The 144,179-nt window shown below is 43.0% G+C and overlaps 1 protein-coding gene across 2 annotated transcripts; it reads right to left on the bottom strand.

The window, feature by feature from the left end:
* Positions 1-54,927: 54,927 nt before the first annotated feature.
* CDC42SE2 (CDC42 small effector 2) lies at positions 54,928-138,270 on the bottom strand. 2 transcript variants are annotated; one of them, XM_074932570.1, is made up of 6 exons: positions 137,851-138,270; positions 123,048-123,120; positions 88,021-88,337; positions 62,464-62,565; positions 57,303-57,420; positions 54,928-56,880 (listed from the first exon to the last, which is right to left on the bottom strand). In XM_074932570.1, the coding sequence occupies exons 3-5, from the start codon at positions 88,072-88,074 to the stop codon at positions 57,322-57,324; spliced, it is 255 nt and encodes an 84-aa protein (XP_074788671.1). In that variant the 5' UTR covers positions 88,075-88,337; positions 123,048-123,120; positions 137,851-138,270; the 3' UTR covers positions 54,928-56,880; positions 57,303-57,321. The 2 variants fall into 2 exon arrangements, with proteins under 2 accessions (XP_074788671.1, XP_074788670.1); XM_074932569.1 differs by lacking the exon at positions 123,048-123,120.
* Between the last annotated feature and the right edge of the window lie 5,909 nt (positions 138,271-144,179).

The raw sequence follows: 144,179 nt of genomic DNA, 5'->3' as shown, positions 1-144,179 counted from the left end.
TCCCCGCAGAGTATGCACCTAAATTCAAGGCAACAATGAACACAGAATTAGTGCCTCCTGCTCGAGGAGGTGTTGTACATGTAACGCTTGGAACCCTGAGCCCAAACCAACGGCAGCACGGATGAGCCAGCGGGCGGGCACTAGGACCCTGTCGCTCCTCGGCGGCCGCTTCCCTGGCCGGAGCACTCGGCACTGCAGTGGGCCGCGGCTCACACACACACACACTCACACAGGCACACAGAGGCGTCCCCCACACTCATTACCGACACGAGATAAAGTGGCAGCTATTACAGATACGAAGACTCCGTTCAGAACCTCTAAAGCCTGTGCTGCACAACCCTGCCGCTTTTGGCGGGGGGGGGGGGGGGGGGGGGGCGCGGAGCCGAGAGCGCAGTGCCGGGCTCAGCCGCAGGCGGCCGCTCCGCGCCGGGGGGGCTCCGAATGCTGAGCACAGAACAGAGAGCTACACGCTCGGTTTTCCAGGTAGAGTACTGTGAATGCCGTTTTTTTTCTGAAAAGTGCTAGCCACTTTTTATGGGGCCAATCGATATCCCTGAGCCATCGCCTCCAGTACAGCTGTTGTCATCTGAGATTTTGCAGCCCGTTCTTATTAATGCTTTTCTCTAAATCTTTAATAACAGGAAAATGCCGTTTTTCCCAACGTGGCTGATGTCCCGGCTCATAGCTTACAGGAGCAACAGTCTTTCTCGCCATGGCCATGTCCCCTTGCGCCAAGGTTTTTCGCCTCACTTTTACCCACGGATCATCCCCAGCTAAGGGAGGACACAGGTCAGATTCTTTTTCAGGATTTACAGCGTCAGGGTCTAAAAGATTATCACAGTCAAAAGACCTAGCACGTAAATCTTGCTCCCGAGGTTCAGAATATGCATCCTCTCCCTCTGTGTTCTCATTCTCTGTGTTAACAGCCTGGCCGCGATCATGATTTTGTCTTTTTCTTATCTCAAAAAAAAAGTTCTCCATGCGCTCACTCGGTGAGCTGTTTAAGATTTCTAAGAGCTGTTTCTTCGCCTCTCATAGAGAGGATACTTAACATCAGTTTTAGGGCTGCGTCTTTTTCCATACCTGCAGGATCTCCACGCTCCGGCGTTTCGTCCTGTGCCCTTCTGCTTCCCCGCCTGCAAGCTCCCGGTATCACCTTCGGTGATGCTTCAGAGTCTTCCGCATTTAAGCAAGTCTCCTTGCCGCCTTATCGTCGTCATCTGTTGCCGTATTCCATAAGGAGTCCCCAAAATCCCGCCGTTCGCCCTCATCAAACGTTGCTTCGGGATCTCGAAAACGTCCCTTCGCCTTTCCCAAGGCAGTAAGTCCAGCAAGGTCCTTAATGGGACCTACTCCCCGCTTTTCTAAGAAGCGTTCTGATAATTTTAAGGCTACCTCCCGCTCCATATCTATACTCACAGCTGTGTATCTGCAACAGAAGAAACTGACGGCGTTTTACAAGTCGTCAGGTAGCCACTCTCGGACGGCAATCAGGATCCAGCTCGAGCTGCAAAAACGCAACTTTCAGCCTCCTGACGGCTCGGACCCTTGCTCCCAGTGAAGCGTAGGATCTTGCAGCCGCTGGTCGCCGCTGCCAGTGCTTCTCCGAGTCCACTCGTCCGGTGAGAACAGGTCGGGGCAAGTTCCACTCTTTGGGCGCCACTTGCGACGAGCGGAGGAAGCAAGCAGTCGATTCAATGTGAATGATAGAGCAAGCTTCAACTTTGTTGAAAGAAATCACACCTTATATAAGCACTAACTATAATTATGCACACTAATCATGAATCTATTGGATACATCTAAAAGGTTACATTATCATATCCCAACCCCTTGTGGCATTTCAGGTGTGTCACAACAGCCTCCTTCTTCTGGCTTGCTTTTTTTTTCCGCCCAGGTTGTTTAGCATCATAATCAAGGCCGCTCTGTACCTCAGTCTCTCCCCCCGTTAGCGTAACAGTCCTTTCTTAGCATAACTGTACCCTGGGTTTTTTCCTTTGTTTACCTCAGATGGCTGTAATCAGCTCCTGCACAGACCCATGGCCTTGTTCTGCAAGCCATTCTCCAACAGTTTACGGACAACACTTTTTTGTTTTGTTTACTGAAATCTTTTATTGGTATTTAATTCCCGTCGAATTGGAAAAATACCTTTACAGAATAAAATTTAAGATTATACAGAATGTGTCGCATTTTAAGACCTGTCAAATTCTGTGCATTTTGGTGCATATTCTGTAAAACAAAACGATCTGCTGTTGGTGTATGTATTTCTGAAGCGTATGTTATAGCTTTGTGTGTATGCAAAGCTCTACACTTAAAAAAAAAAAAGAAAAGAATTAAAAAGGAAGGTTTTTGGCAAGTAATGCTGTGAGCCACATGCTGTTACGCTCTGTCCTTAGGTAGCCTGTTGTGGGTGAGAGCAGAATCCACATCAAAGAATATTTAGGGTAGACTTGGTCAAAAAGACCACTTGCAAAGGAGCCAGCCTAAGGGGCATGGTTTGGATCCCTTCCAGTAAGTGCTACACGTTTCTTAATACGACCTGCAAGGAGGAAGTACTACCTGCACTTAGCTACATTTCTTCATGAAGTGGGCACTTAAGAAGGTCTTGTATGTCATGTCAGAACAATTACTTGAAAAGCCATGAAAAAGATGTTTTGAGGCCAAACACTGTCAGGGCTTAAAAAAAAATGCTAACCACTTCAGTTCTGCTTTTGTATCTCGGCATCAGCTGCTGGGCTTATAGTCTACACTGGAATATTGAGGCATTAAGCTGTGGAACGCACATGTAGAATCCGTCTGGCTGTCTGAAACATTCCACAAAATACGACAGCTCTTCTGGACTACTCCAGAAAGTGCCAGTGTTTGCCCAGGCCATTCCTGAAATACACCCCATGCAGTTTAACTGGATGTCTTATTCTTAAAGGACATGCCAGCTTCCTGCGTTTTCATTCTTGAACTTCAGAACTTTGGAAGTTCTGACCAATGTTGGGTATTTCAAGAAACTCAGAGGCCAGAATTCACCCTCACCAGAGTTTCATAGGGGCCCAGGTAAGCTGCTGGCAGATACGGTGCCTCGTGACGGCTCCCCTGAAACCAGAGAGGAAGAGCATTAAAAACCGCTGCTTGGTCTCTTGTCATTCCATCCGACAGCACGTTGAGAACAGAATCGCACTGGCTCAGGGCAGGGTCAGCAATGACTCACAGACCTGGATGCTCTGGGCTGTGGCCACGCAGGTCTTGAAGGCTGACCTGCAGGCTCAGGGACGCCACAGCCTCTCTGGGCATCCCACTCCAGGGCTTCCTGATCCTCACAAGGATTTTGGTTTTGACGCCTTTTCTCCAGCCTGAACGTCTCTAGTTTCAGGAGATGCCACTGTCTCTCACCCTCCCACCAGGCAGTGCTGGGAAGAGCTTGCCCTCATCCCCTTGATGCCTTCCCCGTAGGCACCAGGCTGTGCTGCGAGGTGCCCCAACGCCTTCTCTGCTGCGTGCGGAACCAGCCCCAGCCCCACAGACCCTCCTTGCCTCCCCCGAGCCCTTCTGGTTTGTCCCGGCCTCCCTCCTGTCCGGGACCCCAAAGAGGAAAAGTGCCCAGAAGAGGCCTGACGGGTGCTGAGCAGAGGGGATCACCCCTGTGCCTTCTGCCTAGGGGAGAGAGACGGGAGAAAAGCTGCCAGAGGGAGGCAAGTGCTGCCTGTGCCCGCCCGTGGGGGGAAGCGGGGGAGCCCCGAGGGCTGGCCAGCAGTGCTGGGCTGTGGGGAGCGCCCGAGGGACTTTGTCCTGCGGCCTCCCAGGGAGGCGCAAGGTGCTTTACCAAGTGAGCCCTCCCGCCATATGTGTCTGGGGACGTCTGCCAGGGCCGGAGCGAGCTGGTGGGGTCCTGGGAAGACGCAGCCGAGGCCTCGGTGACTGGCGTGAAACACCCAGGACAAGGACGAGAGACGGGGGACGGAGCGGGCAGGGGTGCTGCGGCGACCCCAGACGCAGGCGCCGGAGCGTCAGCCTGGCTGGGGTGAGTGCCGTGGGTGAGGATGGCCCGTTGTGATGTCGTCAAGCAGGTGGGTTCTGATATTACCCCGAGAGACGGGCTCTGGTATCACAGAGTCCCCGGGCGATGGGTCCTGTTCTACCGGGCTCTGATGTCACCGAGCGACGGATTGTGACGCGGCGTTCCTCGCTGCTAGTACCCGGGCGCCGAGGCCCCCCTGGCTGGTTCGTGCCCGCGCTCCAGCTGAGCAGGTCGCAAGGCTGGAGTGTTGAGCGAGGCGCTGGTGCTGGTGGTCTGGCTGGGGAGTGTTCCTGCTTGCCTGACCCCAGAGCCATCAGAGGATTTTCCCCGGCCCTGCCAGGTGCAGGCAGCCGGGGCACACAGGAGGCTTGCTCGCAGCAGCAGCAGAGGTGAGCTGTGCGGGGACACCTCACCCTGGGGAGCCGGGAGGGTTTCCTTCTTGAGGGACCTGGGCATTTCTTCCACCCGTCCTTGGGCCAGCCACTGACCGCGGCCTCCCTTCCTTTTGTAGCGTGACACCGGCTGCTGCATCACCACAGAGAGGGAGCAGTTCACCATCCGCAGCTCCCTCCCGGCTCACCGCAGCAGGTGGAGAGCATGGCCACGGAGCCAGGCAGTCGCTGTCCCATCTGCCTGGACAGCTGGGACGACGCTGCCTATGTCCTGCCATGCCTCCACCAGTTCTGCTACCGCTGCATCCTGCGGTGGGCTGAAAGCAAGCCCGAGTGCCCCCTCTGCAAGAGGCGAGTGCAGTCCATCGTGCACTCGGTGCGGGCAGATGACGACTTTGAAGAGGTCGTCATCGCACCATCCGGGCTGGCAGCAGCGCCAGCTGGCACTCGCCGGGCAGGAGGAGTGCCCAGGCAGGCAGGCACCCGCAGCCTCCCTCGCCCTGTAACACCCCAGCCGCTGGCGGAGGAGCCGGTGCCCAGGGCTCCTCTGGGTGGTCTCCAGCCTGACACCTGGGCGTCCCTTTTTGACGACCACCCAGCGCTCCTCCAGCGCTTTCTGCCCTGGCTGCGAGAGCAGCTGGGGCTGATCTTTGCGGAGGAGCCTTCCACAGCGGCTGTGCTGGAGGAGCTCACCCTGGCGCTCCTGGGCTTGTTTGGGCTGGACGAAGACGTCCTCGTCCGGATGATGGAGGCCTGCCTCCAGGATCGCGCGGCGGCATTCGTACGGCAGCTCATCGATGTCGTCGTGCAGCGCTGCAGCGGGGAGGCCCACCGCCTGCTGGGCCTCGAGGACGGCCACGCTGCCCAGGAGCGGGAGGGCAGCCCCGCTCGTCCTGCTGCCTCCCGAAGGGACTCTCCTGCCCCTGGCCCAGCCCCCTCTGGCAGCCCGGCTGAGGCCCGTGAAGAGGAGCGCCCCGGAACATCAAGCGCTGCTCTTCGCGGGGGTCCCGGCAGCCCTCCCGACGCCCCCGTCCCAACACACGGGGAGCGGGAAGAGGCGCAGGAGGATTCGGGGGAGGCTGTGGCAGGCCCCTCCGCTCCCAGACGCGGCAGGGACCGCTCACGGGGGGGGAGACGGAGAGCCCCGAAGAGGAGGGCCGGCAGCTCCCGCGGCTCTTCGCAGCCGCCCAAGAGACCACCCCGGGGGCCAAACTAAGACCAGGCCCCGGGAGCTGCCGAAGCCAGGGCTGGGCCAGCAGCGGGGGCACGTGCCAGCCCACAAGTCAGCCAGAAGGCTCTCAGAAGCCTCAGCCTGCACCTCAGCAGCCGGTCCCGGGGCAGATGTTTCCAGCCAGGGGCTCTGCAGGGCCAGCCCGTACGCCATCGCTCATCCCCCCCGGCCTGTCCTGCTGTCACCGCACCCTCTGCCCCCACGTCCCGGGGCTCTGCTCTCCTACCAGCCTGCGCTGCCCGGTGCAGCCTCTCTACGGCGGCGCCCAAATCTCTCCTCCTGCGTGGACTCACGACTCGGTGCTCTTCTCTGCCCCGGAAAGAAAAGCACGTTGGAGGGCGACCAGATGTAAAGGCACAGTCTGCAAGTCTCTGAGCCGCAAACTGCTGGGTGAGTGTGCTGCAAAACTCTCACTGTTAGCTTGCCTTTGTCTGATGCCCCTGCCTAGGTATTTGCTCCTGGCCGCTATCACTGACCCCCTTCTAGTCTCTTCAGTACTCATTGTAGTGAAGTGTTCCTCCTCCCACTGCAAAAAATGACTTGCCTGCTAGCCACAGGCATTTTGCAGACCTGCTAGCAGAAAAGGGTTCAGAAATAAGATGCGGTCGTACAGGAATGGGTACACGCTGAGCCACGTGTCTGCGTAGTTTGACTGTCTTTATGCTAACTTCCTTACAGAGAAGGTCACACCAGACGCGGAAATTTCCTGCATGATTTTCCTTTGTCTGTGAGAATCAGAACGACAGCGTACCCTGCCCTTCTACAGACCGGCACCGTGACGAACTGATTTCTGCAGTCACCTTGCTTTTCTGCATCAGTGTTCACGTAAGTCATGAATACAGACCCATTGTGAGCATGCACGTTTCCAGTTTACAGCTGAAACAAAACTAACCATACTTAGAAGGTTAGCAGACATCTCCTTCCAAGGACATAAGGTTCTTGTAGTGACAAGTAAATTCCAGGTATGGAGTCTGATAGAAATATAACCAACGACAATGGCAAAAGCAACAGGAACAGAATCCCGCTACTTCAGCCCAACAGCCAAAGTGACGCTTTCAGAAACCGTGTCTTTTGCCCTGCCAGCAGCCATACACAGGTGACTGGTCGGCCCTTTGAACCCGTCTAGCTCCAAACGGGCACAGGACTGTACACAGATTTTCAGAGATGCGTACACACAAACTACCCGCCCTATTTTGGGGTCTACACGATCGCTGGCTCACTTCTAGTCTCTCCAGTGCTCTCACCGTGGCAAAGTACTCCCCCTTTAACTGTCTTTATGCTAACGTCCTCACAGAGAAGTTCACAGCAGAATTAAATGCAGTGTAGTTCCAGCTGTAAATTGCCACGGACTCTGAAAACCTGGTTGCTTTTCAGACCTGTCACAAAAAAGATAAAAGCAAAACTATACAAATTGTGTCACACATTAATACCTGTCATTCTTTAATACCTAGGGTCGTGCCCTGCCAAAGCAGGATCCCCAGGAAGTCCACCCAGGGGAAGCGCAGCGTCCTGCACCTGTGGAGGGACAAGCCCAGGCACCAGCACATGCGGCGGGCGGCCCGGCCTGGAAAGCAGCTTTGCAGAAGCAGCCCTGGAGGTCCTGGTGGGCACCGACTTGATCACGGGCCAACCGTGTGCCCTGGCCACAGGGAACACTAACGGTGTCCTGGGCTGCATTAGGAGCTTTGCCAGCAGGTCAAGGAAGGGTGATCCTTCCTCTCTCCTTGGCACTGGTGATGCCAGCCCTGGAGCACTGTGTCCGGTTCTGGGCTCCCAGAACAAGAGAGAGGCGCACATACTGGAGAGAGTCCAGCAAAGGGCCATGAAGGTGATTAAGGCACGGGAGCATCTCTCCTCTGAGGAAAGGCTGAGTCCCCCAGGTGGGACTGTTTAGCCTGGTGAAGAGAAGGCTCGGAGGGGATCTGACCAATCTATGAAAAGGCCCGAAGGAGGCTGCAGAGAAGCGGGAGCCAGACTCCTCCTGGGGGTGCCCGGTGACAGGAGAAGGGACACTGAAGAGCAGTCTGGACGTGATCCTGGCTAAGCAGCTCTAGCTTAGCCTCTGCTGCCTCTGCTGGAGCAGGCGGCCTTGACGAGACGACATCCATCGCTCCCTTCCAGCCTTCCAAACTTTCTGTGGTCCTGTGAAAGTGTCTGAGTTGTGTAAGGAATCTGTTCGAATAACTTCATGTTGGTTATACCAAGCAAACAGAGGAAAGGAAGTAAGTAGTGCCCTGGCGTTGTCCACCCGAGGGCGTTAGGAGAGCTGGCTGACGTCATTGTGAGGCCTCTCTCCATAATCTTTGAGAAGTCGTGGAGATCGGGAGACGTCCCTCACCGCTGAAATTTGGGCACCCAGCTGGCTCATGCCTGGGCTCCACCTGAGCGAGGTTGTGAAGCTGGAGTATTGAGCATGGACTTTGGTGCTAGTGTCATGCCCGGGGAGTTCATTGCAGCTCTCCATGCCCGACCCCAGAGCTGTCAAAGGATTTTCCCTGGCCGTGCTGGGGCACCCAGAGTCATCCTCGCAGGAGCAGAGGTGAGCTGGGCGGGGACACCTCACCCTGGGGAGCCGGGAGGGTTTCCCTCTTGAGAGACCTGGGCGTTTCTTCCATACCTCCCTGGACCAGCCACTGACTGTGGCCCCTCTTCCTTTTCTAGCGTGACACCAGCTGCTGCAGCACCAGTGAGAGGGAGCAGTTCATCATCCCCAGCTCCCCCCAGCCCACCGCAGCACATGCAGAGCATGGGCATGGAGCTGGACAGCCGCTGCCCCATCTGCCTGGAACGCTGGGAGGAGGCCAGCTACGTGATGCCATGTCTGCACCAGTCCTGTTACAACCGCATCCTGCAGTGGGCTGACACCAAGCCTGTATGCCCCCTCTGCAAGAGGAGCATCACCTCCGTCTTGCACTCGGTGTGGGCGGACGATGACTTTGAGGAGTATGTGATCACACCGTCTGCAGCACCATCGGTCGTCGACCGCCAGGCAGTAGGAGCTCCTGCTGGCCGTCCAGGTGCCCGCAGCCCTGAAGCAAGAGAAGAGCCGCCCGTGGGGATGGTGCCCGGGGCTCCTCCCGGCGGCGTGCAGCCCAGCACCTGGGCATCCCTTTTCCGGGACCACCCAGCTCTCCTCCAGTCTCTCCTGCCCTGGGTGCGTCAGGAGCTGGGACGGATTTTTGGGAACCAGCGTTCACTGGCAGACATAGTGGAGGACCTCGTTGTGCCCCTCCTGGTCCTCTTTGGGCTGGATGAAGACCTACTGGTCCAGCTGCTGGGGGCCTCCCTCCAAAACCACGCGGCGACCTTTGTGCACCAGCTTATTGGCGTCGGTCGCCGTGCAGCGGTGCAGCGGGGACGCCCGCCGTCTGCTGGGCCTGGAGGACGGCCACGCTGCCGGGGGGTGGGGGGGCAGCCCTGTGGCTGCTCCCGGTCCTGCTGCCTCCCGAGAAGGGTCTCCCACACCTGGCCCGGCCCCCTCTGGCAGCCCTGAAGGAACCAGCGCAGACCTCCCCAGCACCTCAGCAGCTGCCCCTTGGGGGCATCCCGGCAGCCCTCCCTCGGCCCCGGTTCCTATCCCCGAGGAACAAGAAGAGCCCCAGGAGGAGCCCGAGGAGACCACAGCACGTCCGTCTACTTCCAGCCAGGGCAGGAGTCGCTCCCCTGAGGGACCACGGCAACCCCGAGAAAGGAAGGCTGGCAGCCCCAAGGCCTCTTCTCCAGCCAAAAAGAGGCCACACCACCGGCAGCACTAGAGGAATGCCCCAGGTGCTGCCAAAACCAGGGCTGGGCCAGCAGCTGGGGCAGGCACTGGCCCTCAAGGGCTTCTGGCCCTCTAAGTCTAAGGATTATGAGTAAAAGAAAATAAAGTCCTGAAAACTGCAGAAAAATCTGTGTTACTAACAGCGCGGGTGGCACTGCTACCCCCCACCCCCCTCCCCGTGCTGCTTTCTCCCTCTTCTCCCGGGGCTGTGCCCACCCTTTCCTCTCCTTGTCCTTAGGGGAGCAACATGGGGCTTCTCCCTGTGGTCTTGCACTGCCTCGTTGCCCTGTTTTGACTGTCGTGGGCCTTCACCTGTGCTCTCTGAGCGCACCCCTCCCCAGAGCACAGCGCCGCGGGTCTTTGCCCCCTGCTCTTGCGGGGCCCCTTTCCCTTCAGCAAGGTGCCACGGTGCCTGGCCCTATGGACCTGAAAGGTCTCTTTGCACCGAGCGAGTGCCACTGAGCCGCACTCTCTGGTCTTGCTGGACCCTCTTTCCCCTCCCTCACTCAAGCGGACGCGAGCCGCGAAGGACGGAGATGTCGCTGCCCTTGAGCACAGGCTTTCTTCCTGCTCTTCCAGATCCAACCCTGGCACTCGCATTTCTCCTCCTCTGCTTGGGAAGGACCCCTCTTCAGCAGATGGCCACTTCATTGTGAGGCCTCTCTCCGTAATCTCTGAGAAGTCCTGGAGATCTGCGGGAGAGCTGAGCACGCACACGCCCAAGGTGACCAAGCAATGCCCGTTTATTACAACTAAGAAAGCCCTTTTACAGTGTTCTCCCGCACACGTGAGGAACAGGCAGTACAAGTCCTCGAGACTGGACAGTTAACTTAGCCCGCGCTTTAAACCTTCTTACGATTGGATAAAAAGTGCCCCATCCGCCTCGCCAGGCTTCCTGCCTTGTGGAACTTCCTCTTCCGTCCCAGCCCCTTCCGGGGGTTGTTTGTCTCGTCGAGTTTCTCCCCCCTCATTCAGGGCCACATGCTTATCGCACTCTTGCGCGGCTGAGGCTCTTATCAGTCGTGTTCTCACGCAGGATTGCTCACACGGCCGTTCTCTCGCAGAAAGCCCTCTAGAATCCCAACATATCCCTCTTTTTGTTTTTGAGCAGCCCAGATTTCTTGCAGGCCCTTTTGTACCAAATGTCTAACACAGGAAACTAAGCAGGGCAAAATGACAGCAAGCATGATAACTACAAGAATCACAACAACTCCCCCTTGTAACAACTCCTTCAGCCGTCCTGTGATTCCTAATGAAGCAAACCATTCTGATAAGGGTGATGTTACGACAGTTAACTTCTTCATGTTATCTTTCAGTTTTCTCAGATTCTTATAGATAGATACCGAACGGTCAGATAAATTCATACAGCACATTCCTTCAAACTCTTCACACCCATGCCCTTGTGCTAAAAGCAGAAAATCAATGGCAGCCCTATCTTGAAGTACAGCATGTCTAAGACTCTCGACATCCATAGCCAAATCACCTATTACATTTGATGTCAAGTTCATTTGTTTAGCAGTCCAACATGCCAGACGAGGGACTAGTTGCAATGCCTTTTTGGTCCCAACTGGAGACGCTAGCCAAAAGGCTGCCGTGTCCACGCGCCATTCTCCCGCTAAGCAAACATCTTGTTCTCAACGGTTCAGCTTCCTTATCTCTTTGCTACGCAGGCAGTTTCTCAGCCCCTTGGCTTTGCAGGTGTTCTTCACACCAGCTACAGCCTGTTGTTACAGTGAGGCCACTCGGCCTGGATCGCTCATAACATGTCCGTTGTTTTCTAACCATTCCACGAGTCCCTCTTTTTGTTTTTGAGCGATCTAGACCCCTTTTATTGTTTGCTCCATCGTTTCCACAAAACACTTCCACACAGAGCTTAACATCATTAAAAGATTACAATGACAATCAAAACTGTCATTCAATATAAAATCAAATCCTTTAACCTGTGAGACGGGGGAATGTTTAAAAGGTTCGTGACATATAATGCCTTATCTAGTCTTTCGTGAGGTGTAGATTGATACCGTGCATCTCCCCTTTTCTGTTGCTGTAACAGACGCTTTAGCTTTAGTGAGAGTACATTTTACTAGGAGTCAGTCTTGTGTCACTGTCTGAGCCCAAAATATTTAAGGGGTACCTGCTGATCGAAATCCTGAGTAATTGCGGCTTCTTGGCATACTGTTAGGGGGAGCCGCAGTAAAATAAGCAAGCCGAACAATTTTTGACCCTTTTGTTACAGAACACGGGGGTTCAGGCCATAATTCTGAATTTCTTCTCCATAACCAGCACCTACGCCCCATGTAAGACTGTAGACGATCTTTTGCCAATATTTCCATTAGGCAGATGGTTCAGAGGTGCACTCTCCCCGCAGAGTATGCACCTAAATTCAAGGCAACAATGAACACAGAATTAGTGCCTCCTGCTCGAGGAGGTGTTGTACATGTAACGCTTGGAACCCTGAGCCCAAACCAACGGCAGCACGGATGAGCCAGCGGGCGGGCACTAGGACCCTGTCGCTCCTCGGCGGCCGCTTCCCTGGCCGGAGCACTCGGCACTGCAGTGGGCCGCGGCTCACACACACACACACTCACACAGGCACACAGAGGCGTCCCCCACACTCATTACCGACACGAGATAAAGTGGCAGCTATTACAGATACGAAGACTCCGTTCAGAACCTCTAAAGCCTGTGCTGCACAACCCTGCCGCTTTTGGCGGGGGGGGGGGGGGGGGGGGGGGGCGCGGAGCCGAGAGCGCAGTGCCGGGCTCAGCCGCAGGCGGCCGCTCCGCGCCGGGGGGGCTCCGAATGCTGAGCACAGAACAGAGAGCTACACGCTCGGTTTTCCAGGTAGAGTACTGTGAATGCCGTTTTTTTTCTGAAAAGTGCTAGCCACTTTTTATGGGGCCAATCGATATCCCTGAGCCATCGCCTCCAGTACAGCTGTTGTCATCTGAGATTTTGCAGCCCGTTCTTATTAATGCTTTTCTCTAAATCTTTAATAACAGGAAAATGCCGTTTTTCCCAACGTGGCTGATGTCCCGGCTCATAGCTTACAGGAGCAACAGTCTTTCTCGCCATGGCCATGTCCCCTTGCGCCAAGGTTTTTCGCCTCACTTTTACCCACGGATCATCCCCAGCTAAGGGAGGACACAGGTCAGATTCTTTTTCAGGATTTACAGCGTCAGGGTCTAAAAGATTATCACAGTCAAAAGACCTAGCACGTAAATCTTGCTCCCGAGGTTCAGAATATGCATCCTCTCCCTCTGTGTTCTCATTCTCTGTGTTAACAGCCTGGCCGCGATCATGATTTTGTCTTTTTCTTATCTCAAAAAAAAAGTTCTCCATGCGCTCACTCGGTGAGCTGTTTAAGATTTCTAAGAGCTGTTTCTTCGCCTCTCATAGAGAGGATACTTAACATCAGTTTTAGGGCTGCGTCTTTTTCCATACCTGCAGGATCTCCACGCTCCGGCGTTTCGTCCTGTGCCCTTCTGCTTCCCCGCCTGCAAGCTCCCGGTATCACCTTCGGTGATGCTTCAGAGTCTTCCGCATTTAAGCAAGTCTCCTTGCCGCCTTATCGTCGTCATCTGTTGCCGTATTCCATAAGGAGTCCCCAAAATCCCGCCGTTCGCCCTCATCAAACGTTGCTTCGGGATCTCGAAAACGTCCCTTCGCCTTTCCCAAGGCAGTAAGTCCAGCAAGGTCCTTAATGGGACCTACTCCCCACTTTTCTAAGAAGCGTTCTGATAATTTTAAGGCTACCTCCCGCTCCATATCTATACTCACAGCTGTGTATCTGCAACAGAAGAAACTGACGGCGTTTTACAAGTCGTCAGGTAGCCACTCTCGGACGGCAATCAGGATCCAGCTCGAGCTGCAAAAACGCAACTTTCAGCCTCCTGACGGCTCGGACCCTTGCTCCCAGTGAAGCGTAGGATCTTGCAGCCGCTGGTCGCCGCTGCCAGTGCTTCTCCGAGTCCACTCGTCCGGTGAGAACAGGTCGGGGCAAGTTCCACTCTTTGGGCGCCACTTGCGACGAGCGGAGGAAGCAAGCAGTCGATTCAATGTGAATGATAGAGCAAGCTTCAACTTTGTTGAAAGAAATCACACCTTATATAAGCACTAACTATAATTATGCACACTAATCATGAATCTATTGGATACATCTAAAAGGTTACATTATCATATCCCAACCCCTTGTGGCATTTCAGGTGTGTCACAACAGCCTCCTTCTTCTGGCTTGCTTTTTTTTTCCGCCCAGGTTGTTTAGCATCATAATCAAGGCCGCTCTGTACCTCAGTCTCTCCCCCCGTTAGCGTAACAGTCCTTTCTTAGCATAACTGTACCCTGGGTTTTTTCCTTTGTTTACCTCAGATGGCTGTAATCAGCTCCTGCACAGACCCATGGCCTTGTTCTGCAAGCCATTCTCCAACAGTTTACGGACAACACTTTTTTGTTTTGTTTACTGAAATCTTTTATTGGTATTTAATTCCCGTCGAATTGGAAAAATACCTTTACAGAATAAAATTTAAGATTATACAGAATGTGTCGCATTTTAAGACCTGTCAAATTCTGTGCATTTTGGTGCATATTCTGTAAAACAAAACGATCTGCTGTTGGTGTATGTATTTCTGAAGCGTATGTTATAGCTTTGTGTGTATGCAAAGCTCTACACTTAAAAAAAAAAAAGAAAAGAATTAAAAAGGAAGGTTTTTGGCAAGTAATGCTGTGAGCCACATGCTGTTACGCTCTGTCCTTAGGTAGCCTGTTGTGGGTGAGAGCAGAATCCACATCAAAGAATATTTAGGGTAGACTTGGTCAAAAAGACCACTTGCAAAGGAGCCAGCCTAAGGGGCATGGTTTGGATCCCTTCCAGTAAGTGCTACACGTTTCTTAATACGACCTGCAAGGAGGAAGTACTACCTGCACTTAGCTACATTTCTTCATGAAGTGGGCACTTAAGAAGGTCTTGTATGTCATGTCAGAACAATTACTTGAAAAGCCATGAAAAAGATGTTTTGAGGCCAAACACTGTCAGGGCTTAAAAAAAAATGCTAACCACTTCAGTTCTGCTTTTGTATCTCGGCATCAGCTGCTGGGCTTATAGTCTACACTGGAATATTGAGGCATTAAGCTGTGGAACGCACATGTAGAATCCGTCTGGCTGTCTGAAACATTCCACAAAATACGACAGCTCTTCTGGACTACTCCAGAAAGTGCCAGTGTTTGCCCAGGCCATTCCTGAAATACACCCCATGCAGTTTAACTGGATGTCTTATTCTTAAAGGACATGCCAGCTTCCTGCGTTTTCATTCTTGAACTTCAGAACTTTGGAAGTTCTGACCAATGTTGGGTATTTCAAGAAACTCAGAGGCCAGAATTCACCCTCACCAGAGTTTCATAGGGGCCCAGGTAAGCTGCTGGCAGATACGGTGCCTCGTGACGGCTCCCCTGAAACCAGAGAGGAAGAGCATTAAAAACCGCTGCTTGGTCTCTTGTCATTCCATCCGACAGCACGTTGAGAACAGAATCGCACTGGCTCAGGGCAGGGTCAGCAATGACTCACAGACCTGGATGCTCTGGGCTGTGGCCACGCAGGTCTTGAAGGCTGACCTGCAGGCTCAGGGACGCCACAGCCTCTCTGGGCATCCCACTCCAGGGCTTCCTGATCCTCACAAGGATTTTGGTTTTGACGCCTTTTCTCCAGCCTGAACGTCTCTAGTTTCAGGAGATGCCACTGTCTCTCACCCTCCCACCAGGCAGTGCTGGGAAGAGCTTGCCCCCATCCCCTTGATGCCTTCCCCGTAGGCACCAGGCTGTGCTGCGAGGTGCCCCAACGCCTTCTCTGCTGCGTGCGGAACCAGCCCCAGCCCCACAGACCCTCCTTGCCTCCCCCGAGCCCTTCTGGTTTGTCCCGGCCTCCCTCCTGTCCGGGACCCCAAAGAGGAAAAGTGCCCAGAAGAGGCCTGACGGGTGCTGAGCAGAGGGGATCACCCCTGTGCCTTCTGCCTAGGGGAGAGAGACGGGAGAAAAGCTGCCAGAGGGAGGCAAGTGCTGCCTGTGCCCGCCCGTGGGGGGAAGCGGGGGAGCCCCGAGGGCTGGCCAGCAGTGCTGGGCTGTGGGGAGCGCCCGAGGGACTTTGTCCTGCGGCCTCCCAGGGAGGCGCAAGGTGCTTTACCAAGTGAGCCCTCCCGCCATATGTGTCTGGGGACGTCTGCCAGGGCCGGAGCGAGCTGGTGGGGTCCTGGGAAGACGCAGCCGAGGCCTCGGTGACTGGCGTGAAACACCCAGGACAAGGACGAGAGACGGGGGACGGAGCGGGCAGGGGTGCTGCGGCGACCCCAGACGCAGGCGCCGGAGCGTCAGCCTGGCTGGGGTGAGTGCCGTGGGTGAGGATGGCCCGTTGTGATGTCGTCAAGCAGGTGGGTTCTGATATTACCCCGAGAGACGGGCTCTGGTATCACAGAGTCCCCGGGCGATGGGTCCTGTTCTACCGGGCTCTGATGTCACCGAGCGACGGATTGTGACGCGGCGTTCCTCGCTGCTAGTACCCGGGCGCCGAGGCCCCCCTGGCTGGTTCGTGCCCGCGCTCCAGCTGAGCAGGTCGCAAGGCTGGAGTGTTGAGCGAGGCGCTGGTGCTGGTGGTCTGGCTGGGGAGTGTTCCTGCTTGCCTGACCCCAGAGCCATCAGAGGATTTTCCCCGGCCCTGCCAGGTGCAGGCAGCCGGGGCACACAGGAGGCTTGCTCGCAGCAGCAGCAGAGGTGAGCTGTGCGGGGACACCTCACCCTGGGGAGCCGGGAGGGTTTCCTTCTTGAGGGACCTGGGCATTTCTTCCACCCGTCCTTGGGCCAGCCACTGACCGCGGCCTCCCTTCCTTTTGTAGCGTGACACCGGCTGCTGCATCACCACAGAGAGGGAGCAGTTCACCATCCGCAGCTCCCTCCCGGCTCACCGCAGCAGGTGGAGAGCATGGCCACGGAGCCAGGCAGTCGCTGTCCCATCTGCCTGGACAGCTGGGACGACGCTGCCTATGTCCTGCCATGCCTCCACCAGTTCTGCTACCGCTGCATCCTGCGGTGGGCTGAAAGCAAGCCCGAGTGCCCCCTCTGCAAGAGGCGAGTGCAGTCCATCGTGCACTCGGTGCGGGCAGATGACGACTTTGAAGAGGTCGTCATCGCACCATCCGGGCTGGCAGCAGCGCCAGCTGGCACTCGCCGGGCAGGAGGAGTGCCCAGGCAGGCAGGCACCCGCAGCCTCCCTCGCCCTGTAACACCCCAGCCGCTGGCGGAGGAGCCGGTGCCCAGGGCTCCTCTGGGTGGTCTCCAGCCTGACACCTGGGCGTCCCTTTTTGACGACCACCCAGCGCTCCTCCAGCGCTTTCTGCCCTGGCTGCGAGAGCAGCTGGGGCTGATCTTTGCGGAGGAGCCTTCCACAGCGGCTGTGCTGGAGGAGCTCACCCTGGCGCTCCTGGGCTTGTTTGGGCTGGACGAAGACGTCCTCGTCCGGATGATGGAGGCCTGCCTCCAGGATCGCGCGGCGGCATTCGTACGGCAGCTCATCGATGTCGTCGTGCAGCGCTGCAGCGGGGAGGCCCACCGCCTGCTGGGCCTCGAGGACGGCCACGCTGCCCAGGAGCGGGAGGGCAGCCCCGCTCGTCCTGCTGCCTCCCGAAGGGACTCTCCTGCCCCTGGCCCAGCCCCCTCTGGCAGCCCGGCTGAGGCCCGTGAAGAGGAGCGCCCCGGAACATCAAGCGCTGCTCTTCGCGGGGGTCCCGGCAGCCCTCCCGACGCCCCCGTCCCAACACACGGGGAGCGGGAAGAGGCGCAGGAGGATTCGGGGGAGGCTGTGGCAGGCCCCTCCGCTCCCAGACGCGGCAGGGACCGCTCACGGGGGGGGAGACGGAGAGCCCCGAAGAGGAGGGCCGGCAGCTCCCGCGGCTCTTCGCAGCCGCCCAAGAGACCACCCCGGGGGCCAAACTAAGACCAGGCCCCGGGAGCTGCCGAAGCCAGGGCTGGGCCAGCAGCGGGGGCACGTGCCAGCCCACAAGTCAGCCAGAAGGCTCTCAGAAGCCTCAGCCTGCACCTCAGCAGCCGGTCCCGGGGCAGATGTTTCCAGCCAGGGGCTCTGCAGGGCCAGCCCGTACGCCATCGCTCATCCCCCCCGGCCTGTCCTGCTGTCACCGCACCCTCTGCCCCCATGTCCCGGGGCTCTGCTCTCCTACCAGCCTGCGCTGCCCGGTGCAGCCTCTCTACGGCGGCGCCCAAATCTCTCCTCCTGCGTGGACTCACGACTCGGTGCTCTTCTCTGCCCCGGAAAGAAAAGCACGTTGGAGGGCGACCAGATGTAAAGGCACAGTCTGCAAGTCTCTGAGCCGCAAACTGCTGGGTGAGTGTGCTGCAAAACTCTCACTGTTAGCTTGCCTTTGTCTGATGCCCCTGCCTAGGTATTTGCTCCTGGCCGCTATCACTGACCCCCTTCTAGTCTCTTCAGTACTCATTGTAGTGAAGTGTTCCTCCTCCCACTGCAAAAAATGACTTGCCTGCTAGCCACAGGCATTTTGCAGACCTGCTAGCAGAAAAGGGTTCAGAAATAAGATGCGGTCGTACAGGAATGGGTACACGCTGAGCCACGTGTCTGCGTAGTTTGACTGTCTTTATGCTAACTTCCTTACAGAGAAGGTCACACCAGACGCGGAAATTTCCTGCATGATTTTCCTTTGTCTGTGAGAATCAGAACGACAGCGTACCCTGCCCTTCTACAGACCGGCACCGTGACGAACTGATTTCTGCAGTCACCTTGCTTTTCTGCATCAGTGTTCACGTAAGTCATGAATACAGACCCATTGTGAGCATGCACGTTTCCAGTTTACAGCTGAAACAAAACTAACCATACTTAGAAGGTTAGCAGACATCTCCTTCCAAGGACATAAGGTTCTTGTAGTGACAAGTAAATTCCAGGTATGGAGTCTGATAGAAATATAACCAACGACAATGGCAAAAGCAACAGGAACAGAATCCCGCTACTTCAGCCCAACAGCCAAAGTGACGCTTTCAGAAACCGTGTCTTTTGCCCTGCCAGCAGCCATACACAGGTGACTGGTCGGCCCTTTGAACCCGTCTAGCTCCAAACGGGCACAGGACTGTACACAGATTTTCAGAGATGCGTACACACAAACTACCCGCCCTATTTTGGGGTCTACACGATCGCTGGCTCACTTCTAGTCTCTCCAGTGCTCTCACCGTGGCAAAGTACTCCCCCTTTAACTGTCTTTATGCTAACGTCCTCACAGAGAAGTTCACAGCAGAATTAAATGCAGTGTAGTTCCAGCTGTAAATTGCCACGGACTCTGAAAACCTGGTTGCTTTTCAGACCTGTCACAAAAAAGATAAAAGCAAAACTATACAAATTGTGTCACACATTAATACCTGTCATTCTTTAATACCTAGGGTCGTGCCCTGCCAAAGCAGGATCCCCAGGAAGTCCACCCAGGGGAAGCGCAGCGTCCTGCACCTGTGGAGGGACAAGCCCAGGCACCAGCACATGCGGCGGGCGGCCCGGCCTGGAAAGCAGCTTTGCAGAAGCAGCCCTGGAGGTCCTGGTGGGCACCGACTTGATCACGGGCCAACCGTGTGCCCTGGCCACAGGGAACACTAACGGTGTCCTGGGCTGCATTAGGAGCTTTGCCAGCAGGTCAAGGAAGGGTGATCCTTCCTCTCTCCTTGGCACTGGTGATGCCAGCCCTGGAGCACTGTGTCCGGTTCTGGGCTCCCAGAACAAGAGAGAGGCGCACATACTGGAGAGAGTCCAGCAAAGGGCCATGAAGGTGATTAAGGCACGGGAGCATCTCTCCTCTGAGGAAAGGCTGAGTCCCCCAGGTGGGACTGTTTAGCCTGGTGAAGAGAAGGCTCGGAGGGGATCTGACCAATCTATGAAAAGGCCCGAAGGAGGCTGCAGAGAAGCGGGAGCCAGACTCCTCCTGGGGGTGCCCGGTGACAGGAGAAGGGACACTGAAGAGCAGTCTGGACGTGATCCTGGCTAAGCAGCTCTAGCTTAGCCTCTGCTGCCTCTGCTGGAGCAGGCGGCCTTGACGAGACGACATCCATCGCTCCCTTCCAGCCTTCCAAACTTTCTGTGGTCCTGTGAAAGTGTCTGAGTTGTGTAAGGAATCTGTTCGAATAACTTCATGTTGGTTATACCAAGCAAACAGAGGAAAGGAAGTAAGTAGTGCCCTGGCGTTGTCCACCCGAGGGCGTTAGGAGAGCTGGCTGACGTCATTGTGAGGCCTCTCTCCATAATCTTTGAGAAGTCGTGGAGATCGGGAGACGTCCCTCACCGCTGAAATTTGGGCACCCAGCTGGCTCATGCCTGGGCTCCACCTGAGCGAGGTTGTGAAGCTGGAGTATTGAGCATGGACTTTGGTGCTAGTGTCATGCCCGGGGAGTTCATTGCAGCTCTCCATGCCCGACCCCAGAGCTGTCAAAGGATTTTCCCTGGCCGTGCTGGGGCACCCAGAGTCATCCTCGCAGGAGCAGAGGTGAGCTGGGCGGGGACACCTCACCCTGGGGAGCCGGGAGGGTTTCCCTCTTGAGAGACCTGGGCGTTTCTTCCATACCTCCCTGGACCAGCCACTGACTGTGGCCCCTCTTCCTTTTCTAGCGTGACACCAGCTGCTGCAGCACCAGTGAGAGGGAGCAGTTCATCATCCCCAGCTCCCCCCAGCCCACCGCAGCACATGCAGAGCATGGGCATGGAGCTGGACAGCCGCTGCCCCATCTGCCTGGAACGCTGGGAGGAGGCCAGCTACGTGATGCCATGTCTGCACCAGTCCTGTTACAACCGCATCCTGCAGTGGGCTGACACCAAGCCTGTATGCCCCCTCTGCAAGAGGAGCATCACCTCCGTCTTGCACTCGGTGTGGGCGGACGATGACTTTGAGGAGTATGTGATCACACCGTCTGCAGCACCATCGGTCGTCGACCGCCAGGCAGTAGGAGCTCCTGCTGGCCGTCCAGGTGCCCGCAGCCCTGAAGCAAGAGAAGAGCCGCCCGTGGGGATGGTGCCCGGGGCTCCTCCCGGCGGCGTGCAGCCCAGCACCTGGGCATCCCTTTTCCGGGACCACCCAGCTCTCCTCCAGTCTCTCCTGCCCTGGGTGCGTCAGGAGCTGGGACGGATTTTTGGGAACCAGCGTTCACTGGCAGACATAGTGGAGGACCTCGTTGTGCCCCTCCTGGTCCTCTTTGGGCTGGATGAAGACCTACTGGTCCAGCTGCTGGGGGCCTCCCTCCAAAACCACGCGGCGACCTTTGTGCACCAGCTTATTGGCGTCGGTCGCCGTGCAGCGGTGCAGCGGGGACGCCCGCCGTCTGCTGGGCCTGGAGGACGGCCACGCTGCCGGGGGGTGGGGGGGCAGCCCTGTGGCTGCTCCCGGTCCTGCTGCCTCCCGAGAAGGGTCTCCCACACCTGGCCCGGCCCCCTCTGGCAGCCCTGAAGGAACCAGCGCAGACCTCCCCAGCACCTCAGCAGCTGCCCCTTGGGGGCATCCCGGCAGCCCTCCCTCGGCCCCGGTTCCTATCCCCGAGGAACAAGAAGAGCCCCAGGAGGAGCCCGAGGAGACCACAGCACGTCCGTCTACTTCCAGCCAGGGCAGGAGTCGCTCCCCTGAGGGACCACGGCAACCCCGAGAAAGGAAGGCTGGCAGCCCCAAGGCCTCTTCTCCAGCCAAAAAGAGGCCACACCACCGGCAGCACTAGAGGAATGCCCCAGGTGCTGCCAAAACCAGGGCTGGGCCAGCAGCTGGGGCAGGCACTGGCCCTCAAGGGCTTCTGGCCCTCTAAGTCTAAGGATTATGAGTAAAAGAAAATAAAGTCCTGAAAACTGCAGAAAAATCTGTGTTACTAACAGCGCGGGTGGCACTGCTACCCCCCACCCCCCTCCCCGTGCTGCTTTCTCCCTCTTCTCCCGGGGCTGTGCCCACCCTTTCCTCTCCTTGTCCTTAGGGGAGCAACATGGGGCTTCTCCCTGTGGTCTTGCACTGCCTCGTTGCCCTGTTTTGACTGTCGTGGGCCTTCACCTGTGCTCTCTGAGCGCACCCCTCCCCAGAGCACAGCGCCGCGGGTCTTTGCCCCCTGCTCTTGCAGGGCCCCTTTCCCTTCAGCAAGGTGCCACGGTGCCTGGCCCTATGGACCTGAAAGGTCTCTTTGCACCGAGCGAGTGCCACCGAGCCGCACTCTCTGGTCTTGCTGGACCCTCTTTCCCCTCCCTCACTCAAGCGGACGCGAGCCGCGAAGGACGGAGATGTCGCTGCCCTTGAGCACAGGCTTTCTTCCTGCTCTTCCAGATCCAACCCTGGCACTCGCATTTCTCCTCCTCTGCTTGGGAAGGACCCCTCTTCAGCAGATGGCCACTTCATTGTGAGGCCTCTCTCCGTAATCTCTGAGAAGTCCTGGAGATCTGCGGGAGAGCTGAGCACGCACACGCCCAAGGTGACCAAGCAATGCCCGTTTATTACAACTAAGAAAGCCCTTTTACAATGTTCTCCCGCACACGTGAGGAACAGGCAGTACAAGTCCTCGAGACTGGACAGTTAACTTAGCCCGCGCTTTAAACCTTCTTACGATTGGATAAAAAGTGCCCCATCCGCCTCGCCAGGCTTCCTGCCTTGTGGAACTTCCTCTTCCGTCCCAGCCCCTTCCGGGGGTTGTTTGTCTCGTCGAGTTTCTCCCCCCTCATTCAGGGCCACATGCTTATCGCACTCTTGCGCGGCTGAGGCTCTTATCAGTCGTGTTCTCACGCAGGATTGCTCACACGGCCCTTCTCTCGCAGAAAGCCCTCTAGAATCCCAACATATCCCTCTTTTTGTTTTTGAGCAGCCCAGATTTCTTGCAGGCCCTTTTGTACCAAATGTCTAACACAGGAAACTAAGCAGGGCAAAATGACAGCAAGCATGATAACTACAAGAATCACAACAACTCCCCCTTGTAACAACTCCTTCAGCCGTCCTGTGATTCCTAATGAAGCAAACCATTCTGATAAGGGTGATGTTACGACAGTTAACTTCTTCATGTTATCTTTCAGTTTTCTCAGATTCTTATAGATAGATACCGAACGGTCAGATAAATTCATACAGCACATTCCTTCAAACTCTTCACACCCATGCCCTTGTGCTAAAAGCAGAAAATCAATGGCAGCCCTATCTTGAAGTACAGCATGTCTAAGACTCTCGACATCCATAGCCAAATCACCTATTACATTTGATGTCAGGTTCATTTGTTTAGCAGTCCAACATGCCAGACGAGGGACTAGTTGCAATGCCTTTTTGGTCCCAACTGGAGACGCTAGCCAAAAGGCTGCCGTGTCCACGCGCCATTCTCCCGCTAAGCAAACATCTTGTTCTCAACGGTTCAGCTTCCTTATCTCTTTGCTACGCACGCAGTTTCTCAGCCCCTTGGCTTTGCAGGTGTTCTTCACACCAGCTACAGCCTGTTGTTACAGTGAGGCCACTCGGCCTGGATCGCTCATAACATGTCCGTTGTTTTCTAACCATTCCACGAGTCCCTCTTTTTGTTTTTGAGCGATCTAGACCCCTTTTATTGTTTGCTCCATCGTTTCCACAAAACACTTCCACACAGAGCTTAACATCATTAAAAGATTACAATGACAATCAAAACTGTCATTCAATATAAAATCAAATCCTTTAACCTGTGAGACGGGGGAATGTTTAAAAGGTTCGTGACATATAATGCCTTATCTAGTCTTTCGTGAGGTGTAGATTGATACCGTGCATCTCCCCTTTTCTGTTGCTGTAACAGACGCTTTAGCTTTAGTGAGAGTACATTTTACTAGGAGTCAGTCTTGTGTCACTGTCTGAGCCCAAAATATTTAAGGGGTACCTGCTGATCGAAATCCTGAGTAATTGCGGCTTCTTGGCATACTGTTAGGGGGAGCCGCAGTAAAATAAGCAAGCCGAACAATTTTTGACCCTTTTGTTACAGAACACGGGGGTTCAGGCCATAATTCTGAATTTCTTCTCCATAACCAGCACCTACGCCCCATGTAAGACTGTAGACGATCTTTTGCCAATATTTCCATTAGGCAGATGGTTCAGAGGTGCACTCTCCCCGCAGAGTATGCACCTAAATTCAAGGCAACAATGAACACAGAATTAGTGCCTCCTGCTCGAGGAGGTGTTGTACATGTAACGCTTGGAACCCTGAGCCCAAACCAACGGCAGCACGGATGAGCCAGCGGGCGGGCACTAGGACCCTGTCGCTCCTCGGCGGCCGCTTCCCTGGCCGGAGCACTCGGCACTGCAGTGGGCCGCGGCTCACACACACACACACTCACACAGGCACACAGAGGCGTCCCCCACACTCATTACCGACACGAGATAAAGTGGCAGCTATTACAGATACGAAGACTCCGTTCAGAACCTCTAAAGCCTGTGCTGCACAACCCTGCCGCTTTTGGCGGGGGGGGGGGGGGGGGGGGGGGCGCGGAGCCGAGAGCGCAGTGCCGGGCTCAGCCGCAGGCGGCCGCTCCGCGCCGGGGGGGCTCCGAATGCTGAGCACAGAACAGAGAGCTACACGCTCGGTTTTCCAGGTAGAGTACTGTGAATGCCGTTTTTTTTCTGAAAAGTGCTAGCCACTTTTTATGGGGCCAATCGATATCCCTGAGCCATCGCCTCCAGTACAGCTGTTGTCATCTGAGATTTTGCAGCCCGTTCTTATTAATGCTTTTCTCTAAATCTTTAATAACAGGAAAATGCCGTTTTTCCCAACGTGGCTGATGTCCCGGCTCATAGCTTACAGGAGCAACAGTCTTTCTCGCCATGGCCATGTCCCCTTGCGCCAAGGTTTTTCGCCTCACTTTTACCCACGGATCATCCCCAGCTAAGGGAGGACACAGGTCAGATTCTTTTTCAGGATTTACAGCGTCAGGGTCTAAAAGATTATCACAGTCAAAAGACCTAGCACGTAAATCTTGCTCCCGAGGTTCAGAATATGCATCCTCTCCCTCTGTGTTCTCATTCTCTGTGTTAACAGCCTGGCCGCGATCATGATTTTGTCTTTTTCTTATCTCAAAAAAAAAGTTCTCCATGCGCTCACTCGGTGAGCTGTTTAAGATTTCTAAGAGCTGTTTCTTCGCCTCTCATAGAGAGGATACTTAACATCAGTTTTAGGGCTGCGTCTTTTTCCATACCTGCAGGATCTCCACGCTCCGGCGTTTCGTCCTGTGCCCTTCTGCTTCCCCGCCTGCAAGCTCCCGGTATCACCTTCGGTGATGCTTCAGAGTCTTCCGCATTTAAGCAAGTCTCCTTGCCGCCTTATCGTCGTCATCTGTTGCCGTATTCCATAAGGAGTCCCCAAAATCCCGCCGTTCGCCCTCATCAAACGTTGCTTCGGGATCTCGAAAACGTCCCTTCGCCTTTCCCAAGGCAGTAAGTCCAGCAAGGTCCTTAATGGGACCTACTCCCCGCTTTTCTAAGAAGCGTTCTGATAATTTTAAGGCTACCTCCCGCTCCATATCTATACTCACAGCTGTGTATCTGCAACAGAAGAAACTGACGGCGTTTTACAAGTCGTCAGGTAGCCACTCTCGGACGGCAATCAGGATCCAGCTCGAGCTGCAAAAACGCAACTTTCAGCCTCCTGACGGCTCGGACCCTTGCTCCCAGTGAAGCGTAGGATCTTGCAGCCGCTGGTCGCCGCTGCCAGTGCTTCTCCGAGTCCACTCGTCCGGTGAGAACAGGTCGGGGCAAGTTCCACTCTTTGGGCGCCACTTGCGACGAGCGGAGGAAGCAAGCAGTCGATTCAATGTGAATGATAGAGCAAGCTTCAACTTTGTTGAAAGAAATCACACCTTATATAAGCACTAACTATAATTATGCACACTAATCATGAATCTATTGGATACATCTAAAAGGTTACATTATCATATCCCAACCCCTTGTGGCATTTCAGGTGTGTCACAACAGCCTCCTTCTTCTGGCTTGCTTTTTTTTTCCGCCCAGGTTGTTTAGCATCATAATCAAGGCCGCTCTGTACCTCAGTCTCTCCCCCCGTTAGCGTAACAGTCCTTTCTTAGCATAACTGTACCCTGGGTTTTTTCCTTTGTTTACCTCAGATGGCTGTAATCAGCTCCTGCACAGACCCATGGCCTTGTTGTGCAAGCCATTCTCCAACAGTTTACGGACAACACTTTTTTGTTTTGTTTACTGAAATCTTTTATTGGTATTTAATTCCCGTCGAATTGGAAAAATACCTTTACAGAATAAAATTTAAGATTATACAGAATGTGTCGCATTTTAAGACCTGTCAAATTCTGTGCATTTTGGTGCATATTCTGTAAAACAAAATGATCTGCTGTTGGTGTATGTATTTCTGAAGCGTATGTTATAGCTTTGTGTGTATGCAAAGCTCTACACTTAAAAAAAAAAAGAAAAGAATTAAAAAGGAAGGTTTTTGGCAAGTAATGCTGTGAGCCACATGCTGTTACGCTCTGTCCTTAGGTAGCCTGTTGTGGGTGAGAGCAGAATCCACATCAAAGAATATTTAGGGTAGACTTGGTCAAAAAGACCACTTGCAAAGGAGCCAGCCTAAGGGGCATGGTTTGGATCCCTTCCAGTAAGTGCTACACGTTTCTTAATACGACCTGCAAGGAGGAAGTACTACCTGCACTTAGCTACATTTCTTCATGAAGTGGGCACTTAAGGTCTTGTATGTCATGTCAGAACAATTACTTGAAAAGCCATGAAAAAGATGTTTTGAGGCCAAACACTGTCAGGGCTTAAAAAAAAATGCTAACCACTTCAGTTCTGCTTTTGTATCTCGGCATCAGCTGCTGGGCTTATAGTCTACACTGGAATATTGAGGCATTAAGCTGTGGAACGCACATGTAGAATCCGTCTGGCTGTCTGAAACATTCCACAAAATACGACAGCTCTTCTGGACTACTCCAGAAAGTGCCAGTGTTTGCCCAGGCCATTCCTGAAATACACCCCATGCAGTTTAACTGGATGTCTTATTCTTAAAGGACATGCCAGCTTCCTGCGTTTTCATTCTTGAACTTCAGAACTTTGGAAGTTCTGACCAATGTTGGGTATTTCAAGAAACTCAGAGGCCAGAATTCACCCTCACCAGAGTTTCATAGGGGCCCAGGTAAGCTGCTGGCAGATACGGTGCCTCGTGACGGCTCCCCTGAAACCAGAGAGGAAGAGCATTAAAAACCGCTGCTTGGTCTCTTGTCATTCCATCCGACAGCACGTTGAGAACAGAATCGCACTGGCTCAGGGCAGGGTCAGCAATGACTCACAGACCTGGATGCTCTGGGCTGTGGCCACGCAGGTCTTGAAGGCTGACCTGCAGGCTCAGGGACGCCACAGCCTCTCTGGGCATCCCACTCCAGGGCTTCCTGATCCTCACAAGGATTTTGGTTTTGACGCCTTTTCTCCAGCCTGAACGTCTCTAGTTTCAGGAGATGCCACTGTCTCTCACCCTCCCACCAGGCAGTGCTGGGAAGAGCTTGCCCCCATCCCCTTGATGCCTTCCCCGTAGGCACCAGGCTGTGCTGCGAGGTGCCCCAACGCCTTCTCTGCTGCGTGCGGAACCAGCCCCAGCCCCACAGACCCTCCTTGCCTCCCCCGAGCCCTTCTGGTTTGTCCCGGCCTCCCTCCTGTCCGGGACCCCAAAGAGGAAAAGTGCCCAGAAGAGGCCTGACGGGTGCTGAGCAGAGGGGATCACCCCTGTGCCTTCTGCCTAGGGGAGAGAGACGGGAGAAAAGCTGCCAGAGGGAGGCAAGTGCTGCCTGTGCCCGCCCGTGGGGGGAAGCGGGGGAGCCCCGAGGGCTGGCCAGCAGTGCTGGGCTGTGGGGAGCGCCCGAGGGACTTTGTCCTGCGGCCTCCCAGGGAGGCGCAAGGTGCTTTACCAAGTGAGCCCTCCCGCCATATGTGTCTGGGGACGTCTGCCAGGGCCGGAGCGAGCTGGTGGGGTCCTGGGAAGACGCAGCCGAGGCCTCGGTGACTGGCGTGAAACACCCAGGACAAGGACGAGAGACGGGGGATGGAGCGGGCAGGGGTGCTGCGGCGACCCCAGACGCAGGCGCCGGAGCGTCAGCCTGGCTGGGGTGAGTGCCGTGGGTGAGGATGGCCCGTTGTGATGTCGTCAAGCAGGTGGGTTCTGATATCACCCCGAGAGACGGGCTCTGGTATCACAGAGTCCCCGGGCGATGGGTCCTGTTCTACCGGGCTCTGATGTCACCGAGCGACGGATTGTGACGCGGCGTTCCTCGCTGCTAGTACCCGGGCGCCGAGGCCCCCCTGGCTGGTTCGTGCCCGCGCTCCAGCTGAGCAGGTCGCAAGGCTGGAGTGTTGAGCGAGGCGCTGGTGCTGGTGGTCTGGCTGGGGAGTGTTCCTGCTTGCCTGACCCCAGAGCCATCAGAGGATTTTCCCCGGCCCTGCCAGGTGCAGGCAGCCGGGGCACACAGGAGGCTTGCTCGCAGCAGCAGCAGAGGTGAGCTGTGCGGGGACACCTCACCCTGGGGAGCCGGGAGGGTTTCCTTCTTGAGGGACCTGGGCATTTCTTCCACCCGTCCTTGGGCCAGCCACTGACCGCGGCCTCCCTTCCTTTTGTAGCGTGACACCGGCTGCTGCATCACCACAGAGAGGGAGCAGTTCACCATCCGCAGCTCCCTCCCGGCTCACCGCAGCAGGTGGAGAGCATGGCCACGGAGCCAGGCAGTCGCTGTCCCATCTGCCTGGACAGCTGGGACGACGCTGCCTATGTCCTGCCATGCCTCCACCAGTTCTGCTACCGCTGCATCCTGCGGTGGGCTGAAAGCAAGCCCGAGTGCCCCCTCTGCAAGAGGCGAGTGCAGTCCATCGTGCACTCGGTGCGGGCAGATGACGACTTTGAAGAGGTCGTCATCGCACCATCCGGGCTGGCAGCAGCGCCAGCTGGCACTCGCCGGGCAGGAGGAGTGCCCAGGCAGGCAGGCACCCGCAGCCTCCCTCGCCCTGTAACACCCCAGCCGCTGGCGGAGGAGCCGGTGCCCAGGGCTCCTCTGGGTGGTCTCCAGCCTGACACCTGGGCGTCCCTTTTTGACGACCACCCAGCGCTCCTCCAGCGCTTTCTGCCCTGGCTGCGAGAGCAGCTGGGGCTGATCTTTGCGGAGGAGCCTTCCACAGCGGCTGTGCTGGAGGAGCTCACCCTGGCGCTCCTGGGCTTGTTTGGGCTGGACGAAGACGTCCTCGTCCGGATGATGGAGGCCTGCCTCCAGGATCGCGCGGCGGCATTCGTACGGCAGCTCATCGATGTCGTCGTGCAGCGCTGCAGCGGGGAGGCCCACCGCCTGCTGGGCCTCGAGGACGGCCACGCTGCCCAGGAGCGGGAGGGCAGCCCCGCTCGTCCTGCTGCCTCCCGAAGGGACTCTCCTGCCCCTGGCCCAGCCCCCTCTGGCAGCCCGGCTGAGGCCCGTGAAGAGGAGCGCCCCGGAACATCAAGCGCTGCTCTTCGCGGGGGTCCCGGCAGCCCTCCCGACGCCCCCGTCCCAACACACGGGGAGCGGGAAGAGGCGCAGGAGGATTCGGGGGAGGCTGTGGCAGGCCCCTCCGCTCCCAGACGCGGCAGGGACCGCTCACGGGGGGGGAGACGGAGAGCCCCGAAGAGGAGGGCCGGCAGCTCCCGCGGCTCTTCGCAGCCGCCCAAGAGACCACCCCGGGGGCCAAACTAAGACCAGGCCCCGGGAGCTGCCGAAGCCAGGGCTGGGCCAGCAGCGGGGGCACGTGCCAGCCCACAAGTCAGCCAGAAGGCTCTCAGAAGCCTCAGCCTGCACCTCAGCAGCCGGTCCCGGGGCAGATGTTTCCAGCCAGGGGCTCTGCAGGGCCAGCCCGTACGCCATCGCTCATCCCCCCCGGCCTGTCCTGCTGTCACCGCACCCTCTGCCCCCACGTCCCGGGGCTCTGCTCTCCTACCAGCCTGCGCTGCCCGGTGCAGCCTCTCTACGGCGGCGCCCAAATCTCTCCTCCTGCGTGGACTCACGACTCGGTGCTCTTCTCTGCCCCGGAAAGAAAAGCACGTTGGAGGGCGACCAGATGTAAAGGCACAGTCTGCAAGTCTCTGAGCCGCAAACTGCTGGGTGAGTGTGCTGCAAAACTCTCACTGTTAGCTTGCCTTTGTCTGATGCCCCTGCCTAGGTATTTGCTCCTGGCCGCTATCACTGACCCCCTTCTAGTCTCTTCAGTACTCATTGTAGTGAAGTGTTCCTCCTCCCACTGCAAAAAATGACTTGCCTGCTAGCCACAGGCATTTTGCAGACCTGCTAGCAGAAAAGGGTTCAGAAATAAGATGCGGTCGTACAGGAATGGGTACACGCTGAGCCACGTGTCTGCGTAGTTTGACTGTCTTTATGCTAACTTCCTTACAGAGAAGGTCACACCAGACGCGGAAATTTCCTGCATGATTTTCCTTTTTCTGTGAGAATCAGAACGACAGCGTACCCTGCCCTTCTACAGACCGGCACCGTGACGAACTGATTTCTGCAGTCACCTTGCTTTTCTGCATCAGTGTTCACGTAAGTCATGAATACAGACCCATTGTGAGCATGCACGTTTCCAGTTTACAGCTGAAACAAAACTAACCGTACTTAGAAGGTTAGCAGACATCTCCTTCCAAGGACATAAGGTTCTTGTAGTGACAAGTAAATTCCAGGTATGGAGTCTGATAGAAATATAACCAACGACAATGGCAAAAGCAACAGGAACAGAATCCCGCTACTTCAGCCCAACAGCCAAAGTGACGCTTTCAGAAACCGTGTCTTTTGCCCTGCCAGCAGCCATACACAGGTGACTGGTCGGCCCTTTGAACCCGTCTAGCTCCAAACGGGCACAGGACTGTACACAGATTTTCAGAGATGCGTACACACAAACTACCCGCCCTATTTTGGGGTCTACACGATCGCTGGCTCACTTCTAGTCTCTCCAGTGCTCTCACCGTGGCAAAGTACTCCCCCTTTAACTGTCTTTATGCTAACGTCCTCACAGAGAAGTTCACAGCAGAATTAAATGCAGTGTAGTTCCAGCTGTAAATTGCCACGGACTCTGAAAACCTGGTTGCTTTTCAGACCTGTCACAAAAAAGATAAAAGCAAAACTATACAAATTGTGTCACACATTAATACCTGTCATTCTTTAATACCTAGGGTCGTGCCCTGCCAAAGCAGGATCCCCAGGAAGTCCACCCAGGGGAAGCGCAGCGTCCTGCACCTGTGGAGGGACAAGCCCAGGCACCAGCACATGCGGCGGGCGGCCCGGCCTGGAAAGCAGCTTTGCAGAAGCAGCCCTGGAGGTCCTGGTGGGCACCGACTTGATCACGGGCCAACCGTGTGCCCTGGCCACAGGGAACACTAACGGTGTCCTGGGCTGCATTAGGAGCTTTGCCAGCAGGTCAAGGAAGGGTGATCCTTCCTCTCTCCTTGGCACTGGTGATGCCAGCCCTGGAGCACTGTGTCCGGTTCTGGGCTCCCAGAACAAGAGAGAGGCGCACATACTGGAGAGAGTCCAGCAAAGGGCCATGAAGGTGATTAAGGCACGGGAGCATCTCTCCTCTGAGGAAAGGCTGAGTCCCCCAGGTGGGACTGTTTAGCCTGGTGAAGAGAAGGCTCGGAGGGGATCTGACCAATCTATGAAAAGGCCCGAAGGAGGCTGCAGAGAAGCGGGAGCCAGACTCCTCCTGGGGGTGCCCGGTGACAGGAGAAGGGACACTGAAGAGCAGTCTGGACGTGATCCTGGCTAAGCAGCTCTAGCTTAGCCTCTGCTGCCTCTGCTGGAGCAGGCGGCCTTGACGAGACGACATCCATCGCTCCCTTCCAGCCTTCCAAACTTTCTGTGGTCCTGTGAAAGTGTCTGAGTTGTGTAAGGAATCTGTTCGAATAACTTCATGTTGGTTATACCAAGCAAACAGAGAAAAGGAAGTAAGTAGTGCCCTGGCGTTGTCCACCCGAGGGCGTTAGGAGAGCTGGCTGACGTCATTGTGAGGCCTCTCTCCATAATCTTTGAGAAGTCGTGGAGATCGGGAAACGGTTCACAAGTCTAGAAGAAGGCTAATGCCACCCCCCTCTACAAGAAGGGCCTACAGGAGGAACCAGGAATTTCTAGGCCCATCAGTCTTACTTTAATCCCTGGGAAAATTACGGCACAAAGCCTCCTGGGGGCTATCCCAAGTCAAACGAGGCACATGACTGAGAAAAGCCAGCACGGATTCACCATGGGCAAATGGCGCTTGAACAAACCCGATCGCCTTCTACGACAAAGTCACCCGCTCGGTTGATGTGGGGCGAGCGGTGGACGTTGTCTGCCTGCGTTTCTCCAAGTCCTTCGATACAGGTCCCCACAGCCTCCTCCCAGAGGAACTCATGCGTTACGGTCCGGACAAGTGGTCTGTGCGGTGCGTGGGGAACTGTCCGTACCCAGGGCCTTGTGGGAAATAGCTCTTTTTTCTCCTCGCCAAATGGCAGAATGCTTTTTATAATGTGATGCAACAATAAAAAAATTTTGAATGCAGTAGCTTTAAATAAATGTCCAAATGGGATTTGTTTTTGTGTTGTGTATAAGAGCAGACGCTGGGATGGAAGCACTTACCATACTCTTACAGATTTCCACACTTCACCGTAACTGCTAATGGCGTACTACCTCATCCTAGGCAGGAACAGCTCTGTGGATTATAGTGTGCTAGCAGAAATGTTCTGGTACCTAACTGGTTTATATCAAACATCTTAAAAATTACAGAATGTAGATTTTAAGGGTATATGCAAGGCAGAAAGTTTTATGTGGAGTTTTATGCATGGTGTCAATTAAAAGGTGAATTATGCTTTAGTGTTAGGTAACGTTAGTAAATGTTAATATGAGTTAAATATTTCTACAGAAAATTCAACTGAAGACATGTGGATGTCCTTCAGCCTTTAACTGAAAAAAAAGAACAAATAATGTCTTAATACAACCCGTATCATTTGTTCATTTTTTCATGCATGCAATTCTCTGCTTTTCTTAGTCAGTTCCTATAACAGTAGGATTACTCTTTTTATTCTGCCATTGGGTATGCTGTGATTTTTGACAATGGACTGTAAAATCCACCTGTTAGATAGGTATAAGTATATCTACTTGTAAGTATTAAGCAATAATATTTCAATTTAAGGAGCAGGCCATAGATAAGATGACCAGGTTATGCCCAGAGCAAACTATGTAGTGCCAGTTCTGAGGATTTTGTGGGTGTGTCTGTCCCCTTTATCAGAAACTGCTCTAAACTGAGCTTAGGTGGGTAGGTGTTGATGTTGGGTATCACCCTGTAACCAGTGTGAATTGAATAGGTTGAGCAAACTCAATTCTCTTCAACAAGATATCTGAGCTGCAAAACCCACAATCGGGTGGCTTTACCTCCCAAATGATCTGTGCAAAATGATGAAAGATTGAATAAACCATGAAAGTTAATGTAACAGCAACACTAGAAATAAACTTGGTTTTGACCAGCGCTGGTGGGCTGACCTTGGCTGGCTCCCAGGTGCCCACTAAGCTGATCTATCACTCCCCCTCCTCAAATGAGATGAAAAACAACTTTGCAGACCAGGAGAGAAGCAGTTTAATAAAGAAAAAGCAAAGGTCATGTGTGGAAGCAAAGGAAAACAAAAGATCTATTCTCTACTTCCCATCACAGGGCAATGTCCAGTAAAGTAGGGCCTCAGAATGCATAGAGGTTGTGCCAGAAGACAAACGCCTTAATAATGAATGCCCCCCCCATCCCCTGACTTTCTCTTAGCTTTTATTATTGAGCAGACATCATATCGTATGGAATATCCCTTTGGTCAGTTTGCATCCACTGTCTTGGTTATGTCACCTCCCAAGCTCTTGCCATTCCCAGCCTACAGGCTTTTGGGGTGGGGGGTGGGGTGGGTGTTGGAGGATAGCTTTGGTGGTCTATGAGTACTGTAGACAAAATACTGGTGTGTTAACACCTTTCTAGCTACAAATACAAAGCTGTGGAGAAAGTTAACTCCATCCCCGCCAGACTCAGTACACCAGCTGTGCATGATACAGTAGTGAGTCAGCCAGTGGGAGTTTTGTTTGAAATAGTTTTGTTTTAGTTTTCACCTTACTGGTTTTGTGAAAGATGAATTCTCCCATGCAGTGGAGAGAAATTAGATTCCTAGACAAAAAAAAAAAATTAATCTAAGCCTATAAAATTCATACACCTTTAAAGGAGAGGTAGAGGAGGTGGTATGGAAGCTAATGGAAAGTATTAACTTAAAGTAATATTTTCTATGTGTGTGCATTACTTGGAGTAGTATAGTTCTGCAACAGGCTGCAGTGTAGGGAAGAATGAGTAGATCCATATCCTGGAATCAAACATACCACACTGTAACTGAGCAATCTCTGTTATTTGTCTGAGAGTAACTGCAAGAGCATATGAAAATTATAGCACTAAGTAAAGACATGTTACGTAATGTGACGATATCTGAACTACATCGGTATTTAATTGTATGAACATACTACTGTTCATATGCACAAATACTGACATATTCTCCAAGCAGTGCAAACGCAGTCTGCATTCAGCAGAGCAGGACCACAGTGTGCACTGAGATCTAGAGCTGTAGAGGAACCTTCCAGCTGATGGGAGTGCAAGGTCAAGCCAAACCCACTGACCTCTTTGGAATAAGAGTAATGTCAGTGATCTGCATGTTTTTCTGTAGAAAATGCAAGAGTAGTGGGAAAAAAGAGTATCTGAAAGACACTGCAAAGCAAGAGGAAGCAAAATATTATTTAACATCAAAATCATATGTAGAGCACCTAATTTAATACTTAATATTTAATATAGCAGCTTCCCAACCTGTGTCCAGAGCATAGCTATTTTGGTCTCTCATGGAGGCACAAAAGGTTTTTACAGTTTTTCTCACTGGGAGCTGTCAAACCAACCTTAATAAACTCGTAGGTACACACACACACACACACCCACACACCCACACACACCCCCCAAGTTATATCCTCTAACATATGACCCTCTACGATCAAAAACCAAACCCAAAAAAGTCTGGAAAACACACTGGGGTGAATTCACTAACTACCCTGTTTTGTAACAGAGCAAGGAAATGCATATCTCAAAGATTGACTGTATGCCTTTTTACCCTGCTCTCTTTAGCTCCAATTAGCAGAACAGGACCTATCCTGACTTGTTGGGGTTTTTTTCAGATCAATTAGCCTTTTGGTGTGTAATGTTACCTTCTGGTACCAGTAGCAAACTGCTTTAACAGGAATGAAATCCAGAGCTGTTGATGCCAATACTGCTGGCATGAATGTGAATGAATAAAGGGCTTTCAGAACAAGTGCTTACCCATGGGAGATGAGGAAATAGGAAAGGCTGGATGCTATATACTCATGACAGCAAGGGTTTAGTGTTGTGCTGGGCAGCTGCTAATGCTACACCTGTATGAAAACATAAAGCTAAAATTTCCAAAGAGATATCAGCATTGAGACGTATGTGTATGTCTCAGCACCTTGTCTGCTACATCTGCTCTCAAACCCTAAATAGCCAGGTACATCCTAGAAGACTAAAGTGACCACCACCATCTAAGCTGCCATGAGAGACAAGACTGTAATACCTGATCAGTCTGTTTGCAGTTCTCTGCACATGCATAAGGAAAGTTGTACTGTCTTCCTACATTTATAAACTTAAACACAGTGTTCCTTACAAAACTATCACAAACAGACCGCAGTAGTTATTTCTTGTGAGCAGTGTTGCCATTATCCCAGCAGAGGGGAATCTGGACACATTGTGAAAGCAGCTTCAGTTTTACAGAAGTAAAACCAGCTTGCACTGGTATTAGTTAATGAAGGCCTTTCTTTTTAATTATGTGACTGCAGACAATGATTAACTGCTGTTATTGCTTAGTATGCATTAGGAGATGTTCATTTTTAAGCTGTAGTCCCAAGAATAAGATCTGGGACATTGAAAACATTAGTGGTGTCACTTGTTTTTCTATAAAAATTAAGTTAGTTTTTGTAAGTTATTCAAACTTCTAAGTTCTGGGTAGAAGCAAAGAACCACAGACTCCTACCCAATTTACCGAACAAGTCTCCTTGGCTTTCTGTGCAAGCCCTTGCCACAGAATTGCACTCCAGAATTTGAAATTTCATTTTAATACCTCTATTTCTGAAAATGAAAAATAAATATGTGAGAAATTGAACCAGATGCATCTCTGCATCCTGACTCACCATCACAAGGAACTTCACCTCCAGTGGTTGATTTTTCTTCCTCCCTCCAGTCTTTGCCAGAAGCTCTTGTCCCAGCACTACAGGAGCAGCCAACAGGAACATGTATCTATCTGCTCCTTATTCCCCTCAGTTCACAATATAAACTAAGGTCATCAGCAACTTAACACGTGTGAGGCTAGAAGCAACGACAGGACTGTAAAGAATGAGTCATCCTCTCTGTAGAAGCTATGAGTCCATGGATATCTGACCCCACAGCAAAGCTGCTGCTTTTTCTTTGCTTATTTAATGTTTTGGTTTTTGTTTTTTAACCTTAGTCAGTTCCTTGGTTTGCTTAACTTGTGGCTTTAGAAGCAGTGTCACAAACTTCATAACTACCAAAATGGGGGAGAACGTAGCAGGGGGAAGAGGCCAGAGGACAGGAAGGCAGGAACTGCTTGCTCGGTTTTGCCAGGAAATGTCTGCATTGCCATAGCCAGCAGCAGGGCAGGAGATAGTGCTGATTGTGGGTGACAGGAGCTGCTTCTGTGACTGCAGCTGAGCCTGATGCAAGTATAGTTAAACAGTGTCTGTCTAGTCATCATTTGTCTCAAGAATGAACTAACTCAGCAGTCCATAGCAATTTGTGTCTATAGTCAGCTCTTCTGCAGAATACCCTGGTAATCTTTCTAGCCCCATTCACAACTGCCTTCAAACTCACAAGCCAGTGTTTTTGAGCACCATCTTCAGGATTTCTGTGTTAAAGTCCTAGTCATCAGTACACAAATCTGTACTGAGCTAAAAATACAGATTAAAAAAGACGACTGATACAAATCGCATCATTGTATGCTTCATTTTATAAAATAAGCAACTCCATTTTTAAGTGTCTGAATTTCTATCCTGTAATGCTGGGGTGACTTTTAATCTTCTTAAGCAATTTGTCTTTACTCCTGAGATCCTGAACCTTGGTTAATACAGCAAAACTTTGTTACAGAGTCCTCTGCCAACTCAGATTCCTCTAACTTGTGTGCCTGGAAAGTTCGTCATGTAAATGCTGAGGTGCTTGTACATGGAGATGCGTTTTTCCTGGGGCCTATCTGGCCTTCATAGCAGGGCATAATACACTGTGATAAACACAACTCCAGGCTTTGCATATATGTCAAGTAAATATATTGCCCTTTTTAATTGCTGTTCCACACTGTATAGGTGATGAAGATGATAAGTTCTATGCAACTACTCATGAGAAAATGTCCTGTTTCTGCATCACTTGGAAAGATTTTAACTGTTAAATTATCAAAAATGCACTACAGCTGATTCAGGGGATAAGGAGGATTTTAAACCTGCTGAGAAAACCATTGCCAGGACAAGTCAGTATAGTGTCAATTCCTTTTGCTGGTGTCTGAATCTTTTAGGTACAATAGTGCTTACTTCACCTTTGTTGGCAGGAAATAAGCTATCTTGCTGTGTGGCACAGCACAAAAATTATCCAAAATGTGCCCTTTAAGATACAGAACTAGATAACAGTCTTCCTAACTCGGTGCTACCCAGACCTTTGATTTATCTGTACAAGGAATGAGTGCAGTGTTAGCACTAACACTTATACGTGGTTCCACAAGATAACTCTCTGCTGTCCTGGACAAAGCCATTATCTGACCAGCAATTCAATCCTATCTGCAAGTGCTAGATCAGCAGGTTAATTGGAAATTTGTGGCTGGTTTGACCATCCAGGAAAACTAGAGTGATGTGTCACAGATTTGTATTTGTAAGAGAGAAACACATTGAGGTCAGTAAGTCAAAGGGCTCAGAGAAGCATCCCCAAATAGTTTCAATTCCTGTGTCAGCAGAGGGCTGGTCCTATTTAGTATTTTGAGATTTACTGCCAACAGGGAACTTCTAAAGCATGGACCCCTGGAGCTTGTGATTGTATAATTCTAAACAGCATAACAATCTTGCAGCTTTTATCGCTCTTCTGCCTGAAGCCAGAAAACTGCAGTTCTGGGAGGTTTGCTTCCTCAGAATGATTTAGGACAGGACATTTGAGTTACAGAGATGCTCAGAAGCCATGAAGAGAGCGATCTATATCAAAAGAGAGCACAAAAAGGAGAGGGGTTTGCTTGCACAGACATCTCATTATGTTGCTTTCCTCCTGCTACTGGTCATGTTATCCCATGCAAACCAACAGGTTCCTTATGCACAGTGGTTTGCTGTTCCTGTAGCTGTCACAGCATGTAATCCATTGTTTCTGGCACATCTTCTCCAGCTCTTCTTTGGCAAGAGCCTGCCTCTGGTGCTGCTGGTGGTTCAGTCTTAAGTGGAATGACTGAAATGTGAATGCTCTTGGAAAGGCATATGTAATGATGGTCCAGGCAGTCCCTTGGTGGTAGCTTTAGGCAAAAAATGACAGTGTATGACTAACACCCAGTCCACATTTTGTGCTCTTGCTGTACCACAAAACACAGTATGACTTTCAAATTTTTGTCTCTTCCATTGAAGAAAACACTTTAACTGTTTTTACAAGCTTCTAGGATGTTATTTCTCAAAACTCTAAAATATACTTTAAGCCTTTGTCTTTAAATTTATCTTCCTCATTATGAATAGGTTATTTATTTTGGTTGTCTTTAACACCATGAGGCAGATACCATAAATTGTTTGGGGACTAAACACATTCATGCAAAGTTCTCTTTGCTACCAAGCTTCCGGCCTTGTACTAGCCATATTCTTTAATCAAGAAGTGCAAAGAAGGAACAAACTCCTGTGGTGCATGCAAAGACAAAATGATGCTTTAAGTCAGATGCTTTTTAAATCTGCATTTACACTTAATTTAAAGTCTTACCTAAATTTCTGTCTTTAGCACTTCTGTGCTTCAGGAGCAGTAACCACATGGGAAAATGTTTCCAGAGCACATTCCATGCTGTGACATATCTTATTTTTCAATAACCGAACACGGAAGAAGATGTAAACCTTGCTAACTGCTGAGCTTGCTCTCTAGCTTTTGTCTGTTTTAGAATAAACCTGTTTCACATACCCTCCTTAATGTTTCATTAAATCAGCATTTTCTGCTAATTTTTAGATGTTGTGTCATATTTGATTAGCAAAAGGGAAACCAGATTTAATTCTGTTGAACGAGATTTTTTTCTGATGAGTTCTGTGTACAGCAAAAAAGCATCTGCCACCTTCATTGTCAGAAATCTCTGTTCAGGACTACCCAAAAAGTTTATTGTCAAAAATAATCTCTCAATTCTTGGAAGACAGTATATGCTGGATGACAAGAGTGAATTGCTGTTGGGGTAAAACATTTTTATTTTTCATGCTGAAAACAAATGCACAATTTTTAACAGTTCTGCTAGGAATTCAGAATAAGAAAAGCCATTCTGGGGGGAAGACATCACTGTTCCTCCACCTGTTGTGCATGATTTTAACCCAGAATGTTGGTATCTTTGTCCATCAAGATAAATAACTCCATTAGTGCTTGGGTTTTCTGACCCATACCCTTTTTGTTATCCTGTTGCCACATAGGAACCAGACACTCAGACAGCAGATTCCTTAGGAATTCTGTCTTCACTAAATGTCACAGGGTCATTTCTGGCCAAATAATACAACAAATCTAGTAACTTAATATATCTCAAAATTTAACAGCAGCTTTCTTGTTGTTGGTAAAATGCAAATTTCCCAATAGTTTCTGAATTATATCTAATAAAATTAGCGAAAGAGGGATTTTTTTAAGCTATTTTTTTTCTCTTTAATCTTAGAGATTTGAAAGAAAATTGGCACATTTAATATGCAACACTTCGTGAATTACCTAATACAATGCTTTGGAAGAAACTGTGATGGCCCTCATGAGCCCTTCTACCCCCCATTAGTTGCTGAAAATTTCCCTGACAATTTTGAAATGTGTACATTTCCATGTGCATTTGTGTATAGTCAGGCATATATTTGAACGTATGGAGGAGCTCGTGTTTCAGCAACCTACTCCATGTCATTTCATCAAGCATTTTTTACATGCATGGAAACTACCTCTTTGCACGCATGGGAGTAATTAAATCTATTGTTTGCCATAGCATTGTTTTGCTGACTCAGAGATTCAGCATTGGACAAGCTTGCTCCAGCCAGTGACAAACTTGCCAGTAAACAGGACAGCTGAGTTAAGGTGCAAAATTCATAAAACTTTTATTAAGTGAATGTTTTTCTGCCTTTCTGTACATATTCTGTATTAGCTGAGTAAAATCTACATATTACTGTTTGTTGAGCTTTTTTCAGCCTTAGGACTTGACTTGTGAAGTGCCATAGTTACCCTCATCTAGTCTCCTTCCAGCAGAAATTCCTTGCTGGTACCACTTCTGCATGGATGGGCCTATCTGAGCTAGGCAAAATCACTTTTAACAAAGGGATGTTGGAAGGACATCAATTGCTTTTGGTGCCTCTGACCAAGAGGAAGGTGACACACTGGCATTCTTGATGTAGTAAGGGAACAGGGAAGAAGAAGATAAAATAGATTTGGTTTGTTTTCCATGAAGATATCCTAACACCATTGTGTAGCAACATAAGGAAAGAGAACATAAGGAAACACTGTGTGGAAAGAATGCAGAAAACATCTTTTGTGCTCCAGGTCTACCAGATATGAGCAGATAATTTCTGAAGAAGGCAGACTATTTTAATATGAGAAAGAACCTTGGAATGGAGAGTCTTTCATCTAATTACTGCTTTTTTAGTAGCTTTCTTCTAAGAAATATTTTTTTCATTGGAAATGTTCCTCAAGAGTTATTTCTAGGAGGAATGACAGAGAAACCATTGTGGTTTTCCTTTAAACTATCTTTTTTATTAAATCACATGCCACCTACAATGTGCCAAGTCCTCTGGCTGGTATTTATTTCATTACTGTGAGTTGGTTTATGGAAAATAAAAAAACCCTAGATTAATGTAAATTTAAAGCTTGGACTGGCACACCTCTCACCTAGAGAAAAACCTATGGTGATATAAAACTTATCCAAGCAGTTCTTGTTCAGTGTGGTCATCAGTTCTATTCAGTGAGAGAATAGAAAGGGAGGATAAAGTCTGTCACTGTGACATGTTTTAAGGACTGATGAAAGGAAATTACAAAGCATTTCTGCACAAATACTACTCAGTTCAGTAGTATTTAGTTTTGCCTCCTTCACAAGAGATTCTGCCACAGCCTGAAGGCACTCAAGTTATTTTGCAGAAAACAAAGTGAGTTTTTTGTATTTTTGGTCTGATGCCTGAAGGCAATGTTTTATCTCTTTTTTTTGTTGGTTCAGATTTCCCTGGAGAGCCTGCAGCAACTACTCTGACTATGCAGAGCCTATTGACTAAGTGGGGTCCTCAGTCTCAGCTGGAGCATAATTGTGATACAAAAATGCTTCAGAGTACTACATGAATGATTTTGTAGATGTCCTAAAGCCCTTGTTTTCTCTTAAGAGTAATTTTTAAATATCTTAATTATTTAACAAGCATGACATTGCAGATGTAGTCTGAGGATTGCTGATAATACACTTCTCTGTTCCGTGCATCATCTGTCCTTGAGGGAATGCATGCACTATGCATGGTTGTAAGTCAGGACTGCAGCCTACGCTTCTGGCAGTGTTTGAAAGTTTAGTTGGCTTGAATAGTTCAGGAAGATTTATATATGAGCAGAGAGTTCAGAAGCATACTAACCCCATTATTAGCTTTTGACACTAAGCTCTTGTATTTTGGGCTTGCTTTTATGGAAAGGCAGAGTGGAGAAACACAGAAAAGGTTAGAATGACCTGACCTGGCTTGGAGTTGTGTGCAGCTGGCCAGAAAAAACCTCTGCTCCTCTCTCAGTCTTTGCCTGTCTCTTATTCCACCACAGTCACCAAAACTGTTAACATGAAACAGCCTCTAAGTTTCACTTCAAAATAACTATCCCTTCTCAATCTGCTCTGATTTTCTAGACAACATTATAGTGTTCATTCTTGCACATGGCAGTAAAATTCTAAATTCGGCAAGACTGATAATAGAACTTAGAGAAATTTGTTAGCACAGGTATTGAAAGTGTAAGCACATATTTTTCTGACCCTCTGGCTCCTCTTTTGACACTATTAAAGACTTTTCTGTTGGCATATCTTGCCACTCTGTCCAAAAACATCACAAAAGATGTGCAATGTCGTCAGAAGCATCTATAATTAGGATACACCAGTATACAGTAGCACTGGCAGCTAACCACTTCAGAGTGTATGAAGATCACATCTCTTTCTTAATGAATTTACTGCTGTGAGTCATGGAAAAGAAATTAATGGGTGCTCCAGCACGTTGTCCAGAACTACAGCAACCAAGTTCCTGTTGGTAGTAATTATTTGGTTCGCCTGTATATGCATATTGTATATAGGTAGATTCATTTTAGTCTGATAAAATGGGCGAATATCTCATGAAGGACAGAAAGTCCAAATGGAGGATTACCAAATACAGGCATGTGGTACCTCAAGCTTCTTATCAGCGACTGGCTGATGAGTTGTACACTTTCCACCAAACTGCTCAGTCCTGGCTCATATTGGCAAAACTATTTTTATGTGAAGAGTTCTGCTATATATGAACTACAGAAAGGAATCTGAGAAGCCTGACTATCCCTAATGGCAAAAGAAGCAAAGATATGTTAGAATATTGCCCTTGGTTAATACCTTTTTTTCTGAGTCCACATATTGTACTGTGAGCTTTGGAAGTTTTTGGTGTTAGTAGCTGCAGGCTGCATTCAGTCCCTATTTTCCTCTTTAGTCCCTTATTTCCTCTCTACTGCATGGAGCAGAGGCCCTCATCTTGTGTGATAAATGTGCCTGGCACCTTCTAACAGTCTAAGGTGTGCAGATGCATTTTTAACCGTGAGTGGAAAGTTGGGTGGTGCGTAGATTGCAATTGCACCCAGCTGTGACACTGCCACCATTTTCAGTGTGCAGGAAGTGGCCAAGGCAGCAGTGCGGCACGAAGCACCAGACAACTATTTCCTTTGTAGCTGACCAGAGTATCCTAAATGTAAATGGCTTCATCAAGAATAGCAACAGTGATTGCCCTGTAAATTGGGGAGGCAGCTTTTGCCTCTGCTCTCAAAATAACTGATGTGTCCACAGAGCTGCTTTCTCATCCTCAGTGACATTTCGGAGAAGCATGCCTGTGAGCTTTGCTGTTGTACAAAGTATACATTGCCAGGGCTGTGGGGTGGGGAAATTTTATTTCCAGGTGTTGATATTACAGGTGATGCTAGAAACCAGCTTGCCCTTGTAGAGGAGCACTGCAAGTCAAAGCAAGCACAGAGGCCCAGAACAGGAAAGGCTCCTTCACTCTGCCATCCCCAAGTGGAGAGGGACTGGAGCCTTCCCAAAGGAAATGGCAGTGCTGGAGCAGTGTGAGGCCCTTGGAGCTGCTTTGGATGTGATGTGCTCTGCGTGGTGCCCACTCCTCAACCTTTGGGCTGTTCATGCCATTCTGGTACTGTGTGTCCTACACTGCTGGGATCAGTTTTGGGGCAAGAAAGTTGAAGAGGGATGTGAGAACAAAGCACTGCAGGAAGACCTGAGATAAGGCTGGAAGCTAGTTGTACTGTCTGACTACTTAATACATTTCATGTAACCTCTCTCACAAGCGGTTTAGAGCCAATGAACATTATGAAAACCAATACCAGGCTGGAGCATGAGCAGAGAACCAGGCATGTACTGTTTTGTCCTGTGTACATTCTTCTTGAACAGCATATTTCAAAAACAGTGTATTCCCTATCTAGTTCAGAACTGGCTTTCCTTCCTCCTATACAGAATAAAGGTGGTTGCACACAACAGCTCTTTGAATTTATTTATAGTGAAGTAACAGAGATGGAGGGTGTCCAAAACCAAAATGGTTTTCAACAGTGCTTGCCAGGTCTAAGAGAAGGCAAGAGAGAGAGATCCAGAATTTTGCCAGTCTTATTGATAAAAAAGTATACACATAGCCTGAGTTATTCATTTTCTTCTCCTTCTTCCATATTTTGGTGCTAACTAGTGCTTATTTCTGAGTGCCAAATGCAGCAGAAAACATGTAGCTTTTTTTCTTGATTATGTATTTGTTAGAACTTATTACTGTGCTGGGGGGGGGGGGGGGGGGGAAGGGGAAGAAAGAAAGCACAGTCCCTAGTTAATTCTTTGGTTTCATCTTCAGAGACTTGCAACAGTCTTAAGGGATACTCCGAAGAGCTTTCATGTTTCTGAGGTGGTAATTAGGACAGTAAAATGCTTCTTCTCAGTGTGTCTGGTGGGAAATGGGGAGGTCAAGGGCTCTGGCTGGAACTCGTTCTAAAGGGCCCATGAGCAAGGCTCACAGCTAGAAGCAAGGAGACACAGTGCAAGAGGAGGTGGGGTTGTCAGTAGAAAACCATGGGCACTGCCAGTTAGGATCTGCAGTTTCAGCTGAAGCAAAAGAGTACAGGAGACAGTAACATGGCACATAATGCCACTGTGTCAAACAGCAACTCCGTTTTAACTTTTACAAGGGATGTTGTTTTCTGCTGCTTTTTTTTTTTTTTTTCCTCTCCTCTCCTGTGAGCTGAGGGCTTCAGGAGCATCATCACAGAGCTAATCATACTGGCTTGCTAAAATATGAGTGCTCTGATGAAAGGTACAACCAATAGGGAGAGGGGCTTGCAGTGCAGAGGGGAGCATAGGTGGAGGCCTCAGTTCACTCAGCTCAACCAAACCAAACCCTGTTAAGCTGATTTGTAGCAAAGTTTAACAAGTGTACAGGATCTGTGGGATAAGCAGTGTTACACTGGGTTTTTTTCTTCACATCATACATGATTTTTCAAGACTTTAGACCTTCTAAAGACTGACAGACAAATGCTGCGTGAGAAATGGGGTTGCCCTGAGTTTGACATCTGAGATAACCCTCACTGAACCTGCAGTTTTCTGCAATGTCAAGAAAGTAAAGTCGTGTGTGTGTGTGTGTGTAAGCATCAGAGTTTTACTGTTTTTGTCTAGATTCAAGTGTTTCTATTTTTCTCTTACTTGGAACGACAAATCTATACACCACATCAATGTGCTTCTCACTAGTTCGTGTTTCCTTCCCCCAGAGACACATGTAGAGGACCAGGGCAGCAGCACACTGCAGAGACTTACATAGCAACTCACACCACCACTCACAGTGTGCCAGGAGACCTCCAACCCCTTGCACATCGCTTTGCTAGGCCTGAGGTTTGAACTCGGCCGGCAGCCAGGCGCCACGTGGCCGGCCCTTCACCTCCTCCCTCTGGTAAGGTAGGGGCGGGACGAAAAGGAGAGAATTCGTGGGTGGAATCAAAAGAAAGAATTTACTAAATATAACAAGAGAACAACAGTAACAATAGTGAGTGCAAAAAGAAAACGGGTAAAATGCAACAATGGCTTTTACGGAGCGCGGCGACCGCCCCCGCCCCCCTTCCCCGCCAGCAACAATACCGCCCGACCAGCAGAGGGGCGAGTGCAAGCCCCGGCTAAGGCCCGGGAGCCAGAGCGAGAGAGCCCGCCCAGCTGGGCACGACATCACCTGGTATGAAATACTCCAGTGAAAATTAACTCCGCCCTGGTCGAAACCAGGACACTCGGTGAAGTCACCAGTATACTCTCAGAGAGAGGTCAGCTGTTGGCCAGTATAAATGGAGGTAGCAGACATCTTACAGTGCCTGTTCTGCACAGTAAGATTTCTGCACAGTTTCTTGAAGAAAATAAGCCTTAGCATTTGCCGATCCACCCTGTATGAAAGAGGATAATGTCTGCCCACTGCATTTTTCAAAAAAGCTCTCAGGCATAAGGGAGAGATTAATACCAGGAACGTACTGGTCTATTGGGCTTGTGTGACAAGGTTTTGATAGCAGCAGGACTGCAAGGGTGCCTTCTGTGAGGGGCTGCCTTCTTTGAGAGGATGCCAGAAACTGCCCCTGTGTCAGACAGACAGCTCCAGCTGGCTCTGAGATGGACCCACTGCTTGGCCAAAGCTTAGGCCATCAGCAACAGTCATAGAGCCTTTGTGATAACATAAGAAAGGGTAAAAAAACTCCACTGTTCAACAGCAGTGGGGAGAGAGGAGTTAGTGAGAGAATTAACAATACAGACATGAAGGTCAGTGAGGAAGGAGGGGGAGAAGCTGCTCCAGACACTAGAGATTTCTCTGCAGCCTGTGGTGAAGATGATGGTGCTGCAGGTTGTCCCCCTGTGGAGGTCCATCGTGGAACAGATACCCACCCACAGCCTGTGGAGGACCCCACGCCAGAGCAGATGGACATGCCCTGAAGGAGGCTGTGACCCTGTGGAGAGCCCATGCAAACAGCGTCCTGGCATGACCTCTGGCCCCACAGGGGACCCACACTGGAGCAGTCTGTTCCTGAAGGGCAGCACCCCGTGGAAGGGACCCACACTGGAGCAGTTTGTGAAAAGCTGCAGCCTGTGGGAAGGACTCATACTGGAGAAATTCAAGGGGGACTATCTCCTGTGTGTGGGACCCCATGCTGGAGCGGGGCAAGAGAGTGATGAGGAGAGACAACATGTGATTGACTGACCCCAACCCCCATTCACCCTGGGCTGCTCGGGGGGGGGGGTGGGGTGGGGGGGTGGTAGAGAAATAGGGAGTAAAGCTGAGCCTGGAAGGAAGGGAGAGGTTGGGGGAAGATGTTTTTACATTTGTTCTTATTTCTCATTATTCTATGCTGTTTAATTGGCAATAAATTAATTTTCCCAAGCCAAGTCTGTTTTGCCCATGACACTAATCGCTGAGTGATCTCCCTGTCCTTATTTCAACCCATGAGCTTTTTGTAGTATTTTCTCCTCCTGTCCTGTTGGAGGGAGGGTGGGGGAGTGGGGAATGATAAAGCATCTTGGTGGGCACTGGATGGTGCAGGACTAGAAAGCTGGTTTTCAGCATAATGAATCCTCAGACTACATGACAAGACAAGAGGCATGTTGATGGGGAAATTTGAGTTGCATAAAGGCTCCTACAATGGATTAAATCTTTCAGTTCATCAGCAGGCATCACTGTGTCATTCAACTTAGTCACTTTGACACCAAAACCATCCTTTTGTCCTTTTCTGAAGGAGGCTACTGCAGAGCTATTGGTTTTCCATGAGCTACAAGATCACATCACTTAACCTACCATCTTCCTTGAGTCCTGGTGCTGACAGTGACCTGCCAGCTGAGACTTTGCACACTGACATGTTTTCATCATCCCAGAAGGACTAGGTGTCTGCCCCAAAAGTGTTCCTTCCTTCAGGGATCAGCTGTGGGACCACTCCAAAGACTCCCTGATTTTTTCTATCTAGGCAAGTTTACCTGACAAAAGCAAGCAAGCGATACCTGGAAATGCAGAAGCTGATGAATTTTCCTTTTCTCACTCTCAAGAACTGCTGCTAAAGCCTGCTTGTATTTGTGGGCTTTTATACTGAACCCTGTGCTTGGTCTTGGAGCAGCTGGGCAGCCATACTGCGGGTCTGGCTTTTAAGAGAACCACTGATCCTGCAGCAAAAACCCTTTTGTGCACTTCCACCTCCAGGCAGCCTGGGATTTTTCTGTTGCTTCCCATAACCCATGAATGCAAACATCAAACCCACTTGCTGATTAAAGAACCACAAACAATCAAAATCAATATTCACTTTGCATTTAATCACAGGAACAAAATGGCAAGACCTGAAGCATTTACTTCTAATGAGGACATGTTGCTATGTTCACAATAGTATTACTCCATTAATCACTCTGTAAGGAAAATAGATGGTACATTTTTGACACACCTCTGTCCTCAGAGATGAGGTTTTAAGACAGTGCTATATCATACTGACACTTGTGTGTCATTGAGGCTGACTAAGGGAGCGTCTTAGTGTTACAAACCTCTCTGAGGATCAAATGCAGGCACACTCACAGACAAAGAGATACGTGTTGAAACCATGCAAGATTTCAGAGTCAGACACCTCTGCCTCTTATACAGAGCTGGTGCATCAGGTGAGTGTGTGTGAGCAAAATGCCAGGTGAGTGGTGGTGTGGATAGAGCTCTCAGTTACAGCAGGCATTTCTGCAGCAGCTCCCCTTCCACGCTGCTCCCCGCTTTCTTTGGAGATGTCTCTTGTAGGAACCAGAGGAAAAAGTATTATCCCATCTATCTGTGCAAGTTTCTTAGTGTTTCCTCTTGTGGTTTGGTGTTTCTTCCATCGTGCCAAGATGTTGGTAACAGGACTGTCTGTGCAGCAGCTTGGCAGAGGACAGATCATCTTCCTATGTCCCGTCAAATGAACATTTGTGATAAAAGTGACTAAAAGCTTTATCTGAAGCTGTATTAGAAGACCATTCTAGGAGATTTTTAGAGGCAATTTTCCTATGTTTGTTATTTCAAGTCTCACTTAAATTCATTAGCTCCTGCTGCATATTCCTGATCGATAATCCATGTAAATGTGACTATTAAGCCAGTTGTGATAGGAGGATTAAGACTGACCTTAGGTGGGAAACAAGCAACATTGATAGCACATCAAGTCTTAACAAATAGTTCTGAGAAGCCCAAAACTTTAAGTAAGTAGTACACAGTGAAGGAGTAAAAATGCAGGTTATGTGGTATACCAGAAATGTGGGCAAAAGATGTGCAGAGGAAAAAACAAGGCAATAAAATCCTGAAGTGTGCAAATGTATTCTTAGTTTTGTAAAATCCTTTAAACTCTCTGCAGCCCTCTGATTTTGGATTCTCTTGGCCTGATTAGAAAAGGCCGTTCTCATTTGCAGGTTCATTTATGGTCAAAAGGTTGGACTGCAGGATTCTCAATTGGGAAATAGTCCAGTGTGCTGTGAAATTGGCTTTACTTTGGGACAGTGAGCTATCTAAAGCAATTGCCCATCCAGGAAGGCTAATGCCTACTTTCCAATTATCCAAATATTTACTGCAACTTTTTAAACATCTCATAACATGAAGACTGATAATACTGGGGGGGGGGGGAGGGTAAGTCATGGGCCCTATAGCATGGACTGTGGAAATTTCTTTACGTACAGAGATATTTATATTTAGAAGGCATGTCAGTCCCATAGAGGATTTTTCAAATGAACAGCTGCACATATCCACAGTTTTCCAAGCAATGACAGCACTAGTTATTGTTTTGATAATAAGCAGCTCCAGTTGCCCTTCCATTAGCTGACTGGGCTGGCATAACCCTGCTAAATGGGGGCAGGGAGGAGGTGGAGGACCTGACTTGTTTATGCAGAGTTAGTTAAGTGCCCTTAGAAAACCAGATTCGAGAAGGGTTTTCTTAGCTCAGTGCAGTAGTATGCAAATTTGCACTTAGGAAGGCAGAAGTTGCTGCCCAGGAATGTGGTGCAAACGACCCGCTTAGGTTGGGGTGTGGCGGGGGCTGTCTCATACGCCCCTGGAGCGGAGCAGCGGCCGCAGTTGCACATGTTTGAGAGAGCCTTGCCATAGCAGACCCCGCTGGCCCGCACAGAAGCTGGGCTGGGACACTGTGCTTGCGGCAGGCTTCACCTGCCGGTGGCTGCGACGCCTGCAAGCACTGACAAAACCAGCTGCAAGTCCCCCGCGCCGGATGGCTTTGGCACTTTATGTTGGGGCAGACGCCTGTCCTATCAGTGCCGTGCTGGACTCTGCGTTGCTGCCAGGTGGACGTTTGAAGCGCTGCTGTGCAGGAGGCAAGGGCATGTCTCGATGTGGTGAGAAGTGACTCACCCCCCAGAAAATAGTAGACACTCATTTGCAGAAAATAAATTATTATGTCTCATTACAGCATGTACGTTGGGGACAGTATGGGCCACTGCATCTATGTAGGTTAGAGCAGTTTAATTTTGCTCTGAGTCGGTATTCAGGTGTGTTTTAAGAGGCTGAAAATCCTATTTTTAAATTGTTTTAGTAAGCAGTCGATGTAACTTCGCAGTTCTAGGTTTTACAAAGCTGTTGCATTAGCCACAGTGCTTCCTTCTCTCATGTATTTGCAGTGGTCATGATTCAGGCAATGAGTGAGGAAGCTCTTAACCAAAGCATGGCACAGGTAATTTAATTCTCATCCAAGGCCGGGGCTGGTTGCATTTTGGCAGTTGCCGAGGAAAGCAGCATCTGTGCAATTGTAGATGTAAACAGAAGTAGGTGGCTGCAGACAATAAAAAAAGTACCGGGACTTGGAACTGTAGCAGCAGTTACCATCCTGATATTGACCAGCTCCAGCAAACAGCTTTGGAAACAGACTTCTGCATATTTTTTTAAGAAATGTGGAGCTGCGTGGGCATCCATCACACCATCGTATGTATGTTCATATTAATTAAAATAGTTTGCATTTAATACAGACTTTGAAAACTGTCAGAAAGTCTCATTTCGCAGCTCTGCTCACCATACAGCCCTGTTTCTCTGGGCAGCTCCTACCCCAGCTATGATGATGGATCCTGCTTATGCCAGCTGGAAACCAAAAGTCTGCTGCAACTTACAAAAAGAGTAATTGGCTTGGAACCTACTACATAAAACAGTGAAAAATGAACACGCCTTGCTGCACTGGTCTCTGTTTTTGTGACTGTCACCAACAGCTCCTTCTTGAAAAGAGCACTATGGGGAACTGGCCTGGGTACAGTGCTTGGACACCTATCAAAGTTTACCCTCCTCCACCACTTCATTTACCCACCGTTAATATCTGTCCTCCTCACACTCCTTCAGCCTTCCAAACCCAGAGTGTTGCTTGCTGAAATGTGATTGTTGATTCCTTATTTCCACCTTCTTAAATGTTTTTCTCTTTTATGAACGTGAATTGAAACGCTGCACAACACCCCCGAAGCCAGGCATTATCTCTGAGATGATTGTTATTGCTCCAGTAGGTGAAATTGTGACAAGTGGAAAAAGCTGTGGAATGCCAAATGTCCATTAAACATCTGAAAGTGTACTCGTCTCCAAGGATTATGATTATTTGCATGGTTTATTGCTACTGTAAAGATGATTTTGTAAGGAAAACTGTTTCAGAATAGCCATTTCCCTAGTGTTGCTACATTTCTTGAAATATGAGGACTTCAAAATCAATTTCAAGTAATACTCATCTTCTCCCTACAGGTGATGTTTTAAGAACTGGCCTACCTCACACATGTGGTGAGGGATCATGTTGAGTGACAGCAGGTGGAAAAGCTCCTGTGTGGTGTGTGAGGGCTCCTCACACCATTGCTGTATCAACAGGAGTCATTTATCTGCACTTCCCACCAGGAAATGTACGAATGCTAAGTATGTTTATATTGCCTAGCAGATATTTCAAATCAGTTATAACCTACAAAGGCTGATACAATGGTAAGAGATTTAAGAAACAAACTAAAAGCCAACATCCCCTTTGTGGCACAGAAGGCATACAGCATTGGCGAAACAAAGCACATTCCTGGAAAACAACTGCCCATGACTTCTTTAGAGCACTTTTAGAAGATCAGCACTCCCTCAAGCTTTCTTAGTGCTTAGCATTTTGACAAAAAATGGCATGCATCTATAGCAGGTGGTTTGCTGTTTCATGCTGAAACATCTACCCTCAAAATCACTGTTGGACTGATAAAGCTTATTACCACCCTTGCATACTGACACTTTCCTGAACTGTTGGACAATCAGAGTAAGGTAATTTCAGTGTTATCTACCAGGTCTCCAGCCCTGCTCTGTGCATAGGTCATGGTATACCAGGCGTATCTTCTACTACAAGTCAAATCCAAAAGAAAAGCACCCACTTCACTTGAAAGAACTGATAAACAAAACATAACACTCTACTTTTACTTTTTGCTGATAGGCTCTGTTACTATCTCATGTCTAAGAACATAAAATACTTGGAAAAAAATATAAATTTGTCTGTAGAAAATCCATGCCATGAAAAGCTCCCACAAACGCCTAAATAGCTATTACAGCAAACGAGTGTGCCTTTTGCATGACAGCTCAATCAGTCATAAATGTGGTTATACCATTCTGTATCATATTTAAGCAAGCAAACTTGGTATTCAACAAATTATTGCCAACTCCACCAGCACTCTGTTTTGTGGGGTTAATAGGAAACCAGCTTGAAGTCTGAACTCAATTTCTATTAGCTTGTGTGAAGGCAGAAAGTCATGTCTTCTGTAGTGGTGATAGAATTAGCACTGATGGCAGAAATTAATCATATTGCCTGAGGTTGGCTTACTCTTATGATGTAGTTGACCATTTGGCAATGTGTTCAGCATGCTCTACACCTCTAAACCAAACAGAATAACCCGGGCAAAGCTGGTGAGCCTAATACACAGAAACAGAGCTCCCCAGAAGTGAAAGTAGATTTTCAGAAGACATACTCACAGCCCCAGCTGTGGCTAAGCTGTGTCACTAGGCTGAATGTTCTGTGGGGTTTTTCAATTCAGAAAGCTTGATGCTTTTCCACAGCCAGGTTAAGCTGTCAGTGTTCTCCACACAGATTATTTCTGATCCTGTGCCACTCCTATGCTTGCTCTGGATAAGCATTAAAAAACTGATCCAGGTTAAAACTAACCAATTTGGCCAAAAAAAGCTCCTTCCCTGTAACCAATAGTCAGCATTTGGTCAGTACACAATACAGTCAGCTGAGCAGCCAAATCAGTCAGTGCTAGCACAAACTGTGAGAGTAAGTAGATGGGACCAGTCCCATCAGTTTTACTGGTATGCCCTTGAAGTACTTCTACTAATTATTGGTAGAGCCAGCATATCATTTTCAATAAGCTTTAATGCCACAGCAACTGTATATGGATCTACAGTCAGGACTACAACATTACTATTTGTGATGCTAAATACAATTAAGTATTTGTCAACTTATTTATTGAGTAGCGAACATATTTAAATAATTTAGAGCTGATTATAATGTTAAGTGATGAGGTGCACATATATGAGCACTTTGCTTCATGCCATGAATATGATGAAAGTAAATGGGTTTTCTTCTTCTGAAATACCGAAAAGCACATGCAATTCTCCACCGTTACATAAACTGTTTACATATGCTCACCACAATATCATTTTATTATCTCTCAATATTGCATAAGGTAGGACATCTATCAAGAACGAGAAGGATGTTTTACTGTATTTTGTCTGGAGCTGTACATTCACAGTGATGATTCAAGAGACAGGGCTTGCACTTAGTGTTATTTGCTCAAGTTCACGATAGCTTCCAGTTATGTTGGCTTATGGCATCTATGCAGAGAGATCAGTTCTAATCACTTAAGAGCAAACATTGAAAGAACCACCTAAAATTTACCTATTGCTACTTTGATGCAGATTTTTGCCAGCAGGAAATGGTTAAGTTTTCATTACATCTCTTTCTGAGGAATCTTGCTCACTGCTTGGCAATTCGCTCACTCAGTGTCTCTTAGCTTCCCAGTAGCACATGTTGCAAGTACCATCAGTCTCAGGCAGGTGAACTTCTTCAGAAATAAGGTTGTGCTGTGCTGATTATAATTTTTACATCTTCTCACCACTAGTAGGCTAGTTTTATAGGAAAGTTGTAGCCTGTGGCTGCAACCAGCATGTCTTTATAGACTTAGTACAAAAGAAGCATCAAACTCTCATCCCAAATACTGAGCCTGTAACATCTTCTACTCTGAAAGTGTTTTGTGTCCTGGCATAACCATTCATGCTCATGGAATTGCATTATACCACTAAATCTGCAATTTAATCCAAATTTAATCATTCTATCATCTTAACAGCTGTTTCTAAGGAATAAGGAAGTGTTAAAGAGTAAATAGTGCACAATATGAATAATTATGCATAGTCTTCTGTGATTAGCTAAGATCACAGAAAAGGGGATATGGAATAAGGAATGGGAATTTTACTCAAATAAATGCAATATTCCCAAACTGCAAAATCCAGGATCACAAATCAATGTGACATCCTCACCAAATGCTTTTGATCTGTAGAAATGTGTACTACCCAGGCCTCTTCCATTAAACTGTTTTCACAAATATAAAAACCTAACAAATTTTCTTTGGTAGATCTTATACTGTTTCTTACTAGTTTCAGAAGAGGACATAGTACTTTTTTCTAAGGCCTATAGAGAAAGTACAGTCAATTCATGAAATCTTTTGAGTGGCATGCATAGAGATCTTCATAGAAGATGGATATCAGGAAATACAATAAACTGCAGAAGATCTATAAAATTCTTATGAAGCTCAAAAATCACTTTCCATTCTCTGGAAAGAGGTGCTGTTCACATGCCTACATGGAAAACAGGAATAGCTTTAAAAATTAGACTTTGAAAATCAATATTTAATTGACACATCCCCCTCTCACTCCCATCCCCCAAAAAGAGAAAAGGAATACTGAAATCAGAATAATTGTGTTGTGATGAAACATGTGTTGTACTTGGTAAGACCCTGTCATTATGTGGACAGGGCGAGATTTCTGAACAACTTAATTTTCTGGATCTGAAGGCTGGGGTTTTTTTGGTTTATCAAATCATGGCAAAGTACAGTGCTACCTGGGACCAGGACTATGTTCAGAGACCTGGTTGCTAATATAGCACCTTCTCATTTTAAAAAGGCACAAAAAGGATGAATTGACTCATACAATTGCTTTAGGCAGCTAAACAGACTAAAAAAATAAATGTAAACAGGCTGGCTCCTTCTTTAAGAGGTCAAACCCCTTTATTTTTATAGATGTTTATATTAAATATCTGCTCTTCAAGACACACCTTTGTCTACAGTACTAAGCTTCCATAACCTCAACATTTAAAGAAAAGAACCCTTCATCTGATTGGTATCTCATGGCCTTATCTTGATCTTTCTTTCCCTTTAGAGCTGTCTATTCTTAATCTGGCAGTTTCAAGAACTTGCCCTGAGCTAATGAATTCATTATCAGTCTTTAAAACAATGTAGCATGAAGTCTGAAGTAGTAAATTCATGTTTAAGGAATTAAATTTGAGAGTGTCAACTATAAAAATTAATTGAGCCAAATACAGAGTAGACAATATTATGCCTTGCAGGTGTATTTAATGCAGATGTGCATATTTTGATGATTAGTTGTACAATTAAGTCTTCTACTGATCACCACAGTAATCTGCATCACAATCAAGAAAGTAACACACATACCAGCTGCAGTCAAAAGGAAAGAAATCCTGTATATGAAGGCTTCCAATGTACTCTTTTAAGAAACCTTCCCTTTAAGATCCTTGAAGAAGCCTCTGGTATACACACTAAATCAATGCAACAAAATTGCCAATAAAATTATGGTTTAATCCACTTGGCAACAATAAGTTTAAGTGGCATGAAAAAACCCTTACTATATTAATAGGATACTCTTCAGAGAATTTTCACCACAAATTTGTCTGTAGGCTGCAAGTGTTTTTCTAATGCAAATGTAATTTATGAAAAAAGCTAGGCCACCAACTAAAAGAAAACATTTATTGAATCAAAGTCAATACTTTCCTTTTAATATCTACAAGCCAACACTGAACTGACTTTATTCAAGAATGAACACAATGTACAAAAAAAGTATGTCAGTTATAAAAATATGTCAATCCATTTTTCCTCGCTATTTTGCTGAAAACATTTTGACAAGTGCAAGATAGGTTTGGCAAGCAAATTTAAGCCGCTATTACCAATGACAAAGTTCATATAATTTTGTAATCATAGTATAATATTTAAGACTCATTGATAAAGTGGCTTTGGAAATGTTGACCCCTAAAAAAAATATATCACTGCTCTGCCATGTGTTTATGCACCCAGACAACTGAACATCTTGACCTTCTGTCATCATGAATCAGTACCTTTTTTCAGTGAAGACTATCCAACCTAATTTGAACTATTCAACCAGATAACTGACACCTGCCACTGGAGTACAATTTAGGAAAGGCAAACTACCTCCATGGCCCTGTATTTTGTGTGTTTGCAAACATAGAGAAGAGCAGGTAGGTTCACACACTTTTAAATTAACTTGACAGCTGTTGCAATGTGAAATCAGGGAAAGGTTGGAAAAAGAATAAAGAATCATTTATGACAGCAATCTATATTTATGAACATGTGTATTTACGTATAAAAATGGATCTGACTAGGCTCAGCCATGCCTTATTTGTTTGGATGGGGTTTTTTCACATAAAAATTTAACTCAACCAGGACTCAAATCATTGACGTCTCTCAAACCACCAATAAGGAGGAAAAAAGGGGACCATTTACAGAGATAATCTGAAAACAGTGCAATATTAAAATACAGTTTCACGACATGTGAAAGAAACATGCTTTGGAACCTGAGCAAAAGGCGTTTTACTGACTTAGTAAAAAGTCACCCTGTATGTTGTTTTCATTGGCATCTGTTCTGCCAGATTAGTATGTTGCTCTTAGCAACTTTCATGGCCCCTAAATATTTAGTACACAGAAACTGCCAACTACTTAGAGAGGTCTACTAAACTTTTCAGCTAATATTGCAGGCAGTCTGACATGCTGCTACTGGAAATGACCATACAGTCTAAAATTAATTGAAATTGTAGAAAGGAAAAGAAGCAGCCAAACATGATACTTTTCTTTTTTAAATAGACTAAAGCGCTTCCACGACACTTCGATACGGTACTACACTGGCTTACAGTCTCAAGGTCAGCTCTTTCAAAATAAATATACCAAACATTTACAACAAATGCCTTATGAATGCAAGCTCTCTCTTTACTATTTCAAGACCAGTTGGATAAAAACTAAAATAAAGACATAACTCTGAAGCAGCTAAGTTACAAGCCCTTTTTCAGAAACAGGCATGACTTGGTGTCACAGCAAAATTTTTCACCAGTCAGCAGTAAGAATTTTTTTTTTTCCTTCTAGAACCAAGCGGGCCACCATATAAAGCAACCTCACAAAGCATGCAGTCATCTACTCTGCTGATTTTGTATGTTGTATGAAATAATCATTTGTGCTTGCAGGTCCCAGACCTTTCAAAAAGGGGTATGAATAATAGATGATTGAAGACATTAATGGAAACTCACTCATTTCTAAATTACTTGAGTGGAGAGAACATTTCAGAACTAAAAAGCAACAGAATGTTGCACATTAGTATTTGTGAGGGATGAGGAAAGCTAGGATTGGTGCTTTAATTTGGCTTAAAACAAACAAAAAGCTAAAAACAATCCTAAAAGCTCTATGTCCATGATACTGGTAGAGGCCAGTGTGTGCATGCCACTGAAAGGCACAGTTGGACCAATCTGATAAACGGCATCATCAGAGCAGAACAGCAACTTTTCACTGGAGTAATCACAAAGGGTAAACAATGAGCCATCAATTCTCTTGTCATGAGCACAGAAAGCAGTCACCAAGGCAAAAGAAAGGACACAGGAAAGAAGATACAGGAACCCACATAAGCCTGGAAGACAGAAAACATACATTAAACTGAGTTTTGAACATTCTGAGTGACCATTTTCCTACTGTAATACTGCCATTCATTGATTCAACACTGTACATACAATGCTTAAACAGATGAACTGTTGTAAAAATGTTGTTACTCTAATCATATCACAAAATTCTTCTGAAATTTGCTATACTTCACTTAATAGCATCTTAGGTATAAAACAGGCTTACAGACTGACTGATGCAGTCAGGTCAATCTCTTGTTCATTGTATAAAAAAAATTAACATGCTTACAGGATATTGGATTTTTTACTCAGATAGGCATTTTAAAATTGGGCAACACAAAAACACAGCTATTTATAGGTAGCTAATATGAAGTAGTATGATTGTTCTTCCTACTACTTTACCAGTACCTAAAAACCAGAGTGCAATACTTACTGGAAAGGTTTCCCCGAAGTTATCCTGCCTTTGTATCTACAAGCTGCATCTGAACATTTGCAGACATACCACCTCCATAGCCTCCCTTGGACTGCATTTGGTTCTGAATGGAGCTGACCTGGAGACAGAAGGGAAAGGAGTGCAGACGAAACAAGAAAGGCAGTTAGTGAGCTGTGGTGTCTTCTTGCTTCCAATTTTATTTCTTGTTTAGGTTTGGTTTTCAAGGGCTCCTTTACCATTAAAGCTACATTACTTTTGCATGAGGACACGCACAGCGTAAGGTTGCTGGTATTTTCAATTCTTGCAAGCAGCTCAGCAGGAGAGATGGAAGAACTGGCACTGAGGCAGATGTTTTTCCTCTCTCCCAAAGAAAACTGGCTGATTCAGGCTTTTACTGACCCACTTGATTATTCAGAAAATAAAAAGTGAATCTCTTAGTGATATCGAGCTCTACTCCATTGACAAGCTATAATTTATCTTGTTATATGGAAAATGTTCTTTGTCAAATATGATAAACATGAGAAGTTGACACCATTACATTAAAAATATAATAGACAACTTCCAAAATATCTGGACATTATCTGCACTACATGGCTAACTTCAGATAGTTAAAAAAAAGGATTATCTAAACCAAAAAGGAGCTTTTGGTTTGTGGAAGGTTTTTTGTTTATCCATTTATGTAACAGCATAGACTCCTTTCCTTAATTGCTGCTACTCCTTTCAATGGCAGGGCGTTTATTATTTAAATTATACTCAATCTATGAACTTCCCTGGAAAGAGCTTATTTGAAGGTATTTTTAAACTGATGCAAATTTATACATAAAGAACATCACCCCACACACAGACATGCACATCCCTGTGGCATTCATTGCCTTTTTCAACAAAAAGGAAGGGAATCCATAGTTCTTTTCTGCTTGAGTCAAAATAATAATCTCCAAGTGCCCACAGGAAGACAACTCCAGCCTTAAAGATTTGGTCTTTTTCTCTCTGCACCCCAGACCATACATAACAAGTACACAATGAACACAAAATAACGTATTCCTTCAAGGCAACAGCTTCTGAAACTGAAATTGCAGCAAAGCCTGTGCCTGTAGGGCACCACTTGCAATTACTGCATGTATGCTTCTTTGGAGGGACCTCAAAATATCACTAGAAAGCTGTATTAAAACAGTACTGGAGACATATTTCCATTAAAACAGTATTAGAGAAATATTCCCAAGTAGCTTGCAGAGTATTTTCCCTGGTCTACAAAGACAAAAGAAGTATATCCTTTTCTGTAGCAAAGCAAAACACATGCACGCACACAAAATGAATCAGAACAACTCTTACACATTGTTTCTTAAACCAATGTGAAAAAAATAATTTGTTTTAGGATCTCTGTCTTCAACAGTATGGCATACTGCAGTGCTGTGCAAAAGATCTGATTTTTATGTATTTAAGCAGTGCAATGTAAAACCATCTTCTACCTTGGTGCTGTGCTCAAATAAGGGATACAGCTGCAGCAAACCAATGTTATATTCACATTTTTCTTCAGGAAAAAGTGTTCAGACCCCAATCTCTAGTGGGTCTGACATCAGAGACTACAAACTCAGTAAGGAAGTGTGAAGTGCAATCACATTCATGCAGTGGTGTTTAAGAACATTTCACCAAGCTGGTCATCTTCTTCACCAGCATCTTCTGTTGCTCATTAGAACAAAAGGAGTCTGATTTTAGTCTTTTTTTCCTCAGAAAATAATTGATCTACATGTAAATGTATTCGCAAGAATGACTTGAGGATAGCATTAGTTTCACCTGTATGAACCCTGCCTCTAGTGAAAGAGTTAGAAAAACATCTCCAGGCTATGGTCACATTACAGCCCGACAACTTGCCCATATGACTTTAAAATACTGGTGAACAGCAAATCAACACAAATTACAAGGCTAAAGTGTAACTTTTTATGAGTAATTCTTCTACAGGTTAGAATAATTTCTCTGATATTTGAGTCACACATATATAGGTGTTTGTGTTAGTGGGTAAGGAAGTATAAGTCTAAAATGCAGACGCTGTTACACCTAAAGCAAAGAGAATGCAGCAAATTAAACTTGATTGCACTAACAGTTCAGTGGCTATTTTGTATATGAAAACTTATATAGGAGACATATAATGCTAAAAACGCTGAGGAAAAAGCAGGTCTAACAATTTTGGGTGGCAGTCTTTCTGAAGAATCCTCTTTTTGAGGTATTCTGAGCTTCAAGAACAAGCACCTTCCCAAAGATGATATTGCCTTCCTTTGATGATACATAACGGCAAGGTGGTTCTCTATTTTGTCTAATTTATAGTATAAGGATTTAAAGATTTTGGAAGGGGAAGAGGATTGCACCAATTAAAGATCATACCATCTGTTGTGTTGCTTATCTATCTCATTAATTTCCTTCTTTTCTTTCCCTCCCTTTTAGAACGAGGAAATAGCACAGATGGTCCTTCAGAAAGAAACCAAGGGAAAACTAAGAAAAGGATGGAATACATGAAATAAAAAACTAAACTAGAAAGTGAGAGATTTTGCCATGGAATATGAAGGTGAAATAAGAAAGAAAGCAACAGTAATGAGAAAGAAACAGTGCACAAAGGGCTCCTACTGTTTAAGCATACATTTGGCAAAGGAGCAATGGACTCTACAGAGAAGGCAAACAAAAAAGCAAAATATTTCAGTAGTCAGAGAACTGCTGTATATATCATATACATGATATACATATCCATATCATAAACATATATATATGTATATATCATAAGGATATATAATGTATATATGTATATATGATATACATATGTATATATGTATATATGATATATATATGTATATATCATAAGGATATATAATGAAGAACAATGCTGGTGAAAAAACACACAGAGCAGGATGAAGAATGAAATTTATATGGGAAAAGTGAATGTAATTACAGGAGGTCCTGCTGAGGTATTTCAGAAGACAGAAAGCTCAAGGAGGTTCGCGGAGCATAAAGTCCATACTGTAAAGGAAATTAAGCAGCAGAAAAACATGTGGAGGTTAACACTGTAATCTTGGCATTTACACTGTGAAGAATGAACAAGGACAATGGATACAATATTAGCACAGTAAGTCACTGCTGAGGTTTGAACTTGGCCAGCAGCCAGACACCAGTGGCCAGCCATTCATCTCCCTCCTCCCTAATGAAATAGGGGAGGGACAAAAAGAAGAAAATTCATAGGCTGAATAAAAAGAGAGAATTTACTAAATATAACAAGAAAACAACAGTAACAATAGTGAGTGCAAAAGAAATGGGTAAAATGCAGCAGTGACTTATGGAGCGCAGAGATCGCCCCCCAGCAACACGCGACCGGATCGGAACCTGAAAACGGCCGTGCCGGAGCGAGCCCGTGCCCACCTGTATCCCTGGGCATGGCATCACATGGGATGAAACACTCCAGGGACTGATGGCACTGGCCTTCTAGCTGTGCTCCCTCTCAGCCCAGGGAAAGTTAACTCCATCCTGGTTGAAACCAGGACAGTCACTGAAGAAGAGGCAGGAGGATAAGCAGTGTAAAAAAGTAAGAGATTTATGCTTCTGAAGAGAGATAGGTAAAAAGGCATTATTTTTTGCATACAGATCCCTTCTATCCAGGATCAGAAAGATCACTCTGGCCACAGATGCCACACATTATGCAAACAAAAAGAAGTGAGGGGAAGAGTTAAACAGTTATGAGCATTCAAAATTAAAAAGTCTATGTAGAGAGACAATAATCATTACCTACTATCTGGAGATGAACTGGATATTACGCAAGGGAAAGATGAGGGCAAGCAGGGGGAAGTCTGAGGTGAAAGAGCAAAGTTTCAGGCAATCACCACAAACCTCACGAAGCAGCTCATCTGTGAGAATGAGGAAGGTTCTCACAGGAGGGACAACAAACATTTTAAAACCAAAAATCCATGCTTTGAAAAAAAAAAAACAAAAAAAACCCCTCAGTTTCTTATTTTATTATTTCAATTTATAATGGCTTTAAATATTAATGTAATATATGCATTAAATAAATGATTAGCTTTAACTGAATTCTATCAAGCTGAAGTTGTGTTTGCCCATTTAAGTTGGTTACAGATGTTTTAAGTACAAATCACTTCCAATCCATTATGCTGTTCCTGGGAAAATGTAGTATATTGTTTGTCACGTCAGATTTTCTAGCTTTGCCCTTCCCCAATACATACTGAGTTACAAAACTTTTGGTCTCATCTCAATAAGCTGTAAACTAGTTGAACCTACAAATGACCTCACGCCTACATTAAAATCATGTTTTTCCTTTACAGCTCTGCTCTCTATTGTGATGCCTCTGATAGAACTTTCTTCTCCTTTGTCAGGAAGTATTTTTCATCATTTTAATTTCAAAACATTTTTTTGTCTTTAAAGAGGATTAAGGTCAAGATGTATTTTTGATCATTATTGACATACAACTTTTTTATAGATCGTGTATTATTGATCTTAAAAACAGATTGACATTTCACAGAAATATGAAGCTGTACAAAAGAAATCTATCCCCGTAAGCTGATTGCCTGTATCTATTGTAGCTTCTTTTTCACTTTCAGAGATATAAAAATATTTATTGCTCCTATCACCTACAGGAAGCCACAAAACCTTGCCTGTGACATTGTTGCTCACTCTGAAAATAATTCACACTGCAAACAGGGCTGCAGAGTATAGAAAAACCTCAACAAGAACACCCAAAAATATCTGTGTGCACCGTAAGCCAAGGTAAGTCAGAGTTTTCAGTGAATTATATTTAAAAGCATTTAAGGTAAGAAATCCAGTCAGTTATAAGACACTTCAAAAAGTTTTCTGTAAAATAGTATATTTTCAAATATGCCTCTATTTTAGTTCATACATGCCATTGGAATTAATTTTTAAAAAGTATTCTCTACACAGTCTGTGTAGAATTGTAGAACAATTTATACAGCATCTACGATGTTCAGTCAATAAATATAAGAATTTTAAAAATGCTATTCTATGATCTTGAATGCAAGTGTTTATGATTTGGAATTAAGATGCTAGCAGGTTGTTCTTCAGTTATATAGACATTCTTTCTTACAGATGAAAGACTCATTGCATCAACCACAATATTCTTTCTAAGATGAAATATTCTTCATCTGCTCATGCTTACTGAATTCATTCCACTGAATAGGTCTCCTGATCCTACATGAGCTGTGTGAACGAAATTTGTTGGCTCCCCAATCATGCTTCGGTCAATCCGCCGTCGTCTTTTCTGAAAGGAATGTAAAGAAACCATTTAACTGAGAGTCACTGAAAAACCAAAAACAATCTATGTCATAAATGTAAAAGTAAACTGTCCACAGGATATTTCATACACTGTAAGATATTTTCATAGAGTCAAAAAACAAAGTCCAAATTCCCACATTAACCAAGACACTGGTAACTGTCCTTTGTTTTTACTTGGAGGATCTATAGCACATCATTAGACCAGCACTGATACCACTTCTAACATTTACATCAAAAAAACATTTGTAAATAAACTTAATACATTCCACGGTTTATTAAGCAATATTTGGAACGTTTAAATTCTGCTTATATTTGTATTTAAATCATGATGCAACTGATCAAATTTGAGGTTTAGTCATTCAAAACCAGAATTAAGGATCAAAGAGCATTAGTATAGTCTATGAAACTGCTAACTTACAGAATTTCTGAATAGCGTGCAATGGAAACTTACATCACTATTTGTAATATACTTCTGTGATGTTCAGAACAATGCCTTGAGTTTGATCAGGGTTGCTCAGAGACTTATCTTTACTGAACCCTGTATACTCAGATAACTTCCAGTGTGTGTGGTTGTAGAGTGTGTGCTGAAGGCATGCAGTGTGATAGTAAGTCAGGATGCCAGACTGGGGACTTTGATTCCTCTGCCATGAGACAGAAGGCAAGAATTGCTTAAACTCTGCCTCCCCTTTCTCAGAGTCACAGCTTCATTTTGCCTGTCATACAAAATACAGTTTAATAGATAAGAAACTACTTGAGGTCAACTAAAAGCTTCACACCATCTTAAAGTCCACTCAGTCTCACTTTTAAAGGGATCTCATTCTAATCTACAATGTGATCGTAAGACCACCCAGATGCAAGACACGAAGGTACATGCCTCATGAGTGGGCTAGCTGCTATTGAAACACAGCTACAGATTAAATCTTTATGAATCAGAACCCACAACCATAAGAATACATCATGCTGTTTAGCCAGCAAGTATGAAACACATTTAATCCTTTCCCGTACCTTGTTCCCATTACTAAAACCAGATTTCAGTAGGTTTCAGTACCTTATAGCATCATATTAATAGCTGAGGTGAGGAGAAATGCATAAAACACACCCATTGAAACAGCAAAACAAAATTACCCCTCTATGCCTAAACTATTAGTGAATTTTCTACTCCCAACAAACAAAATAAAAACATCTTCATGTAGTCTGACAGCCTTCATAGAGAAAATGTTTATGGAAATTAACTGAGATGTCTCAATTACAGAAAAAAATGTAGAGTTCACAGAGCCATAAATAGCCACAACATAAGCTATTACCACATCCCAACAATGCATTAATATTTCAATCTGTACATCAAGCTCACCTATACATACAACAAATGTTTTCTTAGTTGTGCATAACATCAGCCAGTAAAGCATATGTGACTAACTTGGGGGGAGAGATGCCAACCACACCAGGTTTATGCTTCCACAGGATGAGAACTGCTCATCTGACATGTTCAGGACAAGGAGCATCTCCAACAGGTATGATGATTATTTTAAATGCACATTGCTGTATTTACACAGTATAGTATTGTAATATACAGTGACTGATACAGAAAGAAGCTCTGGAGAGCTGTATGAAACACACTGCTCCAATTAAAACACTCTACATTGTTTCAGGTCTGCAGTAGTTGTCCCTCTCCTTTTAAAAAAATAACAGCCAGAGTCAGATTCATTTATATATCTAAACAATACATCCACGATTTCTTAGGTTTAGTAGAGTTTTGAAATGCAGGGTTTTGATGCAGAGAAAATTCAGACCATCTCAAAGTTTTTGGATATTTTTGTTTATTTCTTTTGCAACCAATCAAACTCTTTCTTTAGGCAGCTCCACTTGTTTTCCTCCACTTGTCACTAAGATCGCTGCCATGCCAGTAACAGAATCAGAGTGCTGGATCTTGTGAACAACTGTAAACGAAACTGCAGTAATCATCAGCTAGCGAACCAGTAACCCATCAGTAGCTAAAGTGAATTGCCATCAAATCCTGTTTCTCATCTTGAGCGAGTTTCTTATCAGAGGCAATCAGCCAGTTACACCCTGGCATATGCCCACTGATTTGATCTTCTTGAAGCAATGGAACAGCATTTAAATGGTCTGCTATATTAAGAACACAAAGTAGCTCGCTCTGAAAGCAAATCAAACATTGCTTTTCTGCAGCAGCACTCTGTTTTTATTGACATTGCTGTTTTAGGTAGGATCATGAGCTTACTTTCAAAGAAAGTTTGCTAGTCCTCATTTACCATGCTTTATTTTTAATTTCAGAGTAATCTTGGAGTGCACAAATTAGACTTCTTTTGGGTGAAGCTGAACTGTTAAGACTAGTTGATGCACTCCCATTGCTAATGGACATTAAGGCCAACGGACCAGGTAAGCCAGTCTGAAGCAGACCACAAAAGACAATTAATGCACATCATGGTTTCCCAACAGCAACTTTCTGCTCTCCTACATAGCTACTCCTGCTAGGATGTGCCACTTCCATAGACACAGCCTCAGCTAGAAATAAAAGGACCAGTCAGCACAGGTGAAGAGACATAGAGAATTCTGTAAAAAGTCAAAACTTTTCGCGGAATGTAACAAAGGAGACAGGAGTAGGGGAGCATGCGTGGAAATGTTACAAAGCTTTTACAGAGGACACCATAAACATTAGCTTTGCCAGGATTTTATTGTGAAGTTGAATTTTCTGAGGCCCTGTACCTGTAAAAATACATGCAATACTGTTGTTCTATAAACTATAAGAATTAACACGAAGATTGATTCTTCAGTAAATTTAGTGTATTTAACTTGAAAGAAGCTGAGAAGCAGCATATTCATCTCTTATTTCAGAAATTAATTGCACACTTACGTTCTTTTCCCTCTGTGTATCACTTAACGCCTTTCCATGCTTGTTCCTAGTGCAAGTCATGTGCCTGAGCTGACAGAGCCCAGCAAAAATGAATTCTCATTAGCCTTCACCCATGCCCTAAACTTCACTTGTTAACATACCATAAAAAATTAGCCTTATGATGCATATACACCACTAAACATTGTAGTAATGAGATCTGACTATAAAGGCGATCTATAAAACAACTGCAGGTCTATGATGCTAGTGCAAAGCACTTCAGCATACCCTCACCTGAATATTTGTAGCATCTAAAGAAATAAAAATTTGTTTTAAAGGTATTTCTGATGGAACACATATGTCCCAACTCTTGCAGCCTAATTGCAGTGAGACCTTATGTCCTGTACCTGTGTTTTTTGTGGATGTTTTCTTAGTAGGGGGGAAGTAGAAGAAAGTTCACATTATGATTAGCTAACTTGTCTGGTTTAGGTCAAATTACTGAAGCATTTGGTATCAATGGCCAAAAAAAAAATTCAAATCTGAAGGTTTTGGGGTGTTTTTTGCTCCCTTGCCTTGGCCCAAGGCACTTCACACTTTATGAAGGGGAGAAGGGGTGGCAAGGAGTACAACAGACATGAGATGAAAGGAAGAGACCTACAGGGGGATCTTGGGAGTGGAATATTAAATGTTATGATTTAATGGCTTTACTCAGTTTGTTCACTTAACAAAAATATGCAGGACTAGGATTTCAAAATACACACCAGGTAATCTTTACACCATGAAAAGAATAAATAATCTTTAAACAGAAGTAGAAGAGATGCAGATTTGTGTGTTAAATCTTTGAGAGGAATAGAAGCAGTCTGAGGACCCATCTCAGAAGCTTTGCTTTGAACATACACTAAGTGCAATGAAACTGGATCACATTTCAGTTACCATAGTAATGAAGAATTCATGTCTCTTCTATTCTTAATCTGCAAGTGATGCTTTGCACCCACACAGGGTGCCATCTCTTTTGCAGTACAAGATCAGAATTCAGAAAGCCACCAACCAACAGTTGCATCACACAGAAGTTACTTTAACTCTTCAAGTTTCTTGAAACTTATGATAAACATTTTAAAAATGTTTAAGCAGTGTAATTTTGAAAAAAAAACCTAAACTAATTATGACATGTATTCAACCTATCCTTCAGCAAAGCCATGAGCATTTTTGTGAAATGCCATTTTCGTAGTTCAAAGAGCTACTTATTGCAAGAAATTCAAATCTCCGTTTCTTCAAACAAATAACTGCCACTGATGGGTCCAGAGGCATGCAAAATTTCCTTTTTATTCCCTTTTATTTTTGGCTTGCAGGTAAGAAGTGATCTTTTTTTACTATCTCCAAACTTTGTCCAGAGTCTGGGTGTGGCAGGTGCATCTGAACAATGGAAATAGGGCTTCTTGGCTGCTGTAGTGTAGCAGCTCCTGACTGCCTTTGCTCTCAGGGCTTCGCAGTAGTTGGGACCTTTGGTCAATGGGAGCCGCTATTGACTACAGGTCAGATTTGGCCTGGGTACAAATCGAGTCCCCTGGGGGAGCCATTTGGAGCTTGTCCCCTGAAGCAGCATGCTGTGGTTGAGGACTCTCCCCTTCGGTCAGGACACTGCCCTGAGCAGGTTCTCGAGAGACCTTGGGTCAGGACGCTGCCATGAGCAGGTCCTTGAGATTGAGAGCCCTCACTTGACAGGTGAGTGATAGAGTGTTTTGGGTTGTCCTTAAACACTAGGGAGTGGTGATTTGTTCTGCGTTTTGAGTCTGCATTAAACCGTTCGGAATTCTTTGTTCTGCACTTTGGGTTCTTGTTAAACCCTAGGAAGTTGTTCTGTTCTCCTCTAACAGACATTTGAACATGTAATTTACAGAGAGATAGTTAACTCTGTTAACAACAAATTTTTAATTTTTGATGGTTGGTTGTTTATTTGAGAGCCTCTGTACACTGAGCTGTGCTTCTCTAGCTCAAGCCATTTCATAGTGATGGCAACAGTTCTGAAATAGATGTTTTCTGCCTGTATATATACATATAAATAAATGAAAGTCCTGGAAATTTTTCTCCCTTGCATAGTTATGTATCCCTCTCTGCCCTTTATGACAAGCCCTCTCAAAAAAAGAAAAAGACAAGATATGCAGAGTAACATCAAGGTCTCAAATACATCAGAAAGTATTTGAGTGATGTCACTTAGGTCTTAGCAGGCTGATAATAATTTTTCTGGAAGCTGCTAACAGTAGATGTCACAAGTGATGTCAAACAATATCATACAAAGGTATCCCAAACTCAAGTACCAACCTCCATATGCTGAGGATCAAAAGCAAAGAAATCTCTTCTGTTTAGCTGGCAGAAAAGAATGCTCTCCTAAATCTGCACAAATTTTTTGAGGTAACTGCTAAGTATGTATCCAAAATCCAAGTCTGAGTGAACTATAAATTACACACAGCAATTCAAAGGACCCTGCAATACAAAAGCCTATGTGGATGTGACCTGAAGAAGGCTCCAACTCAGCCCCAGTCAGCCCTCAAATGGACGTGGTTTTATGGGTGCGAATGAGGAATGTGCTATGTATAAAGTGATACATGGTGGAAACTGAAGAAATTTGGACTAAGTTATTGCCATATTGTGAACATGTAGAGTTTCTAAAAGACAATGCTCCTTTATTGAAATTCCCACATCCGGCACCTTTCTTTTACAACCTAACATTTAATTTATCTATACTTCACACACAAGAAAAACTGCCAACTCTTTTTCCCACACAGCAAGGCTCTTTACCCAGCTGTTGTCCTGGCTCTTCATATCTTAGGATCTCAGCCAAGTAAACTGTAAGAAACCAGGCAACAGAATACCTGCTGCCCTCAATGTAGCCTACTGTGGGGAACTGTGGGGAACAGAGCACATCTACACTAGCAACAAATTAATGAAGGGACAGACTGTACCTTTGCACCTCACATTAAGAGTACAAGTTTTGGTATTTAAGTCACAGTAGTAATCTTTGTTTTGATCATTCTTCTCTAAAACTGACACAGATTCAGATGGGTTTTTATTGAGAACATTTTATTATTTATTAATATAATCAAGCTATCACAAGCAAGGATAACTCTCCTACTCCTAACTTTGTAACATTTGTTACAAGTGTAATTTTTCATGACTCTGCTTCCATACATATATATAGCTTTATCTTATTTTATATGCAGTAAAAATACATTGTACATAATGTATTTATGTATTACATACCCGTATAAATATCATATATTGCATTTCAAGGCATTTTCTGCCGCTTCATATTTATCTGTGTTCCAAAACACGTAGGGCACAGTAAACTAAATTAGAAAGGAAATAGCATACTGCTCTGAACTATGTAGTCTAATCTTGTGCAACATCTTTCCAATCAGATCCAAATCAATATGAATTGATCCATATACAAAATGGCAAGTGACGCACCTTCCTTTTTTTGACACAGTTCTGTTTGTCTTTCATTCTAACTATCTGTAGAAGAGGAACTTTCCTTAACATTTGTCATCATTTCTCCTTAATCCACAAGACTGTATTATTTTTCATGACTTTTTTTTTGTTTCTCTGTTATTTCAATATAAAATTTGTAAGCTTGCCACAAAGACTCACATGCAGAAAATCTAAGTAGTGACATTTACTGAGGCATAATCGCTGTGCTTTATAGTCTCAATTTCAGAATAAAATGATGAGAAATATATTTTGTATTTTAACTTCAAAACAACCTTGATAACATAATCAGGGAAAACCAAAACAATGCTTTGGCACCTCATCTGATGCACAGTAAAAGCATCAACTTCTCAAGATTCATTTTCCACTCTTGTATCATTCTCTTCTGCAATTTCAGACTATTCTTTTTTTAAAAGTAATTCTTTAAAAGAAGGGCAGATTGTGTAAATCAAGGTATTCACAACAATCCACGTTAGAGTGGGCTATTGCAGCAGCATTTGAGGTTTCAGTGCATCCCATTCACCTGTGAGGATTGCCTCCATCAAGTCAGTAATACTTAGCAGTGGCTTGCAGGCTCAGTAACCTAGCTAGGCCAAAAAATACTTTTCCCCTTTTCTTAAATGATTACAGTCAAACAGGCTTATCTCTCTTGGCAAGAATGTAACTAAAGAACATCTTATTTCCCTCTGAAGACTGGTTCAAGACTTAATAAATATACTTGCTAACTTTCTAATGCAAAACTTTACCCGATGAACAGAGAAGTAAACGATCCATCTGGATGTTTTAAAGAGCTGCTTTGCAGGATGAGTTTCTGTGGTCAGAGAATGACCACTTACATTTGCTACCTCCAAAAATTTTGCTGTTTTCAAAGCAGAAGGATGACTGTGAATTCATAAACACTAGAAAGTTACACAGCTGTTAAATTTGTCTCCAAAAGATGACAGTTTTTCAGACTGCTCAGTCACTTCTATCTCAGTCACTAAAATGGCATCAAATACAGTAAGAAGCAATTCACTCTCTACAATAGCTCTCTGCAAGCTTGGCTTTTAAGTAAACAGCAGGGTAACCTGAACATGATTAAGTATAACAACTTCTACCCACACCATCTAATCCTTTGCCACACTAAGAGAACTAGTTAATACATCTTTCCATACTAAAACAATCAAAATCCCAAGCTCTCCTAAACCAAAATAAATCCTAGTAGAGCCCCCACAATTGCCGTTCTTACGGTAGACAGAATACATGCAAACAAGAAATATGCTCCTGCTTCTTCTCTGCACCTGCCTAGTGTGCTTGTTTTCATGATTAAGAGCTAGTCTGCACATACATCCAACATGGTATGGATGCACTATCAAGACAGTAAGTATGTGATTTGCTTTTTATTTTTTTTTAATGGAACTACTGGACTTATATGGATTATATATGGATCCTCCTTATATGGAGGCTCACAACTATTGTGTTTAACATTCTTTCACAGATAACTCTCAAACATCAATCCATTTTTGGAGAACTTCTGTTACCGTTCATTCTAGTGTTAATTTCAGGCTCAATGCAAAAAGCAAGCTCTTTTAATCTGCTAATTTGCTTTCTGGGATCTTTGCCACCAATCAAAATAGGTGTTTCACAACTTTTCCCTGAGGACAAAGTGATCTATTAAACTTTTCAATGATAGAACTCTGTTGAAATAGAGCTGTTTGATAGCTTTGTATTCCAGAAATCAGCTGAAACTTCAAAAGCTATGCAGGCCAAAGATAAAACCATGATAGAAATCTAAAGAAAGGTTTTTATCAAAGACAAGATAGTCAACCATTTCAGGATGGGGGATCAGGATGGTTAGAGGAGAAACTGAAGGAGAAAACACCCTTCGTTTTATTTTCTTCTTTGATCTCTCCTACTTTTTATCTCTGCTCTAAAAAGAGCACCAGCAGCAATGGAGCCCCTATGCTGTGCCACTCAGCTGATCCTCCACCCACTAACACACAGGAAGAGCTAGGTACTTGCTCAGAATAGGAAGTATGAGATCACCCTGCAGGATGGCTTTCTGTCCTCCCACATACATGCTGTTCTGCTCCCAAAATAGTCTGATGTGCACAGGATGGCTGCCTGTCTCAAGACAAGATGTAGTCTGAGTTCCCACTATTGACCCACCAAAATTACCTAAAAAGGTCATAAAAAGTGTCTTTTATCAAATCGTATACAAAGGAGCTGCAGGGGCAAGGGTGTCCTTTGTATTTGTTTTTGTGCATTAAGATGCATTTCTCCACACTTTCCTCCTTAATTAGGAACCCAGAAATTCATGTTAAAAAAACAAAGAGCATGTACACATACAAAGCTGGAACGCTAATACCTTCCCAACTCTAGCAACTGTATCATTATGTAGCAAACAAGTACTGCAAAACCAATGGCTGGATGTATAGTATCATCATATAGCCAGTACGCTATTTTTGAAGAAAAAAAAGACTGTACACCACCTAAACATTTCCTTGAATATTGCAGTACTCTGATCTTTTTTTCCAGCTTTTTAAACCCATAAGCTTACACTGACAATTCCAACATTTATACAATCCGCAAGGACTACACAAAAGTTGATGACATTAAAGAGACACCATCCACAGTAATGTTTAAATTCTAGTGAAGCACTAGCATATGTTTAAAGTTTTAACATCTGATTAAATTTTTGAGCCAAAAGTGACACTGACTATAATATTGAACTGCTGGAGACCACATACTCTCTGAAGAAGCAAAGATGAAGAACTAGACCTTTAAGTTTCAAATGTCTTCTGTCAAGAGGTCTGCTATACAAAAGAAACACAAAGAAGCACAACTAAGATAATATGCAAGGTAAATTAAAATACTAGCCATTCTCTCCAAACTCCCATATTTCAGTGACAGGTTTATTCTAAAGCAGTAACATGGTATCTAAGCACAGTGTAACGATGTTCTCACTAGTGATCTTCAACTGCAAAACACCAAAGCTCCTACCATTACTAACGTGTTTTTCTCAGTCCCTTACACGGACACTTTCTAGCAGATTGCTTAAAGAGTCTTGGTTGTTTATAGATCTTTCCAACTGTGGCTTCACCAGAACAGAAGCAGAAGAAACCCAGCAGAGGTTTTCATGCCAGCTCTTAATTAGTAACAGAGCTAAGTAGCAGGCCTCCAGCACACCCAGCTTTCATCAAGTTTTCCAAAAATCCAGGATGCTACCTGACTTCTGTAGCTAATGGAGAGTTAGGAAATTGAGACAAAGGATTAACAAGAGGTACGTTTTTAAATAAAGTAAGCTGTTATAATTAGCATCTATTAAATTGATTATCAAATATACTGTGGATTTAGCCTTTGGGCAAAATCACTTGGCATGTACTGACTGACTCAAGTGGCAAAAAAAACCCCAACCCCAAATCTGATTGCTTTTTGAAATCCCAAGCAAAGAAACTAGCAGTTCGATAGAAAAAGACAAAAGTAAAAGAAAAATAATCTAAAATGGCAAAGAAGCTAACTTTATCAAATCTTCCAGTCTGATTTTAAGTACAACTTCATATTAAATTAAACCATTTTGTAAATGAATACTCAAACTGGACTGCATATTGATATCCACAACAGCTCCTTTGCTTTTAGCAAATTCAGCACCTTCTTGAATCTTTTTAAGTGTATGCTTTTTGATTTGTTTACGCAATATTCCATTATGATGGTGTTAGTCATCACATGACAAAACCAGCAACTGCAGCCCATGTTTTCTAAATAAACAGGAAAATTTGCCAGATGAGGTCAAATGACTCTGAAAGGCACTAAGTCTTTTAAAAAATGTGTTTAGCTCGCACATTAAATGGAACTTGTTCCATTCCAGATACTTAGACCAACTTTAAGTCACATAGTAAATCAGAATCCATTCCTTGGTATAGCTAGTAAGTATTGTCCTTTTCAAAATACACATTACCACAATTTTAATATGACATTTACAACTTGTAACCTGGCTGTCACATTATACCATGAACTTCTCTTTCCAGTAAGTTTATTTTCATTACTTTTGGTGACTAATGCCTCTAACATAGTTTAAAACCTAAAACAATCATCTAAGAAAATAATACTGATTTTATACCAGAGAAACCATACTTCTTTAATGTCTTTAGACAGACTGTGAAGTCTGATTGTAGAGTAACACGTCATTCATTAAGGACAGCAGGGCATGATGAAAGGAAGCAGTCAGTGATACTGGCTTGTGGTATCACAGCAAAAATCAGAACTTGGCTTTTAACATGTATTGAGTTTGTGTGTGTGTCAGAAATTTTTGGTAGTGGGGAGGGGGCTACAGTGATGGCCCCCTATGAGAAGCTCCAAGTTGGACCTGCCTCTGACAAGGCTGGGCCTAGCAATGGTGGCTGCACATCTGTGATAACATATTTAAGAAAGGGAGCCTGGGAGGAGGAGCGGGAGTTGTGACAAGGACCCCTATGCAAACACAGAGGGCGGTGGAAGAGAAGAGGAGGAAGGTGAGGGGGCACGCCAGAGCAGAGACCCCCCTGCAGCCCGTGGTGAGAGGGCAGGCTGTGCCCCTGCCATCCATGAAGGTCGCCGGTGGAGCAGATGCCCACCTGTAGCCCATGAAGGGCCCCACTCCAGAGCAGGTGACTGCACACAAAGAAGGATGGGACTCTGTGGGAAGAAACCCCTGCTGTTGTAGTTCAGGGCTGGGAGGACTGCAGCATGTGGGAGGGCCCTGTGCCAGAGCAGCCCAGGAAGGGCTGCAGCCTCTGGGAAAGACTCATACCAGAGAAAGTTCATGGAGGACTGTCTCTCATGAGAGAGACTGCATGCTGTAAGAGTGCAAGGAGTCCTCCCTCCGAGGAAGGAGCAGCAGGACTGACGGCACCCTTCATTTCACGACCCCTGGGGAGGAGGAGGTAGAGAAACTGGGAACAAAGCTGAGCCAGGGGGAAAAAGGGAGCGGTGGCGGAAGATGTTTTCAAGACGTGGTAATACTTCTTAATACGTCCTACTCTGTTGCTGTAGCGTGTTGCTGCTGTTAGTGTTTGAATTAAATGGCTGTTCCTTTTCTTCCCCAAAGAAGTCTGCCTTTTGATCATTACCATAATGGTGAGTCATCTCTCTCTGTCCTTACCTCAATCCCTGAGCCCTTTGCTTTATTTTCTCCTTCCCATTCCTGAATGGGAAGGGGTGAGTGAGTGGCTGCATGGTGCTCAGTTACCCTCTGGGCTCAAACCACAACAACATATACCTTTGCTTACAGCTGCCAACTTTCACTTCCAACATGTTAGCTGTTGCCTGGAATAAGTGCTTATTATCAGGCTACACAGCTAGAAATAAAGCTTATCAGTGCATCTCTTGGAGTGAATGCAGAGCTGTAACACAAGCAAGGGACAAAAACTCTGCTGTACAAGGTATAGAAGGAGAGTGGGTTTGTCTATCCTTAAGAAAAGCGGAGGCATCTGCTTGTGGTCTTAATGGTCTTCCACTATTTAACAGGAGTGTACAGAAGACAGACAGGCTTGGAGGTATACACTTATAGTATGAGAAGCCAAAACCTGAAGTTGCAATGAAGAAAATACTGATTAAATTTAAAATAAAAATAAAAATTATTATGTAGGTGGATCAAACACTGGAACAAGAACCCTATGAATCTGAACATCCATCCTTGGAGATCCCCAGAACACAACTGGACATGGCCCTGCAAAAAACAGTCTAGTTAGTTCTGCTTTGAGTAGGTATATTGCACTGGATGGCATCCAGAGGTCTCTTGTCACTGAGATTATTTTCCAAGTCTCTAACTTCAGCTAGTGATGAAGAGGAAGAATGTAGGGTGGGCTGGAATTGACTTTGCTGTAACACAGACTCAGTAGATTCTCCCTAATGATCAAAATCATCATGTTAAAAGATACAGATTAAACAAATGGTGTAAAGATACACCACAATACAAACTTTAATGAAATTTCAAATAGCTTCTTAAAAAGCCAAATCCGAAACTCCTGATAAGAACATACAGAACTGTATCATGCTGAGCTGCCTTTCCTTTCACTTGCTGATCTTTTCCAACAAGAACACAGGAAATACTTGAAATGTCATCTGGCATGACAAGAGCTGTAGTCTTCTAGAGGATGTGTCATTATTACAACACACAGGCCCTCCTGCTCAGCCGAATGCATGTCACACCACACCCCCTTCCTACCCCCCAGCTACAACACAAACAAAAGCTTCAGGTGTCCTTAAGGGCACTGCTACTGAAATATTTTTGGAAATCTGTTAATCCAGTTCATTTTAGTAAGTCACTGGAACAAGTACATGGCAAAATACATTATGATGTAGTCTGTCTTTGCTCGCTCTTGAAATATCAATGCAAAAAGTAGTTATAACCTACACAAACGAAACCAGAACCATCTCCCATATTCTTCCGGTAAATGAAAAATAGTCCTATGTTTGAAAGGTGATCCCCCTAGTGAACAGGGAAATTATGGCATTCTACACAAAACAAAAAAATGCAATGCAACAAGCATCCAAGATAATTTTGCAAAGGGTGGCCCAGTAGATATTTTAGGAATGTTAGATGCCAAGCCCACAGGAAGCACGGCTAGAAGCACCTCTGGAAGAGTACTCTACCAGCAACTCTTAAGAAATGTTCAAATCAACAGCTGCATTGAGACTTAAAAATAGCTTTCTGCTCAGCTTTAGATGTATTCAGAACAGTATCTGACACAGAGCAGCAATACAAAAGCCTGTGCCCAAAGTGTGGCAAATACACACAAAAGATGGAAGGGAAGTTGTTCAGGAGCTAATTAACAAGCCCCAACAGAAGCATGGGGGCAAAAGACGAGCAACATGGTGTGCCACTGCAAATCTGTAGGCTCAAAAGACAGACAGTGAAGAAAAAATGGCCACTGTGAAGGAAAACGTCTAGTCAAGCACTGTACTCCTACCTATTTCAGTTCAACAAGGAACATAAAAAGGAAGTTGCTTCAAGCCATGTTCTGCTTTCCCTGGCAAAACAAAGGCATCCTTGCTGTCTTGTCCATCTCCTATCAAAAGGAAAACACCAGTTCCAAGCACTACAGGCATTTTTGCATAGCCTAGCTGAGGCATGCCACAATTCTGCAGTTCTTGAGTGTAAACAATCATTAACTATTTAAATTTCATCAAGTCAGAAAGCACCCCATATTCCTAATTTATTTGTCAAATTCTACTCCTCTAATGCAGCCTTGTTGAAAAGAAGTATTCAGAGGCAGTAGCAATAGCTCCTTACTCTTCCACTAGCCTCACTAAGATGACACACAAATTTTGTAGAGGACAAAGTCTCAGGTACTTTCATTATTCAGAACTTACTGCCAGACTCATTAATAGGGTCAACAATACATCACACAATCACTTTTAAAAGCAGTGTTGGCTGCTCATAATGTTCAGAAAAGAACCAAAAAAATCCATCACTGTGGCAAGCCTACCCCTTCTTATCTTGCAGGTCCTTCTGCACTAAGTTATCTATGATAAATGTATTACTGTGAGAGCAGAATTTCTATTATTTGGTCTCCAACCTGCATATTTTTTGACACCATTCCTTCAGTCAGGCTAGTGACAGCAATTCTAAAATTGTAGAAATCCAGGAAATGTAGTGACTTTCTTAGTATGTCAGTTCTACTGGTCCTGCCAGAATAAGCCCATTTTTAGGAGCTTCTTAAGATAGGAAGAATAGGAAAGCATGGTTCTTCAACAGTCAGCAAAACAGGGGAAACTTTGGTATTGCAACACTGAGCACCATGGAGATCTCTTCAACTCCTCCAGGTTCCTGCATTATTGGCAACTTCAGGGCAACTGCTTCCCAGTTCCACAAGTGTAGTCAGCTTCTATCCCAAACAAGATACAGCCACTATCATGTTTGCTACAGATTTACAGTCACTGGCAGTTAAAAAAAAAAAAAAAAAAAAAAGTCAGAATGAAGAGGAGAAAAATCAATGAACATACAGAACAAAAAAGGATTTTCTAAAGAGCTGCAGGTTAGGAGTTTCTGAACTGGGTGCATAACATTAACTGTAGGTTATTTATAGTAAGTATTTTTCCTTTTGCTCTTCAGCAAATTGAACCATATGATACGTTAAAAGACACATACACAACTCCAGTCTTTCCAACAACTACAGCTATGAACACAGAATTGAATAGTTGTTGGTAGAAAAATATTTGCTGTTCCTAAATGAAAGAAAAAACCCCAAAACAGTAACTAAGCTAAAACACTGCCACCACCACAACTTGTTTCATAGTCTGAATGTCAGGTACCCTTTACCAACACCCAAACATTTCTGCTCTTCCCAGTTGTTTCCTTGTAGGCTTCACCTTCAGACCACTCTTCTGTGTTCTGAGATTGTATAGTTAGTTTTTCTCTAAAGCAAGTAAACTTGCATAAAACACAATGTAAAGTGTAGGTGTGGCTGTCTGTCTGGGGAAGAGTAACAGCATGAACCATACCACAGTTAGTGCCTCCTGCAGCATTTCTTGTCTTACGCACTGCAAACATAACCGTCTGCTATGTTTGGTCATAAAAAATAAATTGTCAGTGATACTCACCCCTGCAATGCCTGCACAGAGCTAACACTGCTAAGAGCATAAATTGAATTCTATTCCTTCTTGGGCACAACCAAATTATTTACTAAATTCCAGTGAGATGAAGCAAAGGGATTACTTGCAGAAAATTTACTGTACCAGCGTGGGAAAAGGATCCAGCTTGACTCTCTGAACCCAGAGTGAGTTAGTAGACCTGGTAACTGGAAGCTTTATTTATTTTCAAAAGTGGTTCCTTATAAGAGTTGATCACGTGATGTACATTTTTTTGACCAACAAACAACTATATGGTAAAACAGGTTTTTGAGGTTTTTTTCAGAGCCTGTCTCAAAGGGAAAGTTTTGTCTGTCTTTTCAGATAAAAAATACAAGGACATCAAAACCAAATAAAAGCCTCTCATTCCCTTTACCATTTTTCTCTCCTTTTCACTGGGTAATAATACAAGCTGACTAATTCTAGAACACTGAATTACATAAGTTATTATGTAATGTAAGGTAGAGTACCTGATCACTTTTCCTCTTATATATAGATCAAACTGAAGTAAGCTCTTCTGTTCACCCTGACTAAACAGAAACTAGTGTTTACACTGGTGTCAAGTTCAGAGACAGTGAGCAAGAGACAAAGACACTGCAGAATGTCATCCTGTTGACATGAAGTATGCTACCAGCAGCATATAAGGAGACTAATTTTACTGTCTTCAGAGGACAATCAAGATGCCCTTGCATTTGCAATATACTATAGCAGATGTTACAAAGCAGTTATTTCACATGAACATTGTACACTTCAGAAAACTCCTTCTGTATTATAATCTCTTTAGATATGGAAAAGCAGTTTATAATGAACATCAAGTAAGTAGTCAAATCTAAAAAAATAATCTATATCTAATCTAAAATTAAAATCTGTTCTAAAATCTAGCTAGAACAATTTTTTCCTTAACATTGAAGCTGTGCTGCCTTCAAAAAAAATCATGATGTTTACACACATGACCCATAAAAACCTACTACTAAACATCCAAGAGTTTGTTTTTTTTATTAATTGGTAGTGCCTTTCCTCAGAGGATCTCAAGACATTAGTATGATCCCAGGCAACCACTCAAAAAAATATTCTGGCAGTTGTAATTCAGCCGATTATTCCCTACATACAAAAAACCCCACAAAAACCAAAACACCAAAATCCAACCCCCCCATCCAAAACCTACCTCACAAATCAGAGAAACCAGGAACTACAGTTTGTATGGCTTTGCTATGCAGAAAAACACTAAGTGTTGCAGCTTGCAGAAAACCCCATAACCTTCAGTTCTTTAACCACTAAATAAGCTAACACATATCTATCTTCACACATCAGTCAGTTTCTTCCCAGATTTTAATCTAGTTGTGTATGTATTAAAATAGTTAAACTTCCTCTTGATTATCTTCTCAGTGTAGGAACATTACTCTCCTTTTATAATGGAAATCCTTTTATAATGGAAATATTGTCATTTTATTCCGGAATCAAAAAAAGCAGCGGAATCTCAGTGACCTGAAATATATGCTTCTGTTTGATTTCTTTAGGTGTGGGGCCATACAAAGAGTCCTTGATTACATCCTTTACATCCTGACTATATCCTAGTCTTCCAGCAGTCAGTTTAATCCACACTGCTTTTACTATGACCACTTTAATCACCTCTTCTCTCTCATACTCACTACCGGTAGCAGCCTAAAATTGGTTGCATAGTGTTTTACAAATTTGCACTGGCTTCACGGTTAGCTTACAGAAAAAATAATATCCACGTAGCATAATAGCCTTAGAAACCTTTGACAGGTTTTATAATAGTTTTTAAAAGCAATAATTAAGTAGCCCTAATCCTTCTCTCTCATGTCTAGAATCCTGTTTCTTTATTCTCTGAAGGACTCACACTGCAGTTATTTTCTTTCCTCCCGTAAGTCTTCCTTTCTCTGCATTACAAATTGAAGAGACATTTAATTTTCAAAGCTTAATTTGGATGCTAAAAAAAGAGAATATGCATTTGATACTTTTCCATGTAGAACACAAGGTCCTGCAGGCTTTCATGCCTGCTATTCTATAGATCAGCATGCCTATTCTTGTGTTGGCATTTCTTCTTCTCTTTACAAGTTCAGCAATGCCAAGCTGCTACCACAAACACAAGTAATCCAGTATGTTACATGAACACACACACTCACACACATACGTGTGTACATTTGCATATCCTTACAGATCAGTTTGGAGTATGTACCTAGCAGGATTTACTGCCCCATTTTAACAGTAATCTACTATTTAATCATCATCCTAGAGCCTAGGAATTAAATGTTTTTTTTAAGTAACTGGATACAGCAAGCTGTATTTAAAGTAATATTTGTTCCAAACAGAGTTAAATAACATGCTGTCCTGTATGAATTTTACTGAAGTCTTTCAAGAAATCTACCTGGAGTGCATTTGGCTTGGAAGCCCCCTATGTTTAGAGGAGCTTGATGAGTCGTAGTATTCTTTCACAAATAATATACTCCCTTGACACAAAACTTTAGTTCTCAGTTGAACAGAGCCAAGTGTGCTTTCTTTAGATAATTCCCGATAGCATCAGTTTTTCAGTTCATAAAACTGATAAAGCACCCCAAGAGGCAAATTTTATGCAAATATACACAATGAGATAAAGAATAATAACTACAGTTTATGCAACTGTAGCATAAACAGTTTGAAAACCCTGATGTGACATCACCTCTAATGTTTTATTATTTTGGCATAATCCCCAATTAACATCTACTTATCAATCCTGTTGAAGTCTCTTCCTCCATTTCATTCAAATCTGATTCACATTTCTTTACCCACCACATCATCCCACATGCCCCAAACAATTTTTTGCTCTTTCCTCATTTCAGGTCAGAGGCTCTGAAGCCACCAATGGTCTAACATAGAGCTCCCCAAGTAATTGTCCTCCAGCTATAGAACAAGGATAGCAATGCTGACCTCGCAAATGAGTCAGGCTTGAGCTGCAAGAAAACTGATCTCAACATCAATGGCATAACTTGGGGGTTTCAGTGGAGACAAGACTTGAGCCTGTGCTTAAAGCAGTCTGAGATCAGAATAAGAGACTGCTACAAACTTCCAGAGCATTCCCTGTACTCAGCTGCCACCACACTCACTACCCATCAGAAATGCTTTTGGTTTTTAAGTAAGTAGAAGAATTTAAAAGGTCACAACTTCTTTTAACAAAGTGAAACTACAAAGTTCTGTACTGTACCACATCCCCTCCAGAGCGAAAGCAGCCTCTGATAAGCAGCAGTATTTCCTCCTGTGCACCGTGGTGAGATGAACTCTGCACCTCTGCTCCAGAGGTGGAGAGCTCCAGCTGGCCAATACCACCATGCTAGAGCAGTAGAGCATGAAATGCCATGCTATGCCAGCAAAGAAGTGCTGGTCTAGGCAAACTTAGAAGACAAATCATGACTTAGTCCCAGTTTATTTCTCCATCTCCAGAGATAAGGCAACCAACTTTAAACCATTTGTGTAGGTTAGAAACACCTAAGCCATAACACAGGCCTGCCAAAGGTAGGGAAAAATTCAGATGTTCTGGTTTGAGAGCATTCCAGTGCCAAAACATATAAACTATGAACTAGGTGGTCCTTATGATAAACCATCCAGCAGAACACAAAGGGTAGTTACATTTGCACTGAAAACCAATCACACCACAAACAAGAGAAACAAACAATTATGAAGACTCCATGCCTGTTGAAAACAGTATATTATAAACCCACACTATTTTCTGAGACTGAATGAGCTGAATTTACAGTTGCAAAAGGAGAGATAATGCAGCTTAAAACTATTTTAAAAAATTCCATGCAAGCCTCTCCCTTTTGATGTTGGGTCACTCTCAGAGAATGACATGTCAACAAATCACTGCCATACATTTATTTAAGGGAGAAAACACAAAGAGATGGTATCTTTCCTCAGCTACAGTAAACTATAGCTTTCTTGAGGGTACACCCAAGTTGCTAAAAACCCTGTGGAAATTATTTGAAAAACAAACCCAATGGGCTTAGAGAGGCATTACTTTGCTGAATCTGCATCAGAGCATGGTTCATAGGTTCAGTTTTTTGGACCAACCTCCACTCCTCTATTCTCCTAACTCCATGGCACAATATTATAGAAGTCAGCATTCTAAAGTGACCAGCTAAGTCACTCTGAAGATGAAAGTGAGAAAATCATTGCAAGGGATTACATCTATCGTTTACTGGGTACCTTATAATTTCAGGATCTCTGAGAATACATGAAGAATAGCTATAATTCAATGTGAACTTGAATACCATGTATGTCTCACGCATAAGAAAGAGTCATGACAGGAACTGCAAGGCCAAATGTTTGAGGAACAGTATGAAAAAGGAAAACTTTCATAACTGTGAAATGTAAATGCTGGGTATTAAAAATGTAAATTTGGGCAGATACCTTTAAAATAACCATTTAAAAATGCATGTTTTGAGTCTCGCATATTTAAGAATTAACTTCAACATAATATCTCAGATCCATTACAGAAAAGTTACAATAAAAATACTGTAAGGTAACAGCAGAGGAAGCTTCTACTTTCAATATTCCCTTTCATATCAAAAACAGATGTAAAAGGCTGAACTCTTAGCCTCAGGGCAATGACTGACTTCCCTATTCACTAACACTTCCATATGGAGTCAGTGAAAGCACACAGACTATGTCCAAGTTACCTCTGCCTCTACCTGCTGGCAAGTAGAAATGCCCCTAAACCTACATGCTTGCCCATCTCCCCTGCTCTGACATGAAAAACAGAACAGGGCAAAAACAGCTGAACTGCCATACATTAAAATTAAGGCAGACCAAAAATATCAGGGCTTTTTACCTTCCATTAAGGGAAAAAAAAAAAAAAAAGTAGTACAAAAATTGCATTGGATTTCGTAATTTCAGAAATGCTTCAGCAGTCTCCAAGGGTGCTTGCAAAACTATCAATTTTTGCTAGGGAGCATCAACTATTTCTTGAGTCAGCTCCTTTTGTCAGTGACTCATACCAGGTTTTGTTCTTGAAGACATCTTCCCACTGAAAAATGTGGAGATTTAAAAGAAACGAGCTATTTAAGGTCTCCAGCATTGGTGTCCAGATCAACAAAGAGTACGGTCTACTTCCTCCCCATGTTTAAGCAGAAAGCCTGAATTCTGTTGAAGAGCCTGTAGATACTAAAAGCATATTACGTCCCTCTTCAGATATATTGGTAATGGCAAGACACACTCTCATCAACAAAAAGCTGGCATAATTCTTGTTTCCACCTCCCACAAAGACCTATTTTCCATCCCATCAACTAGTATTGTATTAAATAAATAGCACTGATACAGCTAAGAGCTCCTAACAATTTCACAACCATAATAAAGGATTGCAAAATATTCCGTTAATTTTCATTCAGGTATTTATACATAAACACAAAACACTGCCTTTTTAGTTTTTTTTTTAAACATTTTAACACTTGAACATCACAACAGATATTTTAAGACATGGGGGCTATTTTAAAGGTAAAAGAAAAATCTAAAGTAGCTCTATCAGGCTAAAAGCACAAACAGATCAGATTTGAGAAATAACAGTCAAGCATTTTGCTGCTTATTTAACTCTGCTCCTTTTGATAAGGTGTTCCCTCAGGCTACTTCTACAACAATGCTGAATAGGAAAAAGAAAGAATTTGAAACATCTGATCTGGCAGCTCAATATGTAACTCAGTATGACAACTCTGAAATCTGAGGGCTCTCTAGAGTTATCACCTTTTATATTTGAGTCTTTCATAGGCTTACTGAATGTGGTAAGCTGATCAAATTTAACGAATAAGAGAGCCAGAGTTTCAGTCATTTCAAGCCAGAAGCTGTGCTTGTACTGCCCTGCTGTACTGAAGAGGGAGCCTGGCCCAGTAATTGTTCAGTAGCACACACCTGATGTACAGTGCGTGCCTACTGAGGGTGATTTATTCTGCATACCGAATGCTACACTGTCTTTACTGTGGTCAAGTTTTCAGGAGTTGCAGTGGTAGATGAAGCCTTAGCTATATCTGTGGCTACTTTTCTAGAAAAAAAGCTAGAGCTGACAATACCCATCAGTGGTTCATTCTCTTAAGTCGTTTATGTCTTCTGTAGCATTCAGTATTCAGTTCAGTTGATAAATACATGTAGCAGTATGTGCAGGGCTTTTTCTGCCTGTATTTTAAGACCAGCCTCCCCACTCTCAATATAGATCTGTCAATCCTCTTTCATACGTCCAAAAAGATACAAAGGAAAATTTACTTTCTAAACAACTTTAAACATTTATGGCATAGCATGCAGCAAAACCGTGATAGCCTTTTGACAAAACACAAAATGGAAATCATCTAAACAAAAGACAAGCAACAAAACAGAAAGTAGTAACTAGAGAAGGAAGCTCAGAGCAAGGAGACCACAATTTATGCTTTTATTGCAATGCAGTAATCTTACTGCAAGCTCAAAGGAAACTGAAGAGCTCGGCTGTACTGGTCTGGTGGCCCAAACCAGGTGAGAATACACCAGATCATGACCAAAGGCTTCTCAGACCAAAAATTAACTTTGCAGGTTAAAAATAGACAGAACACACACACAAAAAAAAAAAAAATCAGAGGAAAATAACAGATTCCTGGTGTAGGTGACGAGCTCAGCCTAAGAAAGAAACTATGGATGCGTTCTCTGAATACATGCAAAATAAAAGGTCTCTCTAAATTTCTTGTTACCAAGCAATGCATCCAGTAGTGGGGATTTGGCAGAGTTTACTGAAACCTAGCAGTGGATGGGACGATAGCACATAGGAAACATGGGAAGAAAGACTCACCTTGTCACCGGGAAGTACAAGATCAGCATACAGAACCTGTACCAAGTATCAGTGGGAGGTATTAAGAAACCTGGTGCAATCACAGGAAGTGCTACTCTTCTCAAAATAAAAAAAGGTTTGGGTCAGATCATAAGAGATTGAATTCAGACTATTTAAACAACCAAGAAAACCTGAACATAAATATTAGGAGATTAATATCACCTCCTTGATACCATGAAAACAGGTATGAAAGCAACTAGTTGCCTGAAGTCTACATTGTGGTGAAATGTATTATCAATCCAAATCAGATGAGAAAACTAGAAGTTGATAGGAGCATACCTTCCCTCGGCTTTTGTTTGCATTCTGCTATGATAAAGACCTCAGGCTATTAAGAAGCAAGATCTAAGACACCACCAGGAACATACTTCTTTCAATTATATCACTATTTAGCTCTGTTTTTTGCATACTCAATGTCTTCATTTATCACCCTATTTCAGAGAAGCATAATGTTCAAACATTCCCCTACCATGATCTTCTGAGTACTGCAGTCTTGGAAACACCAAGTGAAATATTTAGCAACCAAAGTAACATTAGGAGAGAGAGTAGAACACCGTTTTCCAAGATCTCTGTGTTTCATTTCACAGTTACAGGGTGCATCCATTTAGCACCAACAAAAGACAAAAAGCTGTGCTGTGATACATTTCAATAAAAGATGATGGTAGCACTTGAACACTGTCTTTTAATTAAGGAACCTCTTAAAGTACGCTAATATTACTTCAAAATTGTTACTGTTCTGCTCTGGGGTATGCTCTAGGGAGGTGATGGTAGTGAAATTAGGTAAGTAATGTGTCCTTATTGCCATAAAGTTTGCAAATCTTATCTAAAAATACATGGTTTGAAGCCATGAAAATGTACTGGAAAGCACCAGTATACAAGTCTGGTAGGCATACAGAGCATTGGCAATAACCTAGAAAATGCCTTTCTGTACATTCTGAATAATAGTCTTCTATAAAATTGACTGGACTCGGTGCATGTACATGTTTTCCATTTGAAGAGTACTACAGCTGTGAAGAATAGAGGTGCCATACCGAAGACTCCTAATATGCTAGAATTTTGCCAGGAGAAAGCAACAGAGATAGTTCCTCTATCTAGTTTCAAGAGAGGAGCTCAGTGGAAGCTATAAATATCACAGAAACATGTGACTACTGAAAGTTCCAGGTTTTTCTTCTCCAGTGAACAGGCTTAAAATTTACATCACTATCCATGACATTAAAGGTGTCCCAGTTATCAGACCTGACAAAGAAAATGAGGAGAGAAAAAAAAAAAAAAAAAAAAAAATCACATTTCAGAGAATGTAACTTTAAAACCAAAAGGAACACTTTAAGCATTGATCAGGAACCAGTAGCAAATTAATTTCCTGCTTTTAAGGTCTTTATTCTGAGAGGCTGGTGGTTGTCAGCATGGCTACAAGACCACATTAGTCCTTCCACAGAAGGAGCATGCTGAACTTGTAATGACTGAACATGAAAGTGATGGCTGGGACACTGTTAGGCCACGAAGTAGTCAGGATGCAGGAGGTAAAATGAAAGCAGGCATGTGGAAGAGATGAAACCAGGCAGATAAGGCATTTCTCCTGCAAAACTAGACTCAATTGACAGAATGAATAATAGAGGACAGACAAGTAGCTTTTACACAAGTTTGCATGTTTCACCTATCTTTTGATACAACCAGGCAATAAGTACTGGTATTTTGGGGCTAAAAACTGGCATGTTTTTTCAGCACATATGTCTCCCAAACATGCAACTACACAACACCTGCAATGACAGGAAAAAGTGCTTCCTTACCGCTTGTCTGATTTATCAGTTTGCTCTCACTGACAGTACATGCTTTGCTACATATCAGAGGAAAAACATTCCCGCACTTACTCAGATGTGTATGTATCTCATTAAATACTCCCTTTACTGCAACAGTGCATGGCTAAACAATGGCTGTACAACACAACACAGCAAAATGAGCTGAGTAACTGCAGGGGAAGGACAGCTAAGCACTTAATGTCAAGCATGCCAAGGAGGGCCCACAACTCTTTTCTGAGATGTGTCATGAAGAATTCTGGCACTTCATAACAGGAAAGGCTCTTACAACATTTGAAAGGAAGGTTTCAGGAACTGGGTCAATGCTCAGCAATGTGCTATTTGTATCTTAAACATGAGGATGGTTTTAATTTTCTAAGCAAATGCACACCACCAGATCAGCAAACATACAAAAGTGGGTTGTTTCCCTTTTCTCCACTTCTTAAATACGGTCTCTACCCTTCCATAAGTCAGGACCCACAGATCACTACATGCTGTATTAACATATTATGTATTTCTTGGGCAGTAACTTAACTGCATCACAAAGCCTGAGTCAAGATTTTATAAGGACTGAGGCTCAGGATTCATGTAAAAAAAGAGATCATGCCATTTTCTATCTCAAGGATAGAAAAAGTCATGCCTCATTTTTAATTGAACTATATATTCCAAAAACTAGGCAATTAACTTTGGCTATATATGGACACAGTTAGCATTTTGAAGGACTGCATGGTATTCGAGTAACAGGAGAGAATTGCAGCTTCCCATGTTGGCGTCTCAGAGTTCATCTCCCACAGCTCTACATGACTAAGATAAATTACACTCATTTGTTAGAAATGTTAATGGTCACACTATTTGCATTGCCATGCAAGGATCAGTCTGGCATTCAGGCTTTGTGCAATGGCAACACCTAACATTAGATTATTTTTTTTAACCTTTTGGCTTCCCTAATGCCAAATATTAACATCACAGCATATTAATATGTTTGCTCTATTCAGTCTGGTATTTTCTTGGTCACTAACTCCAGCATATCCTTTAGTAGTAACTGGCTTCTTTTCCCCGTATATGCAAGATGACGGTCCTCTCTATACATTCAATTAGCTTGATCTGCATGCCATACCACACAATGATTTTTCTCACTGTGCTAACCATGTTCCTGGTTAATTCCACCTTATGCAGGCAGATTTCATCCCAACAGCACTGGCCTCAGGAACACATTCTAAAGGTACTTTATAGTATACGAAACCCGAGAATATTTCTGTACTTTCATATACAGTATAAGAAACCCAAGAATATTTCTGTACTTTCTTTCTTCCTTACATATGCTTTAAAATGTTCTTTTATCCAACTGTTTGCTATGTACTTTTTCACACAACAGCCATTCCAAATTCTATTTAAAAAAAAAAAAAAAAAAAGAGCATTTGCAGTACGAGTGAATCCCTTCACTCTAAGGTTAATCTAAAAATTTACAAAACAGTTAAGGCTGAAATCCTTAATTAAATTAAGGTGGAGGAGAATTGGATTTCACTTCGGATTTTTTAACAGAATAATTTTCTTCTCTCATCATTGTCCAGTCGCACCCAAAGGCAGGCCCTAACCCATACAGAAGTCAAGGTATTTACAGATCTCCAATCAAAAATTACTTCTAGAATGACAGTTTAGGTCCTCAGCCTTTCTTTCCCCTCCTCTTCAACTCAAACTCTTCCCAGAGACTTTGGATAGATTTGATTTAAGGACAGGAAAATATCTGTGTGACAATACACTTTTTGTCCCCCCTAAACCTTAACTCACACTGAGCTTGCCAAACAGCACTAATTTAAAAAGCCATAAGAAAACCAGAAAATGTGAATAATCTAGTTAAATATAGAAAACCAAAGCAGTACCAATATTCATACTTACAGGCTGAGGCTGTTCTGCAATACAGCAGTTGAAACACAACCAAAACTCACTCATTGTTTACAGTCTGAAGTGAGAACACAGATGAAAAGCAGGACTCAGCCTCCGTAAATCTGTCTTCAGGTAACAAGTTCTTTAAATAGGTTTATATAATGATTCCAATGTGAAAATCTTTTCTCTGTTGAGCTCTTCTGCAAAGACAAGTCAGTCCCAGGCCAACTTGAAGGCAAAAAGTTATTTCAGAGTCTTCTTTCAGAAGGTTGGTCCCAGCACCACAGAAATGTTACGTATGCTTCTTTGGTCCCTAGTGTTATGGGAACCTGAAAACAGAAGTACATTGGATCAAAAAGAAAGAATATACAGAATCTCGTATTCCCAGAGAGCCATGCACACCAGCGATTTCTTGGTAGTATCTTGAACCACAGACCAAAGAGACACTAGCAAACATGTCACACAGTGACTACCAAAAAGAGCATACACCAGAAATCCATGATGCTTACACTCCAGCTTTTGTTAGAAGAAGCGATACCAAGAGCTAGCATCCAATCTTTTGGCAGCTGTCGCTGTTCGATCTGTTTCTAACTTTCCAATGTCATTTTAGAAAGTGACAATTGCCCATACACCCCTTAAAACCTCTTAAGAGAATTGTGCCTATTGACACTTCGTATTTCTCAATGGAAAAGTTGCTCAGGTCCATTCACAGTGCGAGGTTTAAACAGTATTTAACCCAACCCTGTTGCACTGGTCAAGGAAAGGCATGCTTTCTAAATGTTAAGGAAACAAATTTCTGAATATGGAAAATTTGCAACATGGCTGAACTTGCTCAAGATATTTTCCTTCCACTCACTCTACCCTCCTGCTTCCTATACAGTTGACTACAAGTAATCTCCTCCTTTGAAAAGTTTGAAACTGTTTTCTTAAACCTCTAGAATTCCTCATGTGGAACAACTGAGACTCCAGATTCCAACCATTCTTTTGCTAAAATAATGTTTACTGGTCAATCTCTAACCCAGTTTCTTTCTGTAAGACTGCAATAAAAATTCCTTTGAGACTTCACCCTGGCCATTTATCTTGCCATCTATCATAAACTTTACTTACAGACAAAGGGAGATAATGAGTATACAGAAATTTTTACACGCATACTCCTTAATAATTCTATATACAACCACATCTTCATTCATAGAATTGTGTGCTTAACTATGCATTGTTATTTGTATGCCATTCCTCACCGTATGAAGTGGTTTGGAGACTCCATGGGATACATAAACTATATATATATACAAATATGTGTACATACACGCACATTCTGTGGCAGAGCAGTGGCACTTAGCTACTGCCTTCACCAGTTCTCTACATGCCAAGCACATAAGGAATGAAGTCCCTCATTTACTACATACATGCCAAGTTACTGTACTGTGCAGCAACTACTATCCAGGTACTTTCCAGGGCTGTTGGCTACAACGCACACATACAGAAATAGAGTAGCACCTTTCCCATACTAAATCCAAAGCCTCTGGGAAGCTTTCCCACTTCTTACCTTTTAAGAAAGTAACAGAGACTCTTCAAGAAAGAAATGCATGCTGTAGTAACACCATTTAAATAGCAAAACCCCAGCAAAAGTACTTGTCTCTCCTAGCTTTGAAAAAACTACTGGTAATGTTTAATTATATGCCTGTTTGAGGCATTGCTTGCCTAAAGATCAGAATAGGAAGGGAGGGAAAAATGCTTTGCTAGCTTTTCCTATCACTAGGACCATACAGAGGGAAAAAATTTTATTAAACAGAACACCTTGAGGATAAGAAGAAACCTAATGAAAAAACAAATCAAACAAAAAGCCAACAAAAAACCCCCACGAAATCCTTCTACACAACTTTTATTTTGTCAGACACTTCAGAAAAAGGTCTTAGTACAGTGCTAATATGACATCTTAGATTTTTTTCTAGATGACCATCTAAATCCCATGGATGTGTCAAGAAGCTGCAATAAAAGATGGGAATTATCAACTAATAGTGTGAAATCCAAGAATGAAAATAACTTTAAAAGTCTCTAAGGAAATTCTCACCTCATAATTAGATAGATTCACATCATTTTCTCAATTCTTCTGGTTACTGAAAGTTCAGTCAACTTTAAATAGCAAGAGCTGGACTAACGTAGAAAAGCTTGGTTAGAAAATACTGTTCTCTGCTACACAATCCTTTTCTAAACGATTCAGTATGTAACAAAATTGGAACTAAAACATGATTAACCCCTGTTAAGCATGTAACAACTGACAATTTTAGTGTGGTAAATCTTACACTGTACAGCTTATTTCTCATTAAAACTTGTTTTTTCTCATGAGGAAGAAGGTTCCAAGTTGCTCTGAAATGCACCGTCCCCCAATGCTAGCTGCTCAGGGTTATGATAAATTGAGAAAGCAAGTACTCAGAGCATTTTGAAGTCTAATATATTATAACCTGACAGACCTGTAAATGGATACATTGCAGAGGGCTTCTCTTGCTGTGCCAGTTACCCAATATTCTGATTTGCCACTCCTGAAATTGACACGCATATTACAGCTTCCTCACAATCTCTTTCTGACAAAAATCCAGATTTAATGTATCAAATTCTTGTTCTCAAGGAGGGTTAACTTCCACGCTGTTGTTACACTCGTGTACAGAAGACATACACGGAAAGGGCAGGGAAATTCCTCATCTCCTCATTTGCTGACTGATAGCTGGCATGCTACTCCAGCTCACTGTGGCGTTAAGCACCGTGTTGAGCTGAAGCCCTGAGAACAAACCCAAAGGACTGGTGGATGCTCCTGTGAGCCTGAAAGGCTAGGCTCTTCCCGATTACAGAATACTCAAGGGTTGAGAAGAGTTCTTCCACTCAGCCACTCTCAGCATGCAGAACTTGTGCCCTCCAGGGCAGAATTCTCCGAAACTGTCTCTTCCCCTTAAATCAAAAGCTGCTAAATGACAAACTCAAGCTAGAAATCTTGAGTAATAGTCTCTGATAACATGTTCATTCTTAAAAAAGTATTTTAGCTTCCATAGCCTGTATAGTGCCACATTTGCCTTTAATTTCATGGTTCTGCAATCAGTACCAAGCAGTTTTTCAATCTGTTGTCTTTTAGTTAAAGAAAAAACAATAGTGGGAGGACGTATGTGTAAGTCTGGAAAAAACTGACAGTAACTGCACCTCTTAAAAGTCAAACAAAAGCTTAGCAGGACGTGTTAGAGCACTGGAATTTTATATACCCCCACTCTGCTAACAAATTATTTTCGCAGTGGCCAGGTTAATATAAAAGACCAGCTATAAATCTGCTGCACCAAAATGGAAAGAAAAAGCAATTAAACTGAAGGCATAAAGGCATATCAAGCACTGTGATGTCAACAGCAACTCACTAGGACTTCTCTTACACTGCTAGTTAGTTACTTGTTTAAAGAACAAATTCTCCTTTTCCAAATTATTGGTTGGAAAGACAGACAGACAGACAGACAGAAAGACAGACAGACAGACAGACAGACAGACAGACAGACAGAAAGACAGAAAGACAGAAAGACAGAAAGACAGAAAGACAGAAAGACAGAAAGACAGAAAGACAGAAAGACAGAAAGACAGAAAGACAGAAAGACAGAAAGACAGAAAGACAGAAAGACAGAAAGACAGAAAGACAGAAAGAAGCACCATACTGACCTACAGCTACCAGTCAGATAATTACATAGTATCAGCCCACTAGCAATCTCCTGAGAAAGTGTTCCTGCCAAAGTCTGGACTGCCACCCCAAACCTAGCTGTGATTAATGAGATCCCCAAATTTGTGTGCAATACTTCTCAGCTAGCTCTCCGCTTTGTCACAGGATCAAGCTTTTAATACAGTGCTGTTCACAAGTGTTGCTGCACCGTCTGTGTAGACGTGCCAGATGAAGGCTAAAGAACACAATTCAACAGGTCCATCACTTTGTTTTCGCTCTTCATATATGGTGCTCAAAGTGGCACAACACCATACAGTTCATGTTGAAAAGACAAAGCACTTATTCATTCTGAACTGGAAGGTTAATCAGACTGATGAATGGTGAAACACCTATTTGCTCTTTCCCATTTAAACTTTCTGAACTCTGAATGCAACTTAAAATTCACATTGCAAGAACACACAGAACTAACATGCTGAACAGCTCTGTCACATTTTAAGGCTTTTATACCTTACGCACAACTTCATTTTCATCCCGTTTATAGAAATTTTAACTAGCATGAACAAATGAAGATATTAAAAATGATACATTGTTTAAAAACTTAAAGTGAAGAGCAATAAGGTAATTTTCATTCCTCTTGAAGTTTATTCCACAGTAGCTGATCTAATGCAAAACATAAAACTACTGCTTATTGTTAAACACCAGTCATAAAGGCAGTAAGTGCAAACACTGCATTAACGGACAGTGGGGGTGGAGCACATTCTCTTACAGTATCAGAAATTTTTCTTATTAAAGCAGTATTAACTCTCTTGGAGAAACGAAACAGAGCAGGAAAGGAGGAAGATTAAAAAAAAATAACTCCAACTCCCCTCCAAGCTCTTCACATGTACTGGCAAAAAGTAAGTTCAAGAGCATTTACCTTAGCTCATCCAAACAGGAATATGCTGCATGCTGTGGACAGTCAATGGGAATAAAGCCACTTATTAATTATAGATCCTAAGAATAGCCCACTGTTTTAAAATAACATCTATAAGGTTCCTTTCAAGGGTGAACTCTCTGTATCCTTTGACTGCATATGGTTCACTATGGCTTCAAACAGGAAGTGCAGTAACAACACTCTTTGACAATTACTTGAAGCCAATAAAATCACAGGGAGAGAAGAAAAACGACTGCAGGTGTTAACATCTGAATGTAACTAGATTTGCTTCAAAGCTCAGACTACTATCTAAGGAGAAGGGTGGGTGTGTGTGGGTGGGTGTGTGTGTGTAAGAAAAAGAGAAGCATGCACAAAGTCATCGCTAAGTATGCTGTGTGATGCGCATACATGCACAAAATCACAACCAGGACTACTACTAGTTTATTAGTCTTGAGTACTTTATGAGAAAAAAAAAAATACAATTATTCTTGATATGGAATTTTACAGATTCTGTAAGAGACACTTATTTTTCTGCCTTAAAGGCTCTGAACAGCTATTTGTTTCAATCCTGAAAGCTGTAAGTAGAAAACTGTCATTTTAGGGTGCATTTTTAAGACTTCTTTCAAATTTTTCACTTTAAATATATTGTTGCCATATTATTTCCTCTTGCTGCTTAGCATATACAGTTAAGTGGCAGCAAAAATGAGAGGGGGAGGGGATTAAGGTGTGTCCAAACCAACTCAGCAGTTGCACCGATGCACACTTCCATACACACAGCTGTAGCAACTGGAAGATGCTCTCCAGCTTTCAAGAGAAGTAAAAAGTGTTTAGTCCCTTGACAGTCTCATTTTTTGAAACAATCTGTACAAGAACCAATAGCGGTTTTAAAAAAACCTATAGGGAAAGCTGCCTTCATGCATGAATTTTGTGTCAGAAACTTAGTATCACCAGCGCAGTGCACTTGCAGAAGCACTCTTGCTCTCTTCACCCCTAGCAGAGCAAGCACTTCTGTGGACTTTGGCATTGCTTTTAATGCACCAATTATCTTTTGCACTTTCAGATCCTGAGAAACCTGAGCTGCAAGTAACTCTTGCCAGACAAAGGACAACATTCATCATCGACATAGGCTGAATAAGGCTGAAAACCCTTTTTCACTTCCTCATAACTTTCCCATATCTATTCTGCCCCCACCCCCTGCCAACCACTTTAGGGTTTAGTTTCATGACACTGAAGAAGCTTCTTCGAAGTTTGACTTAAGACTTTGGTGTGCATTTCCAAGTCCTGACTCTGTAAAAATCTATTTTATGCATGACTTTATGATAGAGTTTTTAACATTATGACTAAAGCTAGTTATAAGATTTCTATTACAGGGTTTTATTTTGGGATTATTGGTCATTTGGAGTCAAGGGGGTTTTTGCCCCTATTTATACTGAAGTGGTTTTCATTCATGTATTTCCTTAAGCAGCTTAGGAATAGGTTGTACTTAAAATCAAGCTCAACACAAAATAGTAAGCATGAACAACTATGTATTATGAGAGGGCTTTGTTTCTGAACTAAAAGTTTCAAAGAATACTGAAAATGGTGGAATAGGATGAACGTACTCTTGCCGTTTACTTGGAGAAAGACGGTGGGGGGTGTGTTAATTCTTCTTCTTGTTAATAGAATGGAGTCTAGCTTTAGGAACAATCTCATCTTTCCCTGGAACCAACATACCTCCAGTTTTTATTTGTGTTTTCAGTTTGTAGGATGACACCACAAGTTTCCCATCTGAGATAATACATGGGAAGGCAGCAAAAACAGGAAGTAAACCACAGTAAATCCATAAGGAGAAATATTAGGCTTTTCCCATCAGATCACTACGGTATGAGAAGGAGCTGTAGAACAGGTGAAGGCAGGAAAGCTCGCTATTCGATAACATAGTGTGACATTAATCACGCTGTTTACAAAGTGCCAGCTAGGAGCTTATAGCGAAGAACCTTTAAACATCTTGATAGTGTTAAGCTCAAGCATTTATCATTGGCAAGTGCCCTGCCTTTTTTTTTTTTTTTTTTTTACACCCCCACCTGCAATTGCCTGAGTTTTACTCTCTAGCCATTCTGTTAAATTTAATTATTTCAGCTAAGTGGCTCAGTCCTTGAAAGGTCCTTATTATTTTGTGCCCAAAACCAACAAAGATAACAGGCAATATTACGGTGGCCCCATTAAAACTCCCCATGTCCAGTTTGAACATCATTAAAAAAAAAAAAAAAAGTCAGTTTTCCAGGACTAAACCAAGTTTAACAGACAATACTGTGTTAGTGACTGAGCAGTGCAGGTAAGCTTTTTCCCAGCACTGGCACTTTCAAAGCTTCCTGTGACTTCAGTTAATAATTGCTTTCAAAATACATGGTTCAATGCAGCCTTCCGAAACAGCCGATACATAGTTCATACTATCTCCCACACAAACGTGCAGACAGGAACCTACTTCTCTAAAAACCACAGCTCAGAATATCTAATAGTTCTGCACTGTGAAAATAAAGACTAACAGAAAACTAATAGCCCAGATTTATATACTAAATAACAGGAAGGCAAACCAAAGACTAAATAAGTATGTTTTGTCCTACCTAAGCATAGTCTAGGCATAATATATTTTGCCCTACTTACAAGTAACAGTCAGTTAAGAACACATGATAAGCTTTTGAGAGTGCACTCCTATGGTTTAGGAAATATGATTTCATATTGTCTGCCCATTCACATTCAAAAAATAAATAAATCCTGTTACTCAAAGTTCTAGTTGCCCAATAAGATCATCTTAAGTGGCAAGCCCTATTGAAGGTGACAAAAATGAACAGTTTTTCCAGCTGGTCTCCTTCTTAATTCTAACAGGTAATACCAGTCAGAAAGAAAAACCAAACAAGGCAAACTAGTGCTCTAAGGCAGGCTCTGAACAGGTACCATTACCAGAAAGAATGCAAAGAAAAAACCCAACAAACAAACCCAAACCTCTCCCTGAAGAGCTCCCTGTTTTTTTAAAGTACTGATGGGAATCGTTCAACATTGGCATCCAGAGTCCATCACTTCAACAACCGTGTAGCGTTAAAAGGAATGGAATAGTCTGTGGGGAAAAAAATACCCATAACAAACTATGTGACAGATCATACAAGATATTCAAAGGACCCCTACTTGTTTTTTAGTATGACAAAAGACAAAAAACACTATTCACACTTATAATATTACTTTTTCCACAGAAAAGTAATACACCAAAGCAATTTCCAAGAAAGGTTTAGGATAGAGGAAAGGAGTAAGTGAGAAAGGGAGAAAATGTCATTAAAACTTTCAGGTTAGAGGGACACTCTTACCAGTACATTGTTTGATGTCAAAAAAAAAAAAAAAATCAACATGGCACACCGCTATTACAGATTTTAACTTACTATTGCAACAGAAGTCTGCCATTGTATTTAAACTCATTTTAATGCACCTCAGGAGGTTATTACTGTCACCTCCCACTCATGTACAAAAAAATTATGAAACCAATTACAGTAAGCAAAGCAGCATCATGTTTTGTGAGGCTGGATAAATTTTTGCTCAGTCGCCCAGTAGCACTAGCTAGGGTGCTCATTTGCCTGTTTGAAAAGCCAGATTAATCACCTCTGTTCAAGCCTTCCTTGGCACATGGTGATGAGATGTTTCAAACAGGAAGAGTACATCAGCTCAAGCACCATGCTTCTGCTTTAGCTTTCAGTTCTGTAGCTTGCAAGCCACAAAACAGCAATACTTTTCTGTTCAAGGTGCAACAGAACAGCGTATTTTTCACTTGCTAGCATTTAAAACCCATTTTGTTATTCCCTAGCCCTTTTATCATTTCTCTATTATTAGCTGCTTTAGATGACTTGAACACTGCTTGTGCACCTACATGTATGCACATGGGAGATTGCTAAAGGAAACTTAAAAATTAAGACAAATCACATTTCAAAGATACTTGGATCACTCTAGAATAGAAGTGGAATTTAGAATGTTTGAAATATGTACTTACAGAAGCAATAGGCAGAGATCTATTAGTTCATGCAGTCCAACTTCTCAGGTCTACCAGTTCTCAAGTAGCAGTACAGTCTATTGTACTATGCAGTCTACTGTATTTTCAGTGCTCCCATTAATTCTCCTGAATGACCTCTCTGCAGCTTAATACAGATCACATCTGCTGGCTTCAACTTCTACCACCTTTAGTGGTTGCTCATTTAAACAGCCCTCACACAACAACCACACATATGCAAGTCTGAATTAGGCTATTATTGGTCTGGAGTGGTGTCAGTTTTTCCTGACTAGACACTTCAAAGTAGTATATTAAAATATTTGATTTATTTCATAGGAAATCCATCTTCAGACAGAAAAAGGTACAGAAATACAAGCAATATCACCCAATTTAGTCAGGAAAAGCAGAATGCTACTGGGGCATATGGCAGGGCAGGAAAGCACAGAAGCTTTAAAACTGGTGAGAGGTGGCAAAGTGCTAACTGGGCCTGTTAAGATTTCACTTAAGCATGGGGAGCTGCACCAGCAGACTGACAAAGTCTCAAAAAATATGCTCTAATCAGAAATATGCATACATGTAAAAATGCTTACCATAGCTACTTGTGCTTTTACACCAGAGCAGGGGGGTAGGAAGCATATAAACTGCCTGGTGTTTTCCTCTTCTCCCATCAAGAAATCATACAGAGATCTGGTAACGCAGTACTGTATAAGACGCAGCACAAAGTGACTCTCAGGCAGGAGGGTCAAGTTTCATCTTCATCTATCAGCATACAGCAAGAGCTGTTCTCTGCCTCCAGACATTTCTCAAGTCACTCAAGGGAAAGGAAAATCTAAACATAACTGTAGCAACAAAGAAGTTGGGTTCATGTATCATAATTTAAATATGTCATAATGCAGAAGAGTGTCCTAATTCTGTAATCCTTAAACAATTGCAAAGAAAACAATTAACTGAAATACCAGGACTATGTAAGAAGTATGCACAGAGAGGTTCTAGACTTCCACAGCAGATAACCCCTCTTACCCACTTCTACATATCGGAAGCCTACCAAATACCATGGAAGCATTCATATGAAGCCACACACACAACCTATAATTCAGTAAATGCAGCAATCACAAAATACTTCATTCCTATGGCTAAGGCTATCATGGAAGTGAGGCTGTCACACACCAAGTATGAAAATAACCAGAAAGCTAAAAACCTTTACAGACCTCAGACAACTAGTCTGCATTAAGAAGAACAACTACAAACTGAAAAAAAGTTTCTAGGATCAGCTGGTAAAGAAAAATTTCATACATTAGAGTGCAGTCAGAATGAAATAACATTTTGCACATCAAGAACATCTTTTCTTTTGCTGAAAGGAACACTTTTTTTTTTTTTTTTAAAAGCAGAATGAGATTTAGAGAGGGGAAAAAAAAAAATCTCATGAAGAGTTTTCCTTAATTTTTATTTCTACAGTTATTCACACTAATCCGCTGCACATGCACACACAGACATAGCTCATTAGTAACAGTAACAGCACTACCTATACAGGGTTTTTTTCATAGAGGAAATCCTATAATTCAGTACCCTATTTTGTGACCACCTTCAAATTAAGATAAATTACTGCACTTTTCTTCTCCCTCCTCCAAGTTGACAGTCATTGGGAATGATCCTTAATATTCAGCTGAATTTGAGAATTTACTCTTTGGAAGAAATACTTGACCACAGAGAGCTCTTGTATGTGTTTTGCAAAACACTAATAAAATATCTATCTCCACAATCAAAGGCAATGGTATGAAAAAATGTAACTGCAAACAAAATACTGAAAATTCTCATTGATTTACATTTTGTGATAGATATTTGCTTATTAATTTTTTGGTTGGAGGTGAAGATCATGTTTGTTGTTTGGCAGGTCCATGACAGATGTACCCACTCTGAATGAACAGTGCTTCAGTTCAGGCATCACTGACAAGGAGGTCTGACTGAAGTCAGCCCTGCTGTGCAAACCATGAGAACTGTGCTAGGCTGTGTTATCTTCACAGGTCGTCCAGGTCATGTCTTATCAGGAGCTAACAGTACCAGCCTTAGCTTGGACTAGACAAAATAAAACCACTACAGCTGCACACCTGCAGTCAAACCAAAGCAGGGTTTAACTACAAGTCAATGACTTTATGCTATAAATATCTGTAGCTCCTCTGAGCCCACTGAAGTCTCCTGTACAGCAGCAGGCTGCATGGCAGTGATCTCCCCCTTGAGCAGGGCCAGCTCTCAAGATTACTCCTTAAGGTTGACACACCCCTTACCCAGCATTTAATATCTATAATGAAGTAAATGATATTTTACATTAGGCCTAAAGGTATCAGACAATGATAGAGTATCTTGAGTTGGAAGGAACCCATAAGAATTATCAAGTCAAACTCCCTGCTCCTCTCAGGACTACCTAAAACTGAACTAACTGTATGACTAAGAGCATCATCCAGACACTCCTTGAACTCTGTCAGGCTTGGTGCCATGACCACTCCCTGGGGAGCCTGTTCCAGTGGCTGACCACCCTCTCAGTGAAGAACTGTTTCCTAAGGTCCATTCTGAACTTCCCCTGATGCAGCTTCATTCCATTTCCTTGTGTCCTATCACTGGTCACCAGAGAGAGGAGATCATCCCCTCCCCCTTTGCTGCCCCCCTTGAGGAAGCTGTAGACTGCCATGAGGTCACCCCTCAGCCTCCTCTTCTCCAGGCCGAACAAACCAAGTGACCTCAGCTCTCGAGACCTTTCATGATCTTGGTTGCCCTCCTCTGGACACACTCTAATAGTCTGATGTCCTTATGCTGAGGCGCCCAGAACTGCACACAGTACTTGAGGTGGGGCCTCACCAGTGCAGTGCAGAGTGGGACAGTCACCTCCCTCAACTGTCTGGCTGTGTTGTGCTTGCTGCATCCTAGGACACAGTTGGCCTTTCTGACTGCCAGGACACACTGCTGACGCATATTCAACTTGCCGTCAACACAGTCCCCCAGATCTCTTTCCACAGGACTACTCTCCAGCCTCTCATCACCCAATTTGTATGTATAACCAGGATTACTTTGTCTCAGGTGCAGAATCCAGCACTCACTCTTGTTAAATTTAATGGTTTTGGTGACTTTCCAGTTCTCCAGTCTATCCAGATCTCTCTGTGAGGCCTCACTACCCTCAAGGGAGTCCACAGCTTCTCCTAATTTAGTATCACTGGCAATCTCAATGTATATTCAACTCCTGTATCCAGATAATTTATTAAAAAGCCCTGGTGAACTTCACTGGTGACTGGTCACCAATCTGATGTTACCCCATTTACTATAACTCTTTGAGCCTGACTCATCTGCCAATTGGTCACCAACATATTAGCGACATGTCTAGCTGTGTGCTGGACATTTTGTCCAGAAGGACAGCATGAGAGACAGTAACAAAAGCTCTCCTAAAATCCCAAAACCCACATCTACTGGCATCCCTTGTTCAGCTAGATGGGTAACCTTGTCATGAAAGGAAATCAGTTTCTTAAGTGGGACTTTCCCTTTGTAACCCATGCTGGCTATCACCATTGTCTCTCATTTTTCAGTAACTGCCAGAATAATGTTCTTCATGATTTTACCAGGCACTGAGGTGAGACTGACAGGCCTGTAGTTACCAGGGTCATCTTCCTTCTTCCTCTTCTTGAAAACTGGGTTAAATCACTGCTTAATTACGATTCAGTTATTGCTTAATTGAATACAATTTGATTTTCATTCAATCATCAATTAATTATCATTTGATCATCATTTAATCATTAATGAAACCCTTTAGTTAATCCTGTAATGATTTCTCTTAATTCCTCTCCAACAAATGTATTTTTATACACTAGACAACAGGAACAATTTTACCAAATAAAGTTTACTTATAAATTAATAAAGTTTACAAAATCAGGGATGTGTAATTTTAAACCCAAAAGACACTATGCTCTAACACATAGAAAAATAGCCAAACACACATAGTCAGCTTAAAATAAAAACACGTGGTGCACAGATTTTCAACATTTAAATGCAATTTCAATGAAGATACCAGAATTACTGACCTAATTAGGAAACAAAGTGCTCTACAAAAATGGAACTTTCAAAATGTTCCAGAAACATTTTAACAAAGTATGTACTCTCAGCGAAACAGTTACTGGTGTTCTGAAATCTGAATGCACAGGAAACTACATTGTCTCCTTAGAAATGACCTGCCTATCTTGCCAAGAACCACTGAATTTGTGTTCCCTGTGCACTCACAAAAAGTTCAAGGTCATTACTGCTAAAAATGCCTATTTGGAAAATGCCCTGTAGGTTGTACCTCAGTGATGGTTAAGTAACCTGGAGTTTTACTGCCAATGTAAAACCACTGTAAATCTCAAATGGTTTGGATTTTCTATGAAACACCCATGTATACAGCAGCATATGGCTTACCTACATTGATAGGTATCCAGCAAATGGAAAAACCTAGAATAAAGGCATGTCAAGGCTAAGAGTTATTTTTTCAACAAGTTCTAAAATAAGTTGTTTATGCCTGTAAATACTAGACAGGTTCATTTCAGGTCCCCAAACTGAAAGCTGCTGACAAAACCATAAGCAACTTGCAGTGGTTTTCTACTAAATATGAAAGAAACTTTTATGTTTCTCGAGTCTTAGTGGGTCACTATAAGGAAGTAAATAGGCAATGTGAGAAGTGTACTCTGATACCAAGTAACCACAGGATGACACTAATTGAACTCCACAGGGAACTTCTAGTTAACTACAGCTATTCAAAATTACATTTTCATACAATAGACAGAAAATACTTATGCAGAATGAGGTTACAAATGTTACTTCCATACATCCTTATAAAAAACCCCAGACGTATCAGAGATAGGATATGATTTTTCCGGATGCAAATTCAGTCTGCCAATAATTTGAAGAGCTTTCACTAATTAACTGCAGAGATTATCCTATGTCATAAACTACCCAATGTTATCCAAGGGCCTACTAACAGAATGTGTTTAAAAACGCTTCACAACATAAACAACTGCTCCTGTAAATTCTGGGGTTTGGGGTTCTTTAAAAAAAAAAACAAACTTCAATTTCTAAAAACATAAAGAAACCACTCAGGTGGAATGGATTGTGATAAACGCAAACACTCCTCAAACTGAAGACCTTTCTGTTCTTTGTGATGCAAGGGAAATACTTTGTATGTATTACACTAAGATGCAAGAGAGGGCTGAGACAGTACATCTGGCCACTTCTGTTTTGTTACTCAGCATGCAGAAAGCTAAACTTTTGAGGATACATCTGGATTCAATGGGTGGTCTCTTCCTGCGCTCAAGATACCCACTTTCTTAATTGTGTCTATTTTACTATTAGTTTGATAGTTTTCTGTGAAATAGAAGTGTCTGGCTGGTTTAAGACTTGAGCTATGTGACAGCAGCGAAAACAACCAGGTGAGCAGGTAAACTGGCAAGATCTGGAGCAGCTTCTTGGCCTAAGGCACAGGAGGGATGGTGGGAGCAGCCATCGGGTATCCAGCCTGCTGCAGGCAGACCAGCCTTCCCCAGGGGGCAAGTCCTGGGTCAGGGACCCCCACCCAGCTTCCCGGTCCCACCCATATGGCCTCACTGATGTTACACACATTTTCAAGTACCCTCCAATGCAAATAGCTGACAACTTTCTTCAAAAATGTTGATGAATACTTGGATTACTAAACATATTCTTTTTCCAATATACTCTTTTTCTCCTGAGTAAAAATATGTGATTCAGCTGCACCACACTTACTCAATTTATTCTCACTACAAAAGTGTTTCAGTCAGTTGGCTTTGATGTACTCATGCAACTGCTGTTCTCTTCCTTAAAAATGCTGCTTTTTATTTGCTCTTAAGCATGTTTTGCATGAGAAACTCCCATCCTATCCTTTTCCCAATATATTCTAGACTAAGCTCACATCACAATAAAAAATTACATTCGCTAAAGCAGAACTACTACATGACGTTTTCAAAGCAGAGGAATGCCAGCTACTCAGTAAGACCTAGTTGAAAATTAATTAGAATCAGCATTATTTCCTCCTAAAAGTACAAGCCGGGGGGGGGGGAAGAAATACACCACAAGCACATTAAGAATCATGTGAAAAGAGACTAACTATCGGGCTCCAAACTCAGCCTAACCAGGGGATGGGAAAGTATACGCTACCACTGACATTTCCTCACAAAAATCTGTGCTGCAGCTTTCAATGCTTACCTCTGCTACACTGCAAATGGTTTTGCTTTACAAATGAGAATGCCACAACATGAAAAATAAGCCATTCTAAAGCAAAAAGCATAAACAGTTGTAAATCTGCTCTGTGTTTCTATCCAAAGTAATAAAGAACACTTAAATAGCGTGACATTTTTTTCTCAATTTTTCTTCACAGTCACTGGTTTAATTGTTAACCTTCTTATTGGTAGAGCAAGTTTTGTGCACTAGAACTCAACTTGCAACAATGCTATCCACTTCTCAGTTTAATGCGGTTTGAAAAACTGTATGTTCTACCACACTACTAGGTGTTTAGCAACAGATGTTGAAAACACAGTGAACCACAGTGCGTGTGCTATCTGGAGTCTTAACTACCCTCTGATTTTATTAAACAAAAATTAACTGTCCAACTCTTCTTACCTGGCTTGGTTCCCACAACTGACAAGAGCACTCTATGCTGGTTTAGCAAGTAGCTACCACAACAGCACAAAACCTTCCTAAAAAATACTAACAACCTAACAACCACACCACAAACCTTCCCACCCCCAAATGTGGGTATTTCTTCTTTAGCTCAAAGCCAGACAGCATTTGCTGCTTACTTCTAACTAGCTTTCAGTTACAGTTGTACACTGTGACTTCTGCTTTTGAAAGTCTCTTATCTGTGAATTGTATTAAGAACAATCTACCTTATCAACAAAGAAAGTGGAAAACCTGTTCTGAAAAGAAAAAAAAAAAAAAACAGCAACCAAGAACATTGTTGAATATGAAACTAGATTTGCCATTTGTCACATACACTGTGTCTATAGAAGGATGAGGTCACTGCTCAGTTGTCCCAGATGTGATTTCATGCACAGTCATTGCACCGCACTTAATCCATTACCCATGTGAGCACCTCAGGAGGCACCATGCGTGGCTGTATGCAAGGGAGCAGACTTTCACAAGCGGTTTAGTGGTACCCATGCCAGACAGGAGTTCACGCAAGCTAAGTCTGGACTAGCTACTACAACTTCCACATACAGACATGATCCAGAGTCACCTAAACCCAGAGCATGGCCCCTCACCAAGTATCTGTGCCCCATCTCTCACATTCTCTGTACCTCACCCCCTGCATGGGAATCCATGTGGAAAAGGGGATTGATTTGTGTGTGGTTAATGGCTGAGCATCAAGAGCTAGCTCAAACGTTGTTTTTAAAATACAGACTACAGTGCATTGTATTGCTATCTTGCATGAAGGAACCAAAGGTCATGTCAAAAGTAAAATAACTATATCTAGGTTATTGCAACAACAACATCAAAAAACACCTAGACCTAAAAGACATATTTTCTTGCCTTCTTATTCTAGGAACTTCATGCATGAAATGCATTTATGGGTGCAGTGCTCTTATAAAATATTTAATTATTTGTCAATAATTAGTACATACTACCTCAAGAGAAGCTCAGAGCACACAACCAACTCAAACACTTTTGTATGATGCTTTTGTTTCACATTTACAGACGGATTCTGTTTCTCTGAGGGAAAAGAGAGGTGCCTGTGATGAACACAGACATGAATTTCTCATTTAGTTGATGCCAGCTAGATAGGCCTCTATATATTAAGTCAGTATTTTTAATCATCAAGAGCAATTAAGACATCAGTGCAGTGTTTTCTCCAATGAATGAAAAATCAAAGTTAAATTACAAAGCATAAACATGAGATCAGCTATCTTACTTATCAAACATGGCAGTTTTTTATTTGCATGGTCACACTTTCAGAGGATAGACTGAAGCATAAAAACACCTTTAATTAGGAAAAAGTTTATTATGCCCAAAAGCACAAATGACATTATTGATATAACTGGGTAATTACACTTCTGAAGACAGGTTTGTAAATCACCACTCCTGTACTCCGACCCAGACTCCAGATCCCCTTTCTACTCTTAACAAAGATTTAATCAATTTAACCCAAGTTATATGAGTATATAGCTTAATGGGAAAAGCTATAGGGGCAAAAAAAAAAGGAAGGCCGTTATAAAAAAAAGGTTCCTAGTTTTTTTTCTAAATTGTAGAACAATCTCAGTAGGCAAGTGGTGGAAGTTCCAGCACATAAGTCATTTAGTACTAAACTGTACAGGGCATTAACTGAAAAAACAAAAGAAAACCGCACACATGGTCACATCTTGGCAAAGAAATTAACAGATGAATGAGCAGATCTTTTCCATTCCATTTTTCTTAATGATTCTGTGGGAAAGAAATCAGAAGGTCTTTAATGTACATTAAAAAACTGCATTACCAAAAAATAAAATTGATTCAGTAACCATTTAAAGGCTTGGCAAAAACTTTGAGGTCAAGGATCAAGCTGGTAAAAGAATTGCAACTTTTTTTCCTGAACTTGAAATACTGCTAGCATTCCAACAGAGCCATGACTCTTCATCTTGGGCCACGATGACTGCATTGATATAATTTGTGAAGTCAATTTTGTGACAGGATTGTCATAGCAAAGGCTGGCAATTACTGAATTAATGTAAAAAATTACCATGCATACACATAAATATCTTTGAGTATAATCCATTATCATAAATTGTATTGCTAAAAAAAGACAACACGATTAGGAGGCTCATGAGGAAGTCTCCTGACCTTTTCTACTCACGTGTGTGGGAAACTGAGGCATAATGACAATATTATTTTGTAACTCAGCATAACCAAGGACATTCCTACTCAACTTAGTTCTAAGCACATGCATTTCCACCAATTTATGGATTTCAATTTATGTTTTCTCAGAGACCTAGGACACTGAAACTGCTCTGTGATGCTAAAGACAGAGGGCAATCCTTTGTCCTGAAAAACTGGCCAACAAACGTTTATTAGTTTTTAGAATTCTGTATGTTAATATTTCACATTTTTAGGAGCAGGCATTGGAAAGAACAAGTAAAAATATGGTATCTTCTCATATAAAGCAACAGGTCTGTTTCTCAACAGAACTTTTTCTGAACTCTGCCCACAGAAATCTTAAATTGGCATAAATGACCTGCCTTAGAGAAAAAAACAATGAACATACACTGCTGCTAACTTTAATCTGTGATGAATTTTAAAAAATCCCAACCTTCTACATATCTGTCTTGCTATCTGCTTTCATTGCATTCTAGCAATGTAACCATGAAGTTATATATTCAGACTGTTTAATGATGAAATCACAAAACTGTTTTTAAAGGAAATCTTTTCAGTTATACAATTTTGCTACTCAGGGTAAACATAACAAGTGGTCTTTTGCAGGTCTGGCAGTAATACAACACGTTGGTTCTCACCTGACATTACCACTTCAAGAAAAGACTAGTTTTAAACTAGTGAACTAGTTTTAAACTCTTAGGTGAGAAAGACTGACTGTTTTAAGCTATGTTATGAATATATTGCAGTAGCTGCAGTATCCAGATACTACTTCTCTACTAGACATGCAAAATTATAGTATCCACGTGGGGAGTTAGAGTATGATACCTATCAACTTTTATGTACTGTTAGGAGTTTAATTTCCCCCATGTAAAACTCATCTCCTGTATTTATAAAAGGTCTGCAGTATACTCAGCAGCAATTTGACAAATCATCATTGTACAACCTTCTTAAAATTCCCTAATGCGTACAGCAAGTCTTTAGGTAACAATATTTCACATACTTATCAATGTTGCCAGGTACATGCTAGGCAAAAAAAAAAAAAAAATCCCAAAACTATGAACGAGAAGATTTGCCTTCTTTGCTACAATTAGGTAACAACATGGGACTAGAACTGTGCTGGATAGCACTTCACGCTTTGATGTTTATTAACAGAGGTTTGCATAAATCACTAGAATTTTATATTTTATTCTGAATGGATTTTTTTATAATAGGATTTTAAAGTGCCTTATCTTTTTCTGATGATACAGACTTTATACTTAAGGCTTGAGACTACAAATAAGAGGCAAAAAAAAAAGCTTTTACATAAGACAATTTATAGAAGAAAAATAAGCCAAAGAAACAAAACACAGTTTGTAAAGAAGGCTGACTTACTAATGCTGACCTGTAGAGATTACCTGGAGAAACAACATCCTGTTTACTGATGTATGTATTTTCTATTACACCACCATGTCAAAAAACTGCATGTTCTTGCATGATTGTTCCATACAAGATCGTTCTTTGCCAAGCTCTATTAAGTTGGAAGAAGATTCATATTTTTAATCAGCCAAAACAACAAATAAATACATAGTTTAGTGGATCGGTTGATTTGTGGCCACTAATACACTTCTACTGCTTTGATATTTAGCCAAATTTTCAGGGGTTTTTTGTTTGGGTTTGGTGGGGTTTTTCTGTAAACTAAGGGGGGAAAAAAACCCTGAAGTTTGAAAGTTTGTTGTGTAGACAAATGTCAGCTAAACCAAAGACAGCCTGCTTTAGAACTTCTAGACACAAAAAGAAATGGTGATAAATGGTCTGGTGGTTCTTCCAGTCTGAAGAGGCCTCTGCAACGTTATTATCCACTACTCTACACAAAGAGACTTTAATGTAATAATTTAACGAAAACTTAGATCTTCAATGTCCAGCCTGTTTTGTGATCTCCCTTTAAAGTAGACATTCAGAAGCCACTTGAAGAAAACAAATTGTGGGGAATCCAGTAGTACCCTTATTACTCTGACGATTAAGCCAGCTGAAAGTATGCCGCTTCCTTTCCATACAACTCAGAGTTATACAAACACTTTATCATTCCTCCCCCTTAATTTTTTCCTCCCTTTCTCAAGGAACATTTTCTAAACTTCCTTACTTTTCAAAAAGGCAAGATACAGGGAGCAGTATAAGTAAACATCTGGAAGGTGTTCATGTGGGGGGAAATAATGCATCACTTGGCTTTTACTATTATTTTCATTATGTATGACATTCCAAGACACAGTATACACTGTTTTCTTCTTAAATAAATTAGTGAAGGCTTTGTACAGGTTTTCCCTACTTCACAATCTACCTTGACATTTTTGCCATGCATGTATTCTATTTGTTTTTCTAAAAAAGTTTTTTAACAAATTCTGTTGGTCTTGTCTATGTGTATAGCTTCTGTAGGATTATCTATCTGGTAGAGCTCAAATTTTAAAGGAATAATGATTTTGGAGTGGCAGAGGAATGAGGAATTTAGGAAGGTGAACCCCAAAATGGTAAACTTCCTCCTTAACCCTTCCCTCGAGATACTTGCACTATTATACTGCTGTTAAGGCTGAAACTGGTAATAGCTAGTCTTGTGCACCTTTCACCTTTCTGTGAGTATCTCAAATGAACAAAGTAATCACCCTCAAGGTGTGTCAAGCTGCTAGATACTCAGCCTCTAGTATTTTTCCTCTTTGTGCTGCCTCTGTTCTCCCTTCAGTACTGCACTGTGAAGTGGCATGTTGAAACCTAGGGGCAGTGGGGATAGGAGCCAAAAGTTAGAAAACAAAACAGAGAGAATAAACCAAGCAGCCCTTTTCTGCTGAGTCCACCTCTCACATACAGCAAAAGCGAAAACTACCCCCTCAGAGTGATTTGACTAGGTGCTTCCTGCTACAGAGTCCTTTTACACTTACGTTCCCAGAACTTTTGTTGAAAGAGGAGGCTGTGCTTCTTGCTCCTGCCCTGTGTTGCCCTGTGTTGCCCAGGTTTCCACACCAGCCCAGCACGGTCTTCAGACATTGCCCCCACATACTTCCTGCTTTCTCATGTCTTCCTCAGGAATATCATACTACTATCCTCCACACACACAGATGATGAGGAAAAAAGATGCACTTAATACTGCATTTTGTAATGGCCAAAATAGTACCTACTTACAGGAGATGACTGGAGTGTGAAATAAAATCTTATCGCTGTAAAATAACACAGCAATGAAATTACATTCTTTTTCCAATTGTGTGCACTTCAATGCCACTGCCATGTTATTGGAGAGTATTTGTTTATCCACACTGAACACTTTCAAGTACAAATTTGTGCAGGAGGGAATGCAAAGGGAAAAATGAGATTATTTGCAAGAAAACACATTTGAAAACAGTATGCACAATTGTGGTATGGATCAGAGACATACTGTCTCCAAGCAAACTCATATTATTTTAGTTATTTATCTGCTTGCAAACAGGTAAGGAAGGGAAACAAAGCACACACACAACATATTGCCCTCTTCTTTCCAACCTTCTGACCTAAACAGAACCCCTAATAGAATCCTGAAAAATAAAGTGTTTTGACTGCGATACTTCTCACGATCACTAGACACACATTACTTCTGCTGATAAACTTGAAACGTCCTGAAAAACAGAAGAAAGTATAATAACCAGTGCTTCCTCACTATGAAAAAAATGCTGATGCTGCTGCACAGAGTAAGAATCTCTGTAAAAACAATCATGAAGATTCAAGTGTTTCTCACATCAGTCAAACCATTTGCCCACTTGAAACAGGGAAATACAAGTTCCTTTACTCAAGATCAACTATGGAAGTTTTCCAGACAGCCAACATAACAAGCAAGCTTTTTGTAACACACGTGACAAAGCTGTAAGGTAATGGCAGCAGCAACCATTGCAGCTCTTCGTATCAGGAAGGTCAGTCACGTTCTTCCAAGACCCCTTTTGTAACTATGCTGATGAAGACTGGCAGAACAAGCCACAGACACTAAAGTGAACTACAAAGCTTAGCTCATGATGGATTTAACATCACATGCTTCCAAGTTATAAGCGTGAAAAAAACCCGCTTTGCTAACACCACCTACTCTGTTCTTATTCTGCTCTTTTGACAGGTAAAGTTAGTAAATCAGTTATTTCTCTTGGCAAATACTTAGATAATACTTAATACTTAAACAACCCTTTCCAGCAAAAGGTCTGGAGATGAGTCACTAGAGTTTTGCTGGAGGGTACAATCAAGTCTGCATGTAGAACTTATGTAAATCAACTAAAACAAAATGCAAGCAGCAACTACTTTGACTAAACTGTAAAACAGTTGTTAAGGTGACAATTCAGTTTGCATACAAAGTTCCCCTATTTTGAATGAGATCCTATCTCCTCCAATGCCACACAACTGTTTTGTCTTTTCGGGGTGGGGGGGGGTGGGGGTGGGGACGGGACGGGACAAGGACCGACACGACGACATTCTCCTTGAATCTGCAGAGAAAGATATCACATGTATAGTTGCAAACAAAAACCCTAAAACTACACATTAATTCCTTTGCTTGGAATAACTTCATCTGAAAGTTAAAATTAAGGTGTAAGAATTATGCATTTAGATAAAAGTTACAGTTTCTCTTTGTTTTTCCGTTATGGTTGCTCTTTCACAAATAAAAGAAAGGGCTGTTAACATCAAGCTCTCCAAATCTGTAACTTTGCTTTCACTAGCAACTTCTGCGAAGAGCACAAGATACAGTTCTTAAATCTAGCATTTAAGTACAGCCTCAAAACCTATCCCAACCCAAACCATTTCCTTCATTTTATACCACCCCTCACAAAAATACAGACAATTCTATAATTTGAGACTCAAGATGTCTCCAAATATTTTATAGATGCCAGACCTTTCCTTGGCACTTTACACCAAGCCAACAAATACACCTCATGAGGGAATACGTTCTTGCTAGCTTTCACCTTCAATCCTCTTTCACTGTTCAGGCTGAATACACAACAAGGGAAGGAAGAGGAAAGAGAAAAAAAAAAAAAAGGAAGATCAAGAAACGAATAGCTCAACCCATCTACAAACAAGCTCCAGTAAATCTTGTAATATGATGTTGTTAGAGTTTTCCACCCAGCTCCTGTGCAGGACTACTGCCTGTGTAGCAGAGTCAGCAGAAGGGAATGTGCTCCTAACTTGCAGTTGCCCCGGGTCAGTACATTGACCTGATCAAAGAACATTCAGGATTCATCACATCTGCTGCTTAGTTTGCTCTGGGCTCTGACTCACAATCAGCCTGTAGCACAGATGTTAGAGACCGCATATAGCAGGTTAGAAAGTGGAAGAGAAAAACAAACGAACAGATCTGTACCCACCTTGCTCCTCCATTTGTCAAAATACTGCAAAACAGAACAACCAAACTTTCCACATGACCATTCTTTGTTACAAGAACTAGATAAACATGATGCAGGTAACAACAACTTCCCTGGCACTTTGCTGGCAATGTGCGCTTGCTTCCTAAGTGGATTTGATTTCTCCTTTTTCTCCACAAAAAGAAGGGGTGAGGGCTCATGTGCAAGGTTCAGCATGAAGGCCAGATACAGCTGCAATCCTTTCACACAGCATAATCAGTCACTTCCCCAAAGCCCTCTTTGTCTGCCACTCAGCCACAAATCATTTAGTTTAAGGTATTCATTATCCAGTCTCTCCCTCAGACGCCCCCTCTCCCCCAGACATGCAGCCAGAACTGGGGCTGCTGAATCACTATCAACAGCTGGGTAATTAACAAAGTCTACTGTATTCATATCAGTAGTGTTATCCCAATTCATTCACAGAACTTCCCGTGCAAACAGACTGAATTGTCCCATTTTACAAATGAAACGTTTAACATTCATTTCTCTAGAAAACATCTGTCACAATAAGCATAACCACTTCAGAATGCAAATCTTGCAAATAGTCCCGTGAATATATATACATTTTTAACAATAAATTAAGTTTCTCAAACCACTGCTTCTTTAAGTATTCTATCCATCTATACTATAAAAATCAGCTTAAACAGAATTCGTTCATTTTCTTTAGCTGGTGATGATGAATTGTGCACTGTATCAAACAGCACTATGAAATCTCCAGGAAATACACTACCAAGTTAAGACTTGATTACTAGTGTAATCACCAAGAAAAAAAAAAAACAAAACAATCAACAAACAAACACAAAGATTTTTGTGACTTGTGAGAACAAACGAACTTCAACAGAGAACAGCATTGTGAATTCCCCAGGAAATACACTATCAAGTTGAGACTAAAATCACCATTAAAAAAAAAAAAAAATAAAATCAAGGATTTTTACTACTTGTTACAAGAACAAACTTACTATGTTATGTTCAATATGAGAAATTCCTAACGCCCAAACCAAGAAACAGGTAAAATTAACAAACACAGAGACTAGCAAGTCTCATGTCATTGATTTATCTATGTATTAAAAAACACATACACAGACTTCAGTCTAAGGGTTAAAATTAAAAGAAAAAAAAATCTGTAGGCAGAATAACGGACACGCAGGTTCTTCTAAATACTACACTACCAGTTTAATTTGCTCATCTTCAAATGTGGCCATGATCCGCTGGGAAGCTGCCCTCATTCTTTTCTCCCGGCCCTTGTTGCTAGGGTTGCAGCTGCACGGCCCATTCCCGTTGAAGCGCATGTCTTTGTAGGGGGGCACAAAGGGTTTTATTATCTGCCTTCTTCGAGCAGGCATATCACTGCCAGAATGGAGCATTCCCCATTCTCACCCCACCAGAAAGCTGCCAGGCAACCCCCGCTGCTCCATCATGACCATTTACATATGAAGAGCTGCAGAAGGCATGGAGTGCCCTTGCCCAGCTGCCTGCCACCACCACAGGTTGCTCTCCTCTAGGGAAGTCTTCTGAAACTGCTCATTTATTATCCAGTCATCTTTACTCACGACTTGGCATGAAGATCACACTGCAGTTCAACTGAACAACTAGCGAGATGAGATTTGTTTTTAAAACCAGTAAGAACTAATATTTCTAATCTTCCAGAAAGAGTTGTGTTCAAAAGTCCAGGCCTTTTCTGGGACATACATATGGACGACACAAAAAAGGACACAATATCAGCACACCATGCTGTGGTCTACAGTGCTATTCATTCACACTGAACCACCTTCCCACAGCTTAATTCAAATCTGTATTGGCATTAATAGTGGATTCATTCTACGAACATGTTCACACAGTTGTGCCACTTGTCAAGGGGAGGACACGGACAGTGTTTCCATTTGGAAAATTTAGCTAAATAAATTCAAAATAATTAAAAGCTAATTGTTTCTTGGACTGGTTTTGGTACCATCTTGCTTGTAAATGCCAGTATATTGTCACTAATTTCCTATAAAGAAGTTGTTTAGCATTTCCAGTGTTAGAAGAAAGAAAACAGGCAAAAATAATTGGTTTTCACTTGGGACTCCTCTTCCTCAGGGCAAAAAAGTCATTGTTAAACAGCAGAAAATGAATAAAAAGGAGACAGAAATTAACTCTCCATGAGAACCCTAAGTATTAATACATAACAAGTCATAAAACTTTTTTGAGGCTATGTGCAGTGGTTTACAACAGAAACTGAAAAGGTTTCATGGAAAGAAACCTGAACTGATAATTAAGTTTACATTAACAAGCATATGCAGAGAGTACATGGGGTGCAAAAGTACTGTCACATAGCACCAGGCTATTACACAACAAGAGATGGAAAGGAAATCACAGTTTTTCTAGGCATTAACTAACGATCAGACTAATTTTTCACTTAATGTTATCAGATCAGTGGTCCTGTACCTGAAGCCCTGTCTCTTTAGCAACAGTTGAGAATACATTTGGGATTTGTGCCAGCTCTGAGGAACCCAAGTCTCCATAGAAAGAGATAGGAATTGCAGCATTTGTTGCCCATAAGACTGCCAGAGCATCATGGCAAGGTTATGCATTTACCATACCTCCAAAGAGTCAGTGGATGATGACTTCCAGAAACAGTCTGAAATTAAAAGGCTGCAACCTGTCCTATGAGCTGACATGGGACTAGTAACACAAGTAATGACCTGATATCTAACACTGGAAGGACCACAGACAGAAGTATGGTATTTTGACTCTGTGATGACAAAGGCCATATGCTGAGAGTCTACTCTATTTCCTAGTAACCTTTTGAGAAACAGGTTAGATCTTCCTTAATGTGTTTCCTCTTGGTACATCTGCTGAGGTCTTTGAGCCCCATGTAATTATTTCTGAATGGGCATGAAGGAAGGCAGAGATGAATAAGCCTAATTTCTGCAAGAGGATTTCTTTAAAAGTTCGCATTTTGAAAAAAAGCAACACATTTACAGTTAACTGTTCCAGTTCTGCGTAAAGCATTTAATAACCTGGGGGGCGGCACAGCAGTCAGGAGTTTAAATAAAGAGATCCTGAATACTATAAGTGGAATTATTTGAGGACCATGACTCAAATACATCTAGTGCAACAGAAAGTTAATTGTTCTTCTAATCCAGAATTTGTGATGCCTTAACCTACAATTGTGGGCATCCTTCCATGTGTATCTCTCATAAATATTTAAAGTAGGGATGTAACAAGATCAAAAAAAGGTATATGTACTAAGATTACTTGTAATTCTATGTATTTTAATACTTGTTTCCACCTGCTCTTTTACCAATCCTGATCTCATACCTCTCTCTCCATCTCCTGTTGTGTAGCTCTCCAATTGAGATGGTAGAACAGCTGGTAGGAAGAAGTTAATTTTGTGTTAAAGACACATATTTGCTAGATCCTAAGGAAAAAAAAAAAAAAAAGCAACAATAAAACAACACATGTATTCCACACTAGGCAACACACAAGCCAGAAATAACTAGAAGAATAAAGAGGGGTAAGAGTCAGAGGAGTGGCAGAATAACACACAGTGGTGATGAAATAACTTCAATTCTTGAATATGCAGTTTAGTGAATAATGCTGATACTTGTCAAAAGACTTATCTGCTTTTTACATCACTAGTACATCCATTTCTCAACATCTGAAATTAACTAGTATCTGCGTTTATTACATTTTTATATACACAGACATCTCAGGCATTACAGTTGCTTTAGTGCGATGCACACAAAGCTATCGCCCTCAATTTGAGACAAGACTTCAAAACAAATGCTGATTTAACTTGCTTTACAATATACTGATATCCCAGACATTTGCAAAATCTAGACAACATTAGTAACACCAGTAATAACAGTCAGCGCATACCGGTCATCAACTTTCTGTCATTAATTCTGTAATGGTACTTTGATGGAGAAAGAGACAAAGTGTTTTTGATTTTTGTGTAAATTCCGAAAACAGTCTAAAATACTTTCTTCCACTTCTCGACTAATATCCTATTTTACTACAATATTGAAAATGCAATATCTCAAAAATGAAGTGCTTTCTAAAATGTACAAATACTAATAGCAGGACAGTGAATAGTGAAAAGCCTTTCATAAGGCTTTTCTGACAAGTTACTGCTCTTAATTTGCAAAGTGATAGGCATGTCTTCTTTTTGTAACTGCTTGTTATTAATAACTGTGTTACTGAACATGTCTGCAGAATATAATCAGTTTCTGCAAAGCAAACTATTATTTCTGGATATATGAAAATGCATCTTCCTTCTAGAGGATTCTCAGCTATCTGAAAAAAGTAGTGAAACAAACAAAAAACCACTTCCACACTTGAGGTCAGCTTGAACTACCAAATTAGTAATAGCTGCAGTGCTACTCAACTGTAGAAGTTTCCAGTAAGTAAACACTACGTGACTTTGTAAAACATAGATGGAAATGAAAGTACATCAGTCTCTAGAGACTGGAACAAGCACATGCTTTTGTTATATGTCCCAAAACAAACTATAACAAAGTCAGACTTTTCTGCAACAAGGGTTTACATCTGTGCATCTGATGACTGTTTGCAAGGGGTTACTAGCCACAGCAATGCAATATATTAGGTTAACAAAGAGCATGCAAGAGCCTCCACTGCTACACTAGTGACTTATGCCAAGCTCCTCATCCTTAAATGGCACTAGTCAGTTTTTGCAGAGCTAGCAACTTTTCCCAAAGCTTTTAAAACATAAGTACTTCACTTCCTCCTGTGCAACCCCACGAAGGACTCCATAATGTAACGTTATCCAGTAGCCTTCAAATCCTAGATCCATCTAACAGTATCATCACAGCAATAACGGCCACTGTAGTTATTCTGAGATACAAGTAGCTGAAAGGAAGGGGAAGAGACATAAAGTTAACAGGAAAGGTTAGAGCGTTATAGTGGGGGAAGGAGAGAGGGAGAGGAGAAGCAAGGGAGAGCAGAGCCAAAAGAAACTATACTCATGAAACAGGCCTGAACTTTATATACAATATTAAGTAACTGAGTGGGAGATTAGTACAGGAGATAATGAGGAGGTAGACGGAGAGCAGAAGAAACAGGGTACAGAAACAACAGAACCATTCTATTTATGGGAGAACTCTTGTTGACAAAATAGTTTTCTACACTGGCTTATCTGAAGGTAAATAATGAGATTTTGACAGTAAATCATAATTTTCTTCTATTGCAACTCTGTTAACAATGAGAAATTTCAGCGATCTTCCATGAGTTTGTTTTCCCTACAAGACATAAATAATAACATCTTTGTACAAACTAGTCTAGGGATCTGTGCTTTAAAATCAGCTGAGACTACAAAGATTCATGTCACAGTGTGGCTTTTCATTTACTTGTTAAGTCACCGTCCATTAAAAGGCAGAAGACATTCAATACAGCAGCAACCCAGGTTCTTGTGGCATCTCAAGTTAGGAGCCTTATTTTAGAAGCACCTCAAAACACAACGGGAAAGTAAGGTAGCAAGATTTTCAGAAGAGTCGAGTAGCCAACAGTTTCCACTCACAGCCTGCCAGATTTTTGAGAAGCAGGTGCTACAGATTTGACTTGCTGTTTTACAAATCAAGCAGGCCCCCACTCCCTCTTCTGCATAAGGAAATTAACATTTTTTCATATACATGTATAGCAAATAACTACCACCTACACATTCATCTCTGAGATTTCACATTTCTAACTCACTGCAGTAAAAGCATCTTCCCCCACAATACTGTCATCAACTTGAAAAGAATACTCTTTAAAAGGGGGCTATGCTGGCATTAGCATCCTCACTTTTTAATTCACTCATATTAACAAAAAAGCAAACAAAACCCCCAGTAAAATCACTGCAGCTCCCCCCCCCCCACACACTATTTTCCAGCCTGAGTCAATTCTAAAGCAGCATTTCTCTTCTATCTGTCAACGGGATTTAATGAAGTTATGGCTTAAGACCACTCTTCTACTACTTCAAACTCCTGCACAAATGAACCAATGTACTCAGGATGTACAAATGCAGTTCAGCCTCCAAACATGATTCACAGTTAAAGCTGGTTGACTCAACTTGACTGGCAGAATAACTGTTGACAAATACTTAGAATGAAGTCTAACAAACCAGCCTCAAAAGAATGGTATGTCATACATAATCCAGCCAGGGAGGCATGGATCTACTACACAACATGAATAATGGAAATATTGGTCTGCTTACCCTTCCTCCCCAGTTTACTTAGTAACAGATAACATTCCTGGTAGGATTAATAACAGGGAATCAAGAAAGACTAGATGGATTAAAGATTGATAAACATTTCAATACAAAGAAAGACAAGATGCACTTCTGAGTTGCCTCAGTCAAAAGAAGAAATCAGATTCCTGAAAAATACTGCAGCTACTAGCTCGTGCTTAAGGAGGCAGGAGCAAGTAGGAAATTACTTTGGTCACTATATTTCAAAAAGAAAATGTCATCACAGAATGGTTTCTTGTGGTAAACCTAATACGATTTGAATGAAGCATATTCCAAGAAGCTAGATCAGTCTCTCCTGGACACAGAGTAGCATCCAAACAGCTAAGTCAAACCACAATTCTGAACATAAGTAAACTTGCAGACTGGGTGACTGTGAAACTATAGAAAGGAAGCAAGACATCTGTGAAATCTGCATATCCAAAGCTGACTGTTAGTAAGATTTTCAAGACAGTATTTTGAATCTATGTGCCAAAGTCCTGAATAAGTGTTTACTAGAACACATCCCCCTTTCAAGGGACATAGCTTAAAGTGCTTTTCCTATTAAGGGAGTACCTACTAAACTGTACATAATGTTGAAAAACAAAGCTAGAAAATAATCCGTTCTGTGTCCTTCGGTCTGCTGTAGCAACTGTTGGTGCAAAAGAAGAGATTAGAGTAGAAGGGTATTTTTGTGTGGCAAAGGTGAACCTGAAACTTAAATTGGGCCATTAGCAAAAAAGTTTGTTCTTACTTCTTTGCTTCTTGATACGAGATCGTTAACATAGGAGAGAATATTACCCTGTTCCTTCTCTTGAAGAAAATGAGCAGGTGCCATGGTTAGAAGTTCCAGCCAGAATTCAAGAACAAGATTTAGATATGGTAAGGGAAACAGATCTCCTCCATTTTTGTTTACTTTTGCATCCAGCCTGCTGGAAAGATCAGATTCTTAGACTTTGTATGAGCTCCTCCGCCTCTGAGCTTACTAGATTTTAAATATCTCAAGTAATTTCATGCTGTAGATTAGGGTTCCTTAATTATACCTACAGTGATCTAATTTGACTATGTAACACATGCACACAGTCTGGTAGCTTTTCTGAATGGCTAGGCGTTGCACATTGGAGGGTAACTACAAATCTGATGTACGTAAGACAGACAGTAAGCACAACAATTTGTGACAAGGACTATTAACACCCAGTCTGGGCTCTCCCGGAAAATAAGACACCAACATTCAAGTAGTCTCAGTACATTTGTCCTTGGTGTTCTCATGCAGACAGCACTTTGTCCTGATCATTACACACTATGTGGGTTTGGGGCATTTTCTGTGGATATATGATTATTCATGGTAGTAAAAGCCAGAATTACACTCTTAGGCTTCTTAGGCTTTCTGCTTTAATTACAAAATGATGGATTTTTTTCTTGCATAAAATCACATATAAAAACAAAAATATGACTGCAAATTACAGTGTGTGTAAAAGGGCAGGAAGCACATACAGGTTTTTCAGGATGCATACTGTACACAAGCTTAGCCAGTTTTAGGAAAAGATTACGGTATATGACTGTACTTCCAGAAACAAAAAAAAAAATCTTACAGAAGTTCCCAATCTGTTAGAGATACTTAAAATATTATTATAAAGTACATTCTGTATCTAGTTAGAAGTCTAAATATAAAATGTCAGAAATTAAAAATCTCTCAGGGTATATATTCAAGCATTTCAAACTACTGTAACTGAACATCATGCAGGTGTACTTCCTAGCATCATTTCTTTGTGGGCCTCATCCTTCCCTTACCCATTATGCTGCAGGATGGCTTATCCACAAAGGAGGACAAAGGAGTTTAAGTGTCTAATTTAAGCAACCACCAATACATCCAACACACTTCCCATCCTACTTAGTGGTTATTATTCTCTTCATACAGACAGGTGTAATGAAAGTCGATTTCCGTGACAGCAGTTTTCTTATTCACAGTCTTTGATTCCTAGACTTCTTTTGTTTTATGGTTTTCATTGGCACTAAGATTCAGTGACTTTGTTCCTCATGTTCCACTCTACCGTAAAAAGTAACAGCAAAAGTTGCACTGTGGTCTTCTGCATTAATATCGTTCAATGATATCAGCTCTGTTCTACTTCAAAATGCAAACAAAATATTTCAGGATAAAAAACAATAGTCTTTTAAAACCTATGTGGGAAGACACATGTAAGAAGCTGAATCAGTCACACAATCCACCCTCACCCCAGTGATTCTGACCTGTTTACAATGAAGGAAGTGGAGGACAGTCAGAAACAAACACGGTACAAGAGACAGCAGTAATGGAATGTGAGTATTTGTACAAACAGGCATCTGAAATGCAGTAAGAAAAGAGCACAGTTCTGCACCTGTATTAATTCAGTTATCCTACGTGATTAATGCAATGATCAGAACTTGGGAGTTGAAGGTTGAAATTAAACTAAACTGAAAAACAGAAGTCCTTCATTAAACAAAATGTTAAAATCCAACAGCTTAAGTGAATTTTTTTCTTTGCCCTTAAAATTTACAGCACATATAAATTTCAGTTAAGTGAACTAAAACTTCCCTTTTTGCCATTGCTGCAACTTCGTGAATCAATTATTAAACTGAGAACTAGTCATACAGAAACGATGAAAAGCGTGGTGGATGAAGTCTGAACACTGGCTTACACAGGAAACAAATCCATGAAAATCTCTCTCAGAAAAGACAGCCCATCAACGAAATTTGAAAACCATCTACTACAAAAGCAAGACATTTCAGATTTTGAAGACATGCAGGCTTTTCTGTGGTGGTATCCAGACAGGAACACAAAACATGAATAGTCTGTTAATGTTTTTAGGCTAGGACTTCTGGCTGCAGGGGTGTACTGTGGAAGTCTTGCAGAAGCTTTTAAGTGCTAGACATGAATGAAGTAAGGGTTTCCTTACAACAAGTAACATTTACTGCTTACAAGTAAATGTTACTTGTAACAAGTCATTTACTGGTTTAAAAGCATTTATCTAAAATTCACTACCATTTTGACACTACCTCCGGAAGGGAGACTATTTTTTCCATCTTCTCCCTCGCCCCAGTATTCTAGACTTTTAATGAATTGACAAGTAGCAGTACTAGAATGGAGAAGCTAAGGAACACTTTTTTTTTTTCCCTTCCAAATTGTTCTGGGTTTGCTCTGAGCAGTTAGAAAGTATGTTTCAGGATATAGTGAGACCAGATGAGGAATACACTAACCATGATGAACAGCCACACGCCTTAATGCCTTCTCCTTCACATGACTGGAGTACATCCACCCACCATGTGGTCAAAGTCATGCGACAAGAAATGTGGTTATGTGAATGAAGACAGAAGTTCAACCAAACAATTGCAGGGGGGCAGGGGACAGAAAAGTTGCAGGGTTCTAGGTAAAGAGGCAGCAGGGAATGGCCCTGGTACACTGTCCTGTATCACTGTCCTACTAACAGTCAGTTTGAACCTCAAAACAAGAGAAATGAAGAAAAATATTAGGACTTCAAGCATGGGTTGTTTTTTGTTTTATTTTTAGTCTAGAATAGTACATACTATAAGATGTCTGGACATTTTACATTCATCAATTTCATAGCAGCCAGCAAGGCAAGTCAGGAAGGCTGTACTACTTGACCTGTGACTGAAGATTCCTGCAGACAACCCTGGAGCATGCAGAAAAAGGGCAGCCAGCAGGTTGGGAACACCCACTGCACTTGCACTCGTTTCTGGCACAAGAATGAAACACACATATTTTTGCACTGTGGAGCTTTCTTTGCTCCCTTCCTCCCCCCGCTCCAGAGGTATCACCACTGACTGACACCAGTGCTGCAGGAGAAGTCCTGTCTTCCTGCATTAGCTGTCATCACTGTCCATGCCCTCCTCCTGCTACTTGCAGTACAGCCCTTATTCTCTTCCAGTAGTAAATATTCCTCCTCTTTTCCTCTCAATCTTCTTCAAACTGACATCACCACCTTTTACCTGACTTTATTACTCCTACATCTCCTACCCAAGTGCCTGCTTTTTCTTCTCCCTCTCCACCTATCTCCGCAGGGTGGGTTGTTTGGGTTGTGAGGTTTTCAGGGGGTTGGTAGTTTTTTAATTTATTTTTTAAATCACCTGATTGGCAATTACCTATTTAGAATTACCATTTCCTTCTTCTCTCCCCCCTCTCCTGACAGACCCTCAAGGACAGAAATTTCCCATTCACACACTCCATTCTCATTCTGCAATGAAGTGTTTTTTTCCAGAGGGTGAGTGTATAAACGTCTGGGGATGCTCCTGAGGCACAACAGCAAGAAGCAGGCCACAGGGCCATCTGGGGAGGCTGCAGCTCCTGCTCCCACTTCTTTGGGGTGCCACTCACACTTTCAGTTTCACATGTTAGTAATAAAACCGCCTCTTTGTCACACACTTCTCCAGGGTAGATTCATGCGCAGACTCTTCCTTCACCACACTCTCTGGCAGAAAGATTTTTACAAGTAATAGTGAAATCAGAGATGAAAAAAACAGGTGTGTTCATAGAAAGGAAGTGTACAACATGAAGGATAAGACCAAACATGTCTGGTATCGTCAGTCGTAGTGAAAACACTTCAGAGTTCTCAAAGGAACATGGGGAAAGGTAGAGAGAATGAAGGAAACAGAAAATGTAATGTAATTTTATCAGTTTTAAAATTAAATTCAGCATACTTTGAGTATTTTTAGGGTAAAGCATCAAATTTGATTGCTACTTGAATTACAGACTTCAGGAACAGTGTTCAGAAGCAGAAAGAATAAGGTAAAATAGATATTTTTCATGTAGTACCTGAGAAATGAAACAGTGTTTTGCAGGCTTTGCTCTCAATATGGAGAACAGTGCAATTGTGTTCCGCAAGTTACACCTCCTTCTAAGGAAGACAGGTAAGAGATTTTTACACACGCTTCCTGAAGTACTGTTCCCTAACAGAATCCCACTCCACAGTTCATTTGGATTTTTACGACAGTAAAATATGAAACAGTAAAGGAAAACATTGAAGTAGAATTTACAAACTTCCAAAATTAAAAGTTGCGGTACAGAAATGAGCTCACAGAAGCAAGCAGTAGTTTCAAAGGTTTCACTGTTCTGTCAGTACTCATGTAATCCACATAAATTAACCTTACATCAGTGCACTGCAATCACATCACTTAGTAAAGTTGAATAGGAATAGAGCTATCCAAGAATTATGCTGGAGGCTAATTCAGGTGATTAAAAACACTGGCCGTTCATCTACATTATTTAACACACCAAAACACATGTACTTAATGGGAATTAGAAAGTACTAAAGTCAAACTGTATGTGTCCTTCAAAACTGAGCAAACCAGCATAAGCAGTAGCATATGATATTAAATTGCAAGATAAATTATTAGAGCCATGAAAGGTATGACACAAAGAACACGAAAGGAGGTTTGTCATCTTATTGAAGAAATGGGTATTTGAGATCTAATTAGAAGCCTTACTTTGAACAGAGGAATGTTAAATTGACATAAAGTAATTAGCAAATTAATCAAGAATATATTTGTTAAGAAAATTAGGGAAGGAAATCAATCTAGATAAAGTATATGTGGCTGCACATACCATGAATATCAGAGTCTAGTTCTGTTGGGGCAACAAGACAATTTAATGCTATCAAAAATAATTTGTTAAATTACTTGAGGGTCACAAAGTACCTGGACCTCCCGTCAAAGTTAGTAAGAGTTAGATATGAATATTGACCAATCTGGTTTTATTATGAGCACAAAGGACATTTGCATATCATAATTCTGCTGGACTTCTCATCAGGGGGTCATGGCCAGGGAGGCACTTGAAATGCTGCCTAGAATTCATGAGAAGAGCCGTGAAACCAGATCCAATCTACTTAAGGTTAAAATCCTTATCATGCTTTGATGGTTTTGGTACCACAATGAATATTCATAGATCTGTCATCTATGTTTACCTCAACATTTAAAGTGAAAAGTAAACTGACAGTATTGCCTACCTGAATTTTTCAGCTTCAGTTACTCTAGTCCTTCCTTTAAGCATTAAGTTATTCACTGAAGAGATCCTCAACTCTATAAAGAGCACAGAAAGAGGGAAAAAATGGCATAAGTAACTATCTATTACAGCTCCTAATACAAATTAGTTATAACAAATATAATGTAACTTCATGTTATCGGGAAGAGAAGAAAACAGCTACGAAGAGTAAAAGAAAACGGCTACCAAGAGTCAGGAGCTTTCTCCAACTCTTTTCCTTTGCAGAGCACCACAGATGTCAGAACACTTGAGCTACTATTAGTGAGTGAATTCAAGGATTAGAAGCTATCTTGTTCACTGCTGTGTTGGAAGAAACCTTCTCTAACTTGTGCACTCTCGAGTGCTCTGTATTCTTATCCTTATATGTTTACACACTGTTTAAAATATATATATGGTTTATGTGTGTATATATATGTGTGTGTGTGTAGTAGTTCAAGGAAGCAAGTAAGCAGCATGGGTTCAAAAGCAGTAACTACTTAATTTTAGCTGCTTCCTTTGCTAAGGTCAAACCCTAATGTTATCAGGAGCTGGTGGGGACGCCCTAAACCAGATGTATATGCCAACATTTTTGTGTGCAAGATCAGTTAGATAATCCTTCTTATTGATCAGCCTTCAGATCACTGGCAATACCAGGTAGTTCAGGAAATAACTGGTTTGTACTAAGTGCCCAATTAAAAATGAAGTCTCATGACCCGTGTGAGGTTAGCAAACAAATCTGTTACTGAATTATTGTCCATGACATCTGCTACCAAGTTCAGCAGTTCTCAGTAAAAGGAAGAATGGAATACAAGCACTGCAGGCAGTAACAGAAAGGAAACAAATTCATTAAAAGCCGGCTCTGAGCAACAAGAATCACTGCTTTAGAATCTGCTGTTGAAGTAGCAGTGGATTAGTTACTGGTGTTAAACCTGTATTCAGAAAGAAAACCCCAACAAACCAGAACATCCCTGTATTCAGAGAGCATTCACCTGTAATGACAAACTGTCACGACAGCATTCATATATCAAAAATGGGCTTCAGAAGAGACAGAAGCTGTGAGAAAATTTGCAAAGTCCAAACAATCCAGTTCACACTTCAAACGTTTATGTGAAATAAGGTAAAAGTAATAGTAAATTAAATTGTATGCATCTCCTCTCTTTGGTAGGGCAATGTTTTGTAGATTTCATTTTAAAAAGAAAATGAACTCTCTTCTACACTTGAGCTCCCTGGTGTTTTATCTTTCACAATACATAGAAAGACATTTTCTTGCCAGCTTTCACTGGGGACTTGTTGTCACATTTCAGCCCTTCCTTGCTCACAAACTAGGGAACTGAGTCTTCTGTTTTCTTCCTCAGACTGATGACATAAACCAGATTTAAAAACTAAAATTAAGTATTTTTGATCTTTACCCTGTAGTTTTCAGAAAAGACTGTCAGAAAATTTATTGACTAGAAACAAAGATCTGAGGCAGATGAGAGCAAGTAAAATAGGCTACAAATGAAGAAAAATGGTAAATCAAGATAAGAATGCTGAGGAGGGAAAGAGGGAAGAGAGAAACTTGTCTGGACAGCATTACATGTCAAGAGACAGCTTTGATCACCTTTTTTGTTAGGATAGAAGTCTGGGTGGTCAAAAAAGAAAGACTTCACAACAATGGATTACTAAGAGGAACAGTACTAGGAACCAGCTATATATATATATATTTCCCTTCGAGAAAATAACATTTGATGACTGCATAGCCCTGAAAGTGACATAAGGAGAGCAGCAAATAAGATTTTGAGTCTCATTCCTTTGGCTAAGGAGTCAGACAATAGCTTTTTACTCTTTAGTTACCTCAGAATAATGAAGAGGAGACAAAAGTAAACTTTAATTGACAGAACAGTAAACTCTACAGACTATATAAAAGGTGTAGTGCTATTTGATGAAGGGCTAGAGGACTACAGGTCCCAAGACGGGACATGTAGTCAGAGCAAAGCAGGAGGCTATCAACATAATAGCAGAGACACACAGGGAAAACACTCCAATGTCATAATGCTCAGGCTCCACATAAACTATATTCAGAATCCCTGTTGGTAGAGTTCTGACAATTTTTCTTTCCCCTGGTAAAATAACTGTATCATAATACGCTGTTCCTCAACCAAAACAGCTGAGCAACCAGCTGTTAACACATGGCACCGCACTGGTTGCCCAACAAGTTCAGTAAGAAGGCATATAAAATCCTTAAAGCCATCAAGGCAAACGTGCATTTTCAGAGTAGATGTCAATTTTGCAACTGAATTTTCACTGAAAGATGGCCACCTTCTAGTTAAAGACTCTGTGAACCATATCTGATGTACATATAGGAGAACCAATTAATTTAACTGTAGTTAAACATGGACCTCCTCACTCAAATGCAATGCAACTGAAATCAAAATGGAGAAAGATTGGTATTAGTAAATTTTACTGAGAGGAAACTGAGACAATTATGCACCGTGAAATGTTAGCACAGAGTACCATTAATAGCACACATAACATCCTAGAAACGTGTAGAGACTGCAGTTCTCTATAAGTCATTTCAATATGTAGCAATATTTATACAAATGAGGTAACAGTAGATAGAATAGTACCTATGTTTATGACTTCAAGGCAAATGTCTTCCTCCACGCCTTCCCTCAAAGAAAAATAGACTAACTAGAATGTAAATTAATAACATTTTCCTAATCTGTAGCATTAGAAATCTAGGGTCATGATGATGTAAGAGCAGCAGGACAGAACAATGAAAGCCATCCTTGTACAATAACATTTTAAAAAGTCAGTCACAAATGAGATCTGGACCGGTAATTGTAAGTCATTGTGTCACAGCTGTTTAGAGTCCCAGATGAATGAAGCCTGTAGATTAAACCCACATTCTAATGGACAATTTAATTCACAAAAACATTTCTACAAATGGCAGACTTCTGGCTTGAAAGTCTATTAAACGCACTGGCATAGAACACCAGCCAGCAGCGTGGAAAGAACAGTTGTTTGCAGGTACTGCCAAGTCACACTACTAATCCATCTGTAACCACTTTCTATGAAGTCTCGACAGCATATTGCAGACTTGCCCACATCACTCATTCATTAAGAATGTCAGTTATAAATAGCAATTGTCTAAGTGTTAACATTTTCATGAGAATTTGAAGCATTGTGCTCTTCTGAAACTCTGTTTTCAGAGCTAACAATTCAGTATACTTCCTGTATTTCTAAATAATTACTGATTTAACCAGCTAGAAGATGTTGCAACATTAGCATGCAATTTCATCATTATCTGGACATTATGTGCTCAGATGACTTCTTAATTTACTTAGTCCATCACAGGTTAAAAGTTATGTTATAATTTTTGAGAAGTTCAGTATAAAACATGTGTATGAAAACAAAGATGACAAACCGTGAATCAATATAAATAACATACAGATTACCTTAGAAGGGTGAAACATATCTATTAGTACAGTACTTCTACTGAAGAGATGCATATTCTTTTAAAGAACTTAAATGCCAAAGAAGTCTGTTGACAGGGCAGCTACAAAAGTGTCATAATCATTAACTGACTTGAGAAAATTAATGCTGTTATTACTAAGTGTATCAAATACAGAGAAAAAAATCATTAATGACGCCCTGTAACATTTTCCAAGTTGTTTTCTGATTACACAGAACGGACTGAAATTTCACAAAGAACTTGAAAACACTATATATGTAAAGTGTAAGACACAAATGCATTTTTAAAGCTTAGGGAAAAGTATTTTCTAAGCTAAAGAGGCCATGAATTTACAATAGATGAAGAGTTAAACAGCCTGCAAACATTCAGGCCTTTGCATTAAAAAAATAATTTAAAAAAAAAAAAAATCACACTGAACACTGAACTTCACCAGTTTCACCAATTTATCCATAAGAAAATTATAATCTAAACTTTATGGGGTTTGTTATCTTCATTAGAACATCTTTTTCATCATTTTGCAAGCTATTAAAAGCAGAAACGGCAAAAATACCAAAAGATTAGTTTTGCACCTGCTAAGTAATTTTCATGTCTCTATATACATATAGAGTATATACACACAGATTTACAATCATCCTTCCATTCCAGTCAATAGCAAAGTCACATACATACAGAAAATCACAGATACCCAGTAGAGCGTATTCTATCATTTTATTATGAAGCTTGCAACGGGTACACCAATTATTTAATAGAGCCATATGAACGTGGGGTTAATAAATGTCGATGAGTTCAGAGCTGTGTGTATTTGGAATCAAAAGAGTGATAAGGTGTGTAACGTTAAACATAAGCTGAGACACAGAGAATCATGAAAGCTCATTTTAGTTTCTCCCATTCCTATCAGAAGGATATAAGTCTCAAAATCAAAGTCCTTAGAAGACAGCAACATTAAGACATTTCAGTATTTTTTAATGTTTACATTTACCTCTAGGGGGGAGATTTCTGCAGACCAACAAAAAAAGCAAATAACCCTCTTGGAAACTACTAGGAGTCAGACACATATAAGGTTGACCTCCAGATCATGTTTATCTGTGCTGGCATCAAGCTTTCCTGTTCTCTGTTCTAAGGAAATTCTTCGGCTCCTCATTGACACAGGTGTATCTACATCAATGACTAATGGATGACACTACGAACACACTAAGGAGAAAACTCAAAGATACCTGGGTCAGAGGCTGGAAGTACAGAAATTCAGCTATGTAAGCCATGAAATCATATTATTTCACTCTATAATTAGACACACTGGATTTTTAGGATGGACAAACTAAGTATGTATTACAGTGTTGGAGAGGCTAAACCTTTCATGACGAGAAGGAGAAAGTATCTGTGTACTAATACTTCTTTCTCAGATTATATTATTACCACACAACCTAAATTTAACAGTGACCTATTTCACTGTATGTAAAGGCTTTCCTTTTTCATAAAGAAAAGGCTGAAAGAGGCTAATATCATCAGGGGTTTTTATGGGAGGGAAGTACCTTTAATAGGATGCCTTTCAAAAGCAGGTACTGTGTTTTCATACCTGCCAACACAGACTTTGAGAACCTGACATGAAAAACTTAACTGATTTATCAGATAAAGGATGTAATTTACTTAAATTTATGCTACAAAATCTAGTATGAATAATCAATTAGCTGTCTGCTTTAAATCACAGAGGTGACAATCAACCTGTGTGCTACTACAAACCCTGTACATAATAGAAGTAGGCAGGCCGAGGTAATCAACAGAACAAAAAAATCCACTCAAAACTACAATAGGTCATTGTTTGAAGTCATATCGACCCTAAAGTTTGGTCTTTTAAAAAACTAGAGATCCCATTAGTGGACATTAAACATCTCCTCCTTCAACAAGCAAAGAAGGGACCTAGGAAGTCACTACCTATACAAACAGCTCCACTGCCTACACAATGGAGTTCAGCCTTCACAAAAACAGCCTTGAAAAAACACAACTTGTTTTCCTAAGGCAAAGTCACCACTTTCCACACTTAATCCTCTTGAAAGGAAGCATGACATTTCGAAGAAAAAAATACCATTGCAATAAGCATTATTACTATGACAAACTGCACATAACAAGCAAATAGCATTGTAAAAATAAAACACACTAAGTGATGTTAATGTACAGACGGATGGCACAAAACTACAGCTGAATGTGTAAGTTCAGGGCAGTCTGAGTGCTTGTGTCACGCCAGGCTAATCACTCTGCTCTGTTGGTGGCACAGGCAGCTCTCCAGCCTCCCGACTCATCTGAGCTCTGAATCAGAGAGAGCATTTCAACTCCACATCCCTCTTGATTTTACTATAGGGTTTATCCAGGCAATGGAAGAGTGAAGAAGCCCATTCTCTCAGGCCATCTAACACAAAAGTCACTACAATTTGCTCTGTATTTTGAACCTGTATCAATGTGTTTAATTCTCAATAGCAGTGGGACAGTATTTTTAAACTAGTAAGTTACTGCAATTTATTAAAATTTGAGACAATCAATATAGTAACGAGAAAAATAAAGCATCCTTCATCCAAGTCTCCCATTTTTTCAGTCTATTTAGTCTACAGTAATAAAGAGCCAAAAAATGTCAGGTTTAACTTCTGTCCCCTGCATAAAGCAATGGCCAGTCTTCCTAGAAATTCATAGGAATTTATAAGTTTATCTGTTGTCAGCACTGACTGAATAGGGATAATTAAGAACCTGTTTCAGCCCTCTAGAACAGAACACAGTTCCTCCTAAAAATCTTTTTTTTCCCTCATTATTTAAACTAGCACAGATACAGAATTAGTTCTGAAGTGTAGTCAAAGGCAACAGCTGCATGTACAAAAGAATCCAGACAGACTTACCCAAACCCAAGAACCTTAAATATTCACAATGACATGAGACAGAAATCACCAGAACAGGAGCTATCAGTAGTAAGTGTCCTTGTTATGTTGCTCTAGTTGTAAAACACTGGCTTTTAAGGCTATCCGTAAGTTCTTAGGCAACAAAGAAGTTCTGAAGGTTTTTTGCTAGATTTCAAGATTCTTATATGCCATTTCCTGAACAGAAAGAAGACTCAATGATTACCCCTATATCTGATTATTTCAGTGCATTAGTTTCAGAATCACAAAAAAACCCCTGATTAAAAAACAAACTATAAGCAGTATTAACCGCATCATATTACTTTGTTTTTAATTAAGCAAAGAACATATCTACATCAAAGAACAAGCAGTGCTAGCGGCACTGATCATATGCAATATTAACAGATTCTGTTAAAGCAGATTCTGACTTTAGCCTTCCTCCCACATACACACACACATATTACCATGGTGATTTGCAAAATTTGCTGCCTAGGATTCTGGAACGGTACAGATTTGAAAAGCCCTCAGCATCTTCAAATAGATGGAAACACAAATTAAGTTACATTTAAAGAGACAGTAAGCCACAAATAGTTTGATAAAGCTGTCTTTACAAAAGAACACTGACAAAAATACCTTAATATGACCTCAACCTGTAGAAACATTCTGCTTTCTGCCCCTAAAAGAAAGCGAACAAAGTTTAAGTGTTCGAGAAAAAAGACAGCATACATTCAGTATAAAAAGCATAATCTAGAATCATCCATTATCTCTGTCAACATCTGAGTAGCTATCTGGAAGTGTTACCTTCAGAACAACGTATTTTCTTTAAAGGAAGTCTTAACTGATATACTATTTCACTAAAATGCATGCTTGTTTGGACTATAAGAGGTCTACTACCTGTTGTAAGTTTCCCACAAGTGAGATCATTCTTGATGCAGTTTCATTTATTATAATTTTCAACAGAATTTTTTAAGAAGTTAAGAAATGAGTATCATCTTACTGTGAATACATACATATCCTGACAACAATAGAGGGCACAGGACTGGGAGCAAAGGCAACAATTCTTGGTTCTTTGTGCTCCAGTCAAACAAGTTAAACAAATCCACCACAACCTCCCCTATTTGTATTGTCCTGTATATACAGTGATAACATCTCATACTTTAATTTGTAAGCACCTTGGGACACAGCTAACACATTTATGCTTCTAATGAAGAAATACAAGGGACAAAACTTCATCGTAAGTGCTACCTGCAGGCAATGACCAATGTTACCCTTGCAAATGCATTCCTGAAGAGACCAGATGACTTCCTTCACAGACACAATTATAATTATAATTATAATATATTTAGGATCTCAATGAAAGGTTCACCATCATAGCCAGGTTTTGGCTGGGACAGAGTTAATTTTCTTCTTACTACCTGGTACAGTGCCTTATTTGGGATTTAGTATGAGAATAATGTTGATAACACACTGATGGTTTAGTTGTTGATAAGTAGTGCTCATGCTAAATCAAGGATTTATCAGTTTCCCATGCTCTGCCAGTGAGGAGTTACACAAGAAGCTGGGAGGGAGCACGGCCAGGACAGCTGACCCAAACCAGCCAAAGGGATATTCCATACCATAGGACATCATGCTCAGTATAGAAACTGGGGGGAGTCGGCTGGGAGGGGCGGATCACTGCTTGGGGACTGGCTGGACATCGGTCAGTGGGTGGTGAACAATTGCATTGCGCATCACTTGTCTTTCTTGGGTTTTATTTCTCTCTTTATCTTCCTTTTCATTATAATTATTATTATTAAATTTTGTTTTATTTCCGTTATTAAAATAGAAATTGTTCTTATCTCAACCCACAAGCTTTACTTTTTTCTTTACCGATTCTCCTGCGCATCCCACCACGGTGGGGGAGAGGAGTGAGTGAGCGAGCAGCTGCATGGTGTTTAGTTCCCAGCTGGGGTTAAACTATGACACCAGGATTTAACTTGAAACACTTAAAACTGAAAGGTGTCCCTCACCACTCCTACTGACTTCTCAGGAAAGGCCTGCAGTAAGCGGAAACACCACTTAACAATCATGCATGGGTGAAGAAGAGGCACCAGTGCAGGGATTTACAGCCTCTTTTATAGCCCTCACAGGAAACTTGGCAACTGCGAACCCTGGGGGATGGTCCGTCTGGAAAAATTGCATTAGAGTCAATCACATGTTTCACGATAGAGTGGCTGCACTGCCATATCACCCCTTCAAATTCACCTCAACATAGTCTTTAAGTCCAGCTAACATTTTTCAAGAGCATTACAAGGCTTTGCCCATTACAAGACAGTTTAGCAGAAAACTAGTTACAATTGCACCAAGCAAGAGAACTGGACAAACCTAGAGTAAGAATTCAGAGAAAGTCCCTATTTCAACACTGAAATAAGAAGACTTGATTACGCAGAAAACCCTGGCTGTACCAGTGACATGATCAGCGACACGCTCCCGCTGCGAGCAGATCACCTAAACATTTGTGTAAGATGAATTTTTGATGGGACAACAAAAAAAAAGAAAGAGAAGTAATGCACTGGAGCTACTGACTTAGCCTTCCATAAGCTCCATAAATTAATTCCCCCACATGCTTGAGGTCAACTAAAAAAAAAAAAACCCTGATGAGCAAACAGTGCATGAAATACTGAAACTAAAGCAATTACTTGAAGACCACTCTCTGCTCCCTTGTCCCTCCCCTTAAAAATTAGAGGTTACTTAAAACAGGTATTTCTAAACCTTTCAGTCCACTGTAGATTGACTTATTGGATACGTCATCACCAAATAAAAAACAGGCAAAATCCTTCTGCAATACTTACACACACTTTCGGCTGGAGAAGACAGTTTCTGTCATATCTCAAAATCTATTTATACAATTCAGGTGAAATAGGACTACTACTCTTAACTTCAAACTACATTCTTACATGAATTTTAAATTATTTTTATTATCTCAAGGCAGAACAAACCTTAAAAAAACCTCAGCTTATTAGAAAAGGGACTTCAGTATGAAAAATCAGGCCAAGATACCACAGGGTTAAGAAGGGAAATAAGTAGTTGAGCTCAAATGAAAAATTGTTCTCAGGAATCTTTAAAGGAGTAAGTAGAATTCCTTTAGCAACTGGTGTTTGATGAGAATAGCTGCATCATGTAGAGCCAATTAAAAGAGATGTTATTGGTCAGCACATGAGTTACTGACCATAAGCCATAAGATAAAAGCAACCAATAATTGTAACAAAGAGCTTTCTGCATGTAGTATTTCAATAATTACTAGTACGACTGTTTCAATGAAAAAGCCAACTGCAATTAATGGAAGTCCCATTTTTGCACAAGATTTAAACAGTCTCTGAATTCTGTGAGTCCAAGAAAGATGACAAAAGATCCCTTCCAAAAAAGGAAGTGAGGGGAAAGCGTATCAAGCCCATACAAAGATAAGCCTGTACTTTATAACAGAAAAGGCACTAAGTTTAAAAATAGAAATCACCAACTTCATTCAAAAGACAGACACACTAAATTCTTCTATGAGGGCAACTGGAATTTTGACTGGGAAGGTTTTAGTGACAACACACTTCATATTCTGTGGAAAGATAGTTTTCCTGAGAAAACATTTGTGAACTCTGTGTATAAACTGATAAAGTTCAAGGCATGCATAGTCAGAAAAAAAGCAAGTCAAATTGTACCGTAATTTGTAAAAAAGCACAAGACACCAACATACCCAGCAAACAATGATGCGGCCTGTAATCAGTTATTTGGTTCATGCATTACTTTGCCCTTGTACTGTGATTTATGTACTGATAAAACAAATAGCTTTCTCTTTTAGCCTAAACGGTTAGACATACGTAAAATATTTTATCCCTGCTTGCCTGAAGTACAACTGTAAGTACTGTAACTGCTTTTCTGTGAAGAATTATTGGAGTGGTCATCACCATGTGTAACCTTCTCCCAGCATTAGAAGCCCTTTATCACTTAGATGAAAGTTTCTCCTTTACTATGCTAAAGATGAATTGTGATTTCTGTTCCATCACTTCTCCTCTAACGTAGAGGCAGTGGAGGCAATGGTTTATGCAGTACAAACAAACCTCATCATGGGTCATGATACTTCTGCTACAATTTATGTATGGTGGGGAGACGATTCAGACTCTGTCCAGTGAAGGACTGAGCTGACAGTTTTCTCATAACCACAGTATCAGATCAAGTGCTCAGGTAACTGCAACCCAATAGACCTATGACATTACTAGATGTTGCCTTATACTGTGAACCATACTTTCAACATCAGCCACATAAGTAAGCCATCCACTGAACACAACCCACAGAGATCCATTTCAGTTGTTTGTTGAATATTCCTTAGCCATAACTTTAAAGCAAGCTGAAGAGCAGTTCCTAGCTCTTCAGGCAACGCAACTGTCAGCAGCTTGCTTTTTCCCATGTACCACTCTGATGCTCCACTGCACACGCAGAGAGAAGGTATCAGTTCTCCCTGAAATCTCATGACAAATATTATCAATCTGATTGGACAGAAAGCTAACTAAATCGCAAGAGGAAGCTAATACCGTATAGTCATGTTTCCAGGAAGACGCCTGCAAAACCTGATGAGTGTATTGATACCTCATGTCTTCCTCCTTACACCGCCCTCTTAAACCCTTCTGTTAATGTGACACTGACAAAGAAGATGGAAGAGTGCTCTGAGAAGGTCTGTACTCCCTTAACTGTGCCTTCAGTACAGTCAAGAGAGCTCCTCTTCCTCTTGGGGTTGAGAAGTGAGCAAAAGAAACTTCTGTTCCTCTTGGGACAAGAAACACCCTCGGACTAGTAGTTGCATCTCACACATCCACTTCTAACCACACCCAAAACACTGAACTAGAGACCACAGGAGCCCTCAGGCAGTTACCCAGTTATATAACAGGCACTGAGAACAGATCCTCTCAAGAGGACACTCACTAGCCTATATTTCCTACACGCTCTTTGTTAACAGCCAGCTTTCTCACTGCTAAACTTCCTCTTCAATCTGCTCTTTACACGAAGCCCCTGCTTCAACATGTTCAATGCAGCTGTTTGATTGCTCTCTTACCCACTTTCATTTGTTTCAGGCTGCTTGTTCCTTGAATTGGTCACTATTTCTTGACATTGTCACCAGTCATGCAATACAAGAGACACTAATCACCCAAGACAGGATGTACTTCATCAAAATATCTTGAAACCTTTAAGTGAAGGTGGAATAGTCAAAAGCCTCTCTTCAGATTTACTTACTTTTTTTAAAGAAAAAGGAATGCAACCCACCCACCTCAGAATCAGCATCCTTCAGAAAATAATTCCTCCTCCCTCTTCCCACTTTGTTTTCCTCCCAGGCTTGTCTACAGGAAGAAACACCATGTCCTTGCTTTTCTAATGCATCTTCATCTAGTCTGATAAAAAATTTGTTATTGAAAAGACTAATTTAGTTGTACAGTCCTCATCACATATACTTAGTTTCAGTAAACAAAATTTAGCAAAACAGCTATAATATTAAAAAGGCTCCTTCATGTTAACCCTGCTAAGAATTGATAAAGTTGCAGTAGAAGACAGGCATACATGTACCAGCTACATTTGTGCCATTAACACCAGCCAATTCCCCACAATCCTTCAGCACATGTGAGAAAGCATTCCTCTGACTTTTAAGGTATCAAACCAGTGATTAACACTTTCACAACACCCTCAGTTCTTTTAAAACTCAGTTATTTGCTTTATTAATATTAAGGCCAATATTAAGAGACACAAGAAGACCAACATTAAACAGATACAGTAGTTACTAGCAAACACGTTTTAATGAATACGACACAGCAAGGCTCTATGAAGGGCCACACCAGTCTTCACCCATTTTCTCTGAGCACAGAGAGGTGCATAGCAAGAAACAGATACCCAGAAGTAAGGTGGTGACCAAAGATAACCGGGTCATTCAGACACGTTTACATAAGGTGACAGTCTTTAATATTAGCTAGAACTATATCTAGTGAAAACATGTGTTGCAGTAGTGAATTTGATGATAAATTATTACTCAGTTCCTGGACTCAGGCTGTCAAGTGTAATCAAGAGTTGCAAATAACTTGGTGAAAGCTAATTGGAAAAGTCAAACTATCACTCAGAAGTAAGTGAAAGTTAATCATGTTTTAGTTCTACACAATTACTCAGTGACACCGATGAGAACCCAGTGGGTTTCTGCACAAAGAGCTAACACAAATCATGACAGTTTGCAAAACAGACTGGCAAGAGATTTCCTTTAGCAATAGATATACTTACATATAATCTGCCACTCCACAACAAGCTAAGGTCACCAAAAATCAAATAAACAGACAGACTTACAAGAGAGGTACTTCCAGGAAGTACCTTTTTTTTTTTTTTTTTACGTCACTGGGTATCTTAATTCTACATTATACTTCATGCCTAAAGGTTGGTCTACAAATCACATTAAGCAAAGCAAACACCTCAACACTATTCTTAATGGTTTGAAAAAAATTATTTAACTTCAAGAAACTGCCCCCTCAGTCATATACCATAGAATGACATGTTTTCCTTGTAATTCATATGTCAATAAAGAAAAAGTATTTTTCTAATAGCGTATTGTAATTCTAGCAAGAAATCCTAATGGAAGAGGCAAAAAAAGAAACCCCTTCGCACCCCACCTTTGAAGGTCAAAAGGTCTGGCACAAATATCTAAAGAGTTTGGGAAAGTTTTGCTTGAAAAGTCTTGCTTAAGTTACCAGGTGTTACACAGACTCCTCCCCACTGGACAATAAATTACAGCAGCCACCACTGATTAACGTTATTTCACCACCACAAACCATTACTCCTAGAAATGTAAGAGAATGTCAGTTACATTTCTTGTTGGAAAAGAATACGAAATAAGGTATTTAACACTTCTTATTTACCGTAATGCCTCCATAGGACATGATCTGATTTCTCGACACTGCTTTAATGTTTTATCACTGCAATGAAAGCTCTGATGTCTACGTAAAAAAAAAAAAAAAAAAAAAAAAGTCACAGTAAAATATTTAGGCACTTGGAACACACACTCAATTTCTCTCATCCCCTTCCTGTTTCTAAAACAACTCATTCTTTTCACAGCAGAAACTATAATGGGATGTTCAAAACATTTGTCTTTTCCCTGTGGTGACAAGCCACCATGTCCACAAGGCCTCCCACAGACCACCACAGTACAAGCCACAGCAGAACTTCTGACACCCTCGTAAGGTCAGAATTACTAGCAAGCTTCAAAATAATTCATATTTTTCTGGCTATATGACAGCATAAATTGTCAACTATCTCTCAGCAAAACAGTCTTTAAATCAAAAATGATGTACGACACTGCTCTAACATTTCTGGAGAAGCTACACCTAACAACAATTTCAGAGTTCATCATTCTTCTGGTGTACAAATGCATTATAATATTCTATATACCATTTTGTGACCTACACAGCTTTGGTGTAGATATGCAGAAACTTCACCATGAAGTTTCCTGAACACGGAATAACTGATAATCTGCTGTGGAAAGGATACCAGCCTTTTCTCAAAGCAGAAAGCGTGTAGTATCACCTGTTAGCAGAACAGTTTTCTATATCAGACAGCTGTATACAGATTCTAGTTTCTCGTCCAAGCGAATGGAAGAAATTAAGAGAGCAGCGATGCAACTATTGACGCACAAATTTATATCCATACCAAAATTTATACAGTGAATTATTTCATTGCTTATCTGGACTGCTACTTAGTTCATTTGCTTGACCACTTCCTACAGTTTCATCTGCAATAGTCCCTTCCACCCTTCAAATAATTCAGTGTTCTACCTTTCAAAATTGCATTTACATTTCAAGGATGCATCCTCGGCACGCCACCACGCCCAGTGCCCGACACAGGCCGAGCCCAGGCCCCGCCGCCCACCCACCTGCTCACAGTAACACCTGCCCTCCCGCCAAACGCTCCGCCAAGGAGATGGGCAAAAAATTTAAAATAAGCCCTCTTCGTCTTTTTCCTGTCGCGCACTAGAAAATCTGTCGCTTGCTCCCTTTTGTCCGGGTGTCAGGCAAGATTATCGCTGAGCATCGCTCGCCGCCCCTGCGGCACCGACCGGATCCGCTGCCCGCTGCCCGCTGCCCGCTCCCGCGGCGGGGCCGGGGGCTTCCCCCCGCATCACCTCCTCCCTCCGGACCAGTCCCGGTCCCCGCCGCCCCCGGGCACCTCGCTCGCCATTGCCCGGCCGCCAGGTCGGCGGTGCGGAAAACACCGGGGGGCTCAGGCGGCGGCAGAGGGGCAGCCCCCGCCCCGCCGCCTCCGCCGGCCGCGGCCCGAGCCCCTGTACCCCCGCGGAGATGCGAGCGGCCGCGGCGCAGCCCGCCCCGCCGGCAGGTACCTGCCCCGCGGGCGCGCCGGCGGAGAAGGGCGGCGAGCGCGGGCAGCCCCGCGCCCCTGCCCCCGACACTCACCGCTGCCCACGGCGGCGCCCGCTCCTTTGTCTGCCCGCCGCGCCCCGGCACCTCCGTGCCCCGCTGTCGGGCGCCCCGCGCCCCCTCCCCGCCGCGCTGGGGGCGGAGGAGGACGCAGACGAGATCCGCGGAGGAGGCCGCTGCCGCCCGGCGGTCACATGCAGCGGGCGGGCGCGGCGCAGGCTCCCTCCCGCGCTCCCGGCCGGCTGCCGCGCTCCGAGGCGAGGTCGGGGGCTGAAGGCGGCGACCTCGGCGGCGCGGGGAGGGAATCCCCAGGGCGGCCCGCTCCGCGCGGCCGGCTGGGCTGGGCGCGCCGGCGAGGGGAGGGGACAAAGGAGGCCGGGCGGCGGCGAGAACGGCTGCCGCTGCCCGTCAGCCCGTGGATGTACCGCCCGCTCCTCCCTCCTCCTCCGCCGCCGCCGCCGCGCGTTCAAACCGCCGTCACGGGCCGCCGCCGCCGCAGCGCCCCCTGCCCGCCCCGCCCCGAGCGGCCGGGCGTGGCGGTTCCCGTGGGGAGCGGGGCGGGCCCGGGGGCTGCCGCGGGGGAGCGGGGCGGGCCGCGGCTTGGGGTCGCCGCCGGCCTCCCTGCGCGCCCCAGCGGGAGATGGGGCCCAGGCTGGCCCGCGGAATGGGCTCTCCCCGTGCGGAGCCCGGCGGGGCCAGCGCTCCAGAGCCCTCCGAAGGCGGCGGGGTCACCTCACCGCCCCAGAGGCTTTACCTGCCTGCGCCCCCGGGGCAGTGGGCGCAGACGGCTGGCCGTCTGATGGCCGGCGGTCCAGAATTCTGGCATTGCAGAGGCCTTCCGGAGGTGCGGAAAGCAGGTCGCTAAAGCTGGTGTGGTGGGGCTGGACCTCCAGGAGAAGAGAAGGGGCTCAGGCTCTGACCCTCGGCTCTTGACAGCAGCAAACCCGCTCAGCGCGTAGGTAAAATTCCCCATCCAACGTCCCACCCTGACAGTCACTTAAATCCGTGACAGCAATAGGAACCTGATCATGCAGAGAGTGATGGCTTGTCATAGGTGTTCCGCACCTGGAACTTGACCTACTGACTCAAAATAAGTATGGCTTCACTGAAACTCTTGAAGAAAGCTCCGTTCCACAGGACCATGTATTGTCTTTAAAAAAGAAAAATGGGGGGAAAAAAGCTAAAAGTGGCACACATGATTCACTCAAATATGAAACACGACGACATGGAAGATCAGGAGTTCCTCGTTGGGTGGCAAAGTACAGCTGGCAGCACTACCCTGTGACACCTTAGTGCTGTGGAGCTGCAGTTCTCCACACAGAGACAGGCTGCCATCCTCCAGCTCACTTGCGTGCTACTTGCCCTGGTTTTGCACATCATCCATGGTTCAGCGGCATGGGTTAACTTGGAAAATGGGGCAGTGCTAATGAGTTGCCAGTAAGCTTAGTTTAGATGTTATCACAGGGAAAGAGACTGAAGAGACCAGTTATAGAGTGGAAGATTTCCTGGTCTATAGCTAAATCTGCAAACTGTTAATAAAACAGGCTGAAAGGATATCAAACATATAAAAAAAAATAATTAAAAAACTTTTGATGTCTGATTTTAGTCTGTATGAATCCCTGACATATACGCTTACTAACAATATAGATTTCTTGTCGTTAATAAGACAAGCATCAACTGACAACATGGTTGGGTTTTATTATTTTCCTAGACTCTTCTTATAAGGTATTGGACATTTTTCTGAGAGGTCTTTATTTGTGCCCACTGAGGTACCAGATGTGGTTATGTCTAATCTGCCTTCAGAAGGACACGGCGTGAGGAGTGTCTGCATCAGACATGCCCAGCCACTGATCTCCCCTTGTGCAGACAGGGTCACCGAAAACCGGTCCCAGCCCAGTCCCCTGCCAGTGGTGTTTCAGCTTCATGTGTTTAGATGATGAACACCCTTATGTGATGCCTGCAAAGAACAGCTGCAATGGTTGCTTCCATTCTGCTTAAGCTTCTCATTACTGTTAATGGACTTTACTTCACAAGAATCCTGAGATATAAAGTATTACAATCTTCACTTTCAACATGAGAGGTTGCAGCATAAAGCAGCAATATAGATTGCCTCGGGTCACACATGTAGTATGTGGTAAACCCACAAACTTAATCCAGAGTTTGGGTGCAGATCCAGTCAGTCTAACAGTAAGTTCATGTTCTTTCTCAAACTCTGTTTCTCAGGAGTCCACTCCTGAAAAATTCTTGAGAGAAAGAGCAAAGCAATATCGAAGAAGACACACTAACAGAAATTCTGTTGAGCTCATGCAAAAAAACCGTGCTTAAATGGAAATGTTGTAAGTAGGCATATTTACACAGAAAACTTCTGCAGAAACATTGGTAAGTATAAAAAATAAGAATGGGAACACCATGCAATATGTTGCTTCAATATTGTGCACTTAAGACATGTGATGTAAGCAAGAACTTGTGGCTTTTATTGGCCAAATTTCATGCAGGAGCAGGTGAATCACAGGAACACCACAGTAATCTTAGGCCAAGGTTGCTAACACATTAATGATTCCCATTAAGGACTGTCCACATTAGGAGTACCACTGTATTCTCAAGAGTTGTGGCATTTTCATCAGACCCTGTGGAAACAATTTGAACTGTTCCCACAATTCCTGTCAAGGAACAAAGATGTGTCAAGTGCATACATCCACAGTCATCTCTGTTAGATGTCTCTAGCACATCTTCAGAGTTTTGGGCATCTCCCCTGCTACATGTCTCAACAGACACTAGAGTGCCCAAAGGCACATTGTGTAGCCCAGTAGGATAAACCTGTAAGAAGCCAACCTCTCCGAAGCAGGTCCAGCAGCAAAGTTAGGAGATTCAGCTACATTGTGAAAGTATGTGCCCGCTGTTTGTCAGGAGATAGTCATGTGCCAGGCTGCTTCTGGCAGCAATGGTGTGTATTCAGCTGCCATAGTGGCTAACGAAGTACTAATCATGTTGTGTGTGAGAACAAACTGTGTATAGAGCCAGCCATGCTGTCAAATAAATGCAATTAAATCTTCAATAGGTTGAACTGAGTTCATCAAATGTGCTCTGACCAACAGTTTGTGCTCTGCTTTATTACAGTTCCTGAAAAGCACAGTCACACTGCCTTTACCACTTTCCAAGTATCTCTCTTGTATCCTGACAAAATACTGACCATTCCCCTGATTCCTTTCTCCGGTGACAGTCTTGTCCATATTACTGACTACTTTTACTAATTATTTCTTCCATATCCAAAGTTAGGCAAGAACTTTATTTTTCAACACCTTTTTCCTCTCTTGCTGTCTCAGGCCCTCATGCCAAAGCATGAAAAAATGGTCAGGCAGAAATAACTCAATATTTATATGACCTCTGATGATAAATGACATTCTTCAGATCCTGTGGGCCAGAGTGCTTGCTAGTTAGCATACCAAACACAACAAATAGAAATCCATCATTTCTGGCTTTGATGGTAAAAAAAAAATAATTGCTTTTTAAAATGGAAAAATTACTTTATAATTCCGAATTTAACAATGTGTCGTTCCCTTTTTTAAATGAACAACAAAATCAATATGCTAGCTGTGACTAAATAGCAGTGTGTGGGTATAACACTTGTAAACACCATGGAATTCCTCTATTTCTAGTAGCTATATACAAGTCAGTGAAGGTGTGGACCAGCAATTACAAGTGGTTAAAGTAGCTATTCACTGAGCTGCGCTGGCTGACCATAGCTGCATTCCTTACCTGTGGCAACTGTGTACCTTCATGATGGCAGCCTAGTCAAATGTGGTTTGTTTTGCAGTTGCCACAGGCAGGGAACTTGGGAGCATAATGTGGCTCAGATCGCAAGAGACAACGTGTTATGATCTGCTTGTTCAGTTGGTTGCAAGGGTCTGTTCATGACCAACACTGAAGGCAAGTCCAGTCATAACCACTAACTTTAAAATGAACTTAGCCGAATGAGGGGGGATGTTGGGGGTGGAGAAGAAAGACTAGCTTCTAACCTGTCTTCTCTGCTGCTGAAAGAGGAGGCTACTGGAGATAATCACCTTCCAGTGTTTTCTGTAAATGGTTCTTCCCTGTGAATGAGTCTGGGTAAAGGAAAAACTTTTTACAGAAAAACTTTTTCCAAGAAAAACTATTTCCAGAAGATTCACTTGGAAGTCCCAGCAAATCCTCTGAATCTGCATGTGTTTTGGATACAAGCATGGCCTGATAAGTGCCCATGTGGAAGCTGATACACCGTGCCTGCTCCCTTATGGTTTTATAGGTAGCATATGTCTTCTTCTGAATTAGATCCAGAGATCTGAAACACAAGCTGAGGTGCTCTGTCACCAAGTATCATGAGGCAGATTTACCGCTCACCAAGGAAGTGCAGGGAGAATGGAAAAGCATGTGTGTCCTCTTGACTCAGTCTCTTCTCATTCAACATGTAAAGACCTGAACTTGGCAGAGCAGCTCAGAGATTTTTTGCACAATAAAAATAAGATCCTTGAACAAAAGAAGCTTACCAAGTGAAAATCCAAAGGGATTTTCTCAGATAATAGTACTGTTTCTATCAGAAAGGAACTTTGCTAAATAGCTGCAGTGATACAGTTGCTTCACCCCGAGCCTGCAGTGAAATCTCTGATACCTTCATTCATAATCCTTTTTTCTGACAGAAATGCAACCCCACAAACAACAGTGGTTTTTATACTTGCAAGAACCAGTGTTGCTAATTAGGTTTCTAATATATTTTCTATAACTTCCCTTAGTTTTCATTAGGTACATGCATGGGGTATTGTAAAATCATAATTATTTAACCTGCATCTCTGTTTTCTCTCTCACCCTCTGGCTGTCTTGTCTGTTCAGGTTGTGTATGTCTGTGTCGTGTTTGCACATTGGCAACTTGCAGTTTGTTTGGCTTCTGTACTTGCTATTGTGATACAAATAATAAATAATTCTACATTTTAAAAATTAATTATTTCAGAAGCTCTAGGAATTAACTTGTTTTCCTGTTTATGAAAATAGTGTTCTATTGGTTTTACCAGAGATCAGGGGCATTCCATTAGGCACTGTAAAAAGCAGCCTTTGCATTTTACAGGCTTTGCAACATGCTACTATGAAACTGGGTAGAATATTCCACGAATGGGGGGAAACCCCCTGGAATCTTCTGTGACATCTAATTTTTCTCATCATTGCTGATAATTTTCCTAGGTGCTTTGCTAATGGCATGGAGAGCTTTACATACTTATCTCATTAGTGCTGCTGGCTGGGTTCAAGTATTTTCCTAGGAAGCTTTTATTCACCTGGGGAAAAGTCCTCTGAAGTCAACAGTACTGTGGGTAAGCGATTTATTAGGTCTCTGAACTGTTTACAATCATCGTCCTTACCATCCAGCCAGCACTTTGAAAGCTGACATTGCCCCTGCCTGTCCCTTCAGCAGAACCAGCTCAATTTAACTGAGGAACTCTTAATCCGGTAACAGTAAGAATCCCCATTGTTTTTCTTACTTTAAACTGTTCAAACCCATTTTGCAGACCCCCACCCCCCTCCCCAAATAAAGGAACACAAAAAGGAAACCAGCATTCTTAATACTTTCAGAATAATTCTGACATTAAAAAACCACAACAGGATTCTGAGTCCAGTATCAGGGGTATTTTGTGCTTCTAAGGTGAATTCTGTCCTCTCCATGAAATGTTCTCTTGGTTCCTAAACACAGGGAAGTATCCAGATCTCATGCTGACCTCAGAACTTGAATGACTTTGTGGACGACATGCCACTGTCTTCAGTGAGACCAGTTTTTTAGCTTATATGCTCAGCTTCCTAACACAGTGCTTTCTGTGTCGGTCTTTTTTCTTGATACCAGAAGTTTTTATACTCAGCTCCACCTTATAAATTTCAGTGTATCTTTTCCATTGCCTTTTTTTCTTTTTAAATGTGAAATAGTAAATATTTAATTATTTAATTTTAAGCAAGTGAATGGAATCTTACTTAGCTGATGGATAGGTAGTCCTAAAAGTCTGCTTGCAACAGTATTTGGCTGTGCCGTCAGCCACTCCATTACAATGCCTTCCTTGTTTATGTAACTGGCAGTACGTTGCATCAACTCATATATTGTTGGTATTTTTGATGTCTTGCCAACTTGCTAGATTAATTTGGAATTGCTTTCAGTCCTAGGCCACCAAAAAATTTACAACATTTGTTTTGAACAGGATATTAATATTAATGAGAAAAAAATAATCGCCCTCAGCATCTGAACAGTGACTATATGCCCTGAAGCATATGGTCTTTGAACTTGCAACTAGTATTTCAGACAGTATTATCATTAATTACTGGTGTTTATTTTGTGTCCATAGTAGTCATCAAAAGAG

This window comes from Athene noctua, chromosome Z (genome assembly GCF_965140245.1).
Source record: "Athene noctua chromosome Z, bAthNoc1.hap1.1, whole genome shotgun sequence".
Lineage (NCBI taxonomy): Eukaryota > Metazoa > Chordata > Aves > Strigiformes > Strigidae > Athene > Athene noctua.
Note: the sequence above shows the minus strand (reverse complement) of the source record. Positions and strands in the feature narration are given on the sequence as shown.

What these genes read in the sequence shown, in the direction of transcription:
- CDC42SE2 (XM_074932570.1), bottom strand. Translation starts at nt 88,074, where the DNA reads ATGAGTGAGTTTTGGTTGTGTTTCAACTGCTGTATTGCAGAACAGCCT. An exon ending in TTGCAGAACAGCCTCAGCCT is followed by an intron (nt 62,566 to 88,020) that starts GTAAGTATGAAT and finishes CATTCCTTTCAG; the next exon opens with AAAAGACGACGGCGGATTGA. An exon ending in TATTCAGTGGAATGAATTCA is followed by an intron (nt 57,421 to 62,463) that starts GTAAGCATGAGC and finishes TTCTGTCTCCAG; the next exon opens with GTCAGCTCCATTCAGAACCA.